The 119,049-nt window shown below is 59.0% G+C and overlaps 2 protein-coding genes across 3 annotated transcripts; one reads left to right on the top strand and one right to left on the bottom strand.

The window, feature by feature from the left end:
- The first annotated feature begins 11,330 nt into the window (after window positions 1–11,330).
- Window positions 11,331–70,834, top strand: MARK4 (microtubule affinity regulating kinase 4). 2 transcript variants are annotated; one of them, XM_050927792.1, is made up of 18 exons: window positions 11,331–11,775; window positions 43,360–43,557; window positions 44,007–44,060; window positions 45,793–45,841; window positions 46,923–46,988; window positions 48,062–48,132; window positions 50,057–50,113; window positions 50,533–50,769; window positions 51,758–51,877; window positions 55,320–55,419; window positions 55,865–55,974; window positions 64,006–64,162; window positions 64,814–65,028; window positions 65,713–65,816; window positions 67,311–67,577; window positions 68,055–68,134; window positions 69,244–69,288; window positions 70,043–70,206. In XM_050927792.1, the coding sequence occupies exons 1-18, from the start codon at window positions 11,725–11,727 to the stop codon at window positions 70,105–70,107; spliced, it is 2,046 nt and encodes a 681-aa protein (XP_050783749.1). In that variant the 5' UTR covers window positions 11,331–11,724; the 3' UTR covers window positions 70,108–70,206. The 2 variants fall into 2 exon arrangements, with proteins under 2 accessions (XP_050783749.1, XP_050783748.1); XM_050927791.1 differs by lacking the exon at window positions 68,055–68,134 and having other exon boundaries at window positions 70,043–70,834.
- A 3,436-nt stretch (window positions 70,835–74,270) lies between these two features.
- Window positions 74,271–84,016, bottom strand: CKM (creatine kinase, M-type). The gene is made up of 8 exons (XM_050927841.1): window positions 83,904–84,016; window positions 81,227–81,440; window positions 80,254–80,408; window positions 79,825–79,957; window positions 78,707–78,878; window positions 77,999–78,122; window positions 76,587–76,776; window positions 74,271–74,506 (listed from the first exon to the last, which is right to left on the bottom strand). Exons 2-8 carry the CDS (start codon window positions 81,417–81,419, stop codon window positions 74,328–74,330), a joined length of 1,146 nt encoding a protein of 381 aa, XP_050783798.1. The 5' UTR covers window positions 81,420–81,440; window positions 83,904–84,016; the 3' UTR covers window positions 74,271–74,327.
- Window positions 84,017–119,049: the final 35,033 nt, after the last annotated feature.

Here is a 119,049-nt window from a genome sequence, read left to right as displayed (position 1 = left end):
CTCATGGCCTTACTCACCATAGTTGGAGCAGCAAAACAACTCTTGCAGTAGCCAGCAGTTCTGCTTAAGTTGTAGCTTGCAGGGGGTGTGCATTGAGGGGTGTTACTTTTATAAAAAAGATTTAACCTTGCACCAGACACAATGTATGCACTGTCCATGCTACCCCTGTACTTTGTATTCTCCGCAGCTGAAACCTTGTCCGTAGGCGCATCCTCCACGCCAGGACAGAGACTTTCCCAATTTAGGAGGCAGAAAAAGACGACTCAGGACGACACATTCAATGAGTTAAAGTGTTCCTCCGAGAGTGACAAGACGGAGCTCAGCACGTGGAGGACTGCACGGTCGGAAAGCCTGCACAATGACCGTGAGGACAGGAGAGCATGCAGGGAACACAAGCATGTATCCCATCCTGCGTGTCTGCAGATTATGAGGGAGCAAACAGACGTGTCGAGGCATCTGGTTGAGGTTCAAGAGAGGCAGCTGGACACTAGAGTCCCACTGCAGCATATTCTGAACCTGCTGCCATCATCACCAAGTTCCACATCCTCCTCTCCCAGACATCCTAGGATACAGTGGTGGGGTAGGGTGGGGGAAGGTCCAGTGTCCCTTGCACTCAACTCCAGGGCAGGGTACAAGGACCAGAAGGTGCCCATTCCCCACACCTTTGATTGTTAGTGCAGTGCACTTGTAAGCAAACTGTACTTGTTTCTCTCCCCCCACTCCCAGTATTATCTTACTTTTCTTTGCTGTCTCTCAGTGTTTGTGAGCATAACAAACATTAATGGGATTGTGGAGAAAAGGCTCTTTATTCATTCAGCACACAGTGGTTGGTGGGGGTGTAGTTTACAGGGGAATACATGCAATGAAGGAGACAGCTAGGGTAAGGAACAACGCACATAAGTGGCATATTACTGTGGGTCATTGATGAAACTAGTTTTCAAAGCCTCACAGAGATGCAGCACACCTTGATGTGCTCTTCTTATTCCCCTGGTGTCTGGCTGCTCAAAATTTGCTGTCAGGTGATCTGCCTCCACCCCTCCAGAAACTTTTCTCCCTTTGTTTCACAGATATTATGGAGCACACAGCAACAGCAATGGGGATACTGCATTCACTGAGGTCTAACATAGTAAGCAAACTACGCCAGCGGGCTTTTAAACATCCGACGGCACATTCCACCACCATTCTGCACTTGCTCAGCCTATGGCTGAACTGCTCCTTACTGCTAACCAGGCTGCCTGTGTACAGCTTTATGAACCATGGGAGCAAAGGGTAGGCTGGGTCTCCCAGGATCACGACTGGCATTTCAACATCACCAACGGTTATTTTGCAATCTGGAAAGAAAGCTCCTGTTTGCACCTTTCTGAGTAGACCAGAGTTTCTAAAGATGCGCGCATCATGCACCTTTCCCTCATCCCGTGTTGATGTCAGTGAAACGGCCCCTGTGATCACTAGTGCTTGCAATACCATTACGTACCCCTTTCAGTTTATGTACTCTTTGGCAAGGTGGTCTGGTGCCAAGATAAGGATATGTGTTCTGTCTATTGCCTCACTGCAGTTAGGGAACTCCATCACAACAAAACCATCCACTATGTCCTGCACATTTCCCAGAGTCCCTACCCTTCTTAGCAGAAGTTTGATTGCCCTGGCAACTTGGATCACAGCAGACCCCATCGTAGATTTACCCACACTTAATTGGTTCCCCACTGACTGGTAGCAGTCTAGCGTTGCAAGCTTCCACAGAGCTGTTGCCACTTGCTTCTCCACTGCCAGAGCAGCTCTCATTTTAGCCTTGCTGCGCTTCAGGGCTGGGGAAAGCTCTTCACACAGATCCATGAAAGTGACCTTGTGCATTCAAAAGTTCTGCAGCCAGGAGCACCGACAGCCTTTTGGCGCCCTAGGCGGTGGAAGGGCCTGCCCCCAAAATGGCACTCCCAGAGGTGGCAGAAGGTCCCGCCCCCGAAATACCACTGACAACCGCAGTGGCCCCAAATGTCAGCACCCTAGGCGACCACTAGTGAGGATGTGCTCCGCCGACACAATGTGCATAGTGGGGACGTGCAAAAATCGACTTGCTTAAATCAGAGGCTCAATGACATCTTCAGTAAAATTGACCTAATTTTGCAGTGTAGACATACGAGTCTCCCCTAGTGCCATCTTCCCAGCAAGCCAGCCCTGCTCCACGACACGCCTTTCCTTCCCCCAGCCCTGCTCCGTGTATGTGGACTTTGTGGGGGCAGGGATTCTCTTGCTCTGGGTCCGGGCAGCACTGGGCTCTGCAGGGCCTTTGGGCGCTACCGTGATACACCTACTAACACCAATCTCCTCCTTCAAATCCCCCTAGAGCTGCTGCAGAGAGCGGCCCACTAACTCACAGGCCATCAGGGAGCCCAGTGCCTTTACGGGGTGGGGGTAGGGAGAGGGAGACCACAGCTGGGATCCTAGTCCCACAGGAGTCAATGGGAACATGCCAAGGGGGTCAGATTGCACCCCATGTCTAACAGACTGTCCCCATAGCATAGCCCCCGCTCTCCTGGCTGGGACCTGGGGACAACAGCAAGGATGTTGGGGGCAGCCACATGTCACATCAGCGGTGCTGGCCAGAGAACTGACTCTCCGGCTTTGGTCATGCATCACAGCCTGTGCCAGAAAATATTTCACCTGCCTCTAGCACCGCACTTGGCCAACCCAGGGCAGAGGTTTCCCCAGTCTCAACATACAGACTCCAAGTGGCCAGGGTCACTTGCCCTCCCTGAAAAATATCTGCACCTTGCTTCTCTCCTGAGCTCTTTGTGTCAGCTCCAGCCATGGGATCTGGCTCTGTGGGATTAGGGAGCCCATTGAGCTAAAAAACCTCCTCCCCAGGGTGTGGCTGGCAGACCAGACCCAGTCCCCTCTGAACCCTCTCTTAGAGGATCCTAGCTGCCACAACACAGCTGTCCCTCTGGTCCAATAGCTCCAAAAGCCTGGGAGGGATCCATGCACATCAGGATGGAGCTGGCATCCTGGCAAGGGAGGCCTGTGATGGGGTGGGACTCACCATTGCAGCGCCTCCTACTGGCTGCCTTGGGAATTAGCACTGTGCCCTCTTCTGGTGGTGTCTCACCCACCATCACCTCTGCTCCTGGACCCATGTCACCCCAAAGACTGCAGCATCCTTTTCAGCACACAGTCCTCTGGCTGTGCCACCCTCAGTTCTCCCCCCTTCCAGGAGGAACTGCAGTCCACTGTACAGCCACTTCCTTCAGTGGCAACCACAGCCAGTTGTCTGGCTACTTCCTCAGTGGCAAGGAGGCAGGGGACCTCGGTCCACCCACTACTCCAGGTCCCAGCCCAGGAACTCTGTAGAGGCAGCCATGTGCTGTGACTCCTCCAACCTCACCCTACCTTTCCCTGGGCCACTTCCTCATGGCCCCTAGCATCTTCTTTGCCCTTATCTCAGGGCTTCAGCCTGCCAGTCTTAGCAGCCAGCCAGGAGCTCGCTCTAGTTTCCCTGGTCCCTGCTGGTAGCATACTCTGTCCGGGGTACTGGGACTCTTTCTTGTTGCTAGGAGCCAGATCTTTTCCCCTCAAGCTCCAGTCTACTACTGACTTCTGCTCTGCCCAGCACTTCTTATAGGAGCCTGCTGGGCCATGATTGGCTGCTCCTTGCAGCCCCTCTCTAATTGGCTGCCTATTAACCCTTTATGGGCCAGTGTGGGGCAGATGCCCCATCACAAGGCCACATGCTTTTTCTGAGGCAGTCAGACTGTCTGTGACTGACTGCAGCTCAACCACAAGCCCGTGGATTGGAGGCAGGATCGCTGGGGGCTGCTCTGGCCTGAGAAGTCCGAGTGGTCCCTCCCGAGAGACCCCTGTGGTGCAGCGGAGCAGCCCGGGGCGGGGGAGGTTGTTTGGCAGGCAGAGAGCTGGCCTGTCTGGTCCCTGCTGAGGCCCCACTGCAACGTGTGCTACATGCGCTGTCTGCAACTACATGACCACACACCTGTCAGGGAGCAGACCCGAACCCGCTAAACAAACACTACCCCTGTGGCCGCTTCTGCTCATCAACCTGCTCAGTGCCAGTCGTTGCAAGCCAGCCACTAGAGGGCAGCAACACCTCCAAACACATGTAAACACACATGCACACACACTCCCAGGAGAAGGAAGATTTTGCCTCACTCAATCTCCCTCCCCCCCAGCTCAGCTGGGGGCGGGGGAGCTGTGCAGCCCAGAGCCAGCTGCTGGGTGCAGGGGACCTGTGCACCACCTCAGCCCCAGCAGGGGAGGAAATGAAGTTAGAGTGCCCCACTCCCCCACAGAGACATGCCAGGAAGCCACCAGCCCCAGCACAACTCAGCAAGGGGTGGGGCAGCGGGCCTCTCCTCAGAGCGGTGCCAATTGCTGCGATTTGCAAACATGGCATGTATTTTGCACAGACCTCTGTGTGTGTGTGTGTGCATGGCTGTGCTTGGGTCAGAAAGTATGTGAACACGAGTCCGTCCACCTGGGAGAGTGCGCGTGTACATGTGATGGTGCATTTGTATCAGGGGAGCTTGGGTTTGCTGGGTTACGTTTGCACAGAATTAAAAGCTGGATGGGCCCATGAGATCATCTAGCCTGGCTTCCTGCGTAACACAGGGCATTATATCTCAGGGCTGCCCAGAGGATTCAGGGGGCCTGGGGCAAAGCAATTTCAGGGGCCCCTTCAATAAAAAAAAGTTGCAATATTATAGAATGCTATATTCTCATGGGGGCCCCTGTGGGGCCTGGGACCTGAGACAAATTGCCCCACTTGCCCCCACTTCTGGGCAGCCCTTTTACATCTCACTTGGCTTCTCTGTACTGGGCCCCATCACTCGGGCTTGGCTGAAGCATCTTCCCCAAAGGAGCCAGACTAGGGTGACCAGATGTCCCGATTTTATAGGGATCGTCCCGATTAGGGGGTCTTTTTCTTATATAGGCTCCTATTACCCCCCACCCCATGTCCCGATTTTTCACACTTGCTGTCTGATCACCCTAAACCAGCTGGCATGGCAGCATCCGGAGATGGAACCTCCACTGGGCTAATCCCCCTCCCTGGTGAACATATGGGCCTTATTCCCAGTGGGAACGTGTCTGGCTGCAGCCCCTGGCCCTAGGCTCTTCTCCTGCCTCGATTGGGTCAAAGAGCGCTGTGATGCCCAGTGTTTTCTTCCCACACGTGTGCTTGTTCTGTGTGGCCAGTTACACACATGTGCCTGTGCCACATGGCGGATCACACGTGTGCCTGTGCCATGTGGCCAGTTACACGCATGTGCCTGTGCTGTGTGGCAGATCACATGTGTGCCTGTGCCACGTGGCCAGTTACATGCATGTGCCTGTGCTGTGTGGCCAGTTACACGCATGTCCCTGTGCCGTGTGACTGATCACACGTGGATGTCCATGCTGCATGCCAATCACATGCAGGTGTGGGCACGTTTTTGTGGGCCACGGCCTGCAGGACTCTCCACACGCCTGCAGGGCCCCGCTCTCCCGCTGCCACCCGGGTGCAGCCCGAGGCCGCTGCAGCCTCTCAGGCCTCGCTCCCCAGTCCCCGAGCTACCCCTCGCCGGCCGGCGGAGCAGCTGCTCCCTGGTACCCAGGCAGCGAAGGGTTAACGCCCTGCGGGTCCACAGGCTTGGCGCTGGTGATTGGCCTCTGCGCCAGCCAATGGCGAGCGAGCAGCCCCCCCCCCGGGGCTGATGGACAGGCCTTGTCTCTATGCTTCGCCGCAGCCAATCGCCGCCGCGCTGTGCTGCCGTCCAGCTCCGCCCCCGACCCTTGCAGGGAGCCCCGCCCCAATCCCCGCCCACCCTGACACGAGCCCCGCCCCTAGCTCCCGTCGGTGCTCCCAGCTCCGCCCCTGTCCCTCACCCCTGGAGGCAGCCCCCACATCCAGCATCGTTCTGTGCCTCCAACCCCCTGCCCCCGCTCCCCATCTGTGTCCTCCAGGCCCCCAGCTCCCACCCCTGGAGGGAGCTCCAGCCCCAGGCTTCTTCCACGCCCTGCCCCCCATGTGGGGCAGGGTCCCACTGACCCCCTTTGAGCAGCCCCGACACACTTGGGTGCAGCCTGGGGAGTGCAAGCCCCATTGCCTGCCCCAGGGGTCTCACACCACCCTGCTCCCTGCTGTGGGGAGAGGGGAGCGCAGCCCTTGGAGTGTGCCAAAGAGCAGGACCCTGCCACCCAGCTTACTCAGGGCTGGGTCCCCCATTTCTTGAGAGAGGTGACCCTCCAGCCTGATCTCCCATCACAGCAAGGTAGTATTCCCCTCCCCCTCTGCTGCCTTCCCCACACAGGCATGGCTCTTTCCCTCCCCAGACTGGAGCCCTGCAGTCAACCCTTGCACAGGCACCCCCCCCCAATGCATGCATGAGGCACAGGCCCCCACTCCGTTTTGTTCAGCCCAGAGCAAAGAACAATATAAACTGCTCTCCCCGAAACAACCCCCAGGGTCGCAGCCTGAGCGAAGCACACCCCAAAAGGCCCTCTTCTTCCCTCTCTCAGTTGGTTTCCCTGTATACCCCACCTCCTGTCACTGCACCCCCCCAATCCCTGCATTTATACCACACCCTCACCTCCTTGGAATCCTCAAGGTCATGGGGTGGCAGGGACACAGCATGGGACATGGACATGTAGTGCAGCACCATGGTGGAGGCTAGCCAGCAACCAGACCTGGAGCAGAGCCCTCCTCATTCATCCTGTGCCCATGCCACTGAGGGAGCTGGCAACAGACTCTGCTAGCCAAGCTGGCCACGGCTGGATGAGCAGGGAGGCTGGAGCTCAGGCATTGGGAAGAATCGTCTGGCTGGAGTGCAGCATCATGCCACCAGCTGTGCGGATGTCACCGCCCCTGAACCAGCACAGGGAAGGATGGGCCAACAGGCCTGGTCCTGCCCAGCAAACTGCACTCCCATGCTGTGTGGTCAGTGGGCCTCCATCCTGCTGGGAAGGGAGATAGGGAGAGTGCTCCCCCACCTTCTCCAGTTTGTTTCCCAGCTGGACTGGAACCCAAGCCCTGGACCCCCAAACATGCCACTAGAAGGGAGGGCGAGCCAGGCCAGTGCCAGTTACACACAAGGCTTGCTCCAAGCCCTCACACATGGCAGCAGCTGGCAGCACCCTCCTGAGATCACTTGCCTTTTCCCACAATCCCCAGCACATGTCCCAGAATGCAGCCCAGCTGCCAGGCCCCTGGCACAGCCCCAGTTCCAGCATCTTAGCCCTTTGAGGGGAAGCTGAAGCCCCTTGCAGGCAAACAAGGACAGATCCAGAGTCTCAGGTCAGAAGCGAGCACTGTGATCCGCTCATCCGCCCTCCTGCGTGACACAGGCCATTGGCCTGCCCTGAAGGAATCCCTGTTTGAACTAGAGAATATCCCCTCTCAGTTTAAAACTTGTCAGGGAAGGAGAATCCACCACGGCCCTTGGTTAATTCCCCTCCCTGGTAAAAACGTAGGCTTATATCCAACCTGAATTCATCTGGCTTCAATTTCCAGCCACCAGATCATGTTAGGCGGTTGTCTGCTAGGTGAAGAGCCCATTATCAAACATTGGTTCCTCTTACTGCTGTGATCAAATCTCTCCAAAACCTGCTCTTTGTTAAGATCAGTCTGTCACTATAAGGCAGATTTTCCGATTGTTCAGTCATTCTTCTGGCTCTTCCCTGACCCCTCTCCAATGTATCAACATCCTTGAATAGGGGGCACCAAAGCTGGAGCCAGGATCCCAACAGTGGTTGCACCAATGCAGGAGCGGCGCCAGGGTTTTTGGCGCCCTAGGCGGGGGTCCTTCCGCGCTCCCGGTCGTTGGTGGCAATTCTGCGGCAGGGGGGTCCTTCTGCGGCTCCTGGTCTTCGGGGCACTTTGGCGGTAGGTCCCGGAGCGAGTGAAGGACCTGCCGCAGAATTGCCACAGAAGACCCGGAGCACGGAAGGACCCCCCGCCGCCAAGGGTGGCAAAATGCTGCCCCCCCAAATCCTAGTGCCCTAGGCGACCGCCTAGGTCACCTAAATGGAAGCACCGGCCCTGCACCAATGCCACATAGAGAGGTAAACTCACCTCTCTGCTCCTACTTGACACCCCCCCCTCCCGTTTGTGCATCCCAGGATTGCTTTAGCCCTTTAGGCCACAGCATCACAGGGGGAGCTCATGTTCAGATGATTGTCCACCACGGGCCCCAAGCTTTTTTCAGCATCGCAGATTCCCAGGATAGAGTGCCCCCTCCTGAAAGTAAGGCCTGCATTGTTTGTTCTTAGATATATTTTTTTAAAGGGTTAGAAAAGGGTGAGACACACTGGGGCACAGACCTTGTAAAGCAGAAAATCCTCACAGGGTTGTACCGATGGGCTCGCCAGACAAGAATGACTTTATTAAAACATGTTGTTTGCTTGTGCCCAGTTTTCCAAGTGACCCAGACCACTCTGTGTCAGTGACCTGTATGTCCTCATCATTATTCACCTCTCCCCCCAGTTCTGGACCATCTGCAAACCTTAGCAGTGGTGATTTGATGTTTTCTTCCAGGTCATTGGGAAAAACATTAAACAGCACAGGGCCAAGCACCAATTCCTGCTGCGGGACCCTGCTGGAAACAGACCCACTCAGTGCTGAGTCCCCAGTTCCAGGGGCACATTGAGACCTCTCCGTTAGCCCAGTTTTAATCCGTTTAACTTGTGCCATGTTAATGACACGGTCCCATCCTGCGCCAGGAGGCAAAGGCTGTTTCCACCCACACCCCCGTTAGCTCGGCAGGGCTTCTCCCTCCAGAGGAGCCTCCACCCAGACCGCGCCCCTTCTTCCTCCAGGAGAGGCACCAGTCTCACCCGCTCGTCCGCTGCAGGCCACCCCCTCTTGGCAACCCAGCTGTTCTGTCTCCTCTGCCAGCCCCAGCGGAAGAAGAGACTCCAGCCTGGCATGGATGCCATGACTTTCTGACCCAGCCACCCAGGGTGGGGGGGAATGTACCCCGGCACACCCTGGTTTCCATGCCTGTGGGGGCACAGCGCTGACACTGTCCCTGGCAGTATCAGAGGAGGCGGGGAAGAAGGGAGTGGCTGGGTCTGAGGAGGCTGCTCTGGAAAGGTGCTGATCTCTCCTCCCCACCCCACCCCCAATGCAGCAGATTGGCATGTTGTGGCACTGCCCTCTGCTGCCAGGTCCCTGCAGTCAGAGCTGTGCCTTGGGGAGGCCATCATGGGGGGGGGGGGGGCGGTGATTTTGATGCCTGGTGTTTGCAGTTGGCTGCACTTAGAGTGTGTGCTATTATGATGCACATCTGTCTGTCTGTCTACCAGCATCTATCTGTCACCAGACACACCACCCCATCCAGCTACTGTTATCTGTGTATTGCCATGTGTCCTGTCTCTAACCGTCCTGCTTAGAGCCCGGGATATACTCCGTCATGCTCATCTATACACCCCCCATCCGTTCCCAATTCCCCATCCACCCCTATACACTCCTATCCATCCATCCATTCCTGTACACACCCTTTTATCCATCCATACATCCCCCATCCATTCCCAATTCCCCATCCACCCCTATACACTCCTATCCATCCATCCATCCATCCATCCATCCCTGTACACACCCTTCTATCCATCCATCCATCTTCCATCCACCCCACCTCTGTACACCCCCCATCCATCTCCATCCACCTCTCCACCCTATCCATTCACCCATTCCCATCCACACCCCACCCCATCCATCCCCACCTCTCCATTAACCCCTATCCACCCCCTCCATCCATCCCCATCCACTCCTCCATCCCATCCATCCACCCTCATTCACCCTCACCTCTATATACCCCCATCAACCGCCATCCACTTCCATACACCCTCATCCACTAAATCTGTCCACCTACTGCTATCTGTGTATCGCCATGTGTCCTCTCTGGAACCATCCTGGTCAGAGCCTGGGATATACTCTGTCATGCTCATCTACACACCCCCACCCATCCATCTATCCCCATCCACCCTCAGCTCTATATACACCCAATCCCTCTCCATCCCTCCAACCTCTATACACCCCATCCATCCCATTCCTCCATCTCTATACACCTCCCATCCATCCACCCACCCACCCCCATACACCCCCATCCATCCCCACCCCATACACCTCCATCCACCCCATAAAGCCCTCATCCATCCATTCATCCACCCCATCCACCCATCACCATTTACCCCATAAACCCCCTTCCATCCATCCACCCACCCCATCCCACCCCTATACACCTCCATCCACCCCATAACCCCCCATCCATCCTTTCATACACCCCATCCACCCATCACCATTCACCCCATACACCCAGTTCCATCCATCCACCCACCCCATCCACACCCCACCCTACACACCCCCATCCATCCCTCCACCCCATCTACCACTATACATCCCCATCCACCCCCACCCACCCCTCTACCCCATCCATCCACCCAACGATCCTTATACATCCCCTCGTCCATCCCTCCACCCCATCCCTCCACCCCTCCACTGCTATACAGCCCCATCTACCCACCCCACCTCCTCCATCCATCACCATCTACCCCTATGCACCCGCCTCCACTCTCCATCCCATTCATGCCCCATCTCTATACACCCCCATCCATCCACATGCCCCACCCCAACACACCTCCATGCATCCACCCACCACCCCCATCCACACCTTCATCCCTATACCTCCCATCCATCCACCCCCATCATCCCTCCAGCCCGTCCATCCCTCACCATCCACGCCTATACACCCCCCTCCATCCACATGCCCCACCCCAACACACCTCCATCCATCCACCCACCACCTCCATCCACACCTTCATCCCTATACCTCCCATCCCTCCAGCCCCATCATCCCTCCAGCCCGTCCATCCCTCACCATCCACTCCTATACACCCCCATCCATCCACTCACCAGCCCATCCACACCCCATCTCTACACACACCCCATCCCTCCCTCCACCCCATACACCCCCGCGCATCCATCTACATCCCTCCACCCTCAGCCCTATACCCCCCATCCACCCACCCCCACACTATGGACCGAAACCCTCACTCTACCCCCCCCCCCGTAAGCATCCCAATGCTTTGTACTGCACCCCACTCCGGGTCCCGCGCTGCCCTACGCCCAGGGGAGCCAGTGGGATAGGCCGGGGACATGGAGCCCCGCGGGCGCAGGGGGAGGAGAAACCGGGGGGGGGGGCTCCAGCCCCCCATCATCCCCGCGGGGCGCGCCGCCTGCGCCTTTAAGAGGCGGGGGGAGGGGTGGCCCCAGCCCAGCCCCGCTCGCTCCCTGACGTCGGTTCCTTCCCTTTCTCTCGCTGTTTTGCAGCCGCCCCGGCCAGGCGGGGACCCCGCTCGCTCGCCCCGATGGTTTCGCGCTGCCCGGTCAGGGCCGTTCCCGGCAGCCGCCGCCTGGCGTGAGCCTGCGGCTGGTGAGCGCCCGGAGCAGGAGCGGGATGGCCGGAGCCCGCGGCTGGCTCTAGGGGCTCGGGTCCTATTGCACCCGCCGCCCCCCGCCCGAGTCTCCAGCATCCCCCCAGCGGGCGGCGCCCCGGAGCCGCGGGGGGTGCGGCCGCCCCTGGCCTTTGTGCGCGGGCGAGGGGCGCACGGAGCGGGGCTCCCCGGGGTGGGACCCACCGGCGCTGCAGCCCATCCCTCCTCCTAGGCCATGAGCGCCCCCTTCTAGCCGCGGAGCCGCGCGGGTCCCCCCCGGCCAGCCCCCGCGCCCGGCGCCCGGGGAAGATGTCTTCGCGCACCGCCCTGGCGTCTGGCAACGAGCGGAACTCGGACGCGGTGAGTCCCGGGGCCCTTTGTCCCCCGCGCCCTGCGCTGCCCCTGCCCCTGCCCCTGGCTGGAGCCAGGCCCCGCGGGTGGGGCGGGCGGCGCACAATGGACGGAGCCGCCGGGCAGCGCCAGGGATCGATTCGCCTCCCACCCCCTGGCCCGAGCTTGGCTCGCTGGGGAGCCGGGTGGGGCCGGGGCCGCCCCTGCGCTGGGCTGGCCGGGGCGGGGGCAGATCGTGTGTGCCAGGGAGCGAGGCGGGCTGGGAACATCTCCCCAGCCCTCGATGCAGAGAGCCGGTGGTGGAGGGGCGCCCCAGCTGCGCCCACATGCAGCATGGTGCTTCTGCAAAGGCTCAGCTGGTGGGCCCTTGCAGGGAGGGCGAGCCCAGCATTGGGGCCATTCCCCCAGCCTCGCTGGCTCCCACCCAGCCCACAACTGGGAGCGAACAGAGGTGTGGGTCCGGGAGCCTGCCTCAGCTGAAGGGAGTTATGCTGGGCTGGGGGTGTGGGGACCTGGCAGCGTCTGCATCCTGGGTGGGCTGCTAAGGTCAACAATGACATTTGCCTCGGTGAAGGGGCATGTGGTGTCTCCGTGGGAAGGGAGGGGGGCTACCACATGAGGTGGGGGTGAGGACTGTGCATTGGCTTGGCCTGGGCCTTAGCCTGCTGCAGCAGGGACAGGCCAGGAGGCCTTTGTCGGGTTGGGGGGATGTGGAAGCAGTGAAGGAGGTTGTGGTTTGGGCCTGAATGTCCCTCTGCGGTGTGGAGCTAGAGGAGAAGGGGAGCGACCTCCTAGGGCACGGTGAGACCTGCGGACCATCAACCACACGCGTGCACACACATGAACACTCACCACCCCTCCCTGACACATACACCAAGGCGCATGCCGCACACTGGGAGCTGCAGAGCCCCAGCCTCACCCGCTCCTCACACTTGCAGATACAACCCTACACTGGAGTCTTCCTAGGAGCCAGGCGGGCCCTGCCCATGGACTCCCATGTCCCCCGCCTTGCACCCTGCCTGGGATGAGGAGAATCCGCTCGCCCCGGCGTTCCTGCTGGCACAGTGACATTGCTCCCAGATCCGTTGTGTGTCCTTGCCATGGACTCTCCAGAGCCGCTCTGCCCTGCACTGGCTGTTCCTTGCAGGGAAAAGTAGTTTCTTAGCAACTAACGTGGCATTTCCTGGCGCCGCAGGGGTGAGGGCCCCCCTCTCTGCCTTGCTCCCTCCCTGACCTAACACACCAGTCTTAGGCACAAGGTGGCAAATGCGAAGTTTCCCTTGGAATTGCCCATGTGCTTGGCCTGGGTATCACCAGGATCTCTGAGCAGGGCAGCTTCGTGACATGGGAGCCCCAGGGGAAGGCGCCTGGGGTAGCCTCCTCCCGGATGAGATGAGCCATGTCCCTCCCCCTGCCAGCCTGGGCCAAGCCATCTGTCTGTGGAGGCTGGTGCTCTGCTCCCACCATGGCCTCTGCTGGATGCTCCCAGCATGCACTTGGCCTGATGTGGGATGCAGATACCCTGGAGCGCGAGTCAATGAGCCTCTCTCCTCTCCTCGCCTGCGTGGCTCCAATGCTCCTGCTGCTGCGTGTGACATTGGGCAGCCCTCTCCAAGCCTGGCCTATTGGGAGCCTGATCTCCTGCCGGCCCCTTCTCCTGGCCCCTGTGCAGTGGGACAGTTCAGTCCTGACAACAGCCCAGCGTGCACTGAGACCCAGACATGCCAGGGCACCCATTCCCTCCCCCTGTGGCTGCCAGAGATCGAGGTGGACAGCAAAGCCAGCGTGGGCCCCGTGCTGCTGTCAGCCCTCTTCTCTGGGGAGATGGCCCTTGGGCCCCACTAGTCAAAGAGCTGGGTAATTAGCTTAGCCCCATTGCACCCAGCAAAGGGCAGTGAAGTGGCTCTCTTGCATGGGGGAAACTGAGGCACAGAAGGGCAGTGACTCGGTCACCCAGTGAGTCAGACAGAGCTGGGGATAGGAGTCCTGACACTCTGTCTCCCCCTGCTGTACCCCACTAGCCCCCACTCTCCTCCTAGAGCCAGGGATCGAACTCAGGAGTCTTGACTCCTCCGAGTCCCAGCCACCAGACTCCACTGCCAGCAGGACTCCTGGGTTCTGTTTCCAGCTCTGTGACCTCCCACCTCCACCCCACTACTCTTGCAGAGCTGGGGCTAGAACTCAGGAGTCTTGGCTCCCTGCCCTCCCCCCCAAAAAAAGCTTTGACTGCATCCTTTATTCCTGGGTTGGGCCATCTTGCATCACTAGTAAACTGGCGCTGAGTGAGCAGGAGTCCCTAAATCCCTTCCCCCACCAGTGATCCCGCCTGCCTCCCAGTCCCTGATGGAGCAGCTCATCCTGCTTTGGGGAAGTGGCTTTCTGAGATTGCAACAACCTCTGTCATTTCCCTTCTCCTCCCCCCCGGTCCACTGCCCAGCCAGGGCACGGGTGTCAGGGCAGTGAGAGGGTTTGCTCCAGGGAATACCCTTGCCTTTCCCCCTCTGAGTACACAGGCCTGCTGGAAATCCAGCTGTGTGGCCCAAGGACTCCAAACCCACTGCCTTGGTGACCCAAGGCCCTGTGCTCCCCTCCTGGGAGTGGTGGGGGCTGGTGCTGCAGGGGCCTCCCCAGGGAGACTCGCTGCTGCTGTTGGCCAGGCATCAACCCAGAGTGCTGGGCTCCCTCCACCCCACTGAAGGCTTGGGGGTCAGCACCATGCAGCATCCAGCTCCACCCTGGGGGCTAAGCAAGCCCCCGCTCAGGCTTCGGAAGTGCCCTGTCCTGAAGAGCTCTCAGAAGAGGGATTTCCTAGCCCCCGGGGCAGGCCCTGCCCCATTGGTGCCCGGTCTTTCCTCCCCCTTCTCCTTTTGGTCCCATTCCCCCAGTCATAGAAATTTCAGGCTGGAAGGGACCTCGAGAAGTCATCAACTCCAGCCCCTGCAATGAGGCTGGACCAAGTCACTCTAGACCACCCCGCCAGGGCTTTGTCCCTCCCATGGTGGAGATTTCCACCCGCTCTCTACACAACCTAGCCCAGAGCTTAACTCTCCTTCCATAGTAGGAAGATTTGGCCTAATCTTGAACCTAGAGCCCCTTTGCTGCAGCGTAAGCCTGTTACTTGTCCTGTCTTCCCTGGAGCCCTCCCCAGGGCTGAGCAGAGCGGGACAATTACTTCTTGTGTCTTACCTATGTCACTCCCGGTAATGCACCCAGAATGAGATTGCCCTTTCTGCAACTGCATCCCACTGTTGACTCGTATTCAGTTTATGATCCACTAGAATCCGAATCCTGTCCAGCAGCTCTGCCACCTAGCCAGCTAGTCCCCACTTTGTACTTGTATCAGAGGGTAGCCGTGTTAGTCTGGATCTGTAAAAGCAGCAAAGAATCCTGTGGCACCTTATAGACTAACAGACGTTTTGGAGCATGAGCTTTCGTGGGTGAATACCCACTTCCTCAGATGCATGCATCTGAGGAAGTGGGTATTCACCCACGAAAGCTCATGCTCCAAAACGTCTGTTAGTCTATAAGGTGCCACAGGATTCTTTGCTACTTTGTACTTGGGCGTTTGATTTTTTTTCCTTCCTACAGAAAGTATTTTGCAATTGTCTTTAATAAATGTCAGAATTCAGACCAATTCTCCAATTTGTCAAGGTTGCTTTGAATTCTGATCCTGGCCGTCCACGCGCTTCCTGCCCTCCTAGCTGGGTGGCCTCTAGAGTTTATAGCCATTTGCTCCATACCATTATCCAAGTCATCCCTGAAAATATTGACTGACCTTGTGGGACCCCACTACCCAGCTGGACCATGAGCATGCTCTCTGTATTTGGTCTTTCAGCCAGTTTTGCACCCACCAGACAGTAATTTCATTCTAGACCACCGTGCCCAGGACGTGGTTCTCAACCTGTGGTCCACGGAGCCCCGCAGGCTGTGCCTAAGATCTGCACTTCCATTTGAAATCTTTTAGTGGTATGCAAATGCCAAGAGGTTGAAAACCACTGGCTTATGAGACTGTCCCATACGCCTCACTCAAATGTCACTTCTGCTGTAGAGAAGGAGACTAGGTTGGCTTAGAGGTCTCCCTTCCAAGCTGTGAGCCCATCCCAGCCTGCTTAGCTCGAGCACAGGAGTGACTCTTCGCCTGAGGTGCCAGGCTCACCTGGCTGCTGCCAGAATGGGCATGGTGATGGAATGGCCTGCAGTGCCTATCTGGAGAGCGACCCAGCAAGGCCATGGCATCCCTTGCACCCTTGCAGGGGGTGATCTGGGCCCCAAAGGCCTTCCCAAGCAGTCTCTGTCCCGGTCAAAGGGAGAGGAAGCTGCTGTGGGATGCCGTGGGCTTGGTGCCCCTTGCTGCCATCTTGCCCCCATGGGGGCAGTGGAGTGGGCAAAGCGCAAACCCCATTCATTCCTGCCTAGGGGGCCATGCCCTCTCTGGGACGTGCTGCCACTCCACACTCGGCCTCTGCACTGTTGACATGATGCCTGGCACAGCCCTATGGCCTCGGCTGCCCTTGTGGTGGGATGCAGGTCACTGCACAGCAATTCCAGTGCATTATGTATGGACTCAGGCCACCTGGGGTGCTGGGCTCCCCCTCCCTCTGCCTGAGAGGTTGTGGTTGGCATCCCAGAATGCACTGCTGCCTGCCTCCCATGCGTCACTGCCCCTCTGCGCCCCCGCCAAGGGTCAGGGACGGGGCCCGGAGCCCTTGCTCCCATCGCCCTCCTGCTGGGCTCCAGGTCCCACAAGTGGGTGCAGCCGGTGCACCCTAGGGACTGGCTGGGTGATGCTGCTGCCAAGAGTTGTTTCTGCAGTTCACGCCACCAGTGAAATGGAGCAGGGCGTCTGTCTAGTTCCCAGTGTGGTTTTCTGACCCTGTCACCGATGGGTTTGGTACCGCTGGGCATCTCTGCCTTAACTGGCCTGGCAGACTGAAGGCCTCCGGAGAGCTGTGTGGCTGGGGAAGCCAGGGTAGGGATAGCAGGGAGCTATGGGAAGGGATTAATGGGTACTGGCAGTGCTGAGGGTGGGGTGGATTCCAAGGCTGGGAGAGTAAGGGGCTGCAGGTCAGGTTTGAGGGGCATTGGCAAAGCTGGGGGCGGGGAGGGGGATGGATTCCTGGCCTGTGGTAGCAGGGGGCTGCGGGTCAGGTTGAGGGGCATAAGGGGAGCTGTGGGACTCAAGGGTCCAGGTCTGGGGTCCCGGGGGCTACAGGAGATTGTTCAGGCCAGCCAGGAGGTTCCTGAGTGGCTGCTGTGGGTTGTGGGGTTGGGATGCTGTCAGGTCAGAGCAGGGCCCGAGGCCAAACTCTTCAGGAAATAGCCAGTGAGTGAGGGGCTGTTTGTGGGGTGGGCATGAGGAGCTTGGGGCCCTGCCTTCAGAAGGGCTGTGGGGCTCCCAGAAACGGAGCCACCGAAGTCTGTTAACACTTCTACAAATCTTGGCCTGAGGCTCTGTGGCTGGGCCCTGGCCCATGAGCACCCCCTGCTGGAGGCCTGGGGTGGGACCAGCCCCGGTGGTGCAGCGGAGGTGGTCAGAGTGCGAGGGCCACGTTGCTGCGCCCGAGGGGAAGTGCTGCCTCTGAGAACAGCAAAGCCTGTGGGGCACAGCACAGTGTGCCCTCTGAGCCCCACCCGCCTGGGTCAATCCCCCAGCTCCCTGGGGCGGTGGGAGCAGGCCACGCCCTTCTATGGGCCCTGCCCCTGCTCATCTGCTCCCCAGACTCTGGGCTCCTCCTGTCATTGGCAAGGCCCCTGTCTTTCCTGTTTAAAGAGCTGGCACCCCATTGCAATGTCTGCGCCTGGCACCCCCTCCCTCCCAGCTGTGCACTGCCCCCCCCTCGCCCCGCTCCCATTTGCTTTTGGACCATGTCAGCCAGCAGGCCCTAACTAGCAGGGCCTGGAGCCCAGGGGCAGGGGAGGGCACTGTGTTTACACGTGTTCGCTGCTCTCTCCCGCCTGGTTAAATACCACCTGGGCCGTGCTAGTCAGGGCACGCTGCCTGACGCCACCTGACAGGGCACCACTGCCCCAGCCTTGGCAGCTGGGAAGGCCCCACGTGTGGCTGGGAAACACGTGCTGCTGTTGAAAGCCAGGTGACCTCCCCAGCCCCGGGGCAGTGGCGTTTCAGAAGAGGTGCCCAAAGGCAATGGGCTGCACGGGACTGCGGGGACCGGCGTAGCTACACCTAAGTCGGGGGTCCCATGCTGCCACCACACCGCCCAGGGAAAGAAGCTATTCTACAATGCTCAGGGCTGGTCCAGCCAGACACGCCTGCCTCTGTACGCCTGGCACAGTGGGCAGGTGGCAGGCCAGAGTGGGGTGACCTGCTGCCGGCGCGCGTTTGTTGGTGCTAGCGTTTGCAGCTCCTGCTGCTTCGGTGCTGCCTGGGACGGCTGCTCCCTGTCCTAGAACATGGGTGGAAGGGATGGGTTAGATCGGCATCAGCCCAGCTCGGCTCGCGGCTTGGCTCACTGGGCCCCAGCCAGATGCTCTGCACATGGGCCGTGTTGGCGTCTGAGCTGCCGGATCCAAGGCCAATGGTCCAGCAGCCTCCCGTCTCCTTATCCCATCCCGAGCCGACCTGCCGGGCCAGGGTTCTCTTCTCTGCAGCCTAGCTGGGGCCTGACTCGCCGGCACTCAGTGATGCCCTTGGCTGGGCCGAAAGTCGGCACACTGCTTCCTCCCCCACCCCATGGCTTCTGCGGCAGGGCACGTTACGGCTGCGCTGTGCATGGGCCCGTCCTCGGGGCGAGTCGAGCTCTGTGCTCAAAGCCGGCACTCGACCCACTGGTTCCGCACAGCGCGCACAGCATGACCTCCCTGCACACTGGGTGAACTCGGAGAAGTGCCGCTAAATCCGTTAATTAGCTTGTGAGTTTAAATTAATTTTGAAAGGGGCCTTTTAGGAAGCTTCGCCCCTGGGATCTGGTAGAGTGTGCAGATACGGAGCGACAGCTCGGGCGCCCCTGGTCGAGAGAGCTTGTGGGAGCCTGGGCTGGGGGAAAGCGGGGTCTTTTATAGTCATTTCTCCTCCTGCAGGGGGGAGGTGTTTCCCTGGGGAGAGCTGCCCTCTCTCACAGTCCTCGCTTGTCCTCGGCTGCGTGGCTGGTTTGGGGAGGGCTGCTCTCACCTGCTGGTCTGATGGGAGTGAGAAAGCGGGAGTGGAGGTGGCATCAGCAATCAGTGGAGCTTACATGAGATGCCAGGGCTCTGGCCCTGTTGGCAGGCTCCTGCCCGGCATCCCTGCAGAGCAGCAGTTAAGAGGGCTCCCCCCAGCCCCTAACACGAGGGGGGTTAAGTCTGACCTGGACCCCGAATGTCTTCAGTGCCTTGGCTAGGGGCAGCTGCAGCGTCCTGGGATGCAGGTGACCCCTAGGACTGGTCCAGCTTTGGGCCCGAACGCCCACCAAGCAGGCCTCTGTCTGGGGCTGCTGGGGAGGGGAGGCTTTCCTCAGAGGCACAGTGGATATTGGATGCCGAATCCAGGCTAGCAGGCCCCAGCTCTGGCTGGCAAGATGGCGGGGTGCTTGCCGAGCTAGCCAGGAGGCTGGTGTAGAGCGAGGCAGCTGGGGTGGGCAGGGGGGATTGGGTTACCCTCCCTGGGCAGGGCAGTGGTGCTGCCTTCTTTGGAAGGAGCCAAGGTAATACATCCTCAGGAGAGCCGAACAACTGATCTCTGAGCTGCTGCAGAGTCATTTGGGGAGGGTTGTCCCGCTGGCTTTGTCATGGGGGGTTCGATGGCACCAATGCTGGGATGGGGACCCTGAAATACTGCCTCTGCTTTGGGGAGTTGGCATCTGTGGCCAGGGCCATCTGGGGGGGCAAGTAGGGGCAATTTGCCCTGGGACCCCCAGGGGCCCTGCGAGCCCTGGCTGAGAATCCCTTCCCTGGCTAGAGGCGCCTTTTTAATTTTTACTCACCCGGTGGCGGTCCTGGTCTTCGGCAGCACTTTGGCGGCGGGTCCTTCACTCGCTCCAGGTCTTCGGCCGCACTTCAGTGGTGGGTCCTTCAGTGCTGCCGAAGACGCGGAGCAAGTGAAGGACACGCCTCCGCCAAAGTCCCGGAGCGCGGCCCGGTGAGTACAAGCACCGCAGCAGGTGGCGCCTTTTTTATGTCCATGACCCCGCTATGCCCCAGGCCCCCGAATCCTCTGGGCGGCCCTGTCTGCGGTGCCAGGATGGGGGGTTGCTCTCTCTGGGATGGGGGAGGTTGTTCCTGTGGCGCTGGCTCTGGGATGGGGGGGTGGGGAATGCCGAGATTGGCAGGATTTACATGGTGCTGGCTCTGGGATGGAGGGGGCGCTGGGATGGGGAGGGTTCCTGTGGCACTGGCTCTGGGATGGGAGCAGTTCCCGTGGCACTGGCTCTGGGATGGAGGGGGCGCTGGGGTGGGGAGGGTTCCCGTGGCACTGGCTCTGGAATGCGGGGGTTATGCTGGGATGGGAAGGGTTCCTGTGGCACTGGCTCTGGGATGGGAGCAGTTCCCGTGGCACTGGCTCTGGGATGGAGGGGGCGCTGGGATGGGGAGGGTTCCTGTGGCACTGGCTCTGGGATGGGAGCAGTTCCCGTGGCACTGGCTCTGGGATGGAGGGGGCGCTGGGGTGGGGAGGGTTCCCGTGGCACTGGCTCTGGAATGCGGGGGTTGTGCTGGGATGGGAAGGGTTCCTGTGGCGCTGGTTCTGGGATGGGAGGGGTTCCTGTGGCACTGGCTCTGGGATGGGTGGGGGGGGGTGTGCCGGGATGGGAGGGGTTCCTGCGGCACTGGCTCTGGGATTGGGGGGGCACCGGGATGAGAGGGGTTCATGTAGTGCTGGCTCTGATGGTGGGGGCCACCGGGATGGGAGGGGTTCCTGCGACGCTGGCTCCAGGACGGGGGGGGGGCCCTGCAGCTTTGGGATGGGGTGTACCAGCTCTCTTAGTATCGCCACCCCTGTATGCAAGAGCCGTGCCCGGCGGCTGTGTCCTTCCCTTGCTGTGCCAGGCAGGAAGCCGCTGGGGCTGGAGGCTTCTGTTTACCCATCAGAGGGTGGCAGTGCAGGCAAACTCCCTCCCCCGCTGCCTGTTGGCCCTGGGGTCCAGCTCCATGCTAGCCTTGGGGCATGGGGCTGCAGGGAAGGAGGCAGTGCTGGCGGTGAGGCCAGAGTTCCTGGGGATGGAGGGCAGGCCAGAGCCCCGCCCTGCTGCTCTGCCCCTCTTCCGGTGGCCTGTCGTCGTCTGCATGCTGCATGGCAGCCCCGGGCTTTGCTGGGCTGTTGCTCACTCTTGTCTCAGCATGTCCAGGCCTAGCCAGCTGCTGAGTGCAAAGCACCCAGGCTGCTGCCAATGCTGTCAGCTCTCTTTGGGGGGGACAACGCTGGCTGCAGGCTTCATCCGGGTTCCTGGCAAACTTGGGCCCTGATGAGGCCCAGCTCCCAAGGCTGGTTGGGGCATCAGCACAGAGGCCAGCCCATTTCATGGCACCGAGGCAGCAGACAGCAGTAACTCGTTCTGTGGCCGTGCCACCGGCCACCATGGTGACTCACAACGAGCCCAGGTCTGGCACAGCCATGCTCTTTGCACACCACTCGCCTGGCTGAATCACAGGCTGGGACTGGAGGTGGCTGGCCCCTGCTCACTTGGGGTTGGCTGGTTGGCATCAGTGCCCCCTGCTAGCATGGGCTCTCCTGGCTCCACGGGGCTGGCCTCAGACCCACACCCCCATGAGCTTTGCGCTTCAGAGCTGGAGCTACGTCTGCATGAAGTGGCCCTTGACTCAGTAGCTCCTCCTGCTCCTAGGCAGGAATGGTCTCTCCTGGAGATGGATGGATGGAAAGAGTATGATCCTTCTGCCCAGCCTCTGAACTGCTCCACAAACCCATAAACTTTATTGCCAGAAGGGATTATCATGTTCTTCTTGGAGTGCTTGTCCCTATCTGTATTCCCTGGAGGGTTATACGCAAGCACCATGTACCCGGAGCCAGAGAATTTGGAAGTAGTAGCATCCATTGGTCTGTGCATGCACCCATGCTCTGCCTCATGGTTTCATCCGAGGTGATAAAGGGTGGGGCAGACCGGCCACGCCCTCAGTTCCATCTCACCGCTGTGTGGTCCGGGTTGGAACCTTCCCTCTTGTCTCTCACTTAGAAAAAAAGAAGACTTTTTGGTTTTTTTCTTTTTTCGTGCATAGTTAATTTGTTGTTTTGATTGTAGTTTTAGTATTAATAGTCATTTTAGGATTTTAAGGACTTTGGGATGCCATTTGTGCCGGTCCCGCCCTGCTCCCCCAAGCACCCAGGCCTGGGTACTGAGTTATGCAGAAGACACAGGGATTCAAGGTCTGCACCTCCTGCCTGTCTCATTCCCAGTCAGGGCAGTGCTGCCTTGTCACTTACTGCTTGTCAGAAGCCCACATTGCTTCCAGGTGCTGTATCCGCCTCTCCTTCCCAAGCCGTACCCAGGCAGATCGGGCTCTCTACCTCAAGAACCACCTTATGGAGGTTGCCATGAGGCTGTAGTTGGGCCCAGGCCTGGGATTTCCCCCCTCAAGTTCATCAGGCTGAGAAACCCAGGAGTGCACCTCCTGCCACGGAGACCCAGTCTGGTTCCACTCATACCAGTGCTATGGACCCATGCTGGGGCCTAGTCGTGAGGCTGGGAAGCATGCACATAAGGATGGCAGGGAATGTCCAGGCCCAAGAAAGAATGCGCCTTTCATGAATTCAAGCCACGGAGAAGCGGCTTGTTCCAAGGCTCACAAGCATGACAAGAAGTCACACAGCGTGTCAGATCCACCAGTTCTATCCACCAAGCCACATACGCCTTCCAGGTCGGCACCCGCAAGTCAAGGGAACCTTTGGTTCCAAGACAGTGCTCTGTTCGGGCTCTGGTTCTGACTGGGCCATGTACTGCCGATGCCGGGGAGGCTAGAGTCAGAGCCTGCTTTGGAGGAGGCGAGATCTCCACATCTTCCACTTCAGCTGATGCCTGGGGAGGTACTCTCTCGTACCCTGGACTTACCTCCTTTGGGATGTGTTTCCCCTGTGGCTCATACAGTTCCGCCGGTACCACCATCCAACTTCTCAGCATTGGAGGATTCGGATAGAGGGCAGGGTGTCACGGAGTCACCGGGCGATGCTCTGGAACTGCTCCCCACCAAGCCAGGCAGGACTTTGGGGAGCCTCCTCTCCCTTGGAGCAGACTTGTTCAGGGCAAGAAGCTCACACGTCTTCACCTCCTGGGTCTCTCCTTGGAGCATTCAGTGTCCTCTGCCCCTCCGTGCGCTTCCCACAGCGAGTCCACCCCAGCGGGGTCCTGGGGAAGCCACCGGGTCCTGCACCCCCACTTTGCAGTCAGACGTGACTCTCAGCCAGCCAGTAACACAGAGGTTTATTAGATGACAGGAACAGGGTCTAAAACAGAGCTTGTAGATACAGCGAACCGGACCCCTCGGCTGGGTCCATTCTGGGGGGCAGTGAGCCAGACCCCCAGGTCTGCCCTCCACCCTTGACCCCAGCCAGCTCCAGACTCACAACCCCTCCCAGCCCCTCCTCTCTGCTCAGCTCCTTTCCCGGGCCAGGAGGTCACCTGATCCCTTTGTCTCCAACACCTTCAGCTGGCACCTTTGCAGAGGAGGGGCCCAGGCCATCAGTTGCTAGGAGACAGTGTCAGGCATTTAGGTGCACTGGCCCTTTGCTCTGCCAGATACTTAAGAACTGCCATGGGGACACTGAGGCACCAACACAGTACTCAGAGAAAACATTAAGAACTTTCCCAGTTCGTCACATCTCTCCGCCCTTCGAGACCGAACTGAGCGAGGTCACTCCTGCCAGTGACCTGGGGAAGTTTGAACCCACCAACGTTCCCATGGATGCCCCAGCATCTCTCCCATTCCTTGGTGTGAGTTACACCAGGACAGTCCAGTCTCACGCCCTCCCTTAGGTCGGGTGTGCTTGATGGCACTTGCAGGCCGCAGGTGGGAAGGTTTATGCAGCCCACACCCTTTGCCACCCCAATACCCCTGGGGTTCAAGCTGGGATTGGGTCTTCTCCCAGCACTTAAGAGCCCCCATCTTGGCCTTGGCCAGCTCTGGGCTTGGGCAGCCGCTTCCCACTTTGTGGCCCAGACACAACACCTCTGCTGTCCCCCCTTACACTTTCCAGCTTTTAACGTCAGTTCCACCTCCTTGAGGCAGCCCAGCCCCCTCTTCACCTGGGACACCTGTTCCTCCCAGGTCTGGCTAAAGATGCACATGTTATCAGTGTCTGCCAGGGCCAAGTTCTCCATCTCCCTCTGCTTGTTTAGAATCTCCCCAGGCCTAGGCATGGGGTGGGCATCGGACACTGTGATGGCTTTAAGCTTCTGATAGCCCCCATAAAACCAGATCTTCCTGTCTCCCTTGGGGATCAGCCCCGTGGGTGAGGCCCATGGGCTGTAAAACGGCTGGATCCCATCTAAAGCCAGGATGTTCCTGACCTCTCTCTCCAGGATCTGGGTTGCTTTCCCAATGACTCTGAATGGGGAACACCTGATGGGGAGATTGGCTCCCACCTCAGGGAAGAGATCCCCCCGGGGGTCTTCCCCCTTCTCCATCCAATCCTCCCTCTTCAGGTCCAGGGGTCCCCTCACTCTCCTCCCATCCAGCAGCTCAAATGGGAAGAGCCCTGTGGATTCCTGGAGCACCACCAGCTGCCTCCCGATTCCCCCCAGTTCTACTTCCCCTTGGGGAGCCCATTCCCGGTACAGGAATCCCTCCTCCTGCAGGACTCTGTCCCTGCAGCCTTCCCCACGGAGGTTTGCAGCGCTGTGGCCAGCAATTTCCCTCAGCTTCTCCAAGGAGGGATCCTTTTGCAGCTCGGTCTGGGATTCAGCAGCTGGGGCAGGGAGTGGGACCTGCTCCCTCTTGCTGGCTGGGCCTGGGGTCACAGCCCCCCTGAGCCCTGTCCCTGGTAGCTCCCTCCCTGCTGTGTAATCACTTCCCAGCAGCACGTCTGGACCAGGCAAACCTGTTTGGCAGCTGACCTGCCCTGCCTGGGTATCCCCCCACTCAGTTGGGGTCTCAGCTCCCCCCATGCTCAGCACTGCCCTTGCAGTCCCAGTGGGGGCAGGCAGCGAGCTCTCTGCTCTGGTCACAGCATCAGAGCCAGCGTGAGCCCCCTCTCCGGTGTGCAGGGGGGTGGGGAGGATCTCTCCCTCCCATTCAGCCCCAGGGGGCTGGTTATAGGTAGGCAGGTATCCTGAGCCCAGCAGCCCCTCCCCCCTGCCAGCAAGGTTATTTGCATTTTCACTGACCATTTCCATCCTAGCCAATTGGTTCCCTGGATTTGAATTCAAACCCTCGGCCATTACAGGAGCGGGGCCTGGATCCTGTCCCATGGGGAGACAGTCACCCCCCAACAGGGCCTCCCAGCCGATATCCTGGAGAACCCCAACCACCAGCCAGCCCGACGCCTCCTGGGTCTGCACAGGGTTCTGGGCCATAGGCAGGGCGAGGGGCTTCACCCCAGGGAACTTCACCCAGGTCCCACAGTCCCTCAGCATCTGAGACTGCACCACCACAGTTCTCTCTGTCCCAGGGTCTCGCCCCTGCAGGCGTGTTTCCCCACTGACCCCTGGGCAGCCCCCTATGTCTCTCTGCTCCACCATCACCAGTCCACGCTGCTGCTGCTTCTCCTGCAGCTGTTCCTCGGGCTCTTGCTTTCTCTCACGGTCCTCTCGCTCTCTCGGGCTCTGCTCCCATCCCATCCGTCTCCAATCTCCTGATGAGGAACCCAATCGTGAAGACCCTCGTCTGATTGGGGACCAGACTCCCGGGGATGCCTGGCTGATGCTCCAGCTGCTCTCAGATCCTCTTGTAGCCCCATCTAGGCCAGGAATCTGCTCCTCAGAGCGGTGCTTCTCCTTCAACTGCACGATTAACTGTGCCTTGGTGAATTTCCCCATGCGTAACCCTCTCTTTGTGCACAGGATCACAATGTCCTTCTTAAGGAGATGGTGATAGGCCATCACTTCACCATTCCCAAGTGGCTCTGGACTCACAGGCCTGTGTGCTCTTGGCTCCCCCATGGTTTCCAGGAAGAACCCCTGGTGTGCCAGCCCTTCTCGTGATCACCACCTCTTTGCCAGGGTCGAGCTGCAGACTCCTCCGCCCCTGGGACTGCTCCTGCAATCCCTAGGGGAACCCTGCTACTGCAAAAATCCGTCTCTCTCCCAGGGTCGAGCGGCAAGCTCCTCCGCCCCTGAGACTGCTGGCTGCAGTCCTCAGGGGGACCCCGTTACTCCAACAGTCTTTCTCGCTGGTCACACACTCCCAGAGGTTAACCGCCCCCTGAAACCATCCCTCTCTGAGCCTTCAGCACGCCTGGTCCTCATTATCCCTCCTTTGTTTTACTGCTCCCCAGTCACTTACTGCAAGCAGCGCCATTCACGGGCCACTGCCACCAGTTGTCACGGAGTCACCGGGCGATGCTCTGGAACTGCTCCCCACCAAGCCAGGCAGGACTTTGGGGAGCCTCCTCTCCCTTGGAGCAGACTTGTTCAGGGCAAGAAGCTCACACGTCTTCACCTCCTGGGTCTCTCCTTGGAGCATTCAGTGTCCTCTGCCCCTCCGTGCGCTTCCCACAGCGAGCCCACCCCAGCGGGGTCCTGGGGAAGCCACCGGGTCCTGCACCCCCACTTTGCAGTCAGACGTGACTCTCAGCCAGCCAGTAACACAGAGGTTTATTAGATGACAGGAACAGGGTCTAAAACAGAGCTTGTAGATACAGCGAACCGGACCCCTCGGCTGGGTCCATTCTGGGGGGCAGTGAGCCAGACCCCCAGGTCTGCCCTCCACCCTTGACCCCAGCCAGCTCCAGACTCACAACCCCTCCCAACCCCTCCTCTCTGCTCAGCCCCTTTCCCGGGCCAGGAGGTCACCTGATCCCTTTGTCTCCAACACCTTCAGCTGGCACCTTTGCAGAGGAGGGGCCCAGGCCATCAGTTGCTAGGAGACAGAGTGTCAGGCATTTAGGTGCACTGGCCCTTTGCTCTGCCAGATACTTAAGAACTGCCATGGGGACACTGAGGCACCAACACAGTACTCAGAGAAAACATTAAGAACTTTCCCAGTTCGTCACACAGGGACTGCCCTCCCCTACCGTAGATACGAATATTCAAAGGCTCCACCAACTCAGTGGCAATACCCTCCGTTTCCCCAGCAAAGGAGCCGCTGGTACCCAGTTCCTTGGAGCCTTCTGCAACATCCGGCGGATCTGTCTCCTTGGCCATATTGGAGGTCATGGCCGCAGTATCCACCTCTGGAACCTTCCCATTCAGCAACCAGTCCCTAGTCTTTCCTCTCCAGCCAGGGGTGCTGGAACAATTTTTACAGCAGGGGTGCTGAGAGCCGCTGAACCAAACTGTAAACCCTGTATGTGATGATAACCCTCTGCACCCCTTGTTCCAGCACCCATGGCTCCAGCTATTATTGAGTAAGCGTTCGGAACCGGTGTTGGAGGATGAACCACTCAGCCCAGCTCCAACAGTACTGCTGGCACGGGAGTGGTTCCCTTCGTCATCTCCAGGCGCCGCTGTATCTTCGCTTCCCTCCTCACTCCCGGCTGACAATCAGTTCCAGGACCTGTTACGCAGAGTGTCTGAGGCTCTCCCCATTCCACCGGAGGAAGTACAGGACAAATAGCACCAGTTTCTTGACACCTTGCATGCCTTGGTACCAACCAGAGTGGCTCTACTGATCCGTGATGCCATTCTCCAACCAACCCGAACTGTCTGGCACACTCCAGCTGCTTGTGTTCCTACCCCCAAGGGGGCAGAGAAGAGGGACTGTGTACTGGTGAAGAGGTCTGAGTTTCTGTTTTCTCACCCCCCACCCAATTCCCTTGTGTACAAGCAGTGATGGAGCAGGCCAGGCAACACCCACGATCCCCTCGGCAGACAAGGAGGGTAAGTGGCTGGACCACTTGGGTCGCAAAGTCTTCTCGGCCAGCCTTCAGTTCCGGATTTCTGATTACCTGGCCCTATTTGCTGAATATGACTTTCTAACTTATGGCAATTTGGTGGACTTTGCAGACAAGCTTCCCCAGAAAGCCTGAAAATGGGCAGAAGACATCTTAGAGCAGTGGTTCTCAACCAGGGGTATGTATACCCCTGGGGGTACGCAGAGTTCTTTCATGGGGGTGTGTCAACTCATCTAGATATTTTGTATTTTGATGTCTGATTTTGTAAGCCAAGTAGTTTTCAGGTGAGGTGAAACTTGGCCTACACAAGACAAAGCAACCTCATGAAAGGGGGACAGTCACCTGGAAAGGTTGAGAACCACGGTCTTAGAGGAGAACAAACTCATTGGGAGAATGACATTCCAGACCTTGGTGGATGTAGCAGATGCCTCTTCGTGCACGGTGGCTATGGGGACGTCATGAGAAGGAGGAGTACCTCAGAGGATCTCCCTTTTGATGAATCTCCTCTCTTCAGCCAAAAACCTGACAATTCCCTCCACTCCCTCAAGGATTCCAGGGTCACGCTATCATCATTGGGTATTTACACACTAGCACCCAAGCACAAGTTCTGCCACCTGCCGCCGACCCAGTGATTCAGAACACCTCAGTTCTTCCATCAATTGCCTATGAGCCTCCTCACAAGCGACAGAGAACCCCGTGGTCCTGTTCTCCAGGTTACCCATCATAGCCTTCTGCATCTCATGCTCAGTCTTCGCAAAAGCGATATTTCAGAGTGCACCAAGAGAGCTGCCTCCCACCGTGCACCTGACCTACCCCATCTGGGGGGTGCCTAGCACTCTTTTAACCAGCTTGGCATGTGATAGCAATGGACAAGTGGGTCCTAGATGTCATTTGACGTGGCTGTACAATCGAGTTCATGATGCTACCTCACCCACGTCCCCCACGCTGGCCCCACCTCAGGGACAACTTTCATGGCAGTGTTCTCTCCCTAGAAGTGGACTCCCTACTGCAGAGGGGAGCAGTAGAACCTGTTCCGATGACTTACCAGGACGCAGGGTTCTAGTCCATGTATTTCCTCATACCCAAGAAGAATGGTGGATGGAAACTAATCTTGGACCTGCGTTTTCTCAATCAGTTCCTACAAGAGCTCAGGTTTCGTATGCTTACATTAGCAGCCATCATACCTTTGCTGGAAAAAGGCATGTGGTTTACAGCTCTCAGTATACAGCATGCCTATTTAGACCTCCATCCAACCCACAGAAGGTTCCTGAGGTTTGTGGTAGGCCATCAATGCTTCCAATCCAGGGTCTTGCCATTCGGACATAACCACTGCACCACGGGTTTTTGGGGTTTTTTTTGTAGTGGAGACCCACCTCCGATGTCAGGGGGTCCTTATATTCTCCTGTTTCAACGATAGGCTCCTAGCAGCAGGATGCAAAAGGAGGCTCGAGCCTCGACCTCCCTGCTACTCAGACTCTTCTCCTCCCTCAGGGTGAGTGTTAACATTGAAATATTGACTTTGGATCCCAAACAGTCACTGCAGAAGCCTACCTACCAAGAGCTGATTGCCAAGATGGTCACCAGCCTGTTACGGTCCAGACTTGCCTTTCCCTCCTTGCCCACACGGTAGCTTGCATGTCTGTCATCACCTTCGCTGACTCAAGCTATGACTCCAAAGGGTCTTTTCTCCCTCACTACATACTATGGACCTCCTATTGACACTTCCCCCTGAGGTACTCCTCTCCCTCCACTGGTGGACGGACCTGGGCCAGTCTGCCCTGGGAAACCCTTCCTTCCATCCTTCCCGAGCATGATGCTCATCATGGGTTCGCCAGATGGGGTGCCCACATGGGAGAACATGTGACACAGGGGAGTTGGGCTGCTTGGGAATCCAGGATGCTCATCAGCATCCTGGAGCTTCCGATGATGTGGAGAGAGTGCCATGTATTTCTCGCCTCCATTCACTCCCGTCATGTTCTTGTCATGTCAGAAGTGACATGTCACCACCATTTATTACATCAACAAAAAGGGACACGTGGGCGCCAGCGTTCCCCGTGGAAGCGGTTTGTCTATAGCATTGGTGCATCACCTACTAGATCCTGTTGTCAGCAGCCTATCTTCCCAGGGCTCAGAACATGATGGCAGACTCTCTGAGCACAAAATTCATGGCCAACCACAAATGGGCACTGCATGACACCATAGCCAGCGACATTTTCTCCCAGTGGGAGACTCCAACCAGGGACCTCTTTGCCTCCCACAGCAATGGCAGATGAACCCCGTATTGCTCCAGAGTGGGCCTCTGCACCCGTTCCCAAGGCAATGCCCTCATCCTCTGCTGGTTGGACCAGACCCCTTACAACTTTCCCACACAACCGCTCCTAACTCAGGTCCTTCACAGGATCAGGTGGGAGAGGGCCACAGTGATTATAATCACCCCATTTTGGCCTCACCAGTTGTGGTTTCCTGTGCTCCGCATGTCAGCGCATCACCCACTTCTATTGCCAATGTTCCAGGAGCTGCTCACACAACATAGAGGCAAGATCAGGCAACCCGATCCACAGATGCACCCCCAAAAGCTTGGTTTTCAAGTGGTTATCTTCGCTAGAATGGGACTGATTGTTGGCAGGGCAAGACATCCTCTCTAGTAGCAAGAAAGAGGCCACGAGGCTCCTATTGGGCCAAGTGGAAGTGTTTTCCCTCCAGGACCTGGTAGAGGGGTCTTGCCCCTGAGGACATGGATGTTCCCTTTCTTCTGGACTGCCCTCTATCCCTGAAGGGATCAGGACTCGTGCTTAATTCCATCAAGGTGCATGTAGCCGCTATCCGTGCCTGACTCCAACCACCAGAGTCCTCTTCGCCTCCCATGCCAACAGCAAAGGCACCCAGTACTCCCTGGGGAGGGGGGCGGGGTCGGCACCCGCTCCCAAAGCAATGCCCTAGTCATCCACTGGTCAGACCAGATCAATTATACCTTTTCTTCCCCACTGCTCCTGCCACATGTTCTAGGCAAGGACGGACAGGAGAGGGCCACAGTCATTCCGATCGCTCTGTTCTGGCCTCGCCGGTTCTGGTTTCTCTCCTTCTCTGCATGTCAGTGTGTCCCCCGCTTCCAATGCCAGTGTTCCCAGAGCTGCTTGCACAACATAGAGGCAGGATCAGGCATCCTGATCCACAGATGATCCCCCTAAACCTTGGTTTTCAGGTGGGCATCTTCGCTAGAATGGGACTGATTGTTGGCAGGGCAAGACATCCTCTCTAGTAGCAGGAAAGAGGCCACAAGGCTCCTATGGGGCCAAGTGGAAGCGTTTCCCCTCCAGGACCTGGTAGAGGGGTCTTGCCCTTGAGGACATGGACTTCTTCTGGTCTGCCCTCTGTCCCTGAAGGCATCAGGACTCGCGCTCAACTTCATCAAGGTGCATGTAACCGCTATCCATGCCTTCCATCCCCTGTGGAGGGGCACTCTGTCTTTATCCACCCCTTGACTAGCAGGTCTTGGAAATGCTTCCTTAGGACCTGTCCAACCAGCGCCCCCCAGTGGGATCTTGCCCTCGTCCTCTCACCCTCAGTGAAATCACGCTCTGAACCTCTGGCCTCCTGCACGCTCTCTCTCTCTCTCTCTCTCTCTCTCCTTTCCATGAAGGCCGCCTTTCCTGTGGTTATTTTTTCCATGAGACGGGTAGCCAAACTGGGGGTCATGATAGTGGATTCCACGTTCCATAAGGACAGGGTTTCTCTACATCTGCACCCCAAGTTTCTGCCAAAGGTTGTCTCCTGTTTTCATGTTAACCAACCCATGCGCTTACCTGCCTTCTTTCCGACGCTTCGCGCCTTGGAAGAGGAGCAACACCTTCACTCCCTCGACTATTCAGCAAGTCCCCTAGACTGTTTATGGCAATAGCTGACAGGATTAAGGAGCAAGCGATCTCCACACAGAGAATCTCTAAGTGGGTTTCGGTGCACATTACGCTCTGCTGTTGGTTGTCAGGACTGTCTTCGCCCTTTGGGGTACAAGCATCTCCTACAGCCATGTTTCATGACATGCCGCTTACAGATGTGTGGGGCAGCCCCCTGGAGCTCGGTATGAACCTTCTCAGTACACCTTGGTAGTGGAAGCCTTGTTCGGTGCTGCTCTCCGTTCCACAGTTCTGTCCTCTTCCTCACACCCTCCTCTTGACTGGGTGCTGCTTGTTAATCACCCTCAGGGGAACGCAATAGAGACCCTCACTTAAAGGAGGAGGAGGTTGCTTACCTGTAACTGGAGGTTCTTCAAGGTGTGTGGTCCCTATTTGAATTCCAGTCCCACCCTCCTCCTCCTCTGCTGCAGATCTGTGCTACTTGCAGTGGAGAGAAGGAACTGAGAGTGCAGTCAGTCCACCCTGCCCTTTAGCGCCTCAAACTAAACCACGAGGTGGAGCAAGGGCGCGTGTGTGGACTGACGGACACTACTGCTTCCAAAATCTCCGGCCCGGACACATGGCACATGTGTATAACCGTCACTGGAATACAGATAGGGACCACACATCTTGAAGAACCTCCAGTTACAGGTATGTAACCTCCTCTTCATCTATCTGGCCTCCTGCATATCGCTGGCCACAAAATCTCCCCAACCCACCCTGTAATAGACCCAGAATCTCTGGCTGAGTTACTGAAGTCCTCAAATCTTGATTTAAAGACTTCGAGTTACAGAGAATCCACCATTTACATTAGTTTAAACTATGCTGCAGAGGAAGATGGAAAACCCCCCAGGGTCTCTGCCAATCTGACCGGGGGGGAAATTCCTTCCCGACCCCCAAATACAATGATCAGTGGACCCTGAGCATGTTGGCAAGACCCATGAGCTAGACACCTGGGAAAGAATTCTCTGTAGTAACTCAGAGCCCTCCCCATCACATGCCCCATCTCTGGCCACTGGGGATATTTGCTACCAGCAGCCACCGATGGGCCACATGGCATTGTAGGCCATCTCACCATACCATCCCCTCCATGATCCTACCAAGCTCAGTCTTGAAGCCAGGTAGGATTTTTGTCCCGCACTGCTCCGCTTGGAAGGCTGCTCGGGAACTTCACTTCTCTGATGGTTAGAAACCTTCATCTAATTTCAAGCCTAAACTTGTTGATGGCCAGTTTGTATCCATTTGTTCTAGCGTCCACATTGGCCCTTAACTTAAATAACTCCTCTCCCTCCCTCCTTGTATTTATCACTCAGATGTGTTTATAGAGAGGAATCCTATCTCCCCTCAGCCTTTGTTTGGTTAGGCTAAACAAGCCAAGCTCCTTCAGCCTTCTCTTATAAGGTAGGTTTTCCATTCCTCGGATCATCCTAGTAGCCCTTCTCTGCATCTGTTCACGTTTGAATTCATCTTTCTTGAACATGGGAGACCAGAACTGCACAGAGTATTCCCGATAAGGTCTCATCAGTGCCTTGTATAATGGTACTAACACTTCCCTGTCTCTGCTGGAAATACCTCACCTGATGCATCCTAGGATTGTGTTAGCCTTTTTCACAGCCACATCATACATAGTCCTCCTGTGATTAACCAATACACCTAGGTCTTTCTCCTCCTCTGTCACTTCCAACTGATAAGTCCTCGACTTATAGCAAAAATTCTTGTTGTTAGTCCCTACGTACATGACCTTGCACTTTGCACTATTAAATATCATCCCATTTCTATTGCTCCAGTTTTCAATGTCATCAAGATCATCTTGTGTGATATTCTGCTCTTCCACTGTACTGGCAATACCTCCCTTCTGCCCTGAGCCCATGGCCCTGGGCACTGCCTCGGCTCTTGTCCCTGGGTCATAGAATCATAGGACTGGCAGAGACCTTGAGAGGTCTAGTCCGGTCCCCTGCACTTGTGTCAGCACTAAGTATTATCTAGACTATCCCTGACAGGTGTTGGTCTAACCTGCTCCTAAAAACCTCCAATGACTAAGCTTCCACAACCTCCCTAGGTAATTTATCCCAGTGCTTAACCACCCTGACAGGAAGCTTTCCTAAAGTCCGACCTAACCTGCCCATGCTGCAGTTTAAGACCATTGCTTGTCCTGTCCTCAGAAGTTAGAGAACAATTTTTCTCCCTCTTCCTTGTAACAGTCTTTTATGAGCTTGAAAACTGTTATCGTGTCCCCTCTTCTCCAGACTGAAAGAATTTGGTTTGTTCAATCTTCCTTCGTAGGTCATATTCTCTAGACCTTTCATCATTTTTGTTTCTCTGCCCTGTCCTGCCAGGGCAGGTGGGAAGGAGGTGAGGGCCAATGTTTGTGTCATGTAGTGGTCTGAAGCAGGGCTTTGGAGCGGAGCACGGAGCAACTCTGGAGCAGTGGAGCTGCAGGCTTTTGTCTGCAGAGCTGGAGCACAGCTCCAATGCCCTGGGGCCCTGAAATCTGTTGCTGCAGGATGAGCGCCAGCCATAGCACTGTGAGGCCATGCTACTGAGGTTCCAGATGCCAGGCTGGAAGGGAGAAGCCTGAGGCAGTGCTGGGACCATGATGCCCCCTGTGCCAACAGGTTGGGGCCTGTGGAGTTCAGACTGGGAGCCCCTGGGGAGCAGGATCCTATCACTGTCCAGGCCTGTGTTAGGGGAGGGCAGCCCACCCTGCCCGGCAGTGGGCCTAGCCATTGCGAGGCTGAGGGCCCATGGATGGCAGCTACAAGATGCTGGGCCTCTCACCTTGCCAGGCCTACGTGCTCTCTGGGCTGGGGCAGGGCCAGGGCTGGTACTACCCCAGGAGCCTCCTGCGATGCGGAGGGCTCTGTAGGAGCCAGGCCCTGCAGGTGAACGCCTGAGCCCGCTCTGCACTGCCCCTTCCTGCTGACCCCAACCCAGCCCGCAAGGGGGACACTCGCTCAGCTGGGGTTAGAACCAGATGCCGGGAGTACCTGGATCCCCCAAGCCCAGCAGGGGAGCGGGACCCTGGGGTCACATGCCAGGGAGCCTTGGGCTGGGAGCTACAGTGTACTGAGCCCGTGGCCAATGTGAGGCTGAGGTGGGCACAGACGAACACACACAGATAGACAAAGGTGTGCGCTTATGTTTACAAGGAGATCGCAGTGAGTGGCACAGAGTTGCAGCTGCCAGTCTCTCACATCCTCACCCAGGGAAACGGCTGGTGTGGATACAGCATTATCGTTGTGCCATGCCAAGTGCTACCCTCCTCCTTGCCTGCTGGCACCTTGCCTCTGCCCCTTAGCACCCCCAGCCAACTGGCCCATTACCCAACTCCCTCCCTCTGCCCCTGCTAACCAACACACTTTCTCTGCTCCCCACTCATCTGGCCCCTTATGCCAAGGGCTGCCCCAGACCTGAGAGCGCGGAGCCCATCTCTCCTACATTGTCAGTGCCCCCCTGCTGGGCCCAGATTGAGGGGAGAAGGGTGAGGACAGCCTGCGGGGATAGCAGCAGGAGAGACTGACGGGGGAACAAAGACAGGAGCCCAAGAGGAAGGGTGGAAGCAGAGGGGGTAGGGACAGACTAGGGGCACAGGGGCAGAAGGGTTTATAACTACTACAGCCCCTTCCCTTCCCTTCCCTAGCCTGCAATGGGACCCAGGAGTCCTGAGTCTCACCATTCCTCTGCTGTCAGCAAATAGTAGTGACACCCACTGGCAAGCGTGACTCTCATCTTCCTCTAAGGGCTGGTCCACATGGAGGATAACAGTCTCCTACTGCTACCAGTGACCCCATTAGCTCAAACAGTAGAACACCGTGTGGTGGATATAAAAGTCTCAGCCTGGCCTGTGACCCAGGAGGGTCTCAGTTCAGTTCCATAGGATGGGACTCAAGTTTTAATTTTGCCTTTATAAACACTTAGGAGATGCCCCACAGTAGGGTGGCCAGATGTCCCAATTTTTGGGTCTTTTTCTTATATGGGCTCCTATTACCTCCCACTCCCTGTCCCGATTTTTCACACTTGCTGTTTGGTCACCCTACCCCCCCCCCCCCCACATTCACTACAAGAAGATTGCTGTTGCAAAGTCAAACACTAGGAAACTCTGGATTTCCAGTTAGCCACATGTGACAGAAAAGGGAATTTTCTGGAATATTTGTATGAACCATGTGCATGGCAGTGACTTATTTGACTTGGTATAGCTGCCCTGTTGGTGCCGAAGGGTGAAAATGCTTGTGGGGCAGAGCAGGAGATATGAAGTGTTGGTGGTTAAGGACTGGCTGAAACGCACGGAGGATCCACAAAGACAGAGCATGTGAACTCAGCAAGGCTCTGCTGGAGGGCGACAATGGACTGAGGTCTCAGGTGACTGTGTTAAGAGCTGAGCTTACAGAGCCAGAGCTTAAATCTTACCTGGCACTTCAGCAAGCCAAGCTGGATCATAGAATATCAGGGTTGGATGGGACCTCAGGAGCTCATCTAGTCCAACCCCCTGCTCAAAGCAGGACCAATTCCCAACTCAATCATCCCAGCCAGGGCTTTGCCAAGCCTGACCTTAAAAACCTCTAAGGAAGGAGATTCCACCACCTCCCTAGGTAACCCGTTCCAGTGCTTCACCACCCTCCTAGTGAAATAATGTTTCCTAATATCTAACCTAGACCTCCCCCACTGCCACTTGAGACCATTGCTCCTTGTTCTACCATGAGATGAGGTCATATGTTTTAGTGGACCAACTTCTGGTGGTGAGAGAGAGAAGCTTTTGAGTGACACGGAGCTCTTCAGGGCTGGGAAAGGTTCTGAAGGTCACCACTAAATAAAAGGTGGACCAGATTGTTTGGCATAAGTAGTTAACACACATTCTATTGTAGCTCTGTGGTTCCCAGGATATTGTGTCTCTTCATGTTCTAAGAGACCATTAAGGTGATGTGGCCCATGTAGCCCTGTAGCCAGAGGATAAAAAAGGGGGGTTAGTGGGTTACAGATTGTTGAAATAAGCCATAAATCCATGGTCATAAAGACCATGATTTTAGTGTCTAGTAAATTATGAATTTAAGCTCCCAGGCTCATCTTTTGAAAGGGTTGTGCAGGTTTCCTGTGAGCACGAGGCCTGGGAGGTTACGTACAGAGTGATCATTCTGGGAAAAGTGTTCACCCACAGGTGATGTGCTGTTTGTTTTCTATCATTTTTCTGTGTGAGTTCATTTGAGAGCGCAGGGATTGTCTGGTTTCACTCGCATTATTATTATTGGGGCGTTTAGTGCACTGGATGAGGTGACACCATGTATTGTACTAGGCATGTCCAGGACCCATGGACCTTGTTTTGTGGAGTAGTGACCCCATCATAGCAGTTGAGCTATGGGTGCAGGTTTTATATCTGTTGTGGCAGAGTCTGGTGCCACTTTGAGTTGGTGTGTCCTGCTCTATGGGGAACCTGAGTGGACATCCCACAGTGGACAAAACCACACACTTGATCATTACCTTGCTTCAGCAGAAAAAAATGACTCTGCAATCAACAAACATCACATCCACCCCAACCTCTCCAGTGCTGAGAGGACAATATCAGGTAGCAATCAGATCAGCAGATAGAGTGAGGCCAACCGCCAGCTCTCTGACATCCAGGGCCCTCGAGAGCAGGTTCGGACCCTGGTGAAAAATTTTTTTCGGGCTCCCCAGCAAGGGCGGACCAGCTAAACGGGGCCGACGAAGCCGGGCCCTGGGCCCCCTTCCGGACTGCCGGGCCCCAGTAATTTGTACCGGCTTCCCCCTCTACCCTCCGTCGGTCCTGCTGACACCAACTGCTATAAAGTACTCAAAGAAGACCCCACACCACAATCCACCCAGGAATTTAAGGGTATCATCAAATCCTTCCCCAAACAACTCCAAGAGAAACTCAGACCTGCACAACTCGTAAAGCGTCGAGGGCCAAATTACTCCAAAGAAAACAGCTGAGGGCCGAACCCCCCCGGCCCTGCTGAACCCCCCCAGCCAAGCCCCCCTGAAACATAATACCCCCCGTGCTGCCCAGCCCCCCTGAAATACCACCCCCCCCAGCACCGCCCGCCCTGCAGAAACAAACCCTCCTTCCTCAGCGCTGCCCCACCGAAACAGCGGTATTGAACCTTGGTAATATGTTATAGTGAGCCCCTAAAGTAGTATAATTAAGGTAAAAGAAAAATGTCTTTTTGCTAGAAGTAGAATAAGATTGTCCCTCAACTTTGTAATCAGTTGCCCTGTTGAATGAATGAGGTGTGACTGAGGAGGGCGTGCCCAGACAGCTGCAACCCTTGGAGAGGGGATGGGAGCCAGATGCCATCAGTAGAACAGGTCAGCCACTGACTCCTCGCTCTCCTCCTCAGCCTACTCATCTCCCTGCTGCTGTCCACCCTCTCGCCTCCTCAGCCCCGCCACTGCCCCAGCTCACCTACTCAGCCCCTGCCACTGCCCGCCCACTCCCCTCCTCAGCCCCCCACCCCCCTGGCTCACCTACTCAGCCCCTGCTACTGCCCACCCACTCACCTCCTCAGCCCCCCACCCCACCCGGCTCACCTACTCACCTCCCCGCCACTGCCCGCCCACTCCCCTCCTCAACCCCCCACCCCCCCGGCTCACCTACTCACCTCCCCGCCACTGCCCGCCCACTCACCTCCTCAGCCCCCAACCCCGCCCACCTCGCCTACTCAGCCCCCACCAATGCCCGCCCACTCCCCTCCTCAGCCCCCCACCCCCCCGGCTCACCTACTCAGCCCCTGCTACTGCCCACCCACTCAACTCCTCAGCCCCCCACCCCACCCGGCTCACCTACTCACCTCCCCGCCACTGCCCGCCCACTCCCCTCCTCAACCCCCCACCCCCCCGGCTCACCTACTCACCTCCCCGCCACTGCCCGCCCATTCCCCTCCTCAGCCCCCCACCCCGCCCACCTCGCCTACTCAGCCCCTGCTACTGCCCACCCACTCACCTCCTCAGCCCCCCACCCCACCCGGCTCACCTACTCACCTCCCCGCCACTGCCCGCCCACTCCCCTCCTCAACCCCCCACCCCCCCAGCTCACCTACTCACCTCCCCGCCACTGCCCGCCCACTCCCCTCCTCAGCCCCTCAGCCCCCCACTCCCCCGGCTCACCTACTCAGCCCCTGCCACTGCCTGCCCACTCCCCTCCTCAGCCCCCCACCCCGCCTGGCTCACCTACTCACCTCCCCGCCACTGCCCGCCCACTCACCGCCACTGCCCGCCCACTCACCTCCTCAGCCCCCCCACCCCCCCGGCTCACCTCTTCAGCCCCGCCACTGCCCGCCCACTCACCTCCTCAGCCCCCCACCCCGGCTCGCCTCCTTACCCCGCACCTCTTCAGCCCCCCTCCCTCACCTGCTGTTTGCCTATTCATCTCCCGCGGGCCGCACAGCGAGCCCCCGTGGGCCGCATGTTGTGTCCGCCTGCTCTACAACGAGGGTCGGCAACCTTTCAGCAGTGCTGTGCCGAGTCTTCATTTATTCACTTTAACTCAAGGGTTCGTGGGCCAGTCATACATTATAACAGTTTTAGAAGGTCTCTCTCTATAAGTCTATAATATAGAACTAAACTCTTGCTGTATGTAAAGTAAATAAGGTTTTTAAATTTTTTAAGAAGCTTCATTTAAAATGCTGATCTTACGCTGCCAGCCTGCTCAGCCTGCTGCCGGTCTGGGGTTCTGTTCCCTTAGTTCAGCAGCGGGTTGAGCGGGGCCTGTGGGACCCCGGCTAGCAAGGGGCTGCAGTCGGGACCCCAGACCGGCAGTGGGCTGAGCAGGGCCAACGGCCGGGACCCCAAACCGGGGGTGCAGGTGGGAATGTAGGGGTGGGTGCCAGAGCTCCTGTTGGGTGCTCAGGGTGAGGATGTGGGGGGGGGTGCAAGAGTCAGGGCATCGAGTGTAGGGGGTGCAGGGGTCAGGGAAGAGGGCTGGGGTGCTCGGCTCATAGGGGTGCTCTCACCCCCTGCGATGAGTGGCTCACAGCAGAGGGGTGGAGGGGATATTCCCTATTCCACCCCATCACCCAGGGCCCCGTCTGAGCCCCATCCACCCCCACCTCCTCTCTGCCTCCTCCCCAGAGCAGCGAGCGCGCTGCGGCTCTGGTCCCCCTCCCGCTCACAAGGGCGGTCAGCTAATCGGCACAGGGCAGGAGAGTAGGAGGCGGCGCAGGAAGGCAGCACGCTGGAGGAAGGAGTGGGGGATGAGGGAGCTTGGCTGGTGGGCAGGGGGGCTGAGTGGGGCCAGGACCCCGGCAGGCAGCAGGTAGCAGCATGCCATCTTTGGCATGTGTGCCGCAGGTTGCCGACCCCTGCTCTACAACTTCATCCTCCACAAACCCACCCCAGGGACCTTCTGTGTGCTTCCCAAGATGCACAAATGAGGGAACTGAGGCAGACCCGTCGGCCCTGGCACTCTTACTGAAGGAATATCAGAACTCCTAGAACCCATCCTCAGGACCCAAAGGTTTGGTGCCCCCAGGGCACAATAGACTTCCTCCAGAAATTCTGCAACAATAACGGCCTCCCTCTGAACACCACCCTTGTCACCATGTATGTCACCTCCCTACACACCAATATCCCTCACAGTGATGGCCTAGGTGCTTGCCTCAAATATCTGCAAGACACTTGACAACCCTCAGCTGTCCATCCCAAGTACATCACCAACTTCATCTCTTTCATCCTCACCCAGAACAGTTCTCATTTGTCAAAAACCATGGGAACAGCCACGGGCACTAGGATGGTTCCCCAATATGCCAACCTCTTCATAGGGCCCCATGGAAAAGAATTTCTGGGCAAATGCACCACAAAAGCCAATGATATACCTGAGATACAGCCATCATCATCTGGACAGACAACCTAAACTCCCTCATATGTTTCCACCACAACTTAAGCAGCCACCACCCCATCCCCGTCCATTAAACTCTCTTGAGAATGCTCCCACACCAGCATCAACTTCCTGAAAACCACGATCTGCTTCAGCAATGGAACCGTACAGCCAACTATACACAGGAAACCCACGAGTCCCCACACCTACCTTCACAGTTCCTGTAACCACCTCAAACACCAAGAAATCTGTTTGCTACAGCCAGGCTCTCAGATACCACAGAATATGCTGTGAAGAGAGTCCAGGATACACACCTTAACACGCTCAAAACCACCTTCATCAAACAAGAACACTCCACCAGAGAAGTAGATCACAACATGGAATAGGCCACCCAAATACGCTGAGAGAAGCTGTTTCAACACAGAAATAAATCCTCCTCTGATTGCACACCCCTAGTTGTCATATGGGGTATCATTAAATAATTACAATCTTTACTCGATGGGGACCCCACTCTGAAAGAAATCTTTCCCGAACCCCCTCTTCTGGCCGTCAAATAACCCCCCAGCCTCTCCACGCTCATCATCAGAAGCAAGCTCCCCACAGAGCAGGACCCACCAACTCAAAGCAGCACCAGACCCTGCCAGAACAACAGATTCAAAACCTGTAATCATATCTACGGTGATCCCCACAACACAACTTTCCAGATCCATGGATCCTACACGTCTATCACAACATGTGCACTAAACTCCCCAACAGTTACTATGCAGGTGAATCCAGACAGTCACTGCGCTCTCAAATGAACTCTCAGAGGAAAATGATAAAAGACTAAAAAACACCCTTGGCTGTGGGTGGACACTTTTCACAGCGTGGTGACTCTTTATCCGAACTCTCCTTCCTCATCCTCAAAGGAAACTGATCTGGTGACCATGGGGTGCTGGGGGACGGTGCCCAGCCTGTGGGGCTGTGGGTTGCTGAGTGCTGGCCCTCCCATAGTGCTGGGAAGGAGATGTCGACTTGCAGGGCTGTGAGGTGCTGGGAAGGAGGTGCCCAGCCTGTAGAGCTGTGGGGTGCTGGGAGGTGGTGCCTGCTCTGTAGGGCCATGGGGAGCTGAGTTCTGGGCCCCCATGGTTCTGGGCGGGTACACGGCCTGCGGAGCTGTGGGGTGCTGAGCACTGGGCCTCTCGCAGTGCTGGGAAGGGAATGCCCAATGTGTGGGGCCTTGGGATGCTGGGAAGGAGGTGCCTGGCCTTTGGAGCTGTGTGGTGCTGAGTGCTGCCCCCCCGCCCCGTGGTTTTGCGGGGGCACCCCTGGTCTGCAGGGTTTGCTGCTGATGTCCATCTGGGAGCTCCTCATGCCAAGCTGCTCTGAGCTGTCTGAGCTCGTTAAGGCAATCAGCTCCTCGGGCCTGGCCCACTTGGGACAGCAGCTTTGAGAGCACAGGGGCATTCAGGGCACATGGGGGGTGGGGGCTGTGAGGGGCTATGGCTGGGATTTGGGGGCTCCTTTACTGCACCAGTATAGCAAGCTTGTAGTACTGAGGGACAAGGGCTGTGAGTGTTGGGCGGGGGGGGGGGACAGCAGCGCTGCGTGGGATGGGGCTTTGTGTGGTGTGAGGGCAGTGGCAGGTCTTGAGAGGAGGTAGGGGGCTGTGGCAGGTATTAGGGGGTGTGGGTGGAAGGCAGGAGACACTCCTGCTATCTGGACTCTCCTGCTGCTGCTCGCTGACGGGAGAATTGATGGAGTCTCCTTGAAGCTGCAGATGTGGCTCCCGGGGGCTGGTGTGGGCTGGGCTCAGTGTCACCCTGACTCCTGCAGGCAGCCTCCCCTGCAGGGCCTGCTCGCTGCGCCTCCCACCTGCTCCTCCAGCTGGGCCTGGAAGGGCACCGGGCCTGACCCCAGTGTTCAGCAGGGGGTTCCGGCTGCTGGGCCAGGCCTGGTGCCCCAAGCGGCGCCCGACGGGGGAGGGCAGCTCCGGCTTCTGGGCCAGCCTTGGTGTCCCGAGCGGCGCCCAATGGGGGAGGGTGGTTCCGGCTTCTGGGCCAGCCTTGGTGCCCCGAGCGGCGCCCGACGGGGGAGGGCGGTTCCGGCTTCTGGGCCGGGCCTGGTGCCCCAAGTGGCGCCCGACGGCCAAGGGCGGTTCCGGCTGCTGGGCCAGCCCTGGTGCCCCAAGCGGCGCCCTACGGGGGAGGGTGGTTCCGGCTGCTGGGCTGGGCCTGGTGCCCTGAACGGCGCCCGACGGGGGAGGGCGGTTCCGGCTTCTGGGCCGGGCCTGGTGCCCCAAGTGGCGCCCGATGGTCGAGGGCGGTTCCGGCTGCTGGGCCAGGCCTGGTGCCCCAAGCAGTGCCTGACCCCAGGGTTCGGCGGGAGGCTCTGATGGCCGGACCACACTCTCAGCTAGGGAGGTACTCCTGATCCCATTCCCAGTTGGCCAGTGCCCAGGAAGGGTGCTGGGGGGTGGGCATGGAGGGCATTTTCGTGCCCTGCCTGTTGCCGTGTGTGATGCCATCATCCTAAGGTAGGATCTGGTTGGTTCTGGTAGCACAGTGACTCCTCCGCCCCATTGGGCTTTCCTGCTCAGTTTACACATGGCACTCGGGGCTGGGGAAACCATGGGGCTGGGGCCCTGAGCCCCAGACGCCTGTGCTGACTTATCCCAGCTGTTGGGTGGCAGCAGCATGCCTTCAGCCCAAACTGTGCACTAGCCCCGGGAGGGGAGTGGGGTCTGGTAGCTAGAGCGGGGGACTGGGAGCCAGGACTCCTGGGTTCTCTCCCTAGCTCTGGCAGGGAAGTGGGGCCTGGTGGTTATAGCAGGAGGCTGGGAGCCAGGACTCCTGGGTGGCTCTGGGAGGGGAGTGGGGTCTGGTGGTTAGAGCTGGGAGCCAGGACTCTCCCCACAGCGCCCTGTGCCCCCCTGCCCCCAGGTGACGCTGTCTCTCCCTCTGCAGCACTCCACCCTGGCCAGCAGCCGCTCGGAGAAGGGCTCATCGTGGTCCAGCCGGTCGCTGGGTGCACGCTGCCGGAACTCCATCGCCTCCTGCACCGATGAGCAGCCCCACATCGGCAACTATCGACTCCTCAAAACCATTGGCAAGGGCAACTTCGCCAAGGTCAAGCTGGCCCGGCACATCCTGACAGGCAGAGAGGTGAGGGTGCAGGGGCCACGGATCAGCGCTCTGTGGGATGGTCAAGGGGCAGCACTCCAAAGGGGAGAGCAGAGGGCCATGGGCCATGCTCCAGGGAGGGCAGGCAGGGGATATGGGGGGGGCGCACGGGGCAGTGCTCTGGAGAGAGTGGGGGATGTGGAGAGCTATGGGGCAGCACTCCAGGGAAGGTGAGGGATGTGGGGGGCTCTCTGGAGCAGTGTAAACTGGCAGGGTGCACAGTAGCTCTGAGCTCAGAGGTGGTGGGGGGCCCAGGGGAGATCTCCAAGGGGGAGCACTGGGAAGAGAGGGGAAGGCTGAGATATCAGGTGCTGCTGGAGTATAGCACATGTGCAGATGGGGCAGGGGAGTGGAGGGGCCTATGGGGCACACAGCGGGAAGTGGGGGGCGTAGGCACTGACACCCCCAGCCAGAATCTGGTTTGTTTGTAGGTTGCAATAAAAATAATTGACAAGACACAGCTGAACCCCACAAGCCTCCAGAAGGTGAGTGTGAGCAGTGGGGGAGGAGGGCGCATTCCCTGCCAGGGCCGCCCAGAAGGGGGGCAAGTGGGGCAATTTTCCCCAGGTCCCACAGGGGCCCCCATAAGAATATAGTATTCTATAGTATCGCAACTTTTTTTTATGGAAGGGGCCCCTGAAATTGCTTTGCCCCTGGCCCCCTGAATCCTCTGGGCAGCCCTGCTCCTCTGCAGGGACTGGCGGCCCCATGCCTTGGGGAGGGGGCAATGTCCAGGCTGGGACTGCGCTGCCAGGGGCTCGGCCTGGAGGGACAGAGGTAGCCAGGTCTGGGACTGGCAGGAGGGGCAGCTGCTCCAGGCCATCCTGGATGGGGGTCGCCCCCCACCTCCCACTGGCCACCCGCAGCGCAGCTCCGATGCCAGCGGCTGGGTTCCCAGGCTCCACAAAGAGCCCATTGTGCTCTGGGCTGGGGGAGGGGGGTGGTTTGGCCCTGGCATTCGGGTTCCCCATGCCCGCGACTTCCTCACTGTGCTGCTGCCGTGAGCTCGGGTCCCATACCCAGCGCCGCCCCCAGCTACCCTGGGGACACATCGCCCCTGCCCAGCGGCCCGCTGGGGCACCCGCCCTGCCTTGCACCTCTCCACCCAGCTAACCTGGGACACCCGCCTTGCCCCCCTTTCCCATCCGCCCCAGGGCACCTGCCCTGCTCCTGTCCCCCCACCCCAGGACACTACCAGCCCCAGCTCCCACTGGCTGCCCCAGCCCCTGGCATTGACAAAGGCTCCCCTCCCTTAAATCACCACTCTAATTAGCACCCAGAGGCCAGGCTGGTCGCTGTGGTAACAGCCACTCCAGAGGCATCTCCAGGGGCTGCTAATTAGCTTTGCATTCCGAGGTCAAAGGAGCTGCGGGTGGGGAGCAGATTAGAACAAACCCCTGAGCCAGCCCATCCCCTGCCATAGGGTCAGATCAGAGCCAGCGCCCCCCAGAGGGGAAGGGCCCCCATCCCGATACCCTGTCCCCCTCAGCCACTCGCCAGCCATGGGGTCAGATCGGAGCCGGCACCCCCCAGAGGGGAAAGGCCCCGTGTCCCGTTCCCTGTCCCCCTCAACCACTCGCCAGCCATGGGGTCAGATCGGAGCTGGCACCCCCCAGAGGGGAAAGGCCCCATGTCCCGTTCCCTGTCCCCCTCAGCCACTCGCCGCTATGGGGTCAGATCAGAGCCAGCGCCCCCCCAGAGGGGAAAGGCCCCGTGTCCCATTCACTGTCCCCCTCAGCCACTTGCTGCTGTGGGGTCAGATCAGAGCCAGCGCACCCCAGAGGGGAAAGGCCCCGTGTCCCATTCCCTGTCCCCCTCAGCCACTTGCCAGCCATGGGGTCAGATTGGAGCCAGCGCACCCCAGAGGGGAAAGGCCCCGCCTCCCATTCCCTGTCCCCCTCAGCCACTTGCCGCTATGGGGTCAGATCGGAGCCAGCGCCCCCAAGAGGGGAAAGGCCCCATGTCCCATTCCCTGTCCCCCTCAGCCACTTGCCAGCCATGGGGTCAGATCGGAGCCGGCGCCCCCCAGAGGGGAAAAGACCCGTGTCCTATTCCCTGTCCCCCGGAACCAGTTCCTCCCCTGCCATGGGGCTGGATTGGAGCCGGTGCCCCCTAGAGGGAAAGGCCCGGGGGGCTAGAGGTGGTGGGGCAGGTGAGGAGGAGCTGTGAGGCTGCCTGTTAACACACCCCATCTCCCCGTCTCTCTGCCCCCTGCAGCTCTTCCGGGAAGTGCGGATCATGAAGGGACTGAACCATCCCAACATCGGTGAGCTGGGGTCCCGGGGTCTGGCTCTGGGGCTCAGCAGCGGGGGGGGGGCCTGAGCAAATGGCAGCCCCCGAATGCCCCATCCTCCAGCCTCAACTGTCCCTGCCAGTTGAGAGGATCCAGACCCTGGCACCTCTGCTGGGTGGGCACTGCCCCTGCAGGTCCCTCAGAACCCTGCCATGAGGGCATGGGGGGCAGGACCATCCCATGACTGGGGCAGGCCTGTCCAGTGATGGGTCTGGGGGAAAGGAGAGACAGGCCCATCCTATGAGAGCATTTGGGGCAGGCATTGGATGGGAGTCAGGCTGTCCTGTGGGGACATTGAGGGGGAGGGTCAGCCCTGCCTGTTAGGGTGTTTGGGAGGGAGGGTCAGGCCCATCCCGGGAGGGTGTTTCAGGGACTGTGACCCATATATTTCAGAGGAGGGCCTAGCATGCTCCGTGTGAGTGCAAAGGTTCTGGTCTGTGGCAGTGGGGCCGTGGGCGCGTCTGCCATCTCCCGGCTGGCGTGTGGGGCTGTCTGCAGACTCCAGGGCGTCTGGGAGCGAAGCGGGCGCTGGACAGGGCAGAGCTGTGGAGGGAGCAGACAGGGGCAGCAGCGAGGGGTAGAGTTAAGGCTGGCGACTGTGCAAACCTTCCCCGAGTATTTGCAGACATTGGGACTGGGTCACCCCACCCCACTTTGCCCCAGCTGCCCAAGGGCAGGAGCTCTGGAGTGCAGGGAATCGCTGCAGGGCCCAGACAGCACCTGGCAACAGAGCTGAGGGGTTTGCTTGGGAATATCCTTCTTTTTGCTGTAACAGATCAGATCAGAGTGTCACGGCCCCCAGCCCTCTGGAAGGGGTCCATGCTGTGCTGCGAAGGGCGTTTTCAGAGACACCACTCCCCAGCCCACCCTGTCCACACTACCAGGAGCTAGGGGCACTGGGACTTGTACAGGAGCGAAGATGCTTCCAGCCTCACCACGGGAGAGACCCCGACCAGGGTCCCAGTGGCAGGCAGCACGTGGGCTGTGCGAGTGGGAGTGGGGCTCGCTGGGCGACGTCGGGAGCTGGGCCCTGACCCGTGTCTCTGTGTTACAGTGAAGTTGTTTGAGGTGATAGAGACGGAGAAAACACTCTACCTGGTGATGGAGTATGCCAGTGCTGGTGAGAATGCCCCCCCGCCGCACTGGCACCCCCCCCCCGCCCCTGCACCACCATCTGCTCCCCCAGGCCTGTGCCCCCTGCAAGCCTTGGGTGTGTCTGTGCCACACCTGGAGTTCTGGATCCCTCTGCATTCCCACACCCCCTCCCTGCATGGCCTCTGCCCAGCTCACCTCCAATGTGCTACAGCCCCACTCAGCCTGCCCTGAGGTGCAGCCTGGCTCTGGGACCCACCCCAAAGGCCTCCCCAGCAATCACAGCCTGGGGAGATAAGCAGGTGTTGTGGGGAGGCAGGAGCCCTGCCTGGCATGTCCCCACCCCACCCCTCCTGACCACAGGTCCTGCCTGGCATGTCCGCTCCCTCCCCCAGCCAGGGGCCCTGTCCAGTGTGACCCCCCCAGCAGCTCCTTTCGACCAGGGGCCTGTCTGTCATGACACGCCCCCACTCCCTCCTGACCAGGGATTCTGCCTGGCATGATGCACCCCCTTCCCCCCACAGCCTCTCCTGATCACAGGCCCTGCTTGGCTCCCCGCCCCATACTGCTAAAATTATCCTCGCTCTGTTTAAAATAAGCCAAGCCACGAGGCCCCTGCAGGTGCCACCCACCTGGCAGCTGCCTGCCTGGCACAGGCTGGCGCTGGGAGCCAGGCGGGGGGCATACACATTCCCACCCGTTCCAGTGGCTCCACGGGCGACTCCCATCTGTGCCTGCGGGCTGGTGCCACCTGGGCTCAAGCTGATCCCATAGTGTACGCTGCAGGGTGCGGTTGGGTGGGCCCATGCCAGGCAGGGGGCACGAACCTCGATGCAACCAGCCTGATTCTGTCCAGGGCCTTGCCCAGCTCCTGAGCACTTACCCCAGCGGCTGCTTTTGGGAAATGTGTGGGGTCTCCATGCCCCTCATGTCCTGCTGTAATGGACCCCCGGCAGGAAAGCTGCATTCATGAGTCTGTGGCTGTCTAGCCAGGGGGGCTGGGGGGGAGAGGCACATCTGTCCAAAGTCCCTTCACCCCAGGTTCCCTGGCACTACCCTCTGCTACTACGGACTGCTCCTGACAGCACCCCCTCCCCCCAGGCGAAGTCTTCGACTACCTCGTGTCACACGGACGGATGAAGGAGAAGGAAGCCCGGGCAAAATTCAGACAGGTCAGGACAGACTCTGGAAAGGGGAATGGGCAAGAGCCCTGACCACCCCAGCAGGGGGCGCTGTGGGGAGCAGACAGGAGCGCTGGCTGTGGGGGGAGCTCCCGGCTACTCCAGCGCCAGCCTCGCCCAGCAGGGGGCGCTGTGGGGAGCGGGGCAGGACCTGGCTGTGGGGGAGCTCCCGGCTACTCCAGTCCCCAGCCTCTCCCAGCAGGGGGCGCTGTGGGGAGCGGGGCAGGACCTGGCTGCGGGGGAGCTCCCGGCTACTCCAGCCCCAGCCTCTTCCAGCAGGGGGCGCTGTGGGGAGCGGGGCAGGACCTGGCTGCGGGGGAGCTCCCGGCTACTCTAGCCCCAGCCTCTTCCAGCAGGGGGTGCTGTGGGGAGCGGGGCAGGACCTGGCTGCGGGGGAGCTCCCGGCTACTCCAGCCCCAGCCTTTCCCAGCAGGGGGCACTGTGGGGAGCAGGGCAGGACCTGGCTGCGGGGGAGCTCCCGGCTACTCCAGCCCCAGCCTTTCCCAGCAGGGGGCACTGTGGGGAGCAGGGCAGGACCTGGCTGCGGGGGAGCTCCCGGCTACTCCAGCCCCAGCTTCTCCCAGCAGGGGGCACTGTGGGGAGTGGGGCAGGAGCTGGCTATGAGGGGAGCTCCTGGATACTCCAGCCCCAGCCTTTCCCAGCAGGGGGCACTGTGGGGAGCGGGGCAGGACCTGGCTGCGGGGGAGCTCCCGGCTACTCCAGCCCCAGCCTCTCCCAGCAGAGGGTGCTGTGGGAAGCAGGGTGGGAGTTCTGTACCTTTAGCCCCCGCCCTGTTGGGCACGTCACTGTAGCTCAGGGCAGGGTCTCTGGTCAGCTCCAACCTGAGGGATGGGGGGGCTGCGTGCTCTGTGCATGTGTGTGTGAGGGCTGTGTGCTCTGTGTGTGTGTGGGGGGGGCTGTGTGCTCTCTGTGTGTGGGGGGGCTGCTGCTCTCCACATGGGGGTTGCATGTTCTCTGGGGGGGCTGTGCTGGTGGCTCAGGGGGGCTGCATGCTCTGTGTGGGAGGGGCTGTGTGTATTGTACATGTGGGGGGGGCTGCTGGCTCTGCATGTGGGGGCTGTGTGCTCTCTGGGGGGGCTGTGCTGGTGGCTCGGGGCTGCATGCTCTGGGGGGGGCTGCGTGCTCTGGGGGGGCTGCATGCTCTGTATGTGGGGGAGGCTGTGTGCTCTGAGGGGGAGTTGCATGCTCTGTGTGTGGGGGGCTGTGCTGATGGCTCGGGGGGGCTGCATGTGAGGGGGGGATGTGCTCCTGATGGTGGGGACTGCATGTTCTGTGCCTATGGGGGGGGCAGGGGACTGTGTGCTCCGTGGTTGAGGTGGTGGCAGCCCTGCGTTGCTGGCCCTAGTCTATGGGGTGGAGGCTGAGTGGTGTGTGTGGAGTGGGGGAAGGGGGAGCAGTGCCGGGGGCAGGGGGGGCAATGGAGGAGGGAAGGGCTGTGCTGCTGATCCTCATGTGCAGGGATTCTCAAACTGGGGGTCATGACCCTCAGGGGGTCACGAGTTATTACATGGGGGCTCATGAGCTGTCAGCCTCAACTCCAAACCCCACTTCACCTCCAGCATTTATAATAGTGTTAAATATAAAAAAGTGTTTTTATTTTGTAAAGGGGGGGTCGCACTCGGCTCCTTGCTGTGTGAAAGGGGTCACCAGTACCAGTGTGAGAACCCCTGTTCCTGTGTGTGGTGCTGCGGGGTCGGGGTTAAGGGCTCCCTGCTGGGAGCTGGCCTGGAAACTCAGGTGGGCGCTGCCTTCCCAGCCATCGATCCCTGGCAGCAGGGCACTCGCCTTACAGGGGTCGTTCCCCCTCCTGGGGGGAGCAGGGGTGGGGGGAGCGATGGGGGGCAGAGGATGGCGTCAGTCGCTTCACTGCCCTCACTGCCGGCTCTGCCCCCAGATCGTCTCGGCCGTGCACTATTGTCACCAGAAGAACATTGTGCACCGAGACCTGAAGGTGAGTCACCCCCACCCGGGTTCTGCCCCTCCGCCCGCCCTGGGCACTGCCCGAGCATGTCCCCCACCCTGGGCACTGCCCGAGCAACCCCCCAGCGCCTCCGTATATTTCCCCTCCCCCACCCTGGGCACTGCCCGAGCATCCCCCCAGCCCCCCCGTGTATTTCCCCTCCCCCCAGACAAACACCAGACCTGAAGGTGAGAGCCTCTTTCTGCCCCAGCACCCCTCCCCCTTGTTTCCCCCCTCCCAAGCACGGCCCCTATCCTCCCACCTCCTCCCCCTGGCTGTGGGGGTGGGGCCTGACCCTGACAGTACCCCAACTCCCGCTCAGCCGTGGGTGGGGCTGGACCCTGACGTACGCCAGCCCCCGGGTTGTGGGGGCATGGCCGGACCCTGCTGTGCCCCCCGTCCCCCCCCAGGCGGAGAACCTGCTGTTGGACGCCGACGCCAACATCAAGATCGCCGACTTCGGGTTCAGCAACGAGTTCACGCTTGGCTCCAAGCTGGACACGTTCTGTGGGAGCCCCCCCTACGCCGCCCCCGAGCTCTTCCAGGGCAAGAAATACGATGGACCCGAGGTCGACATCTGGAGCCTGGGCGTCATCCTCTACACCCTGGTCAGCGGCTCGCTGCCCTTTGACGGGCAGAACCTCAAGGTGGGTGGGGGCGCGTGGGGCATGGGGCACACAGGGACGGGGGTGTCTGGGGGTCCTGGGGGAGACATGGGGATGGGGGCTGTCTAGGAGTTCTGGGGGGTACACGACGATGGGGGATGTCTGGGGGTCCTGGGGGAGACATGGGGATGGGGGGTGTCTGGGGGTCCTGGGGGAGACATGGGAATGGGGGTTGTCTGGGGGTTCTGAGGGGCACAAGGGGATGGAGGTGTCTGGGGGATCTGGGGGGACATGGAGATGGGGGATTTCTGGGGGGCACATGGGGATGGGGTGCATCTGGGGGTTCTGGGGGGCACCCAGGGATTGGGGATGTCTAGGGGAGACATAGGGATGGGGGGTGTCTCAGAGGCATGGTGGTCCTGGGGGAGGACCCGGGCATGGGGGGCATCTGGGGGTCCTGGCTGGGACATGGGGATGGGGGATGTCTGGGGGTTCTGGAAGAGACACAGGGATGGGGGGCATCTGGGGGGGACATGGGAATGAGGGATCCTGGGGGGGACATGAGGATGGAGGGTGTCTGGGAGTTCTGGGGGGCACATGGGGATGGGGGGTGTCTGGGGACCTGGGGGGGCACACAGGGATGGGGGATTTCTGGGGGACACACGGGGATGGGGGTGTCTGGGGGTCCGGGGGAGACAAGGGGATGGGGGGTGTCTCAGGGGCGTGAGAGTCCTGGGGGTAGAGGTGTCGGGGGGCGTGGTGGCAGAGCCCAGCAGAAAGGCAATCTCTAGGTGGGGCTGTGTTTTCTGCAGGGCCTTGTCCCCCGCATCACAGAACCTGCCTTTTTCCAATTGCTTGGGCACAGAGCTGGGGCCCAGGGGACCCTATAGTCCCCACTTCACATCGGAGTTGACCCCACATTGTATGGGGGGGGAGTGGGGCCAGCTCCTAAGCAAGTCCCTGGGGGTGGCTCAGCAGGGAGGCTGGCTGGGGGAACCCTGCCTGACTTTCCCCCCCTCGTCCCGCACAGGAGCTGCGGGAGCGCGTGCTGCGAGGCAAGTACCGCGTCCCCTTCTACATGTCCACAGACTGCGAGACCATCCTGCGCCGTTTCCTGGTGCTCAACCCTGCCAAGCGCTGCACCCTGGAGGTGAGTGCCCCGGGGAGGGGCGGGGCGGGTGGCAGGGTGCGCCAGGGAGAACTGGGACCTCATGGCATTCCTCTGGCATGGACCCACAGGGGCTGGTCTGCACTCAGTCCTTTGGGTGGGTCGGGCCCCAAGGATCCCCAGTTTTGCAGGGCCAGGCCTATGGTCTCCAGGACTGCGAGATGGGGCCTTGGGCTCCGGCAACTCCGACTCCTTGAAGCAAGTCCAGCCCAGCCGGCATCCTGCGGAGCCCTGCACCGTCCCCTCCCTGGCGGGATGCTTAACAGCAACTCTGGCAGCCTCAGCAGCGCAAGGCAGCCGAGCTGGGGCTAGCGTGAACGTCCTGGTCACTGGTTTTCTGGGCCTCCATCGATCTGAGTCGGTTACAGCCAGTCCTGAACAACCCATTGGCAGCCTCCAGGTGGTGTGGTGACCCACGCCGCCCAGCCCCGCCTCTGCCCCCGGAGTAACTGTTTAACCCTCTACACCCTGTGCAGAACAGTGCAAAGCCCAAAGGGAAACTGAGGCACACAGGGGCCTCATAAAAATATTACCAACATTCCTACTTCCTCATCTTGCCACTCCTGTGCTCTCTGGCCCCTTTTACCCACCCCCCAACTCTGTCCGTGGAGCTGGGACTCTATCCTTGCTCTCTGCTCTGCTCTGTGCCCCCTGAGTGGCAGCAGTCCCCACGGGGGCGAGTTCTCATTAAGCTGGTGCTGCCTGCGTGGGGTCCTGCCTGGCGCTGTCTCCCCAATGACTGTAATTAGTGTAATTGACTCAGGGGATAATTACAGGGTGTCTGGGACCCAGGCAGGCTCCGTGCAGCCCCCACATTGCTTGGCCTCCTGTGCGGGTGGGGGCTGTGGAGCCAGCAGGGAGTCCCTGGAGAGGTGCAGCTCCCACAGGCCCATGGGGGCTCCCTGGGGGGCAGAATTTGGGCTGCCGGGCTCCTTGCGCCACAGAATCTCTAGACATGCAGCGAGGATGGGGCCTAGGTGCACTGGAAGGAGTGTGCTGAGCCCGTTGTCTCTATTCCTGGTCTGCAGCCCTGTTGTGGGTGGGGGGCCTGCCCAGTGGGGGGTACCTGGTGGGAAGACACAGCCTGTTCCCCAGCGGGGAGATGCAGGCTGTGTCGTGAGGGGTGCTGGGTGGGGAGACGGCCCCTGTCCCAGTAGGGGTGGGGGTGTGGGGGTGATGGGTGCCTGGCAGGGAGCGGGGGCAGAGTGGTGGGTGCTGGGCAGGGAGACTTGGCCCCTTCCCATGGGGGAGGGGTGATGGGTGCAAGGTGGGGGAGGTGCATGCATGGTGAGAGGAAGACACAGCCCCTGTCCGGTGTGTGTATGTGGGGGGAGCGATGGGTAAGCGGCAAGGGACAAATGCGTCCACTGTCTCGGTTGTGGAGGGGGAGGAATGCGTGGTGGGGAGACATGGCCCCTGTCCTGGTGTGTGTGTGTGTGTGTGATGGGTGCATAGCAGAAGGCAGATCTTGTCCTGGGGGTGGGGGGTGTGTGTGTGTGATGGGTGCATGGCGGGAGGCAGATCCTGTCCTGGGGTATGTGTGTGTGTGATGGGTGCATGGCGGGTGGCAGATCATGTCCTGGGGTGTGTGTGTGTGTGTGATGGGTGCATGGCGGGAGGCAAGTCGTGTGTGTGTGTGTGTGATGGGTGCATGGCGGGAGGCAGATCCTGTCCTGGGGTGTGTGTGTGTGTGATGGGTGCATGGCAGGAGGCAGATCCTGTCCTGGGGTGTGTGTGTGTGTGATGGGTGCATGGCCGGTGGCAGATCCTGTCCCGGGGTGTGTGTGTGTGTGATGGGTGCATGGCGGGAGGCAGATCCTGTCCTGGGGTATGTGTGTGTGTGATGGGTGCATGGTGGGTGGCAGATCATGTCCTGGGGTGTGTGTGTGTGTGTGATGGGTGCATGGCGGGAGGCAAGTCGTGTGTGTGTGTGTGTGATGAGTGCATGGCGGGAGGCAGATCCTGTCCTGGGGTGTGTGTGTGTGTGATGGGTGCATGGCAGAAGGCAGATCCTGTCCTGAGGTGTGTGTGTGTGTGTGATGGGTGCATGGCAGGTGGCAGATCCTGTCCCGGGGTGTGTGTGTGTGTGTGTGATGGGTGCATGGCGGGAGGCAAACCATGTCGTGTGAGTGTGTGTGTGTGTGTGTGTGTGTGTGTGTGTGTGTGTGTGTGTGTGATGGGTGCATGGCGGGAGGCAGATCCTGTCCTGGGGTGTGTGTGTGTGTGTGTGTGTGATGGGTGCATGGCAGGAGGCAGATCCTGTTCTGGTGTGTGTGTGTGTGTGTGTGTGTGTGTGTGTGTGTGTGTGTGTGTGATGGGTGCATGGCGGGAGGCAGATCCTGTTCTGGTGTGTGTGTGGGTGTGGGTGTGGATGTGTGTGTGATGGGTGCATGGCAGGAGGCAGATCCTGTCCTGGTGTGTGTGGGTGTGTGTGTGTGATGGGTGCATGGCAGGAGACAGATCCTGTCCGTGTGTGTGTGTGATGGGTGCATGGCGGGAGGCAGATCCTATCGTGTGTGTGTGTGTGATGGGTGCATGGCAGGAGGCAGATCCTGTCCTGGTGTGTGTATGTGTGTGTGTGTGTGTGTGTGATGGGTGCATGGCGGGAGGCAGATCCTGTCCTGGTGTGTGTGTGGGGGGGGGAGGAATGCGTGGTGGGGAGACACGGCCCTTGTCCCGGTTGTGTGTGTGAGATGAGTGCATGGTGGGAGACAGACGCGATCCTGTCCTGGTGTGTGTGTGTGGGGGGGGGATGGGTATGAGGCAGGGGGGTGACACAGCCCTTGTCCCTGTTGTGTAGGGGGAGTGATGGGAGCATGGCGGGAGGCAGATCCTGTCCTGGTGTGTGTGTGTGTGTGTCGGGGGGATGGATAGGTGGCAGGGGGGTGACACGGCACTTGTCCCGGTTGTATGTGGGGGGTGATGGGTGCATAGCGGGAGGCAGATCCTGTCCTGGTGTGTGTGTGTGGTGGGGAGATGGATACGTGGCAGGGGGGTGACATGGCCCTTGTCCCGGTTGTATGTGGGGGGTGATGGGTGCATGGCGGGAGGCAGATCCTGTCCTGGTGTGTGTGTGTGTCGGGGGGGATGGATATGTGGCCGGGGGAGACATGGCCCTTGTCCCAGTTGTGTGTGTGTGTGGGGGGGTGATGGGTGTGTGTGTGTGTGTGAGATGGGTGCATGGCGGGAGGCAGACGCGATCCTGTCCTGGTCTGTGTGTGTGTGGCTAGGATGGATACGTGGCCGGGGGGGACACGGCCCTTGTCCCAGTTGTGTGTGTGTGTGGGGGGGGTGATGGGTGCATGGCAGGGAGCAGGCACATCCCCTGTCCTCATGGGAGGGAGGGTGTGGAGTGGTTGGTCTTGAGATGCAGCCCTCCGGTCAGGGAGGCCCGAGCCCCCCTAATCCGTCCCTTCTCTCTCAGCAAATCATGAAGGACAAATGGATCAACATTGGCTATGAGGGCGACGAGCTGAAGCCCTACAAGGAGCCTGAGGAGGATTTTGGGGACACCAAGCGCATTGGTGAGGATCCAGGGCCCTGCTGTGCTGAGTGGGCACCACTGCTTGGACCCCGATGGCCATGGGGGGGGGAATGCTCATCAGGGGGATCATTAGTCCACAGTCCCTCTGGGGTTCAGGGAGGGCCTCTGCTTGGCACCTGCTTGGGGAGGGCTCACTGCAGTGGCCCGAGCTAACTGGCTATGGAGCAGAACAAAACCACGGCCTGGACCCTTGTCCGACTCCCCCCAGGGCAGCTTCACAGGGTCTCAGGGCTGGGACATGGCTCCTTCACCCCAGCCCCAACAGGGCTCAATAGCACCTGGGCAAATGGGCGTTGCCCATGGGCCTAGCATCTAGTCCCGGGGACACGGGGCTTGTGCCATCCGGCGGGGGCTGGGCACCGCATGGCACCTGCCCCGGGGTATGTGTGTTTGTGCCAGAAGTGAATCCAGCCCGTCTCTCCCAGAGGTGATGGTGGGAATGGGATACACCCGCGAGGAGATCAAGGAAGCCCTGAATAGCCAAAAATACAATGAGGTCACGGCCACCTATCTCCTGCTGGGCAGGAAGAACGAGGTGAGTGCGGGCTCAGGGGAGCTGGGGTCTGATCTGAGGGTGGGGAGGATCCGTGGGGAACCTGTGACGTGTTTTCCCCCGGGATGCAGCCTGGAACTAGGGTATCGCTGAACCCTCTGTCTCACCAGCCTGGACCCCCTTTTAAGTGATTATAATTAATAGCAGATCAAAGGACGTTACCATAAGAAATCAAACAAAACCACAGTCCAAGTTCTCTAAACTGGAATTGATTAGATAGTACGAACTGTCCACCCAACTTCCTTCTTTCCTGCCTGGGACCCCCGTTCCCCTGTTCAGTCTTTGTTCCTAAGGTTGTTTCCAGGTGTTGTGTTGTAGAGGGAGTGAGGCACCGCGTGTTGAAGTCACCTCCCCCTTTTATAGTTTATTCCATGTGGAAGGAACTTCTTTGTTTCAAGCCAAGCTCCCAACCCAGTTTGTGGAAAAATGAAGGCACTAACATGGAGCCCAGCGTCACCTTATCTAGTCACATGCCCTTGCATGCTTCGATGAGTCATGGCAGCCATTACTCATTCGCTGACTGAAGCATCCACAGGTGAGGATAAGCTTTTCTCATGGCCCGTTGTCTTTGTTGAGGGGCCATTCCACTGGGATAGGCCAATCACAATGTGCTGGATAGACTGGATGTAAAGCTTTGTGCCTGTTACCCAGGAGCAAACGCATTTGAAATACAGGTGCATAGTCAATATTTATAACTCCAAATGCAAACATGATGCATACAAATAGGATAATTATACCCAGCAAACCATAACTTTTCCATTGACGCCTCGCATGATATATTTTGTACAAGATGCATCATAATTCTATTCTAACCAAACCATAATCATAGCACTATGGTGAATATGGGGTGCAGAGTGTCATAGAGACGTGCACTTAAGAACGGCCAGACCAATGGTCCATGTAGCCCAGTGGTCGGTGCCAGGTGCTTCAGAGAAAATGAACAGACCAGGGTAATTATTGAGGGATTCGTCCAGTGCCACCTTCTGACAATCAGGGATTTAGGAGCACCCAGAGCATGGGGTTGCGTCCCTGGTCATCTTGGCTACCCGCCATCCATGGGCCTATCCTCCATGATCTTATCTTGTTATTTTTTAACCCAGTCATGCTTTTGGCCTTCACAACATCCCCTGGCAGAGAGTTCCACAGGTTGACTGTGCATTGACTTCCTTATGTTTGTTTTTAACCTGCTGCTTATTAATTTCATTTGGTGAACCCTGGTTCTTTATGTGAGGGGGTAAATAACACTTCCCTATTTACTTTCTCCCAACAGTCACAATTATAGACTTCTGTCATAACTCTCATAGTTCAAATATGAACAGTCCCCGTCTTTCTAATCTTGCCTCATGCAGAAGCTGTTCCATTCCCCCCCATCGTTATTGTTGTATTTCTCTGTACCTTTTCCAACTCTAATAGATCTTTTTTTGTGACCAAAGCTGCACACATTAGTCAAGGTGTGGGCATACCATTGATTTATATAGTGGCATTGTGACATTTTCTGTCTTATTATCTATCCCTTTCCTAATGGTTCCTAACATTCTGTTAGCTTTTTTCACTGCCGCTGCACAGCGAGTAGATGTTTTCGGAGAACTGTCCAAGAGCTCTTTCTGGAGTGCTAACAGCTAATTTCAATGCCATCATTTTGTGTGAATAGTTGGGATTACGTTTTCCAATGTGCATTACTTTGCATTTATCAAAATTGAAATTCATCTGCCATTTTGTTGTCCAGTCACCCAGTTTAGTGAGGTGCCTTTCTAACTCTTCGCAGTCAGCTTTGGATTTCACTATCTTGAGTAATTTTGTATCATCTGCAAACTTTGCCACCTCACTGTTCACCCCTTTTTCCAGATCATATGTTGAACAGCACAGACCCCTAGAGAACTGCGCTATTTACCTCTTTCCACTGTGAGAACTGGCCATTTATTCCTACCCTTTGTTTCCTGTCTTTTAACCAATTACCAATCCATGAGAGGCCCTTCCGTCTTATCCCAGGACTGCTTACTTTGCTTAAGAGTCTTTAGTGAGGGAAGCTTTCTGAAAATCCAGAAACACTTTATCCACGGGATCACCCTTGTCCTCAGGCTTGTTGATTCCCTCAAAGAATTCTAATAGATTGGTGAAGTATGATTTCCCTTTACAAAACCCATGTTGACTCTACCTCAGCATATCACGTTTATTTATGTGCTCTTTACTGTAGTTTCAACCAGTTTACCCGGTACTGAAGTTAGGCTCACTGGCCTGTAATAGCCAGGATCACCTCTGGAGCCTTTTTTAAAAATTGGCATCACATTAGTTATCTTCCAGTCATCTGGGACAGAAGCTGATGTAAGCAATAGGTTACATATCTCAGTTCTTCGAGTGATGGTACCTATTCTCTTCTGCTGAGGGTTTTACACACGTGCCATGCACCCGGAGCTGGAGATTTTGAAGTAGTAATGTTCCTTGGCATGCCTCATGGTTTTGTGTGAGACAATAAAGGGCAGGGTGGGCTGACCATACCCTCAGTTCCTTCTCACTGCTGCGTGGTCCAAATTGGACCCTTTGCTGTTCTCTTGTCTCTTGTGATGCCCTTTCTAAAATGCAGGGGCAGGGAGATAGTTTTCTACCTGTATGTGGTTAGTATTTTTGTTGGTTTTACAGTAATTTAGTTTTTAGGATTGTTAGGGACTTCGGGATGCCATTCTATTGGTCTCCTGCTCTCCCCTCTCACCCTCCCCAGCAACCAGGCCTGGGTACTGGGTAATGCTGAAGACATCGGGGATCAGAATCTGTACCTCCCGCCATCACTCATTCTTGGTCAGTGACGAGCTAAGCGCTGCCTTTACTGCTTGGGAGAAATCCATGTTGCTTTCAGGTGCCGTATCCGCCTCTCCTTCCCAAGCCGTGCCCCGGCAGGCTGGGCTCTTCGCCTCGAGAACTACCTCATGGAAGTCTCCATGAGACCGCAGTCAGACCCTAGGCAGGGACTTCCCCCACAGTACATCAGCCTGAGAAACCCAGGAGTGCACCTCCTGCCATGGAGACCCTGTCCAGTTCCACTCGTACCAGTGCTATGGACCCATGCTGGGGTCTAGTTGTGAGGCTGAGATGCATGTGCATGGCCCTAAAAGGACACTGCATCGTCTACAAGTTCCAGCCATGGAGAAGCGGCATGTTGCAAGGCTCACAAGCACGACGCATCGCAGGCTCCCAGCTCCACCATGCCATGCACCCCTTCCAGGTCAGTTGGTGCCACTGAAGTCAAGGGAACCCTGGGTTCTGCAGCAGTGCTCCATTCCAGCTCCGCTTCCAGCTACGAGGCGGATGCCGGTGACACCAGGAAGGCCGAAGTCAGCAACCGAGCCTCATGAACTCTTTGCATTGGAGATGGTGAGGTGCCTACGTCTTCAGGTACAGTTGCCACCGAAGGGGGTATGCCTTCCTATCTGGAACTTATCTCCTTTGGGTCATGTTCCCACCTGCTCCCCTATGGCTCCTGCAGTTCTGCCAGCTGGCTTCTCAGCATCGGAGGACACAGACGGAGTGCAAGGTCCGCCCCTCCTGTAACGTCGCTATGACAATCCAGAGGTTCTGCCAGCTCAGTGGCAGTACCCTCCCTTTCCCCATCCATAGAGCCATTGGTGCCTTGCTCATGATGAGCATGTGACAAGGGGGACTTGGATCCCTCGGGAATCGAGAATGCACATCAACATCCTGGAGCTTCGGGCGGTGCGGAGGGCGTCCCGCGCATTTCTCCCATCCATTCACTCCTGTCATGTTCTCATCTCCACCACCGTTAATTACATCAACAAGCAAGGGGGACACAGTCACCAGCGCTGCATGGAAGCAGTTTGTCTGTGGGATTGGTGCATTGTCCACAAGATCCTGTTGTCGGCAGCCTATCTCCCCAGGTTCCAGAACGTGATTTCAGACTTTCCGAGCAGGCTATTCATGGGCGCTCCATGACTCTGTGGTTGCCAACATTTCCACTTGTGGGGAGACTCCAACCACCAGAGTCCTCTTCGCCTCCCATGCCAACAGCAAAGGCACCAGTACTCCCTGGGGAGGGGGGCGGGATCAGCACCCGCTCCCAAGGCAATGCCCTAGTCATCTACTGGTCAGACCAGATCAATTATACCTTTTCTTCCCCACTGCTCCTGCCTCACATTCTAGGCAAGGTCGGACAGGAGAGGGCCACAGTCATTCCGATCGTTCTGTTCTGGCCTCACTAATTCTGGTTTCTCTCCTTCTCCGCATGTTAGCTCATCCCCTGCTTCCATTGCCAATGTTCCTGGAGCTGCTCGCACAACATAGAGGCAGGATGAGGCATCCCGATCCACAGATGGTCCTCCTAAAAGCTTGGTTTTCAGGTGAACATCTTCGCTAGAATGGGACTGATTGTTGGCAGGGCAAGACATTCTCTCTAGTAGCAGGAAAGAGGCCACGAGGCTCCTATTGGGCCAAATGGAAACGTTTCCCCTCCAGGGCCCAGCAGAGAAGGTCTTTCCCCTGAGGACATGGACGTTCCCCTTCTTCTGTACTGCCCTGAAGGCGTCAGGACTCACGCTAAACTCCATCAAGGTGCATGTAGCCACTATCCATGCCCGCCATCCCCTGTGGAGGGGCACTCTGTCTTTATCCGCCCCTTGACTCGCAGGTCTTGGAAATGCTTCCTTAGGACCTGTCCACCTGTCCAACCTATTGCCCCCCAATGGGCTCTCACCCTCGTCCTCACAACATTGATAAAATCACCCTTTGAACCTCTGGCCTCCTGCTCTCTGTCTCTCCTTTCCGTGAAGGCCGCCTTCCCTGTAGTTATTACTTCCGTGAGACAGGTAGGCAAACTGGAGGCCATGACAGTAGATCCCACGTTCCATAAGGACAAGGTTTCTCTGCGTCTGCACCCCAAGTTTCTGCCAAAGGTTGTATCCTGTTTTCATGTCAACCAACCCATACGCTTACCTGCCTTCTTTCCGAAGCCTCACTGTGACAAAGTGGGACTGTTCTTAATGTTTCCTCTGAATACTGTGAGTGCCTCAGTTTCCCCTATATATTAAAAGTCTCCAGGGTGCATAAATGGCTGACAATCTGTCTCCTAGCAACAAAAGGCCAGAGCCCTTCCTCCCTTGCAAGGGAATAGCTAAAGGTGAACAAAGAGATCAGGTGACCTCCTGGTCCGGGAAAGAAACAAACACCAGAAAGGAGGGGCTGGAGGGGGTTTCAGTTTGAAGCTGGCTGGGGACCGGAAGTGAGGGCAGATGGGGTGGTCTGGCTCACTGGGCCCCAGAATGGACCCAGCTGAGAGGTCCCGTTCTCTGTACCTACAAGCTCTGTTTTAGACCCTGTTCCTGTCATCTAATAAACCTCTGTTTTACTGGCTGGCTGAGAGTCATGTCTGACCGCGAAGTGGGGGGCAGGACCCTCTGGCTTCCCCAGGACCCAACCTGGGTGGACTCGCTGTGGGAAGCACACAGCGGGGCGTATGCTGAATGCTTCAAGGTCAGACCCAGGAAGGTGAAGTGGTGTGAGCTTCTTGCCCTGAAGACAGTCTGCTCTGAGGGAGAGGATGCTCCCCAGAGTCCTGACTGGCTTTGTGGGGAGCAGTTTCGGAGCATCACCCAGGGACTCTGTGACACTCATGTCTTGGCAGAGGAGCGGCGCCTTCACTCCCTCGACCATTCAGCAAGTCCCCTAGACTGTTTATGGCGATAGCTGACAGGATTAAGGAGCAAATGATCTCCACACACTGGATCTCTAAGTAGGTTTCGGCGCACATTACGAGCCCATTCCACAAGAGCACGAGCATCGACTACAGCCACGTTTCACGACATGCTGCTTACAGACGTGTGAGCCCCTTACGAACCCACGGAGCTCCTTACGAACCTTCTCTTCTTCAAGCTTTGTGGTCCCTATTTGAATTCCAGTCCCACCCTCCTTCCCCTCTGCTGCAGATCTGTGCGACTTGCAGTGGAGAGAAGGAACTGAGGGTGCGATCAGTCCGCCCTGCCCTTTATCGCCTCAGACTAAACCATGAGGCGGAGCAAGGGCACATTCACGGACCGACAGATTCTGCTACTTCCAAATCTCTGGCCAGGACACATGGCACATGCGTATAACCCTCAGTGGGATACAGATAGGGACCACACATCTCAAAGAGCCTCCAGTTACAGGTAAGTAACCTTGTGGCAGTTCTGTGGTTTCACATTCGAGTTCCTTCAGAACCCTTGGGTGATGCCATCTGGGGCTGGTGACTTGTTACTGTTCAGTTTATCAATTTGGTTATCGACACCTCAGTCTGGGACAGTTCCTCAGATTTATTACCTAAAAAGATTGGCTCAGGGGTGGGAATCTCCCTCACCTCCTCTGCAGTGAAGACTGATGCAAAGAATTTGTTTAGCTTCTGCACAACGGCCTTGTCTTCCCGGAGTACTCCGTTAGCACCTCCATTGTCCAGCGACCCCACAGATGGTTTGCCAGGTTTCCTGCTTCCGATGTGTTTTACGTTTATTTTTTAGCTGTTTGTGTTTTTTGCTAGATGCTCTTCAAATTGGTTTTTTGGCCTTCCTAGTTATGCTTTTACACTTGCCTCGCCAGAGTTTAGGCTCCTTTCTGTTTCCCTCTGTGGGACTTTTAAAGATGTCTTTTTGTCCCTAACCATCTCCGTTACTCTGCTGGTTAACCATGGGGGCATGTTTTGCTCCACTTCCTGATTGGGAGTGGGGGAGGTATACATATACATTGAGCCTCTGTGATGGTATTTTGAGGCTGGGAGAAATGTGCCAGCGATTCCGAACTGGGAGGGGCAGCAACCACACGAGGCAGCTGCCAGCTCCACGCCCTGAAGCCAGATCTTGGCTGCAGGGGCCAGAGGGGGACTGGGGCTGGCGTGGGAGGGTGTCCCGGAGTCACAGGGGCCGGTCTGTTCCCCAGCCTGTGATCAGTCTCCGGGGAGTGACCCCTTTAGTGGGCCAGGTCCCAAGAACCTCCCCAGTTCCATAGGGCCAGGCCCCCGGCATGTAGGACAGCAAGACTGGGCCTTGGGCACTGGCAACCCCGTCTCCCTGCAGCAAGTCCAGCCCAGTCGATGTCCTGCGGAGCCCTGCGCTGTCCCCTTCCACTGCTGCATGATGCTCCCAGGAGTGTCACAGCGACACTGGCAGCCTCTGCAGAGCAAGGCAGCCATGTGTTAGCCCCTGGCCCTCGCCTCTGACCGGCCTGGAGCAGCGCAGCGGCCGAGGCTAGGCCAGAGACCAGCCTGGCCAAGCCTGAGGAGCCAGCCAAGCAGGGATGGCTCCCTCCTCCATCCCCCTTAGCTCCCCAGGTCTGAGCATCTCCAAAAGGCAGCCCCTGAGCCCTTATTCCCCAGGCCTGCCAGTTGAGTGTCCTTCTGCTACTTGGGGATGGTTCATTCTTTGGCGGGGTCTCTGTGTTGCTGGACCCACAGATGAGCCATTCTTCAATGGCTGAATTCGTCCCCTCAGGCAGCCGGTTAACCCTTTTGCACCCACTGGGCAGCCGTGCAACATACAGAGAGAAACTGAGGTATGCCTCAGCTCCATATAACCATTACAAAAAACTTAGGCAACTCGGGGGAGTCCATGGTGGGATCTGGGCTTGGGAAGAAGCACTCAGGAGTGGGCCCAGGAGCCCAGGGATGACTGACCAGGCAGCAAACAGGACATGGCCCCCAGGTTTCTCTCCTGGGGGGGCTGTGGCTCAGCCTCCCTTCTCCAAACTGGGCCAGCCCCAACCCTGGTGCAAGCACGAGAGGGGAGCAGCCCCCACTCCTGTTAGGCAGGAACTCCCCCAGCAGACATGGACCACCGGCTGGCCTGGGCATCACAGTCCGTGCTGGGTGTGTGCTGGCTTGGCAGGATGGTACGATGGGTTGGCCACAGGCACAAAGGAGCTGGCCCTAGGGGGCACCCTGGGATCACCTTCCACCTCTGGCCAGCGTCACCCACCTGGACTCCAGCCAGCGCCTAGGTGCAGGGCAGGGTTGCCCATGCAAGAGTAACAGGTGTCATCTCTCGACAGGTGGAGGGGAGTGAGTCCCGCACGGGCAGCAGCCTCTCCCTGGCCCGGGTGCGGGCACCCAGCGAGGTTTCCAATGGCACCAGCAAATCGTCCTCCCATGGCAAGAGCCAGCGCAGCTCCTCCACCTACCACCGGCAGCGGCGGCATAGTGACTTCTGTGAGTGCCAGGCTGCCCCACTCAGCCCTCGCCCACAGCAACAGGCCCCTGGCTCTGAGGCCCCGTATCCTGAGGGCTGCTGGGCACCGGCTGCACAGAACCCCATGGGGCACCAGGGTGAAAGGGCAGCTGGGTGCCAGGTGCTGCCTGGGGGCTCTGGGGAATGGGTACAGAGGGTTGTGCAATGTTTAGGGGAGAGCTCGGAGCTGTGGGGAGTTCAGGGGGAAGGAAGTTTGGGGCATGGGTGAGGGCAGTGGGGGGCTGTGGGGAGTTTGGGGGAGGGATCAGGGCAGTGGGGGGCCATGAGGTATTTGGGGGAGGGGTCAGGGCAGTGGGGAGCAGTGGGGTGTTTGGGGGAGGAGTCAGGGCAGTGGGAGGCCATGGGGTATTTGGGGGAGGGGTCAGGGCATTGGGGGGCCATGGGGTATTTGGGGGAGGAGTCAGGGCAGTGGGGGGCCATGGGATGTTTGGGGAAGGGGTCAGGGCAGTGGTGGCTGTGGGGAGTTCGGGGGGACTGTGACTGAGTAAAACCCTATGGGAGAGCAAGATGAAGCCCCGAACGCCAGCGAGCCCCGCCTGCTGCCCCCTCTACCCAGGCGGGGCGGCAGCCAAGGCTCCCGGGCAGGATGTCAGAGCTACGCCTGCCCGCAGGTGGCCCCTCGCCGGTCCCCTTGCACCCCAAGAGGAGCCCCACGAGCACTGGAGAGGCAGAGCTGAAGGAAGAGCGGATGCCCTCGCGTAAGGCCAGCTGCAGCGTGGTGAGCAGCGGGCGCGGGATCCCCCCATCCAGCCCCATGGTGAGCAGCGCCAACAATCCCAACAAATCAGAGATCCCCGACCGGCGCAAGGACAGCACCATCAACACGGTGAGGAAGGGTGCTGGGGCAGGGGGCGGGCCCCAGGATGGACAGCGGGGGTGGGAAAGGGGACAGGCAGAGGGGCTGGCAGGAGGGGTATGGCCAGCTGAGCCAGTGACAGGGTGGTGTGTGCCCCAGGGGATGGGCAGCAGGGTGAGGTGCCAAGGGGAGCAGCGTGCGCCCCTGGGAGGGACAGGGGAGTGGTCTGTGTCCCTGGGGGCGGGAGGGGGACAGGCAGCGGGTGGGGGGAGTTCAGGGGGATGGGAGTTCGGAGTTCAGGGGAGAGGCCAGGGCAGTGGGGGGCTGGAGGGAGTTTAGGGAGAGGGGAGGGGCCAGGGCAGTGGAGGGCTGGAGGGAGTTTGTGCGGAGGGCAGTGGGGTATGGGGAAGCAACATGTGCTCCAGGGGGACAGCAGCAGAATGGGGTGCTGAGGGGAGCAACATGTGCCCCAGGGGATGGGCACGGTGCTTTGGGGAGCAGCGTGTGCCCCCGGGGGACGGTCAGGGTACCTCAAGGAGTGGTGTGTGCCATGGGGCATGGGCAGTAGAGGTGTGTGCCAGGGGAATGGCATGTGGCCCAGGGGACAGGCCTGTCACCTCGCCAGCTGGTGCTCCCATGCCCCTGGGCCTGTGGGTGGTGGGCACTAGGTGGGCCCCGCAGATCTGGGGCTCAGTCCCACTCGGTCTCTTGCAGAACAACATCCCGTCGAGCGTGATGGCGCGGAGGAACACGTACGTGTGCACGGAGCGGCCCGGCGCCGACCGCCACTTGCTGCTGCACAATGGCAAGGAGAACAGGTAGCCGGGCTGGGACGGGGGCTTGTCTGGGAGGGGCCCAGGGATCTGATCGGGGAGGGGGGATGACAGGCTGGATAGGCCCAGGGGGCAATACCAGGTTCTGAGATGGGGCTGCCACAGCTCCAGACCCCCGTGGTCCTAGGCATGAGGGAGGAGCTCTGCTGAACTCCCTCCCTCAGTCCAGGCTGGACTGGGGGAAGGGGCTGCTGTGCCCGGGCAGGCTTTCAGGGAGTGGGATGGGGCTCTCCCTCCCCCCCACCCCACCCCTAGCCCAGGGGTATGAGGGGTAGAGGCTGCTGCCCTGAGTCTGGGTAAGGCAGAGTGGGGGGACACAGAAGGGATGGGCAGTGCTGGTGGGTGAGAGGAAAGCTTTGGTGGGGGAGGAGGCCCCTCCCCTCCCCTCCCCCACAAGCATCAGCCATGATGGAGCTGAGGGATGGAGGGGATGACCTCGCAGAGCCCCCTCCCCCCAGTGTCCCACAGGCAGCACCATGACAGATCCTGGGATAACCTCACAGGGCCCCTTTCCTTGCCTACCCTGTGGGAATTGTGGGGCAGGAGGTACAGAAGCAGTGGGGAGGAGAGAGGTGCGTAAGAGTTAATAGAGTAGTAAGTGTATGGGGTGGGGGGTGCATAGTGGTAGGGAGGACAGGGTGCATGGGGGTTATGGGGCAGTAGATGCATGGGGTAGGGAGGAGAGGGTGTTTAGGGGTTATAGGGCAGGGAATAAATAAGGGGTGCAGACGAGAGGGTGCCTGGGGCTTAGGGGCAGGAGATGCATAGGGGTGGTTGGGAGGAGAGTCATAAGTGGCAATTATGGTGCAGGGGATAGATAAGGGGTGGGGAGGAGAGGGTGCGTGGAGATTATGGGGCAGGGAATACATAAGGTGTGGGGAAGAGAGGTGCTGGAGATAGATAAGGGGTGGGGAGGAGAGGGTGCATTGGGGTTATGGGGCAGGGGCTGCACCCCAAAGCACTCACCCCCTGCACCCAACCCTCTACCTCAGAACTAAGCCCCTCATCCCCGGCCCCACCCCAGATCCCGCACCCCCAGCCAGAGCCCTCACCCTACACACCAACCATCTGCCCCATCTGTGAGCCCTCTCCCACACTCCAACCCCCTCGGCCCCACCCCCACCCCATGAATTTTGTTACGTGCACCAGTATGAAGGTCATGTATCACGTATCACCTCCATAGTGGGGCACATAACAAAATTATTTCTGCACATGGGTGGGAAAAATTAGAGGGAACACTGGTTATGGGGTAGGGGGTACATAGGGGGCGGGGAGGAGAGAGTGTGTGGGGGTTATGGGGCAGGAAGGAGAGGGTGTGTGGGGGTTATAAGGCAGGGAGTGCATAGGGGTGGGGAGGAGAGGGTGCATGGGGGTTATGGAGCAGGGGGTGCATAGGGGGCGGGGAGGATAGGGTGCGTGGGGCAGGGATGGGAGAACAGTATGTGAGGCTCACAATGGGGCTCTCTTTGCTCTCCCCAGCTCCATCACCAACCGGGTGCCCCCTGCGTCGCCCTCCAGCCACAGCATCGCCACGTCCTCCTCATCCTCGGACCGCACCCGCCTCTCGCGTGGCACCACCATCCGCAGCACCTTCCACGGGGGGCAGGTGCGGGACCGGCGCGGGGCCGTGCAGAACGGGCCGCCCACCTCCCCCACGCTGTCCCACGAGGCCACACCACTGCCCCAGAGCCGCAGCCGTGCCACCTCCAACCTCTTCAGCAAACTCACCTCCAAGCTGACGCGGAGGTGAGTGCCCCCAACCCAGCACTCGGCGTGGGGCAAGGGGCGGGGTGCTAGCTGTGGAGGGGACACACCCAACTCCTCCAGTGTCAGCCTCTCCCAGCAGGGGGGCTCTGAGGAGTGGGGTGGGGGGGTGGCTGTGGGGAGTTCCCAGCAAATCCAGTCCCAGCCTCTCCTGGCAGGGGGCGCTGTGGGGGGGCAGCCTGGGGGTGGTGGCTGTGGGGGGCTCCCAGCAAATCCAGTGCCAGCCTCTCCCAGCAGGGGGCGCCGTGGGGGGGCAGCCTGGGGGTGGTGGCTGTGGGGGGCTCCCAGCAAATCCAGTGCCAGCCTCTCCCAGCAGAGGGCATTGTGGGGACCCCCAGGTTGGGCCCCTGGGTCTGGGTGCCACGTTTCCTTGCATGAGCCGTGTGCCTGGCATGGGCACCTCCTGCCTCTGTTCTCTAGCTCTCTGCTTCCCCTTCACTCCACCCTTCTCTGTTTCAGGGTCACTCTTGACCCGTCTAAGCGGCAGAACTCTAACAGGTGCGTCTCTGGCGCCTCTGTGCCTCAAGGAGCCAAAATCAGTAAGTGCCGCTGCTTCCGCTCCCCCCTCGCTCTGTCCCCCTCCTCGCTCTGTCCCCCCCTCGCGTGCTCTCTCTTCGTACCTTTTCTTTCTCATTCCAGATCCGGTATTGGGCTTCAGCGCCCCAGCCTGAAAGCCGGGGGATCTCCCAGTGCCCGGGAGCTCTATTCGGGGAGGGGGTGGGATCAGGCTGGACAGCAAGGAACTGTATGTGCACTGCAGTCCGCAGGGCCGGGATGCCAATCTTGTGCCCAAGGACATGTGGCCAGGTCGCGGCTCCTGTGCCCAAGGGCATGTGGCCAGACTACCGCTCCTGTGCCCAAGGGCAGTGTGGCCAGGCTGCCGCTCCTGTGCCCAAGGGCAGTGTAGCCAGGCAGCTGCTCCTGTGCCCAAGGGCATGTGGACAGGCCATGGCTCCTGTGCCCAAGGGCACGTGGCCAGGCCACGGCTTCTGTGCCCAAGGGCAGTGTGGATCCTACCTATGCCACCATACAGACATTTAGGGCTCATATTGTGGGGGTCTGAGAATACTTGGGGTCCTCTCCAAAAGCCCTTTGTCCCTACCTGCTCCTGTGGCCTGTGGGGTGACAGGTTCCCCCAAGACAGGGCCTTTCTGCACCGCAGCCCCAGAATTGAGCCCCCTGGTTGTGCCCATGCCCGGCTGCATGGGGTGAGGTGCCTACGCTGGTTCCTTCTACAGCTCTCAGAGGAGTTAGTGATGCAGCATCCAGCTCTGGCCCCCCAAAGTGGCAGAGATGCTGCTCCCTCCCATCTGGTTGCTCCCATCTTGCCCCATCTGCTGGGGGTGGAGCCCAGCCGAACCCATGGCCTAGCTACCAGCATGCGGATTCATTTGGAGGGCTCAGGGACCATCCGGAGCAGCCTCGGATACCCTCCATCATTCCCCCTCTGCCCGACTATGGAGGAATCAGCAGCCGCCAGGCCAGACATCTTCAGTCTTAAAGGAAACCTTCATGCCGGCCCCTCGCTGCCTGTGGATGGGGGCATACGCCTGGGGGGAGGGCTGGAGCAGCCCTGTCTATCCGTGCCCAGCACCCACCGCTGCCCCCTCTGAGTGCAGCACTAACTGCAGCTCTGTCCACACCACAGGGTCGCAGACGAACCTGAGAGAATCGGGGGACCTGCGCTCACAAGGTACGCGCTGCTCTGCTCCATCCCGTCCCGTCCTGACCTGCCTACTGGGGCAGCCCTGTCCCGCCCCTTTCCAGCCCGCTGGGGCAGCCCTGCACCACCCTGCCCTGTCCCTTCCCAGCCCTCTGGGGCAGCCCTGTCCTGATCTGCCCCACCCTGCCCCATCCCAGCCTGCTGGGGCAGCCCTGTCCTGCCCTGCCCTGCCCCTTCCCAGCCCGCTGGGGCTGCCCTGTCCCGCTCTGACCCGCCCTGCCCCATCCCAGCCTGCTGGGATAGCCCAGTCCCACCCTTCCCTGCCCCATCCCAGCCTGCTGGGGCTCCCCTGTCCCACTCGCCCCACCCCCCAACTGTCTCATTGGGGCTGCCGTGTCCCATCTCACAAGGGCTGCCCAGAACCAGCCCTGCCCTGCCGGGGCTGCCCAGAACCTGCCTTGCCCTGCTGGGGCTGCCCAGAACTTGCCCTGCCCTGCTGGGGCTGCCCAGAACTTGCCCTGCCCTGCCGGGGCTGCCCAGAACCTGCCTTGCCCTGCTGGGGCTGCCCAGAACTTGCCCTGCCCTGCCGGGGCTGCCCAGAACCCACCCTGCCCTGCCGGGGCTGCCCAGAGCCTGGCCTCCACACACAGTTGCCCCCTTGCTCTGGCACTCTGGCAGCACAGTGTCTCGGCAGGGACCCAGCCCCCCAGCGAGGAACCCATCTCGGCGCCCTGCAGCCCCCGTCCCGCCCGGTTGACGCCCCCTCTGCTCCTTCCGCCCACAGTTGCAATTTACCTTGGAATCAAAAGGAAGCAGAACCCCGGCTGCTCCGATGTACCTGGAATGTGAAGGTGACCAGCACCCACCCCCCCGAGGCCATGATGGCTGCCCTGCGCCAGGCCACGGACTCGGCCAGCTGCCGCTGCCACCAGCTGGAGCCCTTCCTCCTGTCCTGCACGCACGCCAAGAGTGCCAGCGAGCACTTCTGCCACTTCGAGGCGGAGGTGTGCCGGCTGCAGCGCCTCGGCCTCACTGGCGTGCTCTTTCGGCGCCTGGCCGGCACCTCGCTGGCCTTCCGCACCGTGGTGACGAGCATTGCCAGCCAGCTGCAGCTCTAGCGCCCTGGACGCCTCCCCACGCCCAGCAGCCTGCCTGGCCCCATTGCAGGTGGGGCGTCCCCCCAGGCTCCCTGGCCTGGAGCCAGTGCAGCCCTGGGATGGACCTGGCCAGCAGCTGGGCCTGTAGGGGAAATGCCCCTGACCCCTCTGGCCTGTGAACCTGGCCTCTCCTCTTCTGGGCCTAGGCCTGGGGCCTGCCCTGCTGCTCATGGGGGATCACAGGGAGAGCACGGGCACCGGGCGTTGTTCCCCTCTGGGGCAAGGGGCTGGGCCTGGTTCCTCTGGGCTGGGGGCAGGCCCAGGGCTGCCCCACTGCCCAGCCTAGTGCAGCAGGGGGCTCCCCAGGCCAATTGTGGGGTGTCACCGAGCTACTGGCCCTAGTATGGGGGAGCACTCCCAACCTTACCAGGTGTTGGGGTGATAACATTGGCAGGGACCGGGCAGGGCCCTCTGGAAGAGGCCGGGGGAGGGGCCTCTGGGCTGGGGGGGCTCAGGGGACAGGGGGGCACTCCAGGTTTGACAGGCCACTGTGGGCTCAGGGCAGAGCAGGGCAGGGAGCTCTGGGCTGGGGCGATGCAGTGGGGCCAGAGTGAGAAGCTGAACGCTTGGGACAGCAGTGTAGCCACCGGGCCCACAGTTTCATTCGCCTCCAACTTTGGGCCAGAGGGGGGCCCCATCTCCCTGGGTGGCCGAGAGGTCACAAGTCTCCCCAGCACAGGGACAAGGGGGGACCCCCTCTAGGCACAGCAGTGCTGAGCAGGTGCCAGGGCGAGTGCGGGGTCCTCTGGGGTGGTCCCAGCCGAGGCCATGGCAATGACTCAGGCCCTGGATGCCCCTTGGGTGGAGGTGGGACAGTGTTGGTTGAGCTCTTGGGGGCCGGGGGTGGAGCTGGGAGCCATGGGGCACGTGCCCCAGTGCCCATGGCTGCCCCAGTGCTCACCCCTGTTGCCCAGGAGCCCTGGCAGGGCAGCACGAGGGACTGTGCCCCCTTCCTGGGGGCAGCTCTGACCCCAGCCCTCCCTCCCCCCTGCTTGGCTGCCTCAGCTCAGGGCCAGTGGCTGAGAGGGGCCTTGCGGGCGGCCTCTGGGGAGGCTGGACCCCCAGAGGGACTCAGCGCTGCTCGGGGCACAGCCCCCTTGATGGGCAGGGCCCCAGGTGGGCCATGGCCTCACCGGAGCTGGTACGACCTGGGGCCTGGCACAGCTGAACCTCCCATGGATGGGCACGACCTGCCCACGTGTGCCCACAGCTGGGGGTGTCAGCCTGGCCTTATGCCCTGCTGCTGCGGGGGCTGCAGTGGAGGAGCTGGAGGCTGGTGGAACAGAGGAGGTTGTAAGCAAGGCAGCAGGTGTCCTGGCCATGGGGCTGGAGGGTGTGTCTAGGTGGCAGGCATCCTGGCAGTGGGGGGGCATTCCTAGGCAGCAGGCATCCTGGCTGGGTAGGGGGGCCCAGCTGGGGGCCTGTTGACACCCCCGCCCCATTTTTTAAAGAGCAGAGCAAAGCAACAGGCAGCTCCCGGGAAAGCCCTGGTGGGTCTTCTCCCCATCTCCTATCCTGGCCGGGTCCTCCCCCCCTTGTACAGCCCCTGTAAATAGCCCCGAGTCCCTTAGGGTTGTGTAGAGTACCGAGCCATAGCCTTGGGACGTTTTTAAGTTATTCCAGCCCTGTGCGCCAGTCTGTATTGACCCCCAATAAACATAGGAAGCCTCCACCCCGTCTGGCTCCTGCTTTGCCGCCACGTGGGCACAGGTCTTGCCCATCTGTCCTGGCACTGCCACAGCGTAGGCCTTCCTCTGTCTCCACCCATGGGCTGCCACCCTGGGAGCACAGGGTGCTTTGCAAAGAAACCTGTCAGCGGAGGCTGCCCTGGGGTTGAACCCAGGCGTCCTGAGAGCTGTTCCACCCCTCCAAGATTGCTGTCGGCCATGAGCACGGGGCAGAGTGCAGAGAATTTCGCTGCAGGGACAGAGGGGTTTGTATTTAATGTGTAGGTGATTTCAAGGCCCAGCCCCCTACAGGCACTGTCAGCTCAGCCCAGCAAGTCCCATGGGAGTGGGACTTCCTGTCCTGTCTCCGTTCCACTAGCAAGTGGCAGGGTGGCCTGTGCCTGCGCGTGCAGGTGCCAGGGCTGCTGGGAAGCCTGAGCAGCTCTGCAGAAAGCCGTGGTGTGAGGCACAGGTTGGCACCAGCAGTAGTGCCTTCTGGTTCTGTGCTGTGGGTGGGCGTTCCACTGGCCCCAGCATGAGGATGGTGTGTGCCTGGCGCTTGCCACGCATTATGACCCTGCTTTGCTCAAGGGTAATTGGCACCTGGTGCCAGGCACTTAGATGCCAGCTCTGGACAGCCACTCCAGCACCAGTTTTGCCTTGTTTCACATTGTGTCTCTCTCCCTCCCCTCCCCCATTGCTTCCGTGCGATGAGTCCCTTCGGGGATGATGCCACCCGCTGGGCTGGCAGGAGAGCGGGGTCCGGGACAGTGTGAAGAGGGGAGCCCCCTCCAGCAACCAGAGACTGCATCTCTGTGTGGAGGGCAGGGAGCTAGAGGGCACCACTGGGGTCTCATGAAATTGTGGGGCTGGAGGGCATGGAGAGCTAGAAGGCACAGCTGAGATCTGATCTGATGAGATGGTTGGTTGGGCTAGGGAGCAGGGAGGCACAGCTGGGGGCTCACATGGGGATGGCTGGAGGGCACAGGTGGTGCTGCTGCTATCAACCTCCAGCACTGCCCCATTTCTCTGGAGGCTCAGGCCCACATTCACCAGTGGTACCAGCCCCTCAGGGAGCAACTCAAAGCCCCAGTCCCCGGAGTCAGGGGATGACGGGCAACTGACAGAGACAAGCTGGCACCCTGCTCCCAGGGCCTCTGTGCTTCTCAGGAGTTTTAAGCTGAGCTCCAATGCCAGGGAGGTGGTTGCTTATCAAACAGCTGCCTAGGAGAGGGCAGGCTGGGCTGCAGGCACTGAGCAGGGCTGGGGGATGCCACCCAGTGTGGCTTTACAGGGCCCCAGGGCCTCCACCTGCTACTAGGGCCATGGGGAGAGGGGCCCAAGGGGGAAGGAGCCCCAGTTCCTTGGAGCAGTGATGCCAGGGTTGGAGCCCTCCCACCTGAGCCACACCTCCCAGCACAGATGGCCCTTTGCACAGGCAGATCATGGGGCATATGTCCTGCCCCTTGCACACAGCCAGGGGAAGCCACCACACCAGGCTCCCAAGGAGCCAGGCAGGCAGGTAGCCAGAGGCTGTTATGGCCAGAGTGGAGGTGGGCATTTTGCTGCACACCCCGGGGGGGCAGCATCCCCCTGAGCAAACCTCACCCTGGCCACTTGGGCCCCCCTGTAAACAGTCAGGGGGGCAGCAGGAGCTCTGGGGATGGCCTGGCCTCTCCTGCCCAGACCATGGCCCCTCTTACACATAGTCTTGGGTGAGGCTAGACAGATGGCAGAGCAGCTCGGCTGTAGGGCTCAGGAAACAGCTGGCAGCTGCCCCCCCAGGTGCACTTGGGGATGGGGAGCTGACATGCCCATGAGGGGCACACAGCTCGAGGCCAGCGCACAGCAGGGGGGCTCAGACATAGCAAGGCCAGCCGTGGGTGCTCAGTGTCCCCCCCCCCCAGCAGAGCAGAGCGACTGGCTAATGTGTTGCCTGCCCATCAGGTGTGGGGACCCCCTCCAAAGCCAGGGACTTGGCCTAGCACCCACATACCTGGGAGTTGGGGGTGGGGCGGTTCCTGCCCAACCTTCCCCAGAGCACAAGAGCTGGGGGGCGTGACAGCCCCTTGCCATGGAGCCCCACGGCTGGCACTGGGACATGCTGCCCGCCAGACCGCCTGGAATTATGAGCTGTTCTCCCCACCTGCGCTCCCGCCAGGACCTCCATGGACACAGAGCAGGCTGCTGGGTGGCCACTGTTACTTTATTAGGTCACACGTGCCCGCTGGCAGGGGGCAGACGCCTACTTCTGGGCTGGGACCATGTCGTCGATGGCCTGGCCCTTTTCCAGCTTCTTCTCCATCTCCACCATGAGCTTGACGCCGTCCACCACCATCTGCACCTGCTCCACCTCGGAGAAGCCCAGCCGGTCGGCGTTGGAGATGTCGAACACGGCACCAACGGCCTCGGTGTCCACGCCACCTGGGGGGCACAGCGCCATGCAGCTGAGCCCGGACCCCACTGCAGTGGAGCAGCCCCACCAGCCTAGGCTGGCCTCTCTGCCCACAGCTGCCAGGCCCCTGGAGACCCCATGCAGCAGCGATGGCCCAGCACGTTTCCAGCCCCCCCACATCACAGCTGCCTGGTTGCCCCTCCACACACACTCCTGGCATCCAGGCTGGGCGCTCCAGACCTTGCCCAGAGTCTCTCAGATGCCCCTCAGCGCAGCACATGGGCTTGAGGGCACCCCAGGGGCTGGGGGCAGCAGGACACGGCTCTGCCTGGGGGATGGGCAGGGCCACACCACAGTGTCACACAGCCCCTGCTGAGCTCAGCCCTGCCCTCTCCCCACCTGTTACCCCAGCCCTACCCCTGCCCCCCCAACTGTGCCCCCATGTCCACCTGTACTGCCTGCCCCCACTGGAGTCCCCTTCCCCAAGCCTATGTCCCCACCCTCATCTGTAACCCCAGCCCTACCTATGTGCCCCCCACACACCTGTAGCCCCACCTATTCTCCCTATAAGCCGAGCCCCTGGTAAACCCACCCCTACTTGTGTCTCCAGCCCTGTCCCCCAGACCCCCGCCCCTCACCTGTGCCCCTAACCCTGCCCTACACCCACAGGTGACCCCCGCCCCTCACCTGTGCTCCTAACCCTGCCCTACGCCCACTTGTGGTCCCCGCCCCTCACCTGTGCCCCTAACCCTGCCCTACGCCCACAGGTGACCCCCGCCCCTCACCTGTGCCCCTAACCCTGCCCTACACCCACAGGTGACCCCCGCCCCTCACCTGTGCCCCTAACCCTGCCCTACGCCCACTTGTGGTCCCCGCCCCTCACCTGTGCCCCTAACCCTGCCCTACACCCACAGGTGACCCCCGCCCCTCACTTGTGCCCCTAACCCTGCCCTACACCCACAGGTGACCCCCGCCCCTCACCTGTGCCCCTAACCCTGCCCTATGCCCACTTGTGGTCCCCGCCCCTCACCTGTGCCCCTAACCCTGCCCTATGCCCACTTGTGGTCCCCGCCCCTCACCTGTGCCCCTAACCCTGCCCTATGCCCACTTGTGCCCCCTGCCCCTCACCTGTGTCCCCAGCCCTGCCCTACGCCCACTTGTGGCCCTTGCCCCTCACCTGTGTCCCCAGCCCTGCCCTACGCCCACTTGTGGCCCTTGCCCCTCACCTGTGCCCCTAACCCTGCCCTACGCCCACTTGTGCCCCCTGCCCCTCACCTGTGCCCCTAACCCTGCCCTACACCCACAGGTGACCCCCGCCCCTCACCTGTGCCCCTAACCCTGCCCTACACCCACAGGTGACCCCCGCCCCTCACCTGTGCCCCTAACCCTGCCCTACACCCACAGGTGACCCCTGCCCCTCACCTGTGCCCCTAACCCTGCCCTATGCCCACTTGTGGCCCCCTGCCCCTCACCTGTGCCCCTAACCCTGCCCTACGCCCACTTGTGGCCCCCGCCCCTCACCTGTGCCCCAACCCTGCCCTATGCCCACTTGTGGTCCCCGCCCCTCACCTGTGCCCCTAACCCTGCCCTATGCCCACTTGTGGTCCCCGCCCCTCACCTGTGCCCCTAACCCTGCCCTATGCCCACTTGTGCCCCCTGCCCCTCACCTGTGTCCCCAGCCCTGCCCTACGCCCACTTGTGGCCCTTGCCCCTCACCTGTGTCCCCAGCCCTGCCCTACGCCCACTTGTGGCCCTTGCCCCTCACCTGTGCCCCTAACCCTGCCCTACGCCCACTTGTGCCCCCTGCCCCTCACCTGTGCCCCTAACCCTGCCCTACACCCACAGGTGACCCCCGCCCCTCACCTGTGCCCCTAACCCTGCCCTACACCCACAGGTGACCCCCGCCCCTCACCTGTGCCCCTAACCCTGCCCTACACCCACAGGTGACCCCCGCCCCTCACCTGTGCCCCTAACCCTGCCCTACACCCACAGGTGACCCCTGCCCCTCACCTGTGCCCCTAACCCTGCCCTATGCCCACTTGTGGCCCCCTGCCCCTCACCTGTGCCCCTAACCCTGCCCTACGCCCACTTGTGGCCCCCGCCCCTCACCTGTGCCGCGCTTCTGCAGCCGCAGCCTCTTGAGGGTCTCCTCAAACTTGGGGTGCTTGCTGAGGTGGGGGAGCTTGACATGGACGCCGCCCCGCAGGCCGGTGCCCAGGTTGGAGGGGCAGGTCAGCACATAGCCCAGGTGCTCGTTCCACATGAAGGGGTGGCCGGCCTTCTTAAAGATCTCCTCAATCTGCCGGGTAGGGAGAGAGCCTGTCAGCTCAGTGCCCCCCGGCCAGGGTCAGGCCAGCCCCCAACCCCCAATCCCAGCCAGGGTCAGGCCAGCCCCCCCACCCCCAATCCCAGCCAGGGTCAGGCCAGCCCCCAACCCCCACCTCCCAGCCGGGTCCGGCCAGCCTCCCACACCCCACCCCCAATCCCAGCCAGGGTCAGGCCCGCCCCCCCCCCCACACACACCCTCCCCAAATCCCAGCCAGGGTCAGGCCAGCCTCCCACACCCCACCCCCAATCCCAGCCAGGGTCAGGCCAGCCTCCCACACCCCACCCCCAATCCCAGCCAGGGTCAGGCCAGCCCCCCCTCCCCCCCACACACACACCCTCCCCAAATCCCAGCCAGGGTCTGGCCAGCCTCCCCCTCCCCCCAACTCCCAGCCAGGGTCAGGCCAGAGACCCTCCCCCCAATCCCTGGCCAGCCCCCACCTCCCCCCACACACACCCGCCCCACAATCCCAGCCAGGGTCAGGCCAACCCCCACCGCCAACTCCCAGCCAGGGTCCGGCCAGACACACACACCCCCCAACTCCCAACCAGGGTCCGGTCAGCCCCCGCCCAAACTTCCAGCCTGGGTCCAGCCAGCCTCCTGCCTCCCACCCCACCCCACCCCCAGCCAGAGCCAGGACAGCCACAGGCCTTCCGACAACCCTCCACCCAACACACCCCAGTGAGGACTGCCCCCCCCGCAATGACCCCCCCAGCCAGGGCCAGACAGACCCTCTGCTAACCACCCCCTTCCAGCTAGGGCCTACCCCCTAATAGCAATCCCAGCCAGGGATGCCCCCCAGCAGCTGGCACCAGAGCTGGGCAGGGAAGGGTAAAAAGATGCTCCAAACGCAAGGCCCCAGGACACTGGGCACCTCTCCCAGAAAATGCTCCACTGGTGGGGCCATCCCTGCAGAGGGCAGCACAGCAGCCACTAGCCTGGAGTGTGCCCGTACACCAGCTGGCTGGCCCTCACCCACACTCCCAGCACCAGGGAGGGCAGTGGGGCTGGGTGCCAGGACTCCTGGGTTCTATCCCAGCTCTGGGAGAGGAGCGGGGTCTAGTGGTTAGAGCAGCATCTGGCAGCCAGGACTGCTGGGCTGTCTGTCCAGTCTGGGGTCTAGAGGCTTGGAGCAGGGGGCTGGGAGCCAGGACTGCTGGGCTGCCCCCCAGGTGGGAGGGCACAGGGCGCTCACCTTCTGCAGCCCCACACAGAAGCGCCGGAACACCTCCTTCATGTTGCCGCCCTTCTCCATGGAGATGACGCGCAGGTGGTCCTCCTCGTTCACCCACACCAAGAAGCTCTTGTTGTCGTTGTGCCTGCAACCCAGAGGGCAGTGTGATGGCACCGGCACAGCCTGAGCCCCTGGCATGGTCCCTCCGCCCAGCCTGGCACAGCCAGCCTACGGAGGCCTGGGACTCCTCTCCAGCCCTGCCCCAATCAGCCTTCGCCCCCCACAGGCCAGGCAGCGCCAGCGCCCCCTTGTCACAGCTGTTGTAGGGCTGGGGAAAGGGCCCTAGCCTCTGGGCCAGAATCTGCCAGTCTGTCTTGTACCTGCTGGGCTGCAGGGCCGCTCTGAGCTGGGCAGCCCTGTACCAGGGATGGACGGGCTACGGGGCACCCTTCCCCGACTGTCAGACCCCGCTAATGCGCCACCCTAGGGCCCAGGGGAGCAGGGATATGGGAAGCATCATGCAGAGAAACTACATAACAGTTTAGCATCCCATTACAGAGCTAGGCATAGAACCCAGGAGTCCTGGCTCCCAGCCCTCCTCCCCACCTCCCCATCTAACCACTAGACCCCACTCCCCTCCCAGAGCCAGAGATAGAACCCAGGAGTCCTGGTACTGAATCCCCCTGCCCAGACTCCCCCTCCACTGGCACTGGGGGCCCTGGTGCTCACCATATGCCCCTGGCATCGGGCCAGTCGCGGGCCATGCCTGAGGCCAGCAGCAGGGGCGAGACAGGTTTGTCGAACAGGAAGTGGTCGTCTATCAGCTGTTGCTGCTCCTGGTCACTCATGTCCTTCAGGGGGTAGTACTTGCCCTTGAACTCCCCGGTCAGGCTGTTCAGGGCTGGGGAGAGAGCAGGGGTCAGCCCCAGTCCTGGTTCCGTTCCCCAGCCCCATGGCTCCTATGCCCCAGAGCCCAACCCCCTCAGCACCCCACTGCCCTGCTCCCAACCCCCCACATGCACCACCCAACTCCCTCGCTCTCCTGCACCCAGCACCCCTCTGCCCTGCCCCCACCAACCAACCTCTCCTACTCCCCTGCAGCCAACTCCCTCACTCCCCTGCACCCCGCTGCCCTGCACCCAACTGCCCCACTCCCCTGCACCCAGTGCCCCAATCAGCCTCCCAACACCCAAACCCCTCAACACCCCACTATCCAACTCCCAGCACCCAACCCCTCCTACTCCCCTGCACCTAACTTCCCCCACTCCCCTCCACCCAGTGCCCCAGCAACCTCAACGCTCTGTTCCCCTGCACCAGCGCCCTCAATGCCACACTGCCCCTGCTCCCCAGTTCCCAGCCTCCTCGATGCCCCACTACCCGGCTCCCCTGCACCCAGCACCCCTACTCCTCTGCACTCAGTGGCTAGCCCTTCCCTTAACCCCCCAGTGCCTAACCCCCTGAGCATCCCACGGCCCTGCTCCCTGCATCCAACCCCCACACCCCATTGATGCCTCCCTACAGCCCCATCTCACCTGCCCAGTGCCACCTCCCCCCCAAAGCCTCCCCCCCCAACCAGCAGGATCTCACCCCCCACATGCCCCATAAACAGTAAGCAGCCCCCACAGACACACACCCCCCTCACAGCTGGTGAGAGCAGCTCACCCCACCAAAGGCCTGGCCCAGGGGACACCTTCCCCGCTCCCATGAGACATGTTCAGTTCACAGCCTGTGGGGACCCCCCTCAGCCCTCCCCCAAGCCCCCCTACCAGCACACCTGAGTCCTGGCCTGCAGGTACCCCGCCCCATCCCTGCTACTTCTCGGATGGGGCCTGACCCCAGCCCCCTACCAGTGATGGAGAGCTTCTCGATGGCGCGGCGCTCCCCGCGGCTGCAGTGGGGGGGCAGCGTGTACCCCTTGATGCTGCGCCCAGTGCGCACCCGGCTGCTCAGCACGTAGTTGGGGTCCAGGTCGTCTCCGCCCTGCGTGAGCCAGAGGGAACCAGACTCAGTAATGCCCCGGGATGGCCCTGCCTGAGCCACTGGCCCTCAGCTGAGTCAGGTCCCTCCCGCAACACAACCCCTGCTCCCCAAATCCCAGTCCCACTCCCCCAAAACTTCCCCTCCTTCCCCCATCCCAGGGCCCCCAACCCCCACTCCATCCCCCATCACAGCTCCTTCAACCCCTGCTCCATCCCCTGCCCCACTCCATCCAGTCCCCTCACCCCCATTCCATCCCCGGCTCCTCCAACCCCCGTCCCCCTGACCCCTGCTCACACCTTCAGGTTCTCGTGGTTCAAGTCGGTCTTATGTTTGTCCGTGGGCTTGTAGCCACCGTGCCGGTCCTGGATGATGGGGTCAAACAGGTCCTTGAAGACAATGTAGGACTCCTCGTCCCCGGCCACGCAGCCCACCGTCATGATGAAGGGGTGCCCTGTAGGCAGCGCAGGGGGGTTAGACTGGGCAGGTTGGGAAGACCCATGGGGCACAGGGATTATGGGCCCTGCCGTAGGGTGCAGCTATAGGGCGCAGGTGGATGGCATCCCACCCTGCGCTCCTTGGTAAGTGAGTTGGGCCCATTCCCCAGCAAGGGGGTGGCCAGGCCAGGAACCAGGCTTCTGGGCAGTGGGGGGCAGCAGAAAGTGCTCAGTCCCTCTGCACTAGGCTCAGGGGGTCACTCCCCCCTGCCCTGCCCAGGCGGCCTGTCCCTTTGCTGGTGGCTATGGGGGAGGCCAAGGGACACCGGGGGGTGGGTAGTCTCCAGACTAGACTGCCATGGTGCTGGGAGACAGGCTGGGCAGTTGCAGTGATGGGGGGTGGGGCGGAGGCTCACAGGATTTTGGATGCATGGGATGGGGGTGGAGATGGGGATGATCTCACAGGAGGTGGCTCCCTGCAGTGTCCCCCCCGCCAGGGGCCAAGGGCTAGAGGTGAGGTGTCTGCAAGGCCATCGTCCCGCTCAGTGGCAGGCACCTCCCAGGCCTAGGGGCCCCATCCTGATCCATCCCTCGCAGGGCCGCGCTCAGTGCCATGGTGGATGGCATGGCTGCTGACCCACCACTGGGGAGTCAGGGGTCAGCCTGCAGGGAGGCTGGGGACAGCCGCTGCCATGCCCAGCTAGACTGGGTCCTAAGCAGCAAGAGAGCCGAGGGGGGTGGGGAGTGAGGGGCAGGAGGTTCTCGGGGGCGAGGGTCAGAGCCCTGTCACAGATAACACGTCTGGCCCTGGGAGTGGGGCTCAGCCGGCACCCACCTGGGTTGTCCACCCCAGTCTGGATGACGTCATCCACGGTGAAGCCGCTGGGGGTTTCCTTGTCCCGCAGCTTCTTGTAGATGTCCAGGGTGAGGGCCTTGGCCATGTGGTTGTTGTGCTTGGTGAGGTCGGGAAACTCCTCCTCCGCGGAGAAGTTCAGCTTGTATTTGTTGTGGGTGTTCCCGAACGGCATGATGGCGGGCAGGGGCGAGTCCTGAGGAGACAGGGGCCTGCTGAGTCCCGGGGGCAGCCGCTGGCTGGAGCCAAGGGTTGCTGGACAAAACCCCTCTGCCATGCCCAGGGGGCTGATCCCGCCAGGCTCCCATGCCCATTTCCCCACCCGCCTGGGCCCAACAGCACAGCAGCCATGGGTGGGGGGGGAACCACACCCCAGACAGAGGGGTACATCCCACCGCTGCCCAGGCATCCTGTGTTAGTTGCACCAGCCTGAGGTCTCCTGCAGAGTGGAGGCACCTAAGTCAGGGTGACCCCATGTGACAAAGTGGGAAAGTTCTTAATGTTTTTTCTGAATACTGTGTGCGCCTCGGTTTCCCCTGTGTTACTCAAGTATCTAGGTGGTGGGACAAGCATGTGTGATCGTTGCAGAGACCCCTAGCAGGCAGGTGTGACTACCAGCTGGCTGCCTGGGCACAGACAATTGCTGACACTCTGTAGCCTGGCAACTGATGGCCTGCGCCCATTCTCTGCCAGAGCCAGCCAGAGGTGTTGGGGAACAAAGCTAGAGTTGGGGCCGGGGGACCTGCTTGCCCGGGAAAGAGACGGAGGACAGAGGAGGACAGCTGGGCGTGACTGAGGCTCGGCTGCAGGACGCTAGTCCGTCTGTGGTTGGGGAACTCGAGAAGGGAGAGCTCTGGTCTCCCCACCCTCCCCCTAGGATGGACTTTGCTGTAACTTCCTGCTGTCTGTGCTAACGAGCTCTGTTCTACGCTGTGTTCCCCACCACCAATCAGGGGTGGCTCTAGGCATTTTGCCGCCCCAAGCACGGCAGGCAGGCTTCCTTTGGCGGCTTGCCTGTGGAGGGTCCGCTGGTCCCGCGGCTTCGGCGGACCTCTCGCAGAGCGGACCCTCCGCAAGCAAGCCGCCGAAGGCAGCCTGCCTGCTGCCTTCGCGGTGACTGGCAGAGCGCCCTCAGTGGCTTGCCACCCCAAGCACGTGCTTGGCGTGCTGGTGCCTGGAGCAGCCCCTGCCACTAATAACCCATGGGTGTGACCCACTGCCCGGGCTCACTGCTGACTTCGGGGGTGGGGTGCACAGAGGGTAGGGCTTTCCCAGGTGTCCCATCCAGGAGGACTCCCTGCAGGGAGCTCACAGCATGGAGCAGGGCGCTGAGTGCTCCAAGGTCAGACCCAGGTGGCCGCCCTAGGCAGAGTGAGCCCGGAGTGGGGGGTCACGCTGCAGGAGGGTCCCTGAACCTCATTCAGAGCGGCTCCAGAGCCCTGAGTCTGTGCACCATGACACCCCCAGCCTGAAGGCTGGCGTGGGGCTGTGGGTCCTCCCTGGGCAATGGGAGCTAGGGCCAGCAAGGGGCACTCCCCCAAGGTGAGGGTTTGGGCTCCTGGAACAGGGGAGCCAGTGTCAGCCTCAGGCAGAGCCCAGCACCCCACTGTCAGGGCAGGGCTCCCTGGGCAGGGGGCACCCCTGGCTGGGCCAGGACGAGCACCATTGTGGCAGAGCACAGTGGCAGCCATCTGCCCAGGTGCTGGCGGGTGGCTACCTATGGGGCAGCAGGGACAGGCAGGCAGAGGTCAGAGGCAATGCACCAATGGGGAGGAGCCCAGGAAGGGGACATATCTAGTTGCTGCCAATGGAAAGTCGGGTTCTTTTTCAGCTGCTGCTCCGGGTTGGTTATTTTTAGCCCCTGCCCTCATCCCGAAAGGGCCCCGGGCAGCTGCCAGCTGCACCCACATTCCAGGAGCTGTGGTTAGGGGGACCAGATGTCCCAATTTTGTAGGGACAGTCCTGATTTTGGGGTCTTTTTCTTATATAGGCTCCTATTACCCCCCACCCCGTCCCGAGTTTCACACTTGCTGTCTGGTCACCCTAGCTGTGTTCGTGTGGATTAGCATTCCTGGAGTCAGAACACGCCAGGCTCTGATATGGGACCCAGGGGCACCAGCCCACAGGATTCTGGGAGCAGAGAGACTCAGCAGGGTCCGATATGGGGCCCAGGAGCAAAGGGCTCTGGGAGCAGAGGGACCCTGAGCACAGCCCCTCCACCATTCCCTAGGGACCCAGAGACACTGCCAAGGTCAAACAGGTCACCAGCAACCCAGGGCCATCCCTGGGCATGCCCCAAGCACCACCCACTGGTCCTGCAGCCCCTTCACCTCCATGGGGTCACCTTGGCCACTACCACCCTGCTGGGCCCCTTATCTCCCCTCAGGGGGCTTCCCCTTCCCTCCAGGAAGCTGATGGGACACTGCCATTTGACATCCCATGCACACTGCACCCACAGGGTGCCCTTTTCCTGTGACGCCCAGCCTGGGAACACTCAGCACCCAACCACCCACCAACCAAGCCAGCCCCTGCCCAGCAGCTCCTGGGAACTCTCTGCTTGCCCTGCCCAAGGATGGCACAGACACCTGCCCCTGCCCAGGCCACATCCCCCTCCTGGACTCCATCAGCTGCTGCCTCGCAAGCCCGCACCAGGGGTTACCTGATCAGCAGAACAACGGGGACTCCTCTACTCCAGCGCAACAGGTGACCCAGGACAACAGTGGGGGAGCTGCCCCTATATACCTTGTGGCCAGCTCCCATTGGCTGGCTCCGAGCAGCTGGCCAACTCCAATTGGACACTGCTGCTGCCAGCCCAGCACAAAATTTGGGGATCTCTCCAGCTGGCCTGGCTGGGTGCCCGAGGGCTGCAGGATCTCAGCCCGGCTGTATCCCAGTGACGAACAAAACAGACAAACAGCACAGGGAGAAATCCCAGCTGGTGCATTGTGACCGTCCGGGTCCGTCCCACCCGCCCCCTGGGCCACGACCATCCAGGTCTGTCCCACCCACCCCCCAGGCCATGACTGTCCAGATCTGTCCCACCCACACCTGGGCCACGACCAGCTGGGTCTGTCCCACCACCCCCTGGGGCCACAATCGGCGGAGTCCCTCCCACCCCCCGCCAGGCCACAACCAGCCGAGTCCATCCCATCCACCCCCGGGCCACAACCGGCTGGATCCCTCCCACCGCCCCCTGGGGAAATGTCCTAGAAGGCAGCTCTCCACCTGCAGCCCTGGCAGGAGACCCCTGCATGTGGGAGGGGCTATGACAAAGTGAGAATTTTCGGTGTAATATTTATGAAACCCACACGTGCCTCAGTTTCCTCCTGTACATTGCATTTCTACCGAGGGAGGAGGGGTAAAGAGTTAAGTCTGCTCTTGGGGTGAAAACGGGACACGGGGGCCACCTTGCTGTCTAGGGTGCAATAAATGGGTCGTTAATGCCAACATCCATATAATTGGGGAGAGGGGCAACCCCGCCTACTCAGTCCCTCCCACTCACACCCCCCCCCATACAGGAACAGAGGCTGAGTGTTTTCTGCATCTGTCCCCTCCAGACAGACTGCTTCCTCATGCCAGCGTCCTCACTGCCAGTCCCTGCTGTGGGCCTCGGGAGTGTGAACACTCCAGGCATGGGGGGCGGGGGGGAGCCCCTAGAAGGAGGGGAGGAGAGGCCCACAGAGCCCCTGGCATGAGGGATGTTAGAGGACCCTGGGATGGCAGAATGGGGGGCATGAGGGGTACTGCCTCCCACACCCTCTGGTACGGGGGGCAGACAGAATCCCTGGCAGGGGCTCAGAGGGGGGTGGGGGCCCCCAGGGAGGATGGAGGGATGCAGGGAGTCCCCAGCGGGTGCCATGCACTTGGCGGGCACCAGCTAGGAAACGTGTGACCCTCTAGAAATGAATAATAATGAAGCCAATTAAGCCCCGCCCCCTTGGAGCCCCCTGCTCATCCCCCCTCCCCCCCAGCTGGTTGGAGCAGTGCAGACAGTGGCTGTCCCACTGACGCGCCACCCCTGGCCCCAGTGACCCCCAGGCGGGGCAGGGGGAGAAGGGGCCAGCAGATCCGGCACTGGGGCCCTGCCAGTGTTGGAAAGGGTTGGGTTAGGGAGTGGAAGCCGCCTCGCACCCTAACCTGAGCCCCAAGTGGCAGGTGCCACCTGCCCCCACCCTGCCTCTTGCTCGGGCAGGCCCAGTGGGCAGGTGCCCTGGACAGATGCTATCAAATTCCTTCCCCCAGGCCACACTGTGACAGGGTCCCTCTGAGAGCGGGACGTGTCCTCCCAGACTCTGAGCTCCCACCCCACCCTGCCAGGGGTCGGGGCACCCCCTGGCTGCAGGAAACCCCACCAGGCACCAGTGCCAGCACCCTCAGCGAGACTCCAGGTGCTGCTGAGTCCTGGGGGGGCAGTGGAGGGTTTGGGGGACATAGCTAGGCAGAGTCACCAGCAGTGGGGGATTGGGGGTGGGGGTCATGGCCAGACATGGCTGCCGGCAGGGGGAATTCGGGGGGGCACGCATGCGGAGAGATCTGGGGCCGGGCTGACGGTCCAACCGCACCAGCCCACATGCAGGCTGGAGGGGGTGTCCTATGGGTCTGGACACCCAGTGTGCTCCATGTGCCTCCTCCACACAAGGGCAGAAAGCCCGGGGAGGCCCGGCTGGGGGGTAGTTTCTGAGCGAGACGGCTCTGGGGATCCCCAGCCCAGCCCCACCAGTCAGACCCTTAGAAATGAAGTGAAGGGCACCCAAGGACAAGTGACCCCAGTCTGCATTGTCCTGGGGCTGCCTGGGAGCCCCCAGCCTGGAGGCTCGGGTTGGTGGGGGATAGAGGGTGCTATTGCCTTGCCCCACCCCCACCAGCGGATCCCGTGGGGTCCTCTGGCTATGGCAATGGGGAACAGTGGTTGGGGCCTTAATTCCTTAACACGGCTCTGGTGGGGTGACCCCTCTGGACCCCCTCCACAATCACAGCCTCCGGTCCTCTGCTGGGAAACTCTGGCCTGGACTCCTGTCTGCCCAGCCCCCCAGCCAGTGCTACCACTGGAGTGTCAAGTCCCACAGGCCCCCTAGCCTGCCTGCCCCCCAGCCCGTCAGCCTGCCTGCCCCCCCCCCGCATCCCGCCTAGCCTGCCTGCCCCCCAGCCCCTCAGCCAGCTCAGTCACCAGACTGGGCAGCCTCCAAGCTCCCCAGCCAGCCTGTCCCCCCAAGCCCACCTAGCCAGTCTGAACCCCCAGCCCCCAGCCAGCCTGTCCCCCCAAGCCCACCTTTCCCCCAGCCCACCTAGCCAGCCTGAACTCCCAGCCCCCCAGCCAGCCTGTCCCCCCAAGCCCACCTTCCCTCTAGCCCACTTAGCTGGCCCAAACCCCCAGCCCCCCAGCCTGCCTGTCCCCCCAGCCAGCCTGACCCCCAGCCTGCCCAGCTCCCCAGCCAGCCTGTCCCCCCCAAGCCCACCTTCCCCTCAGCCCAACTAGCCAGCCTGAACCCCCAGCCCCCCAGCCTGCCTGTCCCCCCAGCCAGCCTGATCCCCTAGCCTGCCCAGCCCCTCAGCCTGCCTGTCCCCGCCATCTCGTCTATCCAGCCTGTCCCCCAAACCTACCTTCCTCCCAGCCAGCCTAGGCAACCTGTCCCCCCAAGCCCACCTTCCCTCTAGCCCATCTAGCCAGCCCGAACCCCCAGCCCCCCAGCCTGCCTGTCCCCCCAGCCAGCCTGTCCCCCCAAGCCCATCTTCCCCCCAGCCCCTCAGCCTGCCTGTCCCCGCCATCCCATCTAGCCAGCCTGTTCCCCAAGCCCACCTTCCCCCTTGTCAGTCTGTCCCCCCAGCACCTCAGCCAGCCTGTGCCCCCAAGCCCACCTTCCTCCCAGTCAGCTTGACCCCTGAGCCTGCCTTTCCCTGCCATCCCATCTAGCCAGCCTGTCCCCCAAACCCACCTTCCCCCCAGCCAGCCTGTCCCCCCAGCACCTCAGCCAGCCTGTGCCCCCAAGCCCACCTTCTCTCACTGCCAGGCTGCCCACCCTGGCCCACCTACCCCCCCAGACAGCCTATTCCCCTGAGCCCCCCAGCCAGCCAGCCCCCCCAGCCCACCTGTCCCCCAGACAGTCTGTCCCCCTGAGCCTCCCCAGCCAGCCAGCCAGCCCCCCCAGCCAGTGCTACAACTGGAGTGTCAAGTCCCCAAGGCCCCCTAGCCTGCCTGCCCTGCAGCCAGCTCAGTCACCAGACTGGGCAGCCTTCCAGCTCCCCAGCCAGCCAGCCTGTCCCCCCAAACCCACCTTCCCCCCAGGCAGCCTGTCCCCCCCCCAGCCCCTCAGCCTGCCTGGACCCCCAAGCCCACCTCCCCCCAGCCAGCCTGAACCCCCAGCCCCCCAGCCCGCCTGTCCCCCAAGCCCACCTTCCCCCCAGCCCACCTGCCCCCCAGCCCCCCCCAGCCAGCTTGGAGCCCAGGGCTAGGCCTGCTGAACTGGCCTGTCAGCACATGGCCCCCGCCCCCCACAGGCCAGGCAGCCCAGCTCTTTATATAGGCAGCAATGCCAACCCTCCGCTTGCTCTGCAGCTGGCCTGGACCCAGAGCAGCTTGGCAGCCTCCTGCCAGCCCCGGGCTCCAGGCCTGAGCCCAAAACAGCCCGGATCGGGTTTCCCGGCCCCCGACTCCTTCCTAACGTGGAGAGGGGCCATGAGCGAGCGCCGCAGCAGCTGTCGCTGCAGTGATTTATGGGAATGCGATCCGCAGCTGGGCCGTGGCGGAGCGCTCCCAGGCCTCACCTGTTCCCTTCCACCTGACCTTGCTGGGCTCACCATGGCACAAAGGGCCGGGGGGAACCTCCAGGACCAAAATGGGGAACAGAGACCCCAGCTAGTGCCCAGGGCCCTGCTGACAAACAGAGACTGTTTGTGGGGACTGGCTGCAGCTCTGGGGTGGACATGGAGGTGGAGGAGTTTGCTCCAGCAATGCACCCCAGCCCTCCCTTCCTACTGCCGCTCCCAGAAGGCCAGGCCCTGGGCACAAGCTTCTGTCCACATATCCTGGCTGAGCCACACTGGGCCTTCAGGCCACATTCACTCCAGCCCGGGGCTGCAGTTCAGGGGGCACTGGGTGGGATGGCGGGGTGGGGGGCACTACTCTCCTTGGGGAGGCCTCAGTTAAACTACAAAGCGTTCAGTAGAGCCAAGCAATCACCGATCTGTGGAACGCGCTGCCGCAGGATATGACGAAGTGGGAATTTTTTGTATTATTTTTATGAGGCTGGTGTGTGCCTCAGTTTACCCCTTTTCGTTGCATGGCTACCCCTGTTGGGGGGAAAGGGATGAAGTTTGCTCTCTGGGCCCCCTAAGAGACACAGGTGGGGGGTTCATCTCCCTGTGCGGGGGGAATGAAGAGTCCTCAAGGACCCAGATCAACAAGGGGCCAGGGAGACGCTAGCTCCAGTGACCCCTGGATGGACATGCCCGGCAGGGAGCTGAGCAGAGCCCCCAGCTTGAGAATAAAGGACTGGAGCGGGGCGGGGGGTAAGAGCCGGCTCTGGAAGGAGCGGGGGCTCTCACCTGGGAACTGACCAAGGAGGTCACATGGGGAGAGACACAGACCCCGGCCATGGGGTTCACTGCAGCTTGGCCAGCCCTGCGCTGACCAGCCTGGACGACGCTTTAACCTCCGTGTCTCAACGCCAAGCTGGGGCCATCCCGTGCTGGGCTCCAGGGACCAATAAACCCGACTGGTCTGCCAGTGCTGCCGAGCGTCCCTGAAAGAGTTGCTGGGGCGTCAGTCCCTGCAGGGGGGACAAGGCTCTCCCAGGAGCCTGGCTGGCCCCGCTCCATCTCCAAGACTGAAGCTCTGGGCTCCAGCCAGTGTTAGAGAAGGTTTTAAGAGCCTGGATCAGCAAGTCAGGTTAAAGGGGGCCCAGGCTGGCAGAACAGGTAGACTCAGTGGTATCTCAGCACATCAGGTGGCTTCGCAAGGGGTCCAACACATCACACAGAGACCTCTGGCCTGGGGCAGGAGGGTTCTGTGACACCAGGTCTGCCCGGGGCAGAAGATCTCTGTGATTCTGGTCCTGCCCAGGTGGGAGATCATTGGGATTCCTGCCCTGCCCCTCCCACCCATCCCCTTCCCACCCATCCCCCACAGTCCCCCTCCACCCAGCCCCTTCCCAATCCCACCTCTCACCTGGCCCCCACAGTGCCCCTCCCCCTCCCACCCAGCCCCCACTGTTCCCCTCCCACCCAGCCCCTTCCCAATCCCCCCCACCCATCCCCCACAGTCCCCCTGCCATCCAGCCTGTTCCCAGTCCCCTGTCCGACCTATCCCCCAATGTTCCCCCTTCCCCTGCCGCCCTTCCCCATCCCACCTCCCATCCCCCACAGTTCCCACCGCCCTATCCTGGGATAAGGAAGTCCGGGGCTGGGCTGGGGCAGGTGCCAGCTGGACGATCCTGCGATGTCAAGGGGCAACTGGGGGGTTGGAACAACAGCCCAACCTGTGCTCCCTAACCCAGAGCCCACCCTGTGCCCATGGCAGCTCTCTGCCCCATCCCCCAAGGGCCACCTCAGGTTGCTGGGGCAGTTGGTGGTACACCAGTAGATGCATTTCTAGCTGGTCAGGTTACAGAAGACTGGTCGGGTTACATGGGCTGCATCTGGGATATCTTAGGTGGGTTAAATGCTTGGTCAGTGGGACCCCCAACAGAAGGCTGCTTGTGCATTTGATGGAGCTACAAACTTCTCTGGAAGACATGGTGGAGGACAAGCTTTGCACAGAGAAAGGTTAACCCTCGTCTCTCCTCCACACACTGCAGAGGCCATCGACTCCAGCTGGCACTAGTACGAGCTGCAGACGCTTCAAAAGACATTAAAACGCCATACGTGCGATGGCTTTGTTCGACTCTTTTTCCAACAAGAGTCCAGAAGGACTGAACGACTTGCGGGGGGGAGAACATACAGCGGAACTGAAGTTCAAATGAATCCAACCTGGGCAATGCTGCTGGCTTTCTCATGAGTGATCCTTGGCTGGTGTCTTAAAATTACTGCAGCCATTACTACATGCAGGGGCTGAGGGATGGACCCACGGGCCCCTAACTGCGGGGTGCTGCCTGCAGGTTTGTGCGAGGGCTCGAGGGCCTGATCCTGCCCATGTAGCATGTGAGGGCTCAATCCTGCCTATGCAGTGTGCTGGGCTGGAGGGGCCAATCCTGCCTGTGCAGTGTCTGGGTGGGGGGGTCCTGTCTGGGCGATGGCGGGGTGGGGGATCCTGCCTGTGCAGTGTCTGGGTGGGGAGCCCGATCCTGTCTGGGCGGTGGCAGGATCATGTCTGTGCAGTGTCTGGGCGGTGGGGGAAGGCAAGCCTTTCTGTGCAGTGTCTGTGCGGGGGGCCCAATCCTGCCTGTGCCGTGTCTGGGGGGGGTGGGGCCTGATCCTGCCCGTGCAGCATGTTGATGGTGGAATGTGTGAGGCTGGATGGGTCTGTGCCTACGGCACAGGCTGAGCTGGCACCGTTGTGTGGACGGTCAGGGCATACAGTAGCACCTCGTGAGGCAGCTCGTGGTCCAGCACCCCCCTCGTCCCCAGCTGTTTCTTTTTATACCCCTGGCAAGGCCAGTGCCCGTCATATGAGCATAACAGGAGACTGTGGGGACGGATGGACGGGCACGTATGCTATGGGGCAGCCCAGACCCCACTGAGCTCTGGCTCTGAGACCTACTGCTTCAAGGCTGCCACCAAGCCCTAGCTGGGTGTGGGGCTAGGAGCAGTGCCCATTCTGGGGCTCTCACCTCATGCAATTTTGCAGTTGGGCCAGGTGACTGTCGCACGGGCCCTGCAGGACCCCAGCCCATTGGGCCCAGCTGATCATGTCTCAGGCTGGAGTTGGGCAGGTGTCTCATTCTGGCCACAGTTATACCACGGCACTGTGTCTACATGCTGGGCACAACCTCCTGGAGGCTGGCTGGGTTCAGGGCACTGGGTTTCCTAACATAGGCATTGCACTGCCTGAGAAGAGTGTGCAGTGTGCTGAGCAATATATAGCATGCAGAGTGTGGCATGCAGTATGCCATGTGCAGTGTGTGCAGTGTGCTGTGCAATATGTGGCATGTAGTGTGCCATGTGCAGTGTGTGCAGTGCAGTATGAGGTGCAATATGTGGCACAGAGTGTGCCATGTGGTGCGCAACATATGGCATGCAGTGTGCAGTGTGTGGCATGTAGTGTGCCGTGTGCGCAGTGCAGTATGCTGTGCAATATGTGGCATGCAGTGTGCCATGTGGTGTTCAACATCTGGCATGCATGGTGCCATGTGCAGTGTGTGCAGTGAAGTATGCCTTGTGCAGCATCCTGTTTGTAGTATGTGGCATTAAGTGTGCAGTGTGCCATGCAGTGTGTGCCATGCTGATTACATGAAGCATACCATCTGCAGTGTGTTGCATGCAGTGTGCAGCATGCCGTGTGCAAAGTGCAGCATCCATGTGCTGAACTCCATTTCCCATGTAGAAGGTAACAACTTCGGCCCCACGATTCTGGCTGCTCCAAGTGGCACTGGTCCCCTGTCCTCATTCCCCCCTCCAGCCCTGAGCACTGGGATGCGGTGTGCTGGCTGTGCCTCCTGCCCTGCCCCACCCCAGAATTGGCTGTATTCTGGTGAAGCAACACTGAGCATCCAGTGCTGGTCTGTGTGGTGCCCGCTCAGCCCCAGACTCTAGAGATCTTAGGGCATAGCTGGAAAGTGGCTTCTTCTCAAGCCAGGGAAGTAGAAGATCCCAGGTCCAATTCTGAGTCACACTCAGCCCCCTCTGTGCTGCCCCAGGCTGCTGTGGTGTGCACGGGGGGCCGGGCATTGCATGGCTTCAGCAAAGGGGGGCTAAAGCTATTTGGGCACCCCTCCCCCTGCCCCAGTGCCAGGAGCAAGGGGGAGATGCCCAGCTCTTCAGTCAGCTCGCACTGGCTCTCATCTGAGCGAGCAGAGTGCAAAGAGCAGCGTAGCTCGGGCAGCGGCCAGAGGCCGAGGTACCCGCCTGAACCCTGTGGGTAGGTACCTGGGCAGCTAACCTGGGCGCTCTCCATAGTGCGAACTCATCTGAGCGCCACCATGGACATCACACCCCAGCTCCAAGGCAGACATATTCCCCAAGCTGCTAGGGCTGGGGATTAACCCCTGTGACTCAGGCAAAGAAAGAGGGAACAGTTAATCAACCAGCTGCCCCATGGCAGGGAGACAACTGAGGCAAAGCACCTCCAACCCAGCCCACACCCCACTCCCTGCAGCACAGCACCCCCTGCAGAGACCCCACCCCACTCCCTGCAGCCCAGCGCCCCTGCTAAGCCTCTGCCCTGCTCCATGCAGCCCAGCACCCCCTGCAGAGACCCCACCCAGCTCCCTGCAGCCAAGCGCCCCCTGCTGAGCCCCCATCCCACTCCCCGCAGCCCAGTACCCCCTGCAGAGACCCCACCCCACTCCCTGCAGCCAAGCGCCCCCTGCTGAGCCCCCATCCCACTCCCCGCAGCCCAGCACCCCCTGCAGAGACCCCACCCAGCTCCCTGCAGCCCAGCGCCCCCTGCTGAGCCCCCATCCCACTCCCCGCAGCCCAGTACCCCCTGCAGAGACCCCACCCAGCTCCCTGCAGCCCAGCGCCCCCTGCAGAGACCCCACCCCACTCCCTGCAGCCCAGCGCCCCCTGCAGAGACCCCACCCCACTCCCTGCAGCCAAGCGCCCCCTGCTGAGCCCCAACCCAGCTCCCTGCAGCCCAGCGCCCCCTGCTGAGCCCCCACCCTACTCCCTGCAGCCCAGCGTCCCTGCTGAGCCTCTGCCCTGCTCCATGCAGCCCAACACCCCCTGCAGAGACCCCATCCAGCTCCCTGCAGCCAAGCGCCCCCTGCTGAGCCCCCATCCCACTCCCTGCAGTCCAGTGCCCCCTGCAGAGACCCCACCCAGCTCCCTGCAGCACAGCGCCCCCTGCTGAGCCCCCATCCTACTCCCTGCAGCCCAGAGCCCCTGCTGAGCCTCTGCCCTGCTACATGCAGCCCAGCACCCCCTGGAGAGACCCCACCCAGCTCCCTGCAGCCCAGCGCCCCCTGCTGAGCCCCCATCCCACTCCCCGCAGCCCAGTGCCCCCTGCAGAGACCCCACCCAGCTCCCTTCAGCCCAGCGCCCCCTGCAGAGACCCCACCCCACTCCCTGAAGCCCAGTGCCCCCTGCAGAGACCCCACCCAGCTCCCTGCAGCACAGCGCCCCCTGCTGAGCCCCTGCCCCACTCCCTGCAGCACAGTGCCCCCTGCTGAGCCTCCGTCCCGCTCCCTGCAGCCCAGCGCCCCCTGCTGAGCCCCAACCCAGCTCCCTGCAGCCCAGAGCCCCCACTGAGCCCCCGCCCTGCTCCCTGCAGCCCAGAGCCCCCTGCTGAGCGCCCACCCTGCTCCCTGCAGCCCAACCCCACCACTGAACCTCTGCCCTGCTCCATGCAGCCCAGAGCCCCCACTGAGCCCCCGCCCTGCTCCCTGCAGCCCAGAGCCCCCACTGAGCCCCCGCCCCACTCCCTGCAGCCCAACCCCACTGCTGAGCCTCTGCCCTGCTCCATGCAGCCCAGCGCCCCCTGCTGAGCCCTCGCCCTGCTCCCTGCAGCCCAGCGCCCCCTGCAGAGACCCCACCCCACTCCCTGCAGCCAAGCGCCCCCTGCTGAGCCCCAACCCAGCTCCCTGCAGCCCAGCGCCCCCTGCTGAGCCCCCACCCTACTCCCTGCAGCCCAGCGTCCCTGCTGAGCCTCTGCCCTGCTCCATGCAGCCCAACACCCCCTGCAGAGACCCCATCCAGCTCCCTGCAGCCAAGCGCCCCCTGCAGAGACCCCACCCAGCTCCCTTCAGCCCAGCGCCCCCTGCAGAGACCCCACCCCACTCCCTGAAGCCCAGTGCCCCCTGCAGAGACCCCACCCAGCTCCCTGCAGCACAGCGCCCCCTGCTGAGCCCCTGCCCCACTCCCTGCAGCACAGTGCCCCCTGCTGAGCCTCCGTCCCGCTCCCTGCAGCCCAGCGCCCCCTGCTGAGCCCCAACCCAGCTCCCTGCAGCCCAGAGCCCCCACTGAGCCCCCGCCCTGCTCCCTGCAGCCCAGAGCCCCCTGCTGAGCGCTCACCCTGCTCCCTGCAGCCCAACCCCACCACTGAACCTCTGCCCTGCTCCATGCAGCCCAGAGCCCTCACTGAGCCCCCGCCCTGCTCCCTGCAGCCCAGAGCCCCCACTGAGCCCCCGCCCCACTCCCTGCAGCCCAACCCCACCGCTGAGCCTCTGCCCTGCTCCATGCAGCCCAGCGCCCCCTGCTGAGCCCTCGCCCTGCTCCCTGCAGCCCAGCGCCCCCTGCAGAGACCCCACCCAGCTCCATGCAGCCCCCTGCTGAGCGCCCCGCCCTGCAACCCAGTGCCCCCTGCTGAGCCCCAACCCAGCTCCCTGCGGCCCAGCACCCCCTGCCGAGCCCCCATCCTGCTCCCTGTGGCCCAGCCTCCCCTGCTGAGCCCCCCCAACTCCCTGCAGCCCAGGGACCTGTCGAGTGAAGTGGTGGGGGTACAGGGATTGCACTACAGATATTAGGGGGCATGTACCAGACCCTCCTGCTGGGTGATGGGGAGATTCACAGAGTGTCACCTCTGTGCGGATCCGCTGGCTCACGGAAATTAGATCCCGGAACGCCAGGCGCCCGGGCACAAGGGCTATTTATAGAGTCCTAGTGAGGCAGAGCTGCTCAGATGTCCCATCCGGCTGGGAAGTTTGACTTATCAGCCTGCAACGGGGAGACCCCAGGGCTAGGCAATGAGCAAAGGGGCCCACCCCCAGCTATGACCCCTGCCCTCCCATACCCAACCCCTGGCTGCCTCCTCGCCCCCTAGCATGCTCACCCAGCCCACCCCCCACATGGGACCCTCCCCACACTCCTGCAACCCATCCCCCACCTGGGATGCTCCCCACACTCACACAGCCCATCCCCCACCTAGGGCCCTTCCCCCCACTCACATAGCCCATCCCCTACTTAGGGCCCTTCCCCGCACTCGCATAGCTCATCCCTCTGGCTGCCCCCTTCCCTAGGGTGACCAGACAGCAAGTGTGAAAAATCAGGACAGGATGGTGAGTTGGGGTGGGGTAGGGGGGTAGGTAATAAGAGCCTATATAAGAAAAAGCCCCAAATATTGAGACTGTCTCTATAAAATCGGGACATCTGGTCACCCAACCCCTCCCTGCCCTTGCAGATCCCATACCTCAGCTGGGAGCCCCGCAGCCTCCCCCCTCACGCTCACACAGCCCATCTCCCAGCCAGAACCACCTCCTGCCACCCTCCTCCATGTTCCTGGGCAGCAGACCCCATTTGTAAATCATAAGAGTTAACATGCCTACCCGAAGCACCCCCTACTGCCAGCACCCCTGCTCAGACCCTGTGGGGAGCACCCCTCTGCCAGTGCCCTGCCCCGCTCCCCACAGCGCCCCCTGCTGGGAGAGACCAGGACTGGAGTAGCAGGGGATGCCCCCTGGCCAGTGCCCTGCCCCACTCCCCACAGCGCCCCCTGCTGGGAGAGACCAGGACTGGAGTAGCAGGGGATGCCCCCTGGCCAGTGCCCTGCCCCACTCCCCACAGCGCCCCCTGCTGGGAGAGACCAGGACTGGAGTAGCAGGGGATGCCCCCTGGCCAGTGCCCTGCCCCACTCCCCACAGCGCCCCTGCTGGGAGAGGCCAGAACTGGCGTAGCAGGGGATGCCCCCTGGCCAGTGCCCTGCCCCACTCCCCACAGCGCCCCCTGCTGGGAGAGGCTGCCCTGGCCACATGCAGCCAGCAGTTTCTGGTTTCGTGTCTCCAAACCGGGTCCCAGGACAAGAGCTCTTTGCTGTGAGCCCTGACCAGGTCACCCCTGCTGCCAGCGCCTGTCGCTTTGCTCTGATTCGCTCTGGAGTGCTGGCCACCTGGACACTGACAGGACGGCTTGGCTGCCAGTCAATGGCCCTGCTGAGACACCGCTGGCATTCCCGGGCCATCCGGGGGCTCCAGCCAGGACCAGCCAGGCTGAAACCAGGAAATGAGCCCACGAGGGTGGCACAGGGCTAACTAATGTCACCAGCATGACCCTGATGTCACCTTCTCCTACCGTGCTCGGGGTGCCTGGCTGTGACACGGTGCTGTGAGCCTGTGCCCAAGCGAAGATGCCAGGCAAGGCAGGGCAGGGACACAGCATCTTACCAGGAGCACGGGGGGCAGTCCCTGAATGGCCAGTAAGTTCCCTGCGGGGATGAATGTCTCACAAGCCAGCGGGTACATTCCTGGACCATGCAGCTGGCATAGGACAGCCCTGGCTGAGTGTCCCTGAGCAGCCTCCGGACGCCACCCCAAGGTCAGACACTCACAGCCATCCACAGCAGTCTACTGGAGGGTCCTGCGGATAGCAGACAGGGCTGGGAGCCGGGACTTCTGGGTTCTCTTCCCAGCTCTGAGAGGGGAGTAGGGCTGGGAGCCAGGACGCCTGGGTTCTGTCCCAGCTCTGAGAGGGGAGTGGGGCTGGGAGCCAGGACTCCTGGGTTCTGTCCCAGCTAGGGGAGGGGAGTGGGGCTGGAAGAAAGGACTCCTGGGTTCTGTCTCAGATCAAGTAAGGGAGTGGGGCTAGTGATTAGAATGGGGGGGGGGGGCTGGGAGCCAGGACTCTTGGGTTCTGTCCCAGCTAGGGGAGGGGAGTGGGGCTGAGAGCCAGGATTCCTGGGTTCTGTTTCAGCTCAGGGAGGGGAGTGGGGCTAGTGATTAGAATGGGGGGGGGACTGGGAGCCAGGACTCCTGGGTTCTGTCCCAGCTCTGTGTGTAACGCTGACCTGGTCCCTTCCCCTCTCTGTGCCTCAGGTCCTCTGCCTGTATCAAGTTGGGGCAAATGCCAGCGAGCAGCTCTCAGGCCTAGAGGTGTCATGCCAAGGACCCGCTCTCGGGGATCCTCCAGCATGCGGCATTCCTGGGATCCCCAACCCCAGTCAAGCTGTGGGTGCTGAGCCCTCCTGGAGAGTCAGGCCCTGGAGCCTCCCACAGGGCACAGAGTGACTACCTCTCGGCAGCACAGACCCCACATCCCGCCAGTGCAGGAGCCGCAGGGCCCAGCACCGCCCCCCAAGCCGCGGGCAGCTCAGCTGCTGGTAGGGTTACCCACCCACCAGGCTTCACAGGCTAAGCATCTCCAGGAATGAGAGATTGTTTCATGTGATGAATACGTCCAACCAAAACTGGCAACCCTGAGCCTGCTGGCTGGACCCCTCCCCCCTACCTCTGCCCCCTGCCTCCAAACTCTGCCAGCCCACACACTGCCCCTGCCCCTGCCCCAACTCTGTCAGTCCAAGCACAACCCCTGACCCCCCCCCGGCTCCAAACTCTGCCAGCCCAAGCACTGCCCCCTGACGCTGGCCCTGCCCCCCACTCCTCCCCAAGTATGTGGGCACCAAAGCATGGGGTGGGGTGAGTGAAATGCTGCCCAGCAGCAGGGCCCAGCTGTGCCCCCTGCAGAGAGGAGCAGGAGCTGAGCACTAATTACCTCGGTGCCCGTTATTAACACCACAGGCTGTAATCACCACTGGGTCCCTTCCTCCCTCAGCACCAGCCCTGACGCACTTTCCGCGTCGTTAGCCTAGACCCCCAAAGAGCCGTGCCCGCTGCCTGCTGCTCCAGAGCGTGAGGGGGCTGCAGGCTCTCAGCTCTGCTGCTCCAGCACGCAGCTCTGAGCCACCATCCCGACGCCCCAGACCTGCCCATGGTGAGCAGCAGGCAAGGCCCGGTGCTCAGGGCAGAACTCCCCCAGCCCCACTTCAGAGAGGCCCCGAGTGTGTCTCCAGCTAAGGCCAGAAAGGGCAGAATGAGCTGCAAGCCGCTGAGATACGGCCAGGTGTGTGTGTGGTGCTGGCACCAGCCTGGGGCACGGTGTCGGGGAACGACACTGAGGGCAGCACCCCACACACCCACCATCTGCCCCATCCCTGGCTGCTTGGATCTGAGCTGTGGTCACGGCCCTGGCAAGGATCCAGCACTGGGGTCGGGGGTGGGACTGAGGTTGTCTCACTCCTGGGGTCGTTCTGCCTTTCCTGGTGGGATCCCCACCATCCCTGCCTCACGTGGCTCCTTAGCAGCCAGGAGTGCATTGAGGCAGCCCCAGCCCACCTAATGCCCCCTCATATCCCTCCCTCAGGGCCCAATCCACGTCCCCCTCCATACAGCTGCTCCCCGCACCCACCCAGATCCTGTGCTGGCCCGATGTCCCCATGAGGGAGGGGGCATCCCTGGGGCCCTGGGCCTAGGCGAGGCGGGATTTCAGGGACTAACTCATTGTAAAGACCGTTTGTCTGTGGAAAGCAGCCCTGGTTTGCCCATGGCCTCACCCTGCAGCTGGGCACCCAACCCCGCCTGACCCAGGAAGTTCCCTGTCCTGTGATGCCAGCAGAGACACCTGGGCCTGGCCCTTACCAGCCCTCAGAGGGCCCGGCTGAGAGTTGCAGCACCTCATAAATCAGCTGGTGCTCAGAGGCCAGGCGGGCTGCGCTCAGACAGGTGACTTCTCCAGGAGACCTGGGACCTGCCCTCCCTGCCAGCTCCGCACTGCTACCCCCTGCCCCCAAGGAGCTGCTTCCTGGATGGGGGGAAGGAGGGTGACAGGCTGGGCTCCTCCCAGCTCCCTGAGCTCTGTAGAGGCACTCCCTACTCTTCGGCCCCCCCAGCACACCCAGGCTCAGCTCCGGGCCCCTTGCATCCCAGGGGCTCAGAGGGCGCCACCCGCCAGCCTGGGACCCCACAGAGGTAGCCTGCAGAGTATGGGGTGTGGCCCGGGGGCAGCGTGGGCAGAACATCAATGTGCTCACGCTGTTCCCAGCTGCTGAGGTGGCTCTCTGGGGTCACAGGCAGCCAGGCTCAACCTCCAGCTTGCACCAGGGGCCAAACAGCCCCGGCCAGCACCAGGACTGGGGAAGCACCGAGGCTCACAGCACAAGTTCTGTGCCCCAGCTGGGCTCGACACCGGGGCTGTGAACTGAGGTTTCCCAAGACATGTTCCTGCAGCTAGGGAGCTGTGAGCCAGACACCCCCACCTGCCTGTCGGGCTGGGACCCAAGAGCCCACGGGGCTGGCAACTGGGCAGTAGCCCTCTAGGGGCCATCATGGCATTTGATGGTTCTGAAGCCACCGGAACCAGGCAGAGCAGCCATGTGTGGAGCTGGGCCTGGCCCGCCGGGTGTAGTGAGTCCCCACGGTTATTCAGAGCCCGCTGCGCCCCGAGGGTCCTTGATCCAACATGAAACCACTGGTCGATGGCCTGAGCCTGTGAACTTACGATGGAGGACGGCACTAGGACCTCTGCCAGACATTTCCCTAAGCAGTTCATCTCCCCCTGGGGAGAGCAGGCTGAGCTGTAGCTAATACTGTCACCTATCCTTGTTCTGTCCTTTTTTTACAAAACTTCTGCTTGTTCCACCTAAGGGCTTTTGCAGCAGCATCTGCCCTCAACCTATTCAGTTTCCCCCTAATATTAGTTAATTGTTGCTTTCTGAGCCTGTGTTTTTATGAATGTCTTGTAACTTTTTCATCTCTTGTTCTCATTGTTGTTTTTTTCTTGTGCTCTTTCTTTTTCCAGTGGCGAGGCTCTGCTCATCAAAAACCAGCAGGGAACATCCTTCCACACAGACTCTGTGTCTCGTAGGTCTCAGCTGGAAATGATTTTCAAGAGGGGGATTGGAACTATAAAAAGGAGAGGCAATCACCCCTTTCTGCCTGGCACATTCACTGCACTGCAGAGACAAAGGAAGCAGCCCTTGGACTCTGAGGGAAGGGTCCTGACCCGAGGGTTTGGTCCATCAGACTGCTGGAAGATTGCAGTGAGAAAACCCTGCTTTGCCTCGAAAGCAGTTGGTTCACTTAGGCACCAGGAAGCGTTTTATCTTTATTTTTCTTGTAACCATTTCTGGCTTTTACGCCTCATTTCTTGGACTCACGTCAAATCTCTCTCTTTGCTGGGAACAAACCCATTTTCTTGTTTTCTCTAATCCAGTGCCATCAGGTTGAAGTGTCTGGGAAACTCCATTAGGGGTCACAAGTCCTGTGCATATTATTCCCTTAACGGAGTAAGAGACTCGATGTAGTTGGACTGGCCAGGACAGGGCCGGGCAGAACAGGACCTACGTTTCTGAGGGAAAACCCGGGGCTGGGAGTGTGTTGGGGTCACCTCACAGTATAACAAAGGCTGGTAGGGGCCAGGGTGTGGCTGGCCAGCTGCAGTGCACACACTTAGCGGTGCGTGACTTCAATGCTGGAAGCTGTTTGGGAGCAGTCCTGGTGGAGGCTACAGCAGCCAGGCATTGCAAAGGGCTTCCTAGGTTAGAGAGCAGAGGTGACAGCTGCACGTTCATGTGGCTTGTGCCTGGGTAGGTCATGGGGTATCATTTATGGGAAGGTGTCGAACACCCTGTTTAATTGCTGTGACCCCGTCTTTGTCATGGAGAAGCAAGCGGGTCATTTTCCAAAGACGTGATCTTTGGGGCCCACCCCAGCTACATTACTTCCACGGTGCGTGCTGACCTGCCTTCTAAATCCAACCTACCCTCACCCTTTGGCAATCCACCCTGACCTCACACCAACCTCTCTGGTCCCCTCTTCATCCCTGCCGTGGACTCACAGGACTCATGCTCTCTCTTGGTGCTGTATGGTCCCTGGGAGGAACCCCCTTCAGTGTGACAGCCCTTCTTGGGGGTCCACTGTCTCTCGTGGGTTAAGCTCCTTCACCTCCTGGAACTGCACCTCTCTGAGCCTTCAGCATACCTGTCTCTTGCTGTGGACCCCCTCAGGGAGTCACTCGCTCTGGATCCCTGGGTCCTTCTTCCTGTTAGGAATAATGCAACCCTGATCTCTAGACCGAAGTGAGACTCAGCCAGTGTAAAACAGAAAGAATATTGAGCGACTGAACCCAGCACAGGAAGCTCTCAGGGCCTCAGGCCTGGCCTCCCTCAGCACAACACATCTAGGTCTCTCCAGGGTTCAGGTGGGTTCTGGTTGCTCTCCCCTGCCCAGCTCAGAATCCCCGTCCTTCCAGCTGGGCATCTGATATCACCGGCCCCCAAGTCCTGCCTCTGTCTTTTGTCTTCTGTCCCAGGTAAACAGGCTGCCTGGGCCTCCGCTCCTCCCAGCCTCTCCTCTCATCCATCCTTTGTTTCCCCTCTGGCTGGAAACAGCTGGTCAGGTCACCAGGGTCCTCTGTCCACAGCCCATTGCCCTCCCAATGGGCAGAACCGGCTGTGACTCCCAAGCTGGGCCTGCTGGTCACCAGTCACTGGGGTATCCATTCTCTAGGCCTTTTGCTGGCCCTCTGTAACAACAAATTCCCTCTCCCACCATCTCATTAAACCAATAACATTCAGGGAAACTGAGTCCCACCCCCTCTGCATGCAAACCATTGAAAACAACAAGAAACCCCCCTGCTTCGTCACAACCCCCCAATCCTCCCCTGTCCTCCCTGATCCCCCTCAGTCGCATGTGGGGAAATGGGGGGGGTTCTCCCTCTCTCAGTCTCTCCATGTCCTTCACGCTGCCCCCACCCGGACCATGTGCAGTGGGGAGGGAAGACCCCACAGCCGCATTGAGCTGGATGTGGCATTCATTGTCTGCACCTGACACCACAGCCTCTGGGATGGGGGTGAGCTGGGCTCTGCTTGCCCTGTGCATTGGGGTGCTGCACTTCAGACACCCTCTGGTGGCACTGGGGTCCCCAAACCAGATCTCCCAGACCTGGAGCAGCGCTGTGCCCCGTGCAGGGTGCCCCGGCCCTGCAGGCTAAGTCCTGGCTCTCCTACGGGCAGATCGGCTGAGCCGGGCTGGCAGGGCAGTGCGTGATGTGCTGGCATGGGGCATTGCCCGCCACTCCCCCACCTTTTCGTCAGCACAAAACCCCACACTGGGGCTTTGAAAAAACAAAGCTGATAGTTATATGCAAATATGCAAATCATCCTATTAAATAATTTGCATGGCATGTTCACGCAGCAGCGACGACGTGCCCTAATTAGCGTGAGACACACACACACACACACACACACACGGAATTTTACATCATTGCCTGGCACGTGCTGGTCCTCTGATAAACAGCGCCACCTTCTGGCTTGTTGGGGAACTACACACGTCTCAAGCACCCAGCTCTACGTCCTGATCTGCGCATGTGAGAGAGAGTCCAGGGGACAGGAGAGGTGCGGGACAGTGGACAAGGATCTTCCAAAAGTCTGGGAGGGCACAATAGCAGGATGAGCAGCTTCACTGGGTGGGGGGATGCGGGTGGCACTGGGGGTGCAGGGAGGGGCTCTGAGCTAAGACACCCGCCCCACTCCCACGGTATCGCCCAGATGTGGGGAGCTGATGTTGCCAGAGCTGACTGGTGCCAGCTCACAGCACAGGATCCCAGAGCCATTCCAGAACCAGCAGCCTGATGGGCCCTGAGCCTCAGCTGAGTCGAGGAGCTGGCCAGCAGCATGGGCACAGCACGGCCTGGCACAGGGGCAGGCTGGGGCATAGCACCCGCCCGGCCAGAAGAGGGGGAATTCCCCACTGGCTTATGACCCCATGGCATTTGGATTTTCCATGCTGCACCCTACTTGCCCCGCAGAGCTCACAGCCCCGGGTTCGCTAGGGCCGAGCATGGGTGGCATTCAGAAATGGGTCAGACGATTGCATTGAACCCAGACAAAGCTCCCCAGAGCTGCCATCCTGACACTGGTGATGGAGGGAACACCAGGCATCCCGGGGGAGAACGGTCTCCCCACAGCCTGCCCCTGGGGTTCAGCACAGAGAGGCCTCCAAACTACCTGGGGGGCAGGGAATGCCAAAGCCAGAGCCATGACCAGAGAAAGCAGCCCCCAGTCAGAATCATCCAGCCAGGCCCCAGTGCCTGGATTACCTTTAAACAGGGTCCTGGAAAACCCCTTGTAAGTGCCAGGCCCAAGGGCCAGCAACCTCTGTGCCAAACAATTCCAAGTTTGCCCCACTACCCCCACCCCAGGCCCTCAGGGGGCCCAATCTGAGTCAACAGATGGATTTTAGGGCATTTGGGAAAAAAATACCTTTTAAATGTCAAGCTTATCTTAACCTTAACCATGGCCATTGGGCACCTCACAATCATCAGTGGCTGTTATGTTCACAGCAGAAAGTAAAGAGCGCCCTTCATTTGGGATGATGGGGAAACTGAGGCAGGGGAGAGCTAAAGAGTGTTACCCAGAGGTCTCTGGGTGGGCTAGGAAGTGAACGCAGCTCCCTGGAAGTGGTGGTCAGTGCCAGCCCCACTGGCCCATTCCTCTGTGCTCAGCTCTGGGGCAGTTTATTTCTAATGTTAACACGAGAGCCCTTTTCCATCATGAAGCTCCATTTTAGCTCCAAAGCCGACAGCTTTGGCCTAAGGCAGAGTGTAGAGGAGCAGACTCACCCCTCCAGCGCCTCCTGCTGGTCTGTTTTGGGAATTAGCTTGTTCCAGCTCCACAGCACCCTCTGCAGGCTGGTGATCCACCTGTCCTCTGGCCCCCATGACCCTCCCTGGACCCCAGTGCCCCTTAACTGGGTACTGCCCTCTGGCAGTAATCCTACAGTTCTGGGTCTCCCCCTCCTAGGGGAACCCCCAACCCACTATCCCTGCCTCACCTCGGTATCAGGCTACTACCAGTCATCATCTAGCCTCTGCGCCCTGGGGCAGGCTGCAGTATCAGCCTATTCATCACTGGCAAGGAGGGTTTGGACCTGCTGCCTTGGCCTACCCCTGGGCTGCCCTCTGTACCTGTTAGCCCAATGCTAGGCCACAGTCTAGGGCTTTCCAGGCTGGAGCTCCCCCGCCTTTCCCCAGCCCTGCTCCACTCCAGTCCTCTGTCTCTACCTCCCTGCAGCCAGGCCCTTCTCCCTCTACAAACAGAGAGAGACTGCTTTTTCTGGCTTCCCTGGCCTTCTTATAAGGCTCAGTTTGGGATGCGGCCACGGCTGCAGCCACTTCCCTCAATCAGCCAGGGTTTTACCTTGCCCTCTGCAGGGTTTTTCCAACCCCTTCCAGGCTGGAGCAGGTGGTCACCGCGCTACACAGGGGTTAGGGCTGGAAACAGGCAGCTTTCCCCTGAGGGTGACAGAGAATATTTCTGCCAAGTCTGAAGAAATTCCATCCCCTAGTTTCTGAGTTACAGGTTGCTGGAGAATGAGCCTGTCAGGCGGGGAAGGGGTGCTGCTGCCTAGTGCTGCCCCCCAACCCTTAAACAGTGCCCCTCTCTGACTGCCCAGGGACCTGCATCTCTGCAGAAGCCCAGGAAGTGGTGGCAGTGAAGGAAAAGGGGCTGTAATTAAGCAACAGAAGCAAAGAGCAATGAGCTGTGCTGGTCCCGGTCCCACTCCCACGGATTTCAGGGGGCAGGGCTGGATTAAGACCTTTAGAGGCCCCGAGCACTGAAAAGATTATGGTCTCCCCCACCATGTAAGTCAAAATAAAAACAATACTATACCATAAAATAGCATTTTATTTTTCGAAATGACTCCAAACTTACATGTGTGCTGAAATTAAAATAGCTTCTTTCTAGATTTTCTGATTGCAAAATTCTGGATAAGTTCATCGAAGCTGACTCGACGAAGCACGTCCGCTTCCATACATAATAGGGAAAGTGAATCGAGCCTGTCCTGACACGTTGTTCTGAGGGTTTTTTATTCTTTTCAGCTGAGAAAAAGAGCGTTCTGCGCAGCAGTTAGTAATCATCAATGTTAGAAAAATACGTAGTGCGATCTCTACATTTGGAAATACGCATTGTATTCCGTCTTCCAATACTGTGTCATGAAGATCAATGTGACTGAATTTCATTTTTCCTGCTTCATTAAACTTTGCACGCATATCACAGTGGAACTGCTGTACTTCTCCACAGAGATTCATGGTCAACAGGGTATGGGTCAACTAGCTTTTGGGAACCTTGTGAATATTGTTCATCAGATAAGTCCATATCATTTCAAAAAGAAAATCTACTTGATACTTCTTTGTACACTTCACCTCTCCTCTTCATATGAGCTTCAAGTGTATCAATTATAGCGTAGTAAGTAGATACGTGAAATTTGTCTCTAGGATTCAATGCTGTTTCTGTGGCAAATTTGCTTGTTTTTTCCTGATTCGCTTGCGGGGCTGGGCTTCTTTGTGGTTAGTATCAGGCAAGATATCTTTGGATTTGTCTTCAAAGCTTTCGAAATCATTCCTCAAAGTGGGTAAGGGGTCTGCTAATGATGGACAGAGATCTGCAATCCAATTCAAATCCAATTCTTTTTCTTGGAAAGCTTGACTTGTGTGGTAAAAGTGTTGTAAAATTTCATTCCACATGGTCAACATGAATACAAACTCTAGTTCTCGCATCTTGTTTGCCATGTTTTCTGCCTCTCGTATAGTTTCTCCCTTTTGTGACTGGTCTTCAGCTATACTTTCTAATGCATCCACAATCTTTGAGTAGGACTCCAGAATGGCACTTGTTGCCACTGCATGCGCCTCCCAGCGAGTATTAGAAAGAGATTTCAACACACGATCATTACCCAAATATGTTTTAAGAACTGCCCATCGGTGTGTTGAGGCAGAGAAAAAATGTATAAAGTAACTGGATTGTTGAGAAAACCCTTACTGCCACCGGATAACAATCAACAATTGTTGAAGGTTTAGATGCAAAAAGTTTGCAAACAAAACAGTTCAGAGACCCTGTTGATGGTGAACAGAGTAGCTATTCGTGAGTGTATTTTTCACCATTCGCTTTCATGCCAAAAAATAGTTTTGGTGGACAATATCTTTTTTGTTTGCCATTGGTAGAAGTCCAGCGTGATTTCTCACCAGTGTGGTGTTGACAGTCATTTGGTCCCCGATCTAGTCAGTAAGCTACATCATCGGTACTGAAATCAACCCACATACCAGGATCTTTTCTCCTATTATTTACAGCACGAGCAGGTTCAGTCTCTGACACATCCACACCTTCTAGAACAGGGGTCGGCAACCTTTCAGAAGTGCTGTGCCGAGTCTTCATTTATTCACTCTGATTTAAAGTTTTGCGTGCCAGTAATATATTTTAACATTTTTAATAGATCTCTTTCTATAAGTCTATAATATATAACTAAACTATTGTTGTTTGTAAAGTAAATAAGGTTTTTAAAATGTTTAATAAGCTTCATTTAAAATTAAATTAAAATGCAGAGCCCCCCCTGCCTGCTGGCCAGGACCCAGCAGTGTGAGTACCACTGAAAATCAGCTTGTGTGCCACCTTCGGCACCCGTGCCATAGATTGCCTACCCCTGTTCTAGAATGTCTGTTTTACCGCCAGGAGTAGGATGATCAGTTACAGTCTCTGACACATCCACATGTTCTGGAATGGTGTTTGTTTCACCAATAGAAGAAGGGTCAGTCTCTGAAACACCTACAGGTTTTGGAACGATGTCTGTGCTACTGAGGGAAGATGTTGCTTCTGATGGATTCACTTTGAAAAATGACGCCAGCTTTGGAAGATTTTGGAAAATTTCACTAGTTTTTTGTTTGTTTTCTTCCTCCAGTTTACGTTTTTGTGCTCCATTCAGTTGGTTACGTTTCATCCTGCCCCTTATCTGTTATCTGAACTTAAAAAAAAAAAATTACACAACGTACATTATTTTTATGTATATTTTATATATACAAGAAAGAAAAAACGAATCAAGTACATATAACTCAGAAGAATATATCAATAATAAAACATAAAATGATTGCAATACATGACAGGATCTGATTTCCTCGCATTATTTCGATCTATGTTAGTAGGACGCCCCCCCTGGTTTAGGTGGGGATAAGTAATAAAAAGCAAACAGAAAAATGGGGGAAGCGTGTGTAGTGGAGTGTGAGGAAGTCTAACAAAGGTCTGATTTTTCCCATGATGACTACTTCCATGCTTTCTTTGAAATATCAAATATCAAAGTTTTTCAAAAAAAATCTCTATTTTTTTGGTGCCCCCTGCTTTGCTGGTGCCCTAAGCACATGCTTAGTCTGTCTATTGGGTAATCCAGCCCTGTCAGGGGGGCCTCTGGGCCCGACCCTACTTTCCTTGGAACCAGCCCTGTTTATGTCAGTGGCAAAACTCCCGGTGACTCCAGTAGGGAAAGGATTCACCCTGACGTGAGAGTTGGGCATCCAGCCGCCCCATTGCTGGCAAAGTGCCTGGGAAGATCAGACCCTGGGTGTGCAGGAGGGAGTGGCACCTCGTCACCCTCTCGATAACAGCCATTAGGGCCCTTCAGCCACTAGCTGGGTGGGTTACCTGAGCTCAGCCAAGGAGGGCTGCAGAAGGAGGGGCCCGGCCCAGGTGTGCCTGGCTGGCCCCTTGGGGAGAGGCTACCAACCCCCATAGCTCAGGCTAAAGGCAGGTCATCCCACCCCACATTGGGCCCAGACGGGGATGGAACAAGGGAAACGCGTCCTTGTGCAGGATAGTTCAGGGTTGCACCATGGCCCTTGGTACCTCATGTCTTCTTCTCGCCCATGCACGAGTCTGCTGTGCTCAGCTACACCAGCCAATGAGCCTACGCTTTAGCTGAATGCTTAAAATGGTATGTAACAGTCATAATACATCTCTCTGCATCTTCAACGAGGGGGGGGTTGTGGTCACCCCAGGGGACAGTCCCTTTGTGATGGGTTCCCAGGGTGCTACCTGGAACTGGGGTACCACTCAGCCCTCTGTCTTACCAACCTGGGCTCCCTCTCGCACTGTGCTGCTGTTGCTAAGCCTCTGTCAGGTCCTGCACTCACACAGGCAGGGACACGCCCAGTTGAGTTACAGGGAGTTTTTCCCAGTTTTCTCATGAACTGACAATAGGGAGGGTCCAGCCACTTCCCACCCAGCTCCCCAGCCTAGGACCCCAGAACTGCACCCTCCTGCCCTGGTGTGACGTTATTGACATGAACTGCGACCGTATAGATCATTGTTGCAATCAAGGTCCTGTAGTGACACCAAATCTTGTATAAAGGGGGGTCAAATAAGATGTCTATGACAAGGATATGGCTTGCTGGTTATGCTTATGCTGTCTGTATGCAGGTATTATTTTTGTATTTAAAGTTATAAGTACTGGCTCTATATTGTCTGGATTTCAAACTTGTGCTGTGCTTCTGGGTGATACCCCAGACAATCTGGCGTCAGCACTACCTAGCCTGCTTGGTGGCCCATTAAGGACCATCAGCTGTACAACTGACCCACTGAGAGAAGGCAGATACACCTTGTGACTCAGCAAGACATGCACGGACATGCCTTGGGACAGAACTCAAAGGTTTTTCCATGCCACGTGCTGGGCAGCTTGTCTTTGAAACAAAGAAAGCAGAGGCCACATGACAAGAGACTATAAAAGGCTGCTGCATCTCCTCCATCTTGTCTTTAATCCTGCTTCTAAGTGTGCCCACGTACTGGCCAGCAGACAAGAATCTGCCAAAATGTTGCCGACAAGCTGCGTCATCCAGAGGCATCACCGCCGAAATGCTGCCGATTTTTGGTGGTATTTTGGCGGTGACGCCTATTGATGTTGCTGCTTGTCGGCAGAATTTCGGCGGATGCTTGTCCGCCGCCACGGTCCTCCGTGACTCATTGTCTGGCGGGCGCCAGACAAAAAAATTTGGGGACCACTGGTTTAGACTGTGTGCTTATAATTTTATTTTATTTTGGTAATCACTCTGACTTGTTATGCTTTGACTTATAATCACTTAAAATCTATCTTTATAGTTAATAAATCTGTTTATATTCTACCTGAAGCAGCGCGTTTGATTTGAAGTGTGTCAGAGACTCCCCTGGGGATAATAAGCCTGGCACATATGAATTTATTTGTTCAATTGATGAACTTATATAAGCTTTCAGCATCCAGTGGGCATAACTGGACACTGCAAGATGGAGGTTCCTAGGGGTTGTGTCTGGGACTGGCAATATTGGCTAGTGTCATTCGGTTGCACAATCCAAGGAGCAGCTGCCATGCCAGAAGCTGTGCGTGAACAGCCACAGCAGAGCAGGGTAAGGCTGGCTCCCAGAGTCGAGGACTGGAGTGACGTAGCAGATCACCGGTCCAGAAAACACCAGGGGTACATCACAACCTCCCCCCCAATACCCAACCCTGCAGCTGGGCTCCCCAACCCAACCTAGGGTGACCAGATGTCCTGATTTTTGGGTCTTTCTATTATATAGGTGCCTATTACCCCCCACTCCCAGTCCTGATTTTTCACACTTGCTGTCTGGTCACCCTAACCCAATCACACCAGGTCCCATCGCCGCCCCCCCAGCTGGGGCTCCCCACTACACTCTCTCAGGCACTGTAGAAGCTGCCTGCTGGCCAGATTTGCCCCAGTGCCAGCTCCACCCTGTGTGGGCCAGAGGGGGTGGTGGTTTTGAGCCAGTGAAGAAGGGGACCCTGACTCCTGTGGCAGACTAAGCCAGCCTGACCCAGGGAGCAGAGGCTGCAGCCAGTGTCCCCGATCCACCCCAGCCTGCAGGGCGTGAGCACAGCCTCTGGGAGGGCCCCGCTGATGTCAGGCCAGGATGGAAGCCAGGCTAGTTTATGGGGCAGCTCTCCGGGGAGCGGGGTGGGGCTGCTGCCCCGGGACTGGGCGAGCCTGGCACAGGGCATGGTGTGATGTCAGCATGGCAAGCCATGGCAGAGGCAACTCCCCCTGAACAGCGTGTGGGCCCCTCCCGCAGAAGAAGCTCATGCCATGGCCTGCACTCCGTGCCCTGCTCCCGCCCCGGGCACCAGGCCAAGTCCTCTGTCTCTCCACCTGTGCGGCTTGGCACTTCTGTCTCCTTCTGCTCTTCACCACCCAGCCGCCCAGCTTCTGCCTTGTGAGGCAGGCAAGTCGCACAGTCACACACAAGGGGCTCGCTTGCAGCCCTGCCCCCTACCCCCAAGCTGCTCCGGAGCCGTGGGGGAGAAGCTCTGTCCTAAAGGGGGCAGTTTAAAGGGTGCGCGGCTGACACCGCAGGCCCATGGGCCTCAGGCCCTGGGCACTGCAATGCAGCTTGGATTGGCCTAAGCCAGGGGACCTGGTCTGATCGACATGGGACCCCCAACCCTCGCTGCTGGGACCCCGTGTACTTGTGGGGAGCAAGGAGCTCTGCGCAATGCAGCGCCTTGCACCCAGCCAGGGGGCTGTGTGACTCCCCGACCCCAGCACAGGGCCTTTCTCCTGCAGACAAGCCCTGGCCCTTAGGCCATGACAAAGTCCACGGTGCCTGGACCCAGGCAGGGCACCAGGCAGGAGGGGACGGGACAGGCAGGAGCTCTGGGGCACAGCAGAGACAGCAGCTCTGGGGACGACGGGGCCCTTCTGCTACCAGAGCTCCTTGTTCAGTGTCAGAAGAAAGCGACTCTTGGTGGGTCATTCTCACTGTCACATCCGCACTCCTCCCTCCTGGCCAAACCACGCTGGGACCCCAGGAGAGCTTAGGTGTGACCAGGCCAGGGTGCAGGAGCTCAAGGCCAGAGCAGGAGCCCCCAGGACCTGGAGTCCCGCAGGTGACATGGAGGCTTTGTTGGTTCTCCATTCAACATGAACATGACTCAGGGTTGGAGCGGTGTAACGACGCTGGCTTTGGTGGGACCCAACTGTGAGTACCAATTCAGGACAAATTGCTTAGAGCAGGGCAGTCACGGCCCAAAGCTGGGTGTCCTTTATTATGAAGGCACCAAACCAGCCAGAGAGAGAGGACTTTGGTCTCACCCCACTGGCTAAGCAGAAGTCACACAAGCAATTCCCTCAGACACTCCAGTTTCCCAGTATCACCACCAGTGCCACTCGTTATGGGGATGAATGGTTATGAAAACCAATACCCCAGTAAAAGGAAAACGGTTCTCCCGATCACAAAGGATCAAGCCCCAGACCCAGGTCAATATACAAGTCAGATCTTACCCAAAAATCATGCTGTAGCCAGTCCTTTAGAATCTAAAATCTAAAGGCTTATTCATAAAAAGAAAGAAATATAGATGAGAGCTAGAATTGGTTAAATGGAACCAATTACATACAGTAATGGCAAAGTTCTTCAGGCTTGTAGCAGTGATGGAATAAACTGCAGGTTCAAATCAAGTCTCTGGAGTACATCCCCAGCTGGGATGGGTCATTCAGTACTTTGTTCAGAGCTTCAGTTTGTAGCAAGGTTCCTCCAGAGGTTAGAAGCAGGACTGAAGACAAGATGGAGGAGATGCAGCAGCCTTTTATAGTCTCTTGCCAAGTGGCCTCTGCTTTCTTTGTTTCAAACAGGGCCGGCTCCAGGCACCAGCTGAGCAAGCTGGTGCTTGGGGTGGCATATTCCATGGGGCGGCATTCTGCTCAATCCTAGGGCAGCACCGCTGGTTTTTTGTTTTTGTTTTGCCACTCCGGCCGCCCTGTAGGGGGCGGCAGTGCAGAGGAGGGGAGCGCCCTGCGGCAAACTGGGCAGGGCAGCCCCTGTTCTTCCCACTCCACCGACTGGAGCGGCACGGAGCCCTCCCGGCAGGCGGCACAGTGGTCGGGACCATGCTGAAGCCCTGGCCGCCCCCCTGCTCTCTCTCTCTCCCGCTCCCTCCCCTTCCTCCCCGCTAGACTGGGTGTACACTCCACTGCACGTCTGCAGCACAGGGAGTCCCCCCACACCCTGGCTCCGGCTGCCCGGCAGGGGTTTGATTGTTGTTTTTTTCCCCCTGCTTTGCCGCTCCGGCCATGCCCCACGTTTTTTGTTTTGTTTTGTTTTTTTCCCCTCCTGCTTTGCCGCTCCACTCCCTCCTGCCTTTTTTTTTTTTTTTTTTTGCTTGGGACGGCAAAAAAGCCAGAGCCGGCCCTGGTTCCAAAGACAAGCTATCCAGCACATGGCATGGAAAAACCTCAGAGTTCTGCCCATAGGCATGTCCCCATCTGCCTTGGACAGTCACAAGGTGTATCCGCCTTCTCTCAATGGGGCAGTTGCACAGCTGATGGTCCTTAATGGGCCACCAAGCAGGCTAGGCAGAGCTAACACCAACTTGTCTGGGGTGTCACCCAGAAGCATAGCATAAGTTTGAAATACAGACATTATAGAGCCAACACGTATAACTTTAAATACATTGATACTTGCATACAGACAGCATAATCATAACCAGCAAACCATAAACTTGTCATAAACACCTTATTTGACCTTCTTTGTACCAGATTTGGTGCCACTATATGATCTTAGTTGCAACAATGATCTATATGGTCGCAGTTCATGTCAATAACATCACAAGCAGACAGGGAGGAACTAGCCTGAGTCCCTGGGTCACGAGACAAATGGCTTGCGGCTGAGTCCCAGTGGGGTTTGGGGGCTAAGAGCCTGTGTGCCCTGGAACAACCTCCAGCCGCTGGGAGGGGGAGACGCACTCATGGCCAAGTCCCATCAGGATTAGGGGACACAGCCTGTGTGCCCTGGAACAACCCCCTGACCCTGAGAGAGGGAGACACATTTGCTGTCTTGGTAGGACTCGGTCTCTCTCATTGTTAAGGGCAAGGTGACCTGGTGCCCTTCTCTGCCCACAGGAAGTGCCCAACCTGGGAGGGTGGGGGAGGCTTTTCTGTCTGGCTATGCAATAGTTTTGCAGCACACTGTGTCTCATATAATCATAGAATATCAGGGTTGGAAGGACCTCAGGATGTCATCTAGTCCAACCCTCTGCTCAAAGCAGGACCAAAACCCAACTAAATCATCACAGCCAGGGCTTTGTCAAGCCTGACCTTGAAAACCTCTAAGGAAGGAGATTCCACCACCTCCCTAGGGAACCCATTCCAGTGCGTCACCACCCTCCTAGTGAAATAGTGTTTCCTAATATCCAACCTAAATCTCCCCCACTGCAACTTGAGACCATTGCTTCTTGTTCTGTCATCGGCCGTCAAGAGGGCTGGTAGCTCTCTGGGACTGGCACTGCCATGCAATTCAACCCCAGCCCTGGGAGCAGAGCATCTCTCTCCAAGCCTAATGTCCAACCTAAACTGCCCTTGCTGCAGTTTAAGCCCAGTGCTTCTTGTCCTAGCCTCAGAGGTTAAGAAGAACAATTTTTCTCCCTCCTTGTAACAACATTTTATGTATTTGAAAACTGTAATGTCCCCACTCAGTCTTTTCTCCACACTAAACAAACCCAATTTTTTCAGTCTTCCCTTACAGGTCATGTTTTCTAGACCTTCAATCATTTTTGTTGCTCTTCTCTGGACTTTCTCCAATTTGTCCACATCTTTCCTGGAATGTGGTGCCCAGAACTGGACACAATACTCCAGCTGAGGCCTAATCAGTGCGGAGCAGAGCGTAAGAATTACTTCTTGTCTCTTGCTTACAATACTCCTGCTAATACAGCCCAGAATAATGTTTGCTTTTTTTGCAAGAGTTATATTGTTGACTCATATGTAGCTTGTGATCCGCTATGACCCCCAGATCCCTTTCCACAGTGCTCCTACCTAGGCAGCTATTTCCCGTTTTGTATGTGTGCAACTGACTGTTCCTTCCCAAGCGGAGCACTTTGCATTTGTCCTTATTGAATTTCATCCTATTTCCTTCAGACCACTTCCCTAGTTTGTCCAGATCATTTTGAATTTTAATCCTCTCCTCCAAAGCCCTTGCAACCCCTCCCAGCTTGGTATCAGCTGCAAACTGTTTAAGTGAACTCTCTATGCCATGATCTAAATCGTCGATGAAGATATTGAACAAAACCGGACCCAGAACCAAGCCCTGCGAGACCCCACTCATTGTGCCCTTCCAGCCTGACTGTGAACCACTCATAACTATGCTCTGGGAACGATTTTCCAGCCAATTATTCACCCACCTTATAGTAGCTCCATCTAGGCTGTATTTCCCTTGTTTGTTTATGAGATGGTCATGTAAGACAGTACTGTAGCAGAGTGGATCTCTGCTCCTGCCCTGAAAGGGGTTTAAAACAGCCCTGGGGCTGGAGAAAGCAGCCTTTAAGCTGGGCTGATTGGGGAAGTGGCTGCAGCTGGGGCCACGCCCCAAACTGAGCCCCAGGGCCTAGTAAGGTGGCCAGGGAGCCAGAAGCAGAACGTGGAGTCTCTCTGTGACAGGGAGAGAGAGACAGGCCTGGCTGCTCAGGGACTCACCCAGGGAACGTAAAGGAAGGCAGGGCTGGGGGAAAAAGCCTTAGGAGCTGGGAAGCCCTAGGCCAACAACTCCCCAGGCTGCAGGGCCTAATTCTAGGCCTACAAGTTACTGGGCTTGCAGAGGGGCAGCCGGAGGATGGGCAAAGGCAGCCAGGCCAAAACCCCCTTGCCTATGATGAGTGGCTGATACTGCAGTCTGCCCCAAGGTGTGGGGCTAGACAATGACTGGGCAGTAGCCAATACTGAGGAAAAGTGGGGATAGAGGGGTGGGGTTCCCCTGGGAGAGGGGGGGAGACCCAGTTAAAGGGGCACCGAGGTCCAGGGAGGGGCCCCGGGCCAGAAGAGGACAGGTGGATCACTGGCCTGCAAAGGGCGCTCCATGGCTGGAAGCGAGCTAATTCCCCAAAGCAACCACCAGGAGGCGCCGCGGGGGTGAGTCCACACATTTACAAGTGCCAAAAGCCATACTAAAGTAAAGATATGCCACATCTACTGCTTCCCCCTGTGGCAGAGCTCTGACCTTGCTCCCGTGGGTCCTGCGCTTCTAGGCGGTTTTTGCTAGTCTCAGTGGCTCACTGTGACCCTCCACGTAGCCCTTCTCTCTCTAGGGCCAGGGTTACAGTCCACTGAGCCCTTTTCATCATAGGCCAGCAAGGAGGTTGATGAAAGCACTCCCACAGTCTCTGTTGTCCGTGGGGGCTTGTTTCAGAACAGTTTAGCCTCCTGTCCTGACAGGGGCCTGACTTCCCCTCCCAGAAGATTTCCTATAGTGGTGGACTGGGGGGAACCTGGGCCCACCCTCTACTCCGGGTTCCAGCCCAGGGACTCTAATGGTAGCAGCTGTTGGCAACCAACCTTTCACTGCCAGAGCTGTTATATTTCCCTGAGCCACTTCCCCACAGCTCTCCTGCTTCTCCCTTCTTCACCCTTACCTTAGGGCTCCCTTACTGATGGTTTGAGGGTGTCTTCATTACCCAGCCCTTCAACCGCACTTCCTCTCCTCTGTCTGACTGGAGTGAACCCTTTTTATAGTATCAGCGGGGCCTTAATTAGAGTCAGGTGGTCACATTAGCTTAATGGCCTCACGTGACTCTTTGCAGGTTAATTGGAGTCAGGTGTTCTCATTAGCCTGGAGCAGCCCCTGCTCTGGTCACTCAGGGAGCAGAAAACTGTTAATCCAGTGGCCAGTACCCAACTGGCCTGGGTCTATCACACACCCCATCCACAAGGCTTGATACCCTGTCAAAGAAAGCTATCAGGTTGTTTTGACACAATTTGTTCTTGACAAATCCATGCTGACTGTTACTTATCACATTATTAGCTTCTAGGTGTTTGCAAAGGGATTGCTTAATTATTTGCTCCATTATCTTTCCGGGTACAGAAGTTAAGCTGACTGGTCTGTAATTCCCCAGGTTGACCATATTTCCCTTTTTATAGATGGGCACTAGATTTGCCCTTTTCCAGTCTTCTGGAATCTCTCCCATGTTCCATGACTTCTCAAAGATAATTGCTAATGGCTCAGATATCTCCTCAGTCAGCTCCTTGAGTATTCTGGGATGCATTTCATCAGGCCCTGGTGATTTGAAGACATGTAACTTGTCTAAGTAATTTTTTACTTGTTCTGTCCCTATTTTAGACTCTGATCACTGGCATTCACTAGGTTAGATGTCCAATCGCCACTGACCTTCTTGGTGAAAACCAAAACAAAGACATCATTAAGCACCTCTGCCATTTCCACATTGTCTGCTATCGTCTTACCCCCTCATTGAGTAACGGACCTACTCTGTCCTTGGCCTTCCTCTTGCTTCTTGTGCATTTGTAGGGTGTTTTCTTGTTTCCTTTTATGTTCTAGCTAGTTTGATCTCGTTTTGTGCCTTGGCTTTTCTAATGTTGTCCCTACACACCTGTGTTATTTGTTTATATTCATCACATGGTGGGAAGTATTAAAAAAATCATTATTTTCCAAAAAGTAGATGTTTATTGTGTACCAAATCCACTGCAAAAACCCAGCGTGTGACACAAGAGAAATATAATCAAAACTTCTGAAATGAATTAACAGAACAGAAGTTCCCTGTCCGGTTTGGCTACACACCCGGTACCGTGGTTCTCACAGCCAGTGGCTCTCCTTCCTCCCCCCGCTGTGGTATGGATGCAGCCCCTGATACCACATGGGGTGGGATGTAGGGAGCTGTTTTCCCATGGCCCTGCCCATGCTCTGCCCTCACTCCTCCTCTCCCCTGAAGCCAGGGGCTCAGCTCAGGCTGGCAGCCTGGAGCTCAGGGCTTGGCCAGCAGGCAGCCCGGGGCAGCTAAGGTGGGTGGGCAGGTGCTCAAAGCATTCCAGCCGGGGGTCCTTTGGCTGTGGAGTGGGTCTTAGGGCTCTGGTGGGCTGGGGGGGGGCAGAAGGGGTGGGCTAGGGGCAGAGCCTGGGGTGGAAGAGACGGGACCAGGGGCTAATCTCCCCGAAGGAGGGATTCATGTTCCACCCATGAGTTCTCCTTTGGCAGCAAAGGCAGGTGAGCCCAGAATTGTTGAACATCGAGGTCAATAAGAGCCTGCAGCATTTGTGTTCGCTGCCGGAGAAGCCCCATTATGTCCTGGTGCATTGCCCGCTCCTTTTCCTGCTTGGACTCCTGGCCGCTCCTTCCCTCACCTGAAATATTCATCCTCTGGGCCCTCTGCGCATGGGTCAGTGCAGTGCTGGCTTGCAGGATCTCACTGAACATTTCCTCCACGTCCACTTCTTTCTCCTCCTCCTCAGGTCCAGGCGTACCTTCCACAGGTGCAGAGGGGGCAGCCCCAGGCCATAATGGCAACAGCTACAGATCAAACGCCCAGACGTACCATTGGATGGACAACGAACTCCCTTCCCTGCTCCCTAGTGTTGTAAACAAGATATGCTTATTGACACTTCTGCCTTGTAGCGCCTGGGCCCAGGCGAGGACAGGCCAGCGGGGGGAATGAGGAGGGAATTGGTCAGTTGCATGAACCAGTAACGGCCCCTCAAGCCTACAGCTACCTCCTTCTTGGTTTCTTGTTGTCATTTTGCACAGCTCTGTTAATGAACTTCTCGAATGCAGTGAGTTCATCTTTGGTGGCTTCTCGTGTGTCTGGTACTTCCAGTGCTTCATGAAATGCTCATGATCAGGGAAGAAGGCAACTTGTTTGAGAACACAAAATTCTATTCAATGAGGAAAAAGAACGCTCAACTGTAGCTGTTGTGACTGGGAGTATGATGAATTCCTATTTCTTTCATCCCGGGAAACGTAGCACAAAGATTGGTTCGAACCATTAGTGATGATAAAGAAGAAGTTGAAGTCAAATCATAGAATCATAGGACTGGAAGGGACCTTGAGAGGTCATCTAGTCCTGTCCCCTGCACTCATAGCAGGACTAATCTAGACCAGTGGTTCCCAAACTTTAACAACCTGTGAATCCCTTTCACTAAAATGTCAAGTCTCACGAACCCCCTCGTAAAAATGAATATTTCCAGGGATTTTCTCCTTCACCGGAGTATAAACAGAAAATTTGTTTTTATGACATGCTTATTACATACTATTTATTATTATTATTATGTATCATGACAGTATTTGTATTACATTATGAAAATGGCAACACTCTTTTGTAGCTTGTATCACTTTGAATAAGCCTTTTCTAACACAAGGCTCCTATGTTTCATCAAGGGGTATCAGATGTGAAACAGCAGGACGGGATTTAAGAAGCCAACCTAGATTTCCTCCTACACAAGCATTCAGGTTTTGAGCAGTCCAGGCTAACAACGCACATTACAACAAAGCTTCAACTTGTTCTTGATAATAATTTTAAAAACAATCCTAGCTATTTAATTTTAAAAATAACAAAAAATATCCCCCTCCCTTTTCATTTCTTATAAGTCTTGAAGTTTCAATCTCCTCAGTGCAATAGAGATGCTTGCTTTGACCTGCTTCGCTCTTGGAAGTCAAGGGGCTCCGTGCTGCTGGCCCCGTGCTGCCCAGGGTCCCGAGGGACAACTCTGTCTGCCATTAGGGATTTTTTTCCTGAGAACTCCTTGTAACATTTTGCGAACCTCCAGGAGTTCACAAACCTCAGTTTGGGAACCACTGATCTAGACCATTCCTGACAGGTATTTGTCTAACCTGCTCTTAAAATGATGGAGATACCACAATCTCCCTAGGCAATTTATTCCAGTGCTTAACCACCCTGACAGGAAGTTTTTTCTAATGACCAGCCTAAATCCTGTTGCTGCAATTGAAGCCCATTGCTTCTTGTCCTATCCTCAGAGGTTAAGACGACGTCGTTCATTGTATGATATTCCACTCTCTGTTCAAATTCTCTATTCTGTCCTGATCACATGGCAGCCCCATTGCTGGCAGCACCTCACTCCAGACAAGCGCTGATATTTTATAAGACAGGGATCTGTAAAAGCTAGTTGGAGGTTGAGTAGAATCCAGAAGTTGCTGTTGTAGATCTGTAAGAATCAAGTCTACGTACTTTTTCAGCTGGCTTAACAAACACTTCTTGTCTTCTTCACTTAAGGATTCAATATAAATGCCGTCACTAGTCAACTTCTGGAGTGAAGTCTTTGCTTCTTCCAGTACTTTTTCAATGGATAATGCTCTGATTGATCCAAACGTAGCTTCTATTGCTGGACAATGACCTACTAGTGTTAGAGGAGATTCCTCGATGGCATTGTTAATGACCCAAGTGGTTTTAACAGTAGACCTACAAGAGAGAGAGAATGGCGAT

The sequence above is a fragment of the Gopherus flavomarginatus genome, chromosome 18 (assembly GCF_025201925.1).
Source record: "Gopherus flavomarginatus isolate rGopFla2 chromosome 18, rGopFla2.mat.asm, whole genome shotgun sequence".
NCBI lineage: Eukaryota > Metazoa > Chordata > Testudines > Testudinidae > Gopherus > Gopherus flavomarginatus.
Note: the sequence above shows the minus strand (reverse complement) of the source record. Positions and strands in the feature narration are given on the sequence as shown.

Coding starts and splice junctions, on each gene's coding strand:
- MARK4 (XM_050927791.1), top strand. CDS start 11,725: ATGTCTTCGCGCACCGCCCTGGCGTCTGGCAACGAGCGGAACTCGGAC. Junction 65,817..67,310: donor CACAATGGCAAGGAGAACAG/GTAGCCGGGCTG, acceptor TGCTCTCCCCAG/CTCCATCACCAACCGGGTGC. Junction 67,578..69,243: donor ACCTCCAAGCTGACGCGGAG/GTGAGTGCCCCC, acceptor TCCACACCACAG/GGTCGCAGACGAACCTGAGA.
- CKM (XM_050927841.1), bottom strand. CDS start 81,419: ATGCCGTTCGGGAACACCCACAACAAATACAAGCTGAACTTCTCCGCG. Junction 78,879..79,824: donor CGAGAAGCTCTCCATCACTG/GTAGGGGGCTGG, acceptor CTCTCTCCCCAG/CCCTGAACAGCCTGACCGGG. Junction 76,777..77,998: donor TCTGTGTGGGGCTGCAGAAG/GTGAGCGCCCTG, acceptor CCTACCCGGCAG/ATTGAGGAGATCTTTAAGAA.